Source organism: Gastrolobium bilobum, unplaced genomic scaffold, assembly GCF_033153095.1.
Source record: "Gastrolobium bilobum isolate Gb01-03AN ecotype WA unplaced genomic scaffold, APGP_CSIRO_Gbil_v1 utg24462, whole genome shotgun sequence".
Classification (NCBI taxonomy): Eukaryota; Viridiplantae; Streptophyta; class Magnoliopsida; order Fabales; family Fabaceae; genus Gastrolobium; species Gastrolobium bilobum.
In genome coordinates, this window is record NW_026897771.1 from 239081 (window position 1) to 369977 (window position 130897).

At 32.9% G+C, this 130897-nt stretch overlaps 9 protein-coding genes, 1 long non-coding RNA gene, 1 other non-coding gene and 1 pseudogene across 23 annotated transcripts; 7 read left to right on the forward strand and 5 right to left on the reverse strand.

Moving 5' to 3' along the window:
- Positions 1-8534: 8534 nt before the first annotated feature.
- On the forward strand, positions 8535-12305 carry LOC133310149 (transcription factor CYCLOIDEA-like). Its single transcript, XM_061511043.1, has 2 exons — positions 8535-10175; positions 10280-12305. Exons 1-2 carry the CDS (start codon positions 9113-9115, stop codon positions 10330-10332), a joined length of 1116 nt encoding a protein of 371 aa, XP_061367027.1. The 5' UTR covers positions 8535-9112; the 3' UTR covers positions 10333-12305.
- A 3945-nt stretch (positions 12306-16250) lies between these two features.
- Positions 16251-18070, forward strand: LOC133310147 (uncharacterized). Its single transcript, XR_009751407.1, has 3 exons — positions 16251-16492; positions 16886-16973; positions 17856-18070. It is a non-coding gene; the product is annotated as an uncharacterized LOC133310147 (long non-coding RNA).
- Positions 18071-25615: 7545 nt separating this feature from the next.
- On the forward strand, positions 25616-25688 carry TRNAE-CUC (transfer RNA glutamic acid (anticodon CUC)). Its single transcript has one exon. It is a non-coding gene; the product is annotated as a tRNA-Glu (tRNA).
- Positions 25689-26364: 676 nt separating this feature from the next.
- On the forward strand, positions 26365-35227 carry LOC133310153 (uncharacterized). Of its 5 annotated transcripts, none has more exons than XM_061511049.1 (7): positions 26365-26970; positions 30902-31027; positions 31414-31763; positions 33365-34109; positions 34205-34301; positions 34384-34438; positions 34888-35227. In XM_061511049.1, the coding sequence occupies exons 1-7, from the start codon at positions 26466-26468 to the stop codon at positions 34948-34950; spliced, it is 1941 nt and encodes a 646-aa protein (XP_061367033.1). In that variant the 5' UTR covers positions 26365-26465; the 3' UTR covers positions 34951-35227. The 5 variants fall into 5 exon arrangements, with proteins under 5 accessions (XP_061367033.1, XP_061367032.1, XP_061367034.1 ...); XM_061511048.1 differs by having other exon boundaries at positions 26365-26955; positions 30881-31027; XM_061511050.1 differs by having other exon boundaries at positions 26365-26955; positions 30896-31027.
- A 6132-nt stretch (positions 35228-41359) lies between these two features.
- On the forward strand, positions 41360-48463 carry LOC133310155 (protein CROWDED NUCLEI 1). Its single transcript, XM_061511054.1, has 8 exons — positions 41360-41855; positions 43534-43743; positions 43907-44160; positions 44269-44539; positions 44626-44709; positions 45079-47216; positions 47343-47514; positions 47737-48463. Exons 1-8 carry the CDS (start codon positions 41658-41660, stop codon positions 47968-47970), a joined length of 3561 nt encoding a protein of 1186 aa, XP_061367038.1. The 5' UTR covers positions 41360-41657; the 3' UTR covers positions 47971-48463.
- A 4717-nt stretch (positions 48464-53180) lies between these two features.
- Positions 53181-61776, reverse strand: LOC133310142 (uncharacterized). Its single transcript, XM_061511037.1, has 13 exons — positions 61724-61776; positions 60591-60672; positions 60123-60441; positions 58308-59977; positions 57341-57610; positions 56970-57248; positions 56612-56740; positions 56311-56511; positions 55899-56041; positions 54787-55084; positions 54186-54325; positions 53942-53999; positions 53181-53848 (listed from the first exon to the last, which is right to left on the reverse strand). Exons 1-13 carry the CDS (start codon positions 61774-61776, stop codon positions 53468-53470), a joined length of 4023 nt encoding a protein of 1340 aa, XP_061367021.1. The 3' UTR covers positions 53181-53467.
- Positions 61777-69587: 7811 nt separating this feature from the next.
- Positions 69588-77130, reverse strand: LOC133310148 (proline-rich receptor-like protein kinase PERK8). The gene is made up of 8 exons (XM_061511042.1): positions 75458-77130; positions 74017-74427; positions 73562-73648; positions 73174-73244; positions 72902-72978; positions 72287-72434; positions 70501-70662; positions 69588-69980 (listed from the first exon to the last, which is right to left on the reverse strand). The coding sequence occupies exons 1-8, from the start codon at positions 76485-76487 to the stop codon at positions 69729-69731; spliced, it is 2238 nt and encodes a 745-aa protein (XP_061367026.1). The 5' UTR covers positions 76488-77130; the 3' UTR covers positions 69588-69728.
- A 9405-nt stretch (positions 77131-86535) lies between these two features.
- Positions 86536-91392, reverse strand: LOC133310144 (glucan endo-1,3-beta-D-glucosidase 1-like). Its single transcript, XM_061511038.1, has 2 exons — positions 91349-91392; positions 86536-88615 (listed from the first exon to the last, which is right to left on the reverse strand). Exons 1-2 carry the CDS (start codon positions 91390-91392, stop codon positions 86536-86538), a joined length of 2124 nt encoding a protein of 707 aa, XP_061367022.1.
- Positions 91393-105999: 14607 nt separating this feature from the next.
- On the reverse strand, positions 106000-107547 carry LOC133310145 (protein trichome birefringence-like 19). Its single transcript, XM_061511039.1, has 2 exons — positions 107080-107547; positions 106000-106815 (listed from the first exon to the last, which is right to left on the reverse strand). The coding sequence occupies exons 1-2, from the start codon at positions 107545-107547 to the stop codon at positions 106000-106002; spliced, it is 1284 nt and encodes a 427-aa protein (XP_061367023.1).
- Positions 107548-113672: 6125 nt separating this feature from the next.
- LOC133310163 (protein trichome birefringence-like 19) lies at positions 113673-116438 on the reverse strand (annotated as a pseudogene).
- Positions 116439-119575: 3137 nt separating this feature from the next.
- On the forward strand, positions 119576-121662 carry LOC133310160 (sugar transport protein 13-like). The gene is made up of 5 exons (XM_061511063.1): positions 119576-119708; positions 119835-120160; positions 120312-120436; positions 120568-120859; positions 121033-121662. Exons 1-5 carry the CDS (start codon positions 119576-119578, stop codon positions 121660-121662), a joined length of 1506 nt encoding a protein of 501 aa, XP_061367047.1.
- A 3886-nt stretch (positions 121663-125548) lies between these two features.
- Positions 125549-128777, forward strand: LOC133310157 (uncharacterized). 9 transcript variants are annotated; one of them, XR_009751410.1, is made up of 8 exons: positions 125567-125675; positions 126127-126173; positions 126330-126503; positions 126690-126751; positions 126885-126981; positions 127439-127562; positions 128291-128414; positions 128468-128777. XR_009751410.1 is itself a non-coding variant. In XM_061511056.1 (7 exons), exons 2-5 carry the CDS (start codon positions 126157-126159, stop codon positions 127559-127561), a joined length of 411 nt encoding a protein of 136 aa, XP_061367040.1. In that variant the 5' UTR covers positions 125567-125675; positions 126127-126156; the 3' UTR covers position 127562; positions 128291-128414; positions 128468-128777. The 9 variants fall into 9 exon arrangements, 6 of the variants coding, with proteins under 6 accessions (XP_061367040.1, XP_061367041.1, XP_061367042.1 ...); XR_009751409.1 differs by having other exon boundaries at positions 126330-126751; XM_061511056.1 differs by lacking the exon at positions 126690-126751.
- The last annotated feature ends 2120 nt before the right edge of the window (positions 128778-130897 follow it).

Below are 130897 nucleotides of genomic sequence, written 5' to 3' on the forward strand. Positions count from 1 at the left end.
TTTTAATTTCTACTTTTTTTTCAAAAGCAACCAACTATATACCACCCTCCATGTGGTTTTTTATAACAATTTTTTTCATCAATTTTTGCAAATGAATCATAATGGCTAGCCCAACCATTTTGCCAGTAAAATTAGTTGAACTCTTGTATCAAACATAGTCAAATAGAAATACCAATAGAAATTTCCTGGGTATCTAAGAGGAAAATACAAATTATTATTATTTTGATATTTTTATCAAAGGAAAATACCAAAGGAAAATATCAATAGAAGTTTTTTTCATCAATTTTTGCAAACGAATCATAATGGCTAGGCAAATGATTTTGCCGGTAAAATTTGTTGAACTCTTGTACCAAACATGATCAAATATAAATACCAATAGAAGTTGCCTGGATATCTAAAAGTTCCCTTGTCCTACCAAATGCCCTCTTAATCTTTATATTTTGATAAAGTTTGAATAAAACTTTTATAATATTATTATTAATTAATTCTAAATTTGAATACTGATATATTAATTATTTATAGTCGTATTCAATTAAGAACTGATTCTTGAGAATGAATGATCCAACAAATACAAATTAAAGGTTGATAACAAAAGGTGGTGTTTCATGCGGCTAGCCGGCTACAATCACGCGATTGCAAAGCAATCTTAGGCATGTTGGACAAGGGAATCAGGTATTTCCTTGCATCAGCGTAGTACATAACGGCATATAACAAGGATGCATGAAGATTAATGTCGCTTGCGTCACTTATCTTTGGTATACAGTATACGATAAAGTCTTATTAATAGTATGACATCATATAAAATAATATATTGTATAAAATATATAAAATTTGATTAAATTTTAATATAATTCAGTGTTTGACATGGTATTATATAAGATAATATATTATATAAAATAATCTAATCTAATCTAATGTTTAGTGATGCACTCTGTAATACAAGATAGGATAAAAAAGTGGGGTTGAATATGTGTTCGATTCCCGCTGAATGCATTCTTGGGGAGGGGGCTGAACCTTTAGCCATCACTGTTCTCCCGCACTCCGGATTAGTCCCATAGCCGGCTCAAAGAGTCGAAGCTCGTGGGGATACCGGAGGGAGCCAACTCGTCTCAAAGAGATAATCAGGGTTGGGTAACTCCAAAAAAAAATAAAAAAAAATAGGATAAAAAAATATTTTTGAAAAAAATATCTTTTAAATAAAGAATTTATATAATTCTTCCAAATATATTATATGATATTAATTTTTATAGAAATCTATTAACCAATGTGTCCAAAAAACACATTAAATTTTATAAAAATAAAAATCTCCAATATTTTAAAATTTATATATTGAAAAATTATTTTTTATTTTAATATTAATATTAAAATAATATATTAATTTTTGAGAATTGCATTAATTAATACATCAATTTCTTATCAGGCCTAATCCCACTCCCCTGGGTCTGATTAAGTTATACATTGTTTTGATATATAAAGGAATACTGTTGTACAAGTTTATACTATATGATGGTCACACCAAATAACTAAAAATATCATATCGTATAATACAAGCTTATAGTATCAGACCTTATATATCACACTAAAAATGCCCTTAAGAAAAAAACATTTGCTGAAAAGTCTTCTGATATGTTTGCTCTAAATTTTCAGGTCTAAGAGGCGTTTGAATCATAAAGTGGTTTGGACAATGCACCGATGCACATATATGTTTGGAAACTAACAAAATTGAATCTGTACAATTCCAAAAGCACTTATAAAATTAATAGGTGAACGGCATTTTTAATATCCTTGAAAAATGTACGTAGGTTGATTTTAATTTAGTCTTATGATACAGACTTCCGTATATTATATTGCAAAGGGCATCCTCTGTAAAGTGACCTTGCTAAGTGGCATATAACCCTTTTGGTCAGCATGAAGTTCGGATCTAAGAGGATCTATAACACAAGCCTGTCTACATGCTTTTGCAGCAGAGAAGGGTCCATCAATAGCTCCCAATTGCTCTTATTAGCCATGGAAACATCAACATTAATGTTGAAGAAACAAGTCATGGGCTTGCTCCACACCGCTATGAGGCCCCCCCGAGACTCTGCATATACGGCGGTCAAACCTTTAACCTCTCGAAACAGCTTTTGATTGACGTTAATATTTCGTAATATATATCTAAGCAAATAATAGAACGGAAAGGCAATGATGCTCAACTAGTTGTTGATAAAAGGTTTTTCGAATTAGATTTTTATTACCTTTTATTAGTGGGTGATTCGTAAATATTGAAGAATTCAAGTGTGAGTGAGTGAAATTTTATATTAATTAGGAATGAATTGAATGATTACCATATAAGTTGAATGACTTTTGTCCTTTGAATTCGATTGTGGTGTCTAAACTCACTTAATGTTGTTGTTCATTTAGCCCATGGATGATTCTCTCTCCCTGCCATGAGCTCCATCTGTTGGCTCAATAAGTGATATCAAAGCTAATGATGAATTGCTTACCAAAAAAAAAGAAGCTACTGATGGATTGACCTGATTTGAGTAATTGAAAATTTGGATAAGTGTTGCCAAACCCTGATGGAAGAGCCACTGTCTTGATGAGAAGCCAAAAGCATTGATGCCCCTTTCACACTTGAAGGTGAGATATCGAGGAATCCAAATATGAGTGAGTGAAGTCTCACATTGGTTAAAAATGGAATGAGTGAGTACCATATAAGTGAAATAACTTATGCATGCATATAATACCTCAAGGTTATGAATTTAATTATAATGTCTAAATCCATATAATGTTATTGTTCACTAAGCCGCCATAAATAATGATCTCTCCCCTCCATAAGCTCCTCCAACCAACCTAACAGGAAAGAGGTAATTTTGTTCAATTCAATTGAATCGTATTCAAATTTGGACCTATTAAGCAATGTGTGTAGTTGCAACTGCAAGGACCTTAGGGCCTGTTTGGAGTGTCTGATAAAAAAGATAGGATAAGATAACTTATCATATCTTATTTTTATCTCTTGTTTGGTGGGTCAATAAGATATGATTAACTTATCCTATTGTCTCATTTTATCCTATCCAATGCATTATTTCTTATCCTATTGGGAGAGTTGTGTTCGGATTCGACAAGATTGGATACCAATATTGTATACCCAATATATCCCCACGCTACCTCCCTTCCAAGCCCACTCCTCCCTCTCGACCATCTCCCTCCTCCTCGTCCTTGTCGATCTCCTTCTCTCTCTTCTTCTCATGCGAGTGAGGCTCGACACAGTTTGGTGTGGTTGGAGCATTCAGTTTCAAGTGTCTCGTCATTCATCTATATAGCATATTCATGAACTCGTACTCTTAATTTTTTCACTCTCTATCATCCAAGGATTTTCCATCTTTTTCCTTTTTTAAAATTTCCTTCGAATTCGTGAGCTGAGAATTATTCCTTGCCTTTCCGCGAAAAGATCCCTGAGTTTCCTCACCTTGTTTCTCCACAAGAACCCCAATTCCAGGATTTATTGTTCCTAATCAGAACAAATCTCTCCACAAGAACCCTAAACCCCAATTTCTGAATTGGGTTATCTTAAACAGAACAAATTTCATAATCTTTTCAGATTGCTAATCAGGTATTCATTAAACACAGGACATGATATAAGCTTATCAGCCACATATCATATCCTACCTTTATCCAACTCTCTTATCTTATCCGTTCTTATCTTATCTTGTCCACCAAACTAGCCATTAATCTTTTATACATTATACGTGTATTTTTCTTATAAATAGTAATATTTGGGTAAGATTCAGCTCCTTAATTATCTAGTAATTCATATTTCGAATATAAAATAACATTAGTTCTATTTTGTTTAGAATTTGTGCGACGCTAGTTCAGAATTAGCTTTCGTTAAAGCTTTTTGTATCTCTTATATTGGGTTATTTAAGTATGATGAATCTCATATTAGTTGATAATAGGATAAGTAAAATTCATATAAGTGGAAGATCTCATGAACCCAATGTCTTAAGATTTTAGGTTGTGATATGGTGTCGAACCCAGTTGATATGATGGTGTAGCCTTGACTCATCGGTGGTGGTCTCCCACCATGGGTGTCGAATCAAATGGGTTCGACGTCATATCTCAACCAAAATCTTAAAACTTTGGGTTCATGAGTCTTCCTACTTACATGCACTTTACTTAGTCTATTACCAACAATATATGTAAGACTCATCACACTTGAATACTCTAACAATCTCTCCTTTAAGTATAAAATTCAATATTGGTATTGTTTCCCCTTAACCTGAGTACCTTAGGCCAAGTATTTAGCCCATAACCAATCTTGAAATGAAAAAAACTTTTTTTTTTTGGTTAACTTTTCCCATATATATATATATATATATATATATATATATATATATATATATATATATATATAAGGGATAGATCTTTTGACTCCAGAGTAATATTTAAAAGTCTTACTCCTCATCCCAGCCCGTGATTTCTGTTTATCTAACGGTTATAATTTAATGAGTTACAACAATTAATTAATTATTAATTTCAAATAAATGATAACCGTTGGATGAACGTAAATCAAGGACTGAGATGAGGAGTAAGACTTTTAAATCTTACTCTGGAGTCAAATGATCCCTTTCCGTATATATATATATATATATATATATATATATATATATATATATATATATATATATATATATATATGGAGAGGGTTCTTTTGACTCCAGAATAAGACTTTTGAGTCTTACTCCCCATCTCAGCCGTTGATGGACAAAAATCAACGGTTGTCATTTATAGTATAATTAATAATTAATTAATTAATATAACTTCCTAAACTGTAACCGCTGGATGGACGAAAATCAACGGTTAGGATGAGGAATAAGATTTACAAGTCTTACTCTGGAGTCAAATGATTTGTCTCTTATCTATATATATATATATATATATATATATATATATATATATATATATATATATATATAATTGAATGATGTATCATAAGTTCGTTTATATAATTTAAAAAAATATCTTGCGAGTTAACTATGATGTGAATTTTACCACCTTGCGTGTAAGGGATATCAGACATGAATTTGATTTAGCAATCACGTGTTAGAAAAAAGAGGATAGCTTCTCAATCATCCCGATAATATTGAGTGAGTTAGACTTACTATATTGGGGAGTCATCCGCAATAGCGTAATTCGAATTTGATATCCAAATCAAGTTTACCTAGCTAGTACAATATCTTTGATATGGCTTACCATATGTTTCGTTATAAAAATTAAGGGAAATAGTTGTCTTATATCACATAAGACAACTATCTTATGTTGTACACTCATGAAATTTTGTGCTCATTTTTTCTCTTCATTTTTGATTTTTTTTTAATTGTGGGCCCCACAACTTTGCTTCACCCACATAAGATATCTATCTTATGTAACATAAGATTAATAACTCCCAAAAATTAAATAATCCTAAAACCAAAAATGAAAGAGATATAAGAATATCGAAAATAATTTACTAAAACTTAGTTGTAGTTTCTTAGTTTTGTTCTGTTATAGGACCTTGCCTCCTTCTTTATTACAAAAAAAAAAAAAAAAATTTACTAAAACAACCCAAACAAAATGATAGGTAAAATATCTAAGGTTATGTAAATAGGCGATTTCTCTCCAACACACAATTTTTCCTCCTAATTATTTTTGGGGGGAGCCCATGATACGGGTAGATTTGCCATAAAATGGGATAAGTTATAGACTTTATATAATAAGTGATCTCAAACACTACATCTCAACCAAAATCCTAATACACTTCAAAATAAGTCATTTTACTTATATGATCCTCATTTAGAATATTTCTAACCAATGTGAGACTTTACTATTCGCACTTAGATTATAACATTCTTTCAAGTGGAGTTTTCTTTAAGTATTTATGGAATTACAATAAGGCGTGGCTCCACTCATCAAGACTTTGCCTCCTTATCATGAGTTTGGAAGACTAACAAACCTGAACACTAATCACATCATCTCTAAATATGCGGCTCGCACATGGTCCAATCAACCATTGACTCTGATACCAATGTTGGGTAACAAGGGAGTGCATGGTACGAGGAAATCTACCATCAAATGAGTTAAGCTATAAAGTATAAACTCTCTATCACAAGTGGGCTTAGACACCACATCTAAACTCAAAACTATAAGATATTGGATTTATGAATCCTTGGTCCTCAGTTAGCACATTTCTAACTGATACTCAAACTTGAATTCCCAACAATGATATATTTGTGTTTAGGTGTTTTTGTGATTTTAACAATTTATAACTCAAGTTAGTAACTATCATAATTAGTTTCTCAAAAAAAAAAAAAAAGAAGTAAGTATCATAATCTTGATTGAGTCCTAAATTAATTATCAATTATTTAATATCAACTTTTTGTAAATTGACTTTCCAATGGATATGTTAATGGGATACTTGCCTGTTCTACTTTCTACTCATGATAAGTCTACATAATTTTTAGTGAACGTAACAATACTATTTGAGGTTAATCACCAACAACAACGACTTCGATTTATTACTTTAAGAACGCCTGAGAATATCTTGCACAATAAATGTAAAATGTTGTCGTTATTAAAAACAAGTGGCAAGTTACGGATGTTCCTATACGAGAGTTAGAATTTAATATATCCAGGTAAGAATATATTTGTTTATATTTAACAATAAAAAACTATAAAAACATTAAAAAAATAAAATATTAAAAATAATTAATAAGTTGACTTAAATTAATTGGCCTAGTTAATTTACTCCAAATTTTAAATATGTTTTTTAAATCAACCAATTCAACTTACAAGTTTAAATTATTAGGTAATTAAATACTGTATTAATAATTTTATATTATATTTTTTTAATGCACTAATTCATACAAGAGTTTATAAAACTTCAAAGGTGGATAATACACAAACTAACCTAACTCTGCTAAAAAAATTCATAATATTTAATTATTTATTAATAAAATGAGAGAGTAAGGATCAAATTCATGAGTTTCTAGCCTCCACACAAAGACTCTTGTATCATATAAAAAAACAAATTCAACCAAAAAATTAAAAATATTAGATAAAAGTCACTTTAATAATTTAATATTATATTTCTCAATATGATTAAGTTATAATTATGCAAATTTGTAATTACATTTTGAAGATCATGAACCATTGTGCATGCGGTGTAAAGGTTGTGGCATATATATTATTAACAAATTTAAAATCATACTATATATAGTAACTATACTAGTATACTTGTGAATGGTGATTTCTGAATGGTGAATGGTGATTTCTATTTTCTAGTTTACTACAAAGGGGAGGGTAAAAGAATGAGGTCAAGAGATAGTTATATTCCCCTTTTGGATGGCTTTTTGAGAAAAGTAACCTAAGATCCTCCATGACTTTACTTTATTTAGTTGGTCAGGGAGAGAGAGAGAGAGGAAAATGTTGAGCGCAATGCCAGCATCAAAGCCTTCATATCCGCTCAGACAGATTTATTTCAAACCATTTTCAAACGCACAGTGCTGATTTTCAGATCCAAGTTGGGATTCACAAGTATGTAGTACCAGCTACTATTATTATATTTTCTTTCCCATTGGTCATGGTGGGGCAAACCCAAATAACTAGATTATGAAAGACTAACAGCCATTATATTAAGGGAAATATTATTCTTATGCAACATAAGATAATACTCTTTTCTACATACTCATTGATTTCTGTGTAGTTTAATTTTAATTTTTTTATTTTTTATAAATGAGTGAACCCCACCCATAATTGTCTCTATGGTAGGAGAGAACTTCTTTCCTACAATATAAGATTAATAAAGCCGTTATATTAATACCTTTTGTTATATGGTAAATTTGTAACCACTATAACTACACTTCGTAATTTACAAACTGCTTGATCAGAGAAGAAGAAGTAACCCCCACCTTGCAGCAGAGCAATTGGTGTCAGAGATTGAAAATGACACTAGGTGGTACGGCCCCAGTCAAAAGAACACTAATCTTTGTAATTACCACTTTGTCTTTTTTGCTCATTTCATAACTTTCAATACAATTTAAGCAAGTTTGTAAGTGTTGGAAAATTTTATACATTATAATTAAATAAAAGCTATTTTAATACAAAATTATACATATCAGTAAATTAAAAATTGAGGCGATGCCAACAAATATACTAATCCGATTCCAGAAGCAGGTCTTCGAAATTAAAATTTTAAATTCCTTCTAAAGACGATATACTTGGAAACAACAAGTTTGGTTTAATTGATAACATGCAACAACATCAACAAAAAAAAAAGCTTTGAATTTTACTCTTAAGCTTATGATAAACCCTATTCTTAGAATAGAGTAATTTCACATTTCCTAAATTTTAAAAAGTTACACTATAATTTACACAGCTTCGTACTGTTACTTTAATTTCATGGTCCTTAATTGGGTCAGAAACGTGAATCCGATCTCTCTCGTTAATTTCTTGAGCAGCAGGAGACCCACCCTTCACCTCCTTTTTTCAGCAACAAAAAATTAATTAAGCATGTATATTAACGTAAACATACTTTTAATTCTTGAATATTCCTTCAAATTCTCTGCAAAACTACGGATAACCCTAACCCTATCAATCTACACCAAACATTCACATTCATAACATATATACACACAAGTATATAACGGGCTCAAAAGTTGAATGATTTGACCCTGCACTGCTTACGTTGCTTGCACATAATGTGGCACACAACACAATCCACTAATTATGTGTGTCCTATCCTCTGCTACTTAATACTATTACTATATGTCTGCTCTCTCTCTCTCTCTCTCTCTAGTCCCCACCTCCATGGTATCTGGTTCAGCACACTCAGATAAATATGGAGGTGTATTTGCATTATAATGAAAACTGTGTAAAGCAAAATCCAGTTCCATCATTGGTCTAAATGAAATTCTTCCTCTTAGCAGTTTCTCTGAAACCACTTTCTTTCTTTCTTTTTTTCTGGGATTTGTTATAGTGCTCAGTAAAAGATTTGTATAAATCTTTTACTCAGGCAAAGCTCTTGTTCATTATAGCTCTTCAACCCAGAGAAGCTAGGGTTTTTGTCCATTGGAATCAATTGCAAAGTTTGCAGATGTTCCCTTCCACTTACAACAGCTCTTCAGGCCCTTCTTCTTACTACCCTTGTTTCCCTTCATCTTCTTCATCATACCCTCCTTTTACTTACCTTAACCCTGAAAATGCTTCTGCAAATAACACCACCTTTCTTCATGATCCACTTTCTGTTCCATATTTACCCTCTCATCATGCTCCAATAATCCCAGAAACACTTACCAATTGGGCTGTTGCAGACTGTGCTGCTGCAATGCTCAAACATGATGTTAGTACTGGTTCACATTATGGGAATATTTCCAATTCTCTTAAAAAGAAACCTGCAAAGAAAGATAGGCACAGCAAGATTCACACATCTCAGGGTTTGAGGGACAGAAGGGTGAGATTGTCCATTGAGATCGCACGCAAGTTCTTTGATCTTCAAGACACCTTAGGGTTTGACAAAGCAAGCAACACCCTTGAGTGGCTCTTCACCAAATCCAAGAAAGCAATTAAGGAACTAATTCTTAGCAAGCACAGTAGCACTGGTTTTAACAATAGCTTCTCCTCCTCTTCAGATGGCGAAGTGGTTTCTATGATCAACCAAGACAACAGTGATACTACTCCAGAACTAGTAGATTCCAAAGAGAGGAATAAGATGAAGAGGGCACAGAAAGAACCTGCTTGTGTTCGAGCAAAGATGAAGGAAACAAGGGAAAAAGCAAGGGCAAGAGCAAGGGAAAGGACAAGTAACAAGATGTGCAACATTAACACAAGTGGTTCTGGGAAGGTACAAGACATGAAGAAAAAGTGCCCTGCAACTGAAAATCCTCAAATCCTGAACCAATTGATGAGGTCACCCATTCAAACTGAAGACACTGCCAGAGATGACTTCACCGTTATTGAGCAATCCATTGTGATCAAGAGAAAGTTGAAGCAATCTTTAATGTCTAATTCTCATCACCAAAACATTGTGATCCCTAAGGAACCAAGTTCTAACACAAGTGACTATCACTCCTTCCCCAATTTGTCTCCAAATTGGGATGCTAATGGTTCCAATGGCCGCTCCAACTTTTGTGCAATAGCCAGCATGAATCTATCTACAGGTATGTGTTTTTTTCTTTATGAACAAGAGAAAAAAAAATTCTTACTTGAAATCAATCACTTGCGATTTTAGTGGTATTTACAGATTTTAGTATTGATTTTTTAGGGCTTCAAATCATTGGAAAATCTTGGGAAGAGTGCAACAATCCCCGTCTATAGTAATATGTTAGTTTTTCAGCGTTATCTGATATCTGAATGAACTCTCTTGTGCTTTGACAAGGAATCATGGAGGCATCTTTATGTGTTTTTCCACCAGTAACCTTTTTCTGTCCTATATTCCATTTTGATATTTTTGCTCAAGATCAGCCAATTAAGGGCATGTGACAGTTGGCACAAACTATGCTGCGTGTATTATTTCAGTCCATTATTGAAAGTGTGGCTGACATTATATTAATTCCAATTTATATTTATAAATAAAATGTCCCCTCTAGCAGATTTCAATATTTATATAATTTGATAATATTCTATATTGACTAATATATTCCATGGTCAGAAACTTTTCCAGCATTATTGGTCATAAGAGGAGGAGGTACTGAAGAAAATTCAAGATCTTTGAGCTTTTGTTTGAGGTTGACCTATAGATGTTGGGCAAGCATTTGCGGATTTAGATTATTAATTAATTATCCTGTAAGAAATTTTTTATTTTGAAATTTTGCAAATTAACAAGAAATTCAGATAAAATGAATATCCATATGAAGAGACTTTTATATATATATATATGCATGAAACAAACAAGGAAGAGTGTAAATATGTCCACTTTAAAATTTCACAACAGATACAATAAAAATCACACAAGAATGTGAAAAGCCTAGAGTTATTTTGTACAAGTATTCAAGTCTTTTTTATTTCTTTCACAGGATGCTTTGCTTCATCTCAAACATTGTCTTTTGTTTTAACAGTATCAAGTTAACAACATCTGATCTTTCTTTTTGTTTCCCTATGAAGTAAGTTTAGTTATCTTTATCATTATGAATTTATATATACAAGATCTGATGGTATGGTGGAATATCCTAATTTGCAAAATGCACAGACTGACTGAAGAAATAGTGAAAGTGTAGCTATAATATAATTATTATGGAAGTGGGCATGATTTTTATTCCTTTGTATCAAAATATATTAGCATGTCAAGCCTTAATTCCTACATATACACATATGATAAAGCGTGTGAATCAATGTAAATGCATATAATTCATATGTCTTCATTTTATTGGCATGCTCTTTCACTCAAAAGGAAGAATCTTCATCTTTTACAGAGTCCATATATAATACTTATTTCCCATTGGAATTCTAAGACCTCTTCTATCTATTGTGAGAGAAAATCAGCAACTACATGTATGTATGTATATATATATATATATAGATAGATAGATAGATAGATAGATAATCACAAGGGAAAGAGTAAAGATGATCTTGTACATTAAAGGAACCTTCTCTATTTAAGTTTTCAATTGTTTTCATCTTTGCATATTATATAAGACTCGGGTGTATGATTTATCCCTTTTTATAATTATGTAATTTTTATTTTTCAATTGTAATTTTTTTTTAAATCTTGAAGGTGATATATATACTGAGTACTGATATGTTCTCTTTTTCTCCATCTAAGCAGACTGATATCTTCTTCTCATTCTATCTTTCTTTAAAATTTTCATCTGAGATCAGTTTTTTTTTATTTTCAACACACATTATTCCAAATCCAGTATATATAGTGTATGTATTTATTTATTATGCTACTATATTTTCTATTTAAATTTCAATTGTGTTAGGTTAGTTAATTAACAATATGAACTATATATTAACAATTATCAGGAGCAGTGCCACTAACAATGTGTTTCAAAGGACAATCTATTAAACTTGGTTAAAGGAAATGTTCCGAGAAATTCTACAAGATGCCATGAATGTGGTTATTCAACAACATCCCAATGATGCCGGATACATCAGGTTCTCGAGTACACTTGATGTATCTTCCTTTATTGGATGACTTACATGTAGTTGTAAACTATAGTTGTTGTGCAACTGTTTTAGCTTGCTTATATGGGGAGTTACATCTGCAACTAGTCTAGACCAATTTGAAATTGGTGGATGCTTGTTGTTTCTTCAATCCATTCCAAGCATTGCTCCACAAATATATCCACTATCTGATGATGAGATACAAGAAGGACTTGGCTAGCTATCTTCTTCTGAGCAGGTATATATAATGTAATAATATGGAAATTCCCACATTATAATATATATATGGAATAAGATATTCTACCTACCTTTTTTTAATGTCTACCTTGCTTACTTATTTCCAATATCGTTATATCAGAATCTCAACTAACCTTCACCCTTTCTCTCTCCTCTAAAGATCTTGATTCAATGGTGTTGGTAGACAGAAAAACAAGTAGGTATAATAACGTGTGTGTGTGTATAACACGACTCACAACAAGTCTTATTATGGAACTCACAATCCTAACTAAGTATGCATAATATGAACAACACAATATTGGTCCATATGTTTTTATTTAAGTTTGATATAGGAAAAGTTAAAATTGAGTGAGGGACAACTTGAATTTAGAAGTGGTATCAATAATCAGTATGAATAGAAAATCACTCAAGAGAGATGTTTTTTAGACACTTGCAATGAGAGAAGTTAAATAGACTAGAATATATATTGACGTTGGGATGGTAGGTTTAGTGAAAGAACTTATTAGGCCGTTTAAACTTTTAATATATACTATTTTAGGGATCTTGAACTGAATGAACCTACCTGCCAACACATGACGAAATCAACACACGGATTAAATATATATATATATATATATATAAACACGATTTAATCATGTAGAAGAACACAGAGCGGTACTCATGCATAATGTGTAGCACTTGGTGAAGAAGGTTCCTAAGCCCTTCGAGAAAGCAAAGCAGCAAAGCAACAATTCCAAAGTTCACTTTTGTTGGGTTAAGGCTAAAAGGATTGGCTTATATCCAACATTACAGGACCAATGGAAATGAAATATATATTTGAATCTCTCATTTCCTTCACTTTGTTTCTCGCAGACATTCATTTATTTCTTTTTCATTCAGATCCTGAAACTAAACCTTGAGACCTGACATCAACGAAGTTTAGTGATGGGACTCTACTTTACAACAAACACTCAGAGCTATCCTAAACTCAATCTTTTAAAAGAGGAAATCATCAGTACGTACAAGACGTATACCTAATTCTTTTCCTGAAGTGTTAACCTCATTATTGAGAAAAATCAACGAGATCTGTATGTGATAACTTCTTGAGGATCCATTTTCTTCTGTTTTCATATTTTCTCCCTATAGATTTTCACCATATTATCACTATTTCCTTGTCTTGGAAGCATTGAAGCTTTGGTACCCAGGAGTAAAGATGTTAAAAGTAGAAATTAATCGAGTTATGTTTTGGTTTTCTTCTAAAATTTATTTACGTTTCTGATATGATGTTCTTTTAGCAACATATCAAAGCCTTTAATATTTAAATTTTTATATGGTTGAGAAGGCTTCTAATCCATGTTAACAAGCCTACAACCCCAAAAGTTTAGTCTTTTATATCTCCAACAACAAAAACTAATACAAAAGTAGAAGAGACTAATAATGTAAATATACATACGGAACTAACTATAAAAACAAGATGTCTTATCAACTACAAGAAGGGAGAACAATCACACCATTCATTTTCTTGTGAGAAAAATCATATGCTGAGAATAGATCCTTGTTTGGTTTTGAGCAACACTTTGATCATTCTTTTAATTAAATCAGTTGAGTTAGCGCTCTTCTTAGTTAAATGTGCTATAGCTTATTAGGAAGAAAAAGATAGGTACTTGCCTAGCTTTCAGGAGAGGAAATTTGATAGGGTCAGGGTCAGGGTCAGGGGTGCATGGTTGGTCCTCAACCTTGGCTCGTTCCTTTTGGTCTTCCATTCTTGTTATGATGCCCTTGCTTCCTTCCCAGCTTCCAAATATATAATTCTATTGCCTGTATGCATGTGCATCACTCCAATATAAGAGTAAAGTTAATTAGTTATGAGTTATCTGGAAGGGTTCTGTTCACCACCACGCTAGAAGTATGTAGAATATGAGTTGTAATCTCATGAAAAGTGGAATCATAATCGTCAAAGGGCGAAAAAAATTTGTGGTTGAGAAAGGTTACGTGGAGCAATTTTCTAAATGGTGGTCAAAGATGGTTGGAGAACTTATGGTTCAATAAGTAAACATAATCAAATTGAAAAGTATAAGGATCAATATGGGAGCAAACAAATTCGTGCTGAATATATATATATATATATATATATATATATATATATATATATATATATATATATATCATCTGATGAATAATCAAAAATTACTTCAAGGGACTAGTCAACCAGAAAAGAAAAGAAATTATGAAAAAATGTATTATGGAGAATATGAGAATATACCATATAAACATGGTTATGCAAAAAATAAAAATGGTGACACTCATAATATTTATGTGTCTATGACATAACACAATGCAACATTATATTCATAAAACCATATATATATATGGCTGTATTTTTCTTATGTTGTAGGAGAGAAGTTATTTTATGTTGTGAAATAAATTAAGTGGGGTGCATCAATTTTTAAAAGAAAAAGAAAAAAGGAAAAAAAATTGAGGCACATTTTTTTATATGAGTGTAACATGAGAGATAAAACTTATATAACATTAGAGTATAATTTTCCATATATATACATATAAGGAGGGTTCTTTTGACTTCAGAGTAAGACTTTTAAGTCTTACTCCTCATCTTAGCCGTTGATGGACGGAAATCAACGGTTGTCATTTGTAATGTAATTAATAATTAATTAATTAATATGATTTCCTAAACTATAACTGTTGGATGGATAAAAATCAAGGGCTGAGATAAGGAGTAAGACTTATAAGTCTTACTCTAGAGTCAAATGATCTCTCTCCGTATATATATAGCCAAAATGACTTGTAATGTGACTGCACCTAAGGATTAGTGGAGTTACCTATGTATTACGGGTAATACATGATACATTTCCTCTATTTTTCAGAAATTTAACTATGTACTACAGGTAGTACATAAAGTAACTACACCAATTCTTAGGTGCAGTCATAGTACATCCGACAAACTAATATATATATATATATATATATATATATATATATATATATATATATGTATGTGTGTGTTAGGTTATTCTATCTACTACTTTTATTTTTCCTACCTTTACCTTCACCTCTCAACACAGTTAGATTATAATCTCATCCAACAGTGGAGATTTGCGAGATAAAATAAACTATTTTATCCCTTTGTTTCCCCTTATTGCCTCTCACCATTTCTCTCTCCTCCCACCCTTTCTCTTTATCAACGAAAACAAAGATAGAGAAGCAGATAAGATCGAAATCCCTTGTGAGTTTGAATATTTTTTGTTCACTCTATTTGTTATGACTCTTGTAAAATAGTTTTGTTGAACGTGGTTGATGCCCAAGATGCCAATAGTATGGCCGTGATTCGAATACCAAATCCCTAGCTTTCTCTCTCTTCAATGGCGCTTTAGCAACTAAAATTGTACGAATTTTAGTCGTTTCAGCAATTGTTAGAAATATTCAAGTGTAAGTAATAATGAAACATGATCCAAGTGAGGACCATATAAATGCAAAAGACCTATAAACCTACAACCTTAAGTTTTGAGTTGAGATGTGGTGTCAGTCAACTTATTGTGGTTTATCATTTGGTCTATTGTGGAGGTATAATAGCCCTCACTAGTAGTTGTGGATTTAATGTTGAAGAATAATTAGAAGTAAAAGAAATAAAGTTCTTTGGTGAAAAAGGAGTTAAAATGACAGTTAATAGATAAAAATGCGGGTAAATAAAGTTATCCGAAAAGTGAAAGTAAAGTTAAAAATATGATTAGAAAAATATTCTAGTCCATTGGGTAAAGTTTGGTAATGACTGGAGGTGTGTAGTTAGATAAACATTTATCCAGTTGAATTTAACTTGACCTATATAAGTGAAATTTCTAAAAAACTTACGATTCATTCTTATTTCTCCTCGCGGACGACAGTGGCGGAGAGAAGGAAAATGGAAGTTTGAAATCAAATCTTCCAAGGATCATAACTTGAGCTAGAGACCTCCAAATCACTCCGTTCCAAAGCCAAACTTGTGAGAATTTCGAGAGGAATCCATTGGTACTAGTATTTCTGGGTGGGTTTCACTATAAAGAGAGATCTTCCTCATCTAAGATTTTGGATTTCATGGATAATGGGGATTTTGATGGAGCTTGAAGCCATGGGAGCTTGAAGTAAGCCTTCCATTTCGTTCTAGGTAAGTTTATGTTGAGAAATCCAGGTTTTCTTTGAGTTTTGAGGAAGATTGAATTTAAGTTTTAATTTAGAAAGTTTTGTTTGATTGAGCATGTTAAAGCTTGATTGAGGCTTGGCTTATGTTGAGAAAAGTGTTCAGATGAAGATTTTAACAGTGAAAATGTATTTGGAAAAATTGAGATACTGTATTTTTGAATAGTGACATATATGAATAGTACCGTATACGTGAATAATGACGTATACATGAATAGTACCGTAGAGATGAACAATACCATATGTATGAATAGTTAAGAAATATTTGATAAGTAAAAGATGAAATCAATAAATGGTGTGTCTGGTTAACTTCTTGACTTTGAACCATTTTATTGATATTTGTATGGATTCCCTATTCTAGGTGCGCCTAAGAGTCTTGTTGAGGATCCTATATCAGAGGAGGCTTGGTAACTCGATTGTTGGGTAGGCCATCTATACAGCTTTGAGAGGTAAGCTCTATGTTTATGGGGTTCGCTCCTACTTTGTGTTTCGCCATAGTGTACGGACTGTGGTCAGGTTGCATGATATGTATGAGATATTTGATATAGAAGCATTCATATAGAGTTATATGATGATGTGATATGATATGTTTTGATGTGTTAAATTTGATATGTTTTGATGTGTTTAATTTGATATGTTTTAATGTGTTTACTTTGATATCTTTTAATGTGTTTACTTTGATATGTTTCAATATGATTTCTGTAATGATTTATGGACATTGATTTGTTTATGCACTGATATCCGCTTAGGGACCTCCCTTGGGACTGACTGTGTATATATCTGTTATATGTTGAGTTTCGCTTGGGGTCCTCCCTTGGGATTGATTGTGTACACTCTGTTATGTGATGATCTTTGGCCATTGATCCTATGTGCACTGATGTCTGTTTGGGGTCATCCCTCAGGACTGATAGTGTACATCTCTGATATGTTTTTGGTTCCGCTTGGGGTCTTCCCTTGGGAACATGTAGGTTGGTTTCTGCTTGGGGTCATCCCTTGGGAATGACTACGTACATCTCTGATATGATATGCTTTGTTCTGATGTGATTATTGTGATGATTTTTGTATATGATATTTGTTACGTGCGTTGATTTCCGCTTGGGGTCATCCCCTTGGGAATGACTGCATACGTCTCTGATAAGATTTGTGTATATGCTTTGTTTAGTAATGATATGTTATACGAGATATGTTCAGTATAGTATGATATATGATGTTTTTGTATATTATGTATCTGACTGTCATGCAGGAAGTGAGCCCAGGGTATGGAGAGTTCTCTATAAACCTGGAGCTTACTAGAGATTTGTCTCTAACCCTGTTTGGGGATATGATTTCAGGAACACAGTTAATTAAAGAGCCCTCATGGGACAAGGACACTACCCGTGGCTAGAGGTACTAGTATGAGGATATGGAGTTCTGGGTAACCGGAGTTTACTATTTATTATAAATGTTATTTTTGGAGAACATGTACTGTTGTATAGTGTTCTATTCATTTAGTGATCATGATGTCTGATCCTTTATTTTATATATGGCTTGTATATATTTTGTACATATCTTTCAGTTGGATGCATGTACATTTGAGTATTCAGGCATGTTGATATGATGATGTAGTATTCCGTTTATGTTTATGTGTTGGATTGCATGCTGTTAGACATAGTGGCACGAAGCCAAGTTATGCATGCGCCCATGGATGGGTATATGATCCTATATGGATATCTGGTATGTCTGAAAGCATATACTGTATAAATTGTCTATCAGGGTACCTTGAGAGTGGGATTTGCAAATCCCTAGTTGTCCGATTTACAGAGGTTATTCTGTCCGATTTTCTTCTCCGTCAAATAAGAATTAAATTAGAAGAAGTATGTAATGTGATATGTCATGTGACAAAGGATTAAAGAAAAACAAAAAGTTAGCCCGAATTTTCGTAAGTTAAGTCTCCCGCTGTTTCTGTTTGTATCATATGTATGTTAATTGAACCGGCTCGAGATGAGGATGTTACAGGAGGAATCTTTTGCAAAAGGTCTTGGGTTCCCCCATACCATTCTCAACAGTGGTATCAGAGCAACCGCTGTGGTTGGGCCGAGTATATGTAGATGGTGAAGTACTTGAAGAAGCCTCCGCAGAAGGCTAGTGTGACCATATTATTTGAAGAGAAAATACTTCTACAAAAGTTGCCCTTAAGGGGGAGTATGATGTTGGGTCTTATGCTTGAGAAGAGGATGTTAGAAATATTCAAGTGTAAGTAGTAATGAACTCCCACGTCGGTTAAACATGAATCAAGTGATGACCATATAAGTGCAAAAGACCCCTAAACCTACAGCCTTAAGATTTTGGGTTGAGATGTGGTGTCGACCCACTTATTGTGGTTTGTCATTTGGTCTATTGGTGGAGGAATCTTTTGCAAAGGGTTTTGGGCTCCGCAATACCATTCTCAACAACAATAGTATGACTTAGAAAGGGCCAAATAAATTTTTATTGAAAACAATTCTTGCATTTTGCTAACAACAAAGGTTTATTTCAGAAGTTCTAGTAACAAACATAAAACTTGTTGTGAGAAAGGGTGGTAGGCACTAAAGGTGAAGATTGATTGTGATTCTAACTTAAGGATATTGGAGATAAGTATGTAGAGTAGACATAAAAAAAAGACAGACACAATATTCTATCCGATTAATTAGAAAAATCATTTCAAAGAGTAATACTTCTCTACCAGCTGAATATTAAGAAAACATAAGAAAAAAGAAATTTAAATATATTTGTAATTCCTATTAATAATACTTAAGTTAAAAATAAGTGTTATGCATAGAAATAAAAATATATTAAAAAACAACATTTCAGATAATCATAGCTCACCCAGATGGCAGTGACCTTTTTACATGGCTCGCTTCCAAATTGTCTCCTCATTCTATCATCAAAATGTCGATATCTTCAAACTGAAAAGTTGCAAAAGAGAATATATATATTTTTATATATATGTGTGTGTGTAGTTTAGCAGTGGCCGTAAGACGAAACCATAATAATAACAAGTATATATATTTCAATACCATCAACTACCATAACACAAAGATGCTAGTTCTAAAATATAAATATATAAAACAAAAAACTAATTTCTACTTTAACTATATATAATGTTCCTCTCTTACGTTTTAAATTTCAATAAAATCTTTATTTGAACTTTTTAATTAGTGTTCCTTCCCCCCCCCCCCCCCCCCCCCCCCCCCTCCCTTTTTGCTGAACAGGTTCAAAGCTTTCAGATGATGAAATAAAAAAGAAATGAAAAGACTCATATATTGAGGAGGGGGGGGGGGGGACTGAATAACAATCCTCTCATAATTAACTTTGGTTCCTCTGTCATGTCACGAAATACTGAAATAACATTTTGATTTCATCCATTAACACTGCATACATGAGAAAAAAGAGAGAGTTTGAAGTTGCCAAATTCCCAAAGAAAAGTACCCTGGTAGACCCACATCCATACATAGAATACACGGTGAAAAATAACACGTACAATGCAACAAACAGTGAGGTAGTGTCTAGCTTGAGCGATTAAGACTTCACATGAAACAATGAAAGAAGCTCAAGTTCATAAACACTCAGAGAGACACACACACACACACACACAAATATTGAAAGATAAAGATACTGAAGTTATATATATATATATATAGTTACCTCCAAGAAGAACTTTCTTGAACATGAGCAGCATAATGTTCAGTATGAAAGCTGCAATAGTACGTAAATATATATATAACCTCAAGCGAACAAACTACTCGCAAGAACAGTTGAAAAGCACAGTGATAATAACCTTGAGAGATGAGAATAAGAGTTAGAACGAGAGATCTGACACCAAATGCTACTAGTTTAGTTACTGTACGATAGTTCAATAGGGGAAAGAAAAGGGTTTCGATTCGATCCACACGTATCATCTTTGTAAATGACATAAAATCTGTATTCTTAACCCGCTCTACACTTCAAAATAATCTCATATATAGCCAGTTCAAAAAGTCAAAGTCTGTGAAAATATCGAAAAGAGCTTATTTGTTTCAAAGAATTAATTAGGATATGTTTAAAAAAAAATGAAATAGAAAGAGAGATCTGAGCTAAGCTAGGGAGAGATAAATTAAGAGGGTACAACATATAGCAAATGAGGATGCATACTATATGCTCAAGTGTTCGATTATTAATTACTGCACTTGTTGGAAAAAGTCACTTCCTTAGGTTCTGGCATGCATTCTGCAATATTTAGAAAAGTGACTGTTTGAGAGAGACTGCAAAAAAGATCACCCTTGACGATTTGATTTGGGTTGGATGTAGTTTTTGCAATTTACTACCCAATTCAGAAAGAGATTGAGAGAGAAAGATCATCATGAGTGCATGGCAATTGGCATGCAGATCCACCGTGCAGTACGTCTTATCTCTGGGCCTTTTGCAACAAACAAATAAAAAATATAAATATTTACTGCAAAGCTAATGAGCAGAGCTATAATGAACCCAATATTATATTGTGGAGAAATCAAGTTCTTAATTAAATCAATCTGACAAAAGTGTCCTTGATCAGAAAATTCGAAATTGGTACGGTTTCATTTCATATATATATATATATACAGAGCAGTGTCTCATTGGTATATGTAAGCTAGCTGTTGTTCATGACCCATCCCTGTCTTCAGCTATCTTTTAATTTTGTGTCTCTTCCACATGAAGAATATTGTCATGCATACCTAGCTATACCCACTTTATCATTTTTTACCTAATTCACCAGCTACCTTACCAGCCACATGTTGCTTTTTAGAGTCTACGCACTAATTTGTTTTGCAATTAACACTTTCTAATTTGTTTCATGATCAACTATGCATAACAAGTGCATGCTTGCTTGCCCAATTCCTTTTACTTTGAAAAAAAGTTTATAACTAAAATGCTTGATTTTTTTTTTAAATGACTTTTATATATAACTACCAAGAATGTGGATCAAATGCTAAGTGTTGATCACAAATTTGAATAAATAAAATTTAAAATTTAGTAGGAATAACTTTGTCGTTCTCGTATCAAATAATTGACAAATCATTGAAAAAATTAGAAAAAAGTGAAATGAATGTTATTAAGTGGCGAGTGTATATTCTTGTCTTGAACTTCTGCTATTGATTTCAAATCCTCAAAATATTGTGCAAGCATGACTTGATGAGAGACTAACTAGCAGAGAATAATATAGTGCTTGCATGTATACTTCAATCCTCATATGCAGTATTTGGATTTGGATTTTAATGGTCAAAGATTGATGGAGTTACATGACTCACAAAAATTCTTCTCCTAATCAAAGATAGAGTCTTGTAGAGTTTTACTTAATTACCACTATAATCTAAAAAGGCAACCTACTTGTCAATATGTTCATTTTATTATCAATTTTAACTTTTCTTTTGTTAAATATCGCGACCCCAAATATATTTATTGTAATTCGTATGTAAAGCACACAGCGAAAACCGGAATAATTTTTAAGGTTCGGGGCACCTAAAACTCGAAATTGTCTTTTACAAGAACATTTTTTTCTTTTTCTTTTTATTCTTGTTATTTTTTCCCTTTCCCTTTTTACTTTCTCTATTTTCACAAAAAAACCACCTAATTAATGGGAGTTATGGAACATAAAAAATGCTCTCCAATGAAAACTAAATTATATAATTAATTAAATAAGAAAATATACATGACTTTTATATACGCTAAACTACTATATATATATATATATATATATATATATATATATATATATATAGAAACACAATACTAGAGCAAAGATATAGCTTGGGTTCGGCTAATAAATGCAAATGATCACATATGATATATATAATATTCTTTGACTGCCAATGAAACGATTTTGACCGTCCCCTGCGTACCCTTAAAATGTAGGAATATCAACCCTAGCCATGTAGAGGATATCATAAAAATCCCCTTTAACATTATTAGCAAAGCCAAAGTTTGACCAAAAGGACTCGTCTTTTGACGGTTTTGATTGGACTCCCTTAAGAAGAATTAAAACCGTAAAAAAGCAACCCTTTCGTCTCAATCATGACTGAACCATAAAGAAGACTGTAGTTTGTCAATACATACTGTACACTTTTATATACTGAAATATAATTCGAGGATTTAAACTTTCTATAATAAACTATATAAGGTATTGAACTAGCCAAGGCATTTCTAATATAGCCATGTTGCAACCAATAAAGTCCGGCGTAGTTAGTAAATAATTTGATCTCATACACATATTAACATAAATTTAATTCTTGATTATGTTTATGAATTTTTTTTATTAATAGAGGTAAAATTCACTTCAGTGATCTTTACGCTTTGAAAGAATTAGTTTTCAATTGTCCTACCGAAAAAATACAAAAGATACCTTAAGAAAATTCAAAAATAAAATAAAAAATACAGCCCTATTCCGAAAAATAAGTCCTACCTGTTCCGAAAACTTACAAAAGAAAGCCTAAATTTTTTTTTGTGTGGGAAACTTCTTTTAAGATGTGTACTTGCTGGGGAGGGCTATACTATATGTTACATGTCCTAGCAGTAGTGTTATTCTGCCCAAGATGTTTCGTGTTTTATTCCTTTCCTCTAGTGAGTGTACTACCAAATTATATCCCTTGTAATTGCGTTTCAATCTGATTGTAAAGGGCTGATTACATCCTTTGTTTTTTAATAATATATTGAAAATTTGAAAGTACGAACATGTGACAGTGAAAGAGAAATGGCTGGCAGATTAAAGATCAAACAAACCAGAAATCGTGATTGGGAACTAATTATTGCCCACCAGTGATATTATGTACGTTAAGAAAAAAAAAACTTAATATTGAATTTATATTTAAAATTAGTAAGTAAAATTATATTTATTATTAAATTTTTTCAGTTCAAGATCACGATGCACTTTAAAATAAATTAAGAATGTATATGTTTTTATTTGTTTACTTTAAAGACAAATTAACTTAAAAAATATTGGAGTATTCAAGTATGATAAGTCCACGTTGGTTGATAATGGGCTAAGTGAAATATATATAAGTGGAGGGACCCATGAACCCAATGTCTTAAGATTTTTGGGTTGAGATGTGGTGTCAGACCCACTTGATGTATTTGATCCACTTAGCTCATTGGTGGTGGTCCCTCACCACGGGCTTTCCTTGGACCATCCTGACTCTGATATCAGAGCCGGATTGTGCTCAAGATAGCCTGGTTATTGGCTGGGAGGCGGGTTGAGTACTTAGGCCCTGGGGTACTCGGTTGAGGCTGGTGATTGACTGGGAGGCGGATTGAGTACTTGGGCCCTGGGGTACTCGGTTGAGGCTGGTGATTGACTGGGAGGCGGGTTAAGTACTTAGGTCCTATGGTACTCGGTTGAGGGGAAGCATATTAATGTTGGGTTTCACACTTGAGGGGAAAATTGTTGAGATATTCAAGTGTGATGAGTCCCACATTGATTGGTAATGGCTAAGAGAAGAGTATATAAGTGGAAGGACTCATGAACCCAATGCCTTAAGATTTTGGGTTGAGATGTGGTGTCGGACCCATTTGCTATGACTAGTTTAGCTTAGCCCTTGGTGGTGGTCCCCCCCACGGGCTTCCCTTGGATCCGCCTGACAGTGGTATCAAAGGCGAGTTGGGCTCGAGCTAGCCTGGTAATTGGCTAGGAGGCGAGTTGAATACTTGGGTCCTGTGATACTCGGTTAAGGTGTAGCACCCATGTCCAATGCCTTAAGATTTTGAGTTAAGATATAGTAACCCACTTGGTGTATTTGATCCACTTAGCCCATCGGTGGTGATCCTCCGTCACGGACTTTTCTTGAACCTGCCTGACAAAAAAAATAATCTTGTTTTTTTTTTTTTTTTGGTAAGCAAATCTTATTCTTATATTATAGTATACAAATACAATTATTTTCTTTTCTTTTTATATATGTATATATATATCATTTCTGTATATATAATCTTCTGGGTTGCTTATCATCGGGAAGCCACAAATGCTCATGATATAGGCTGCGCATGACAATCATTCTATCTTTTGGCACTGTTTCTGAAACGAAATGGTTCTTTTCTATTTCTGTGCCTTGAAACAATTCTGAGAATCAGAATTACGTTTGTTAACATATTTTATTTTTGTTCTGAGAATCATAATTACGTTTGATAACACATTTTTTCCTTTTCCTTTTTCTTTCTATCTTCGTCTTCTTCTTTATTTTTTTATTTTTTTCCCGTTTTTGAATTTCCAAAATGTTACTCACATGAACTATTTGTTGTACAGAAACTTCACTATAATTGGTTTACAGAAGTTTTCTGAGTTACAAATAAAATGGTTGTTTAAATTTTTTCTAGAATGGATTTAAAATTTGTGAGCTATAAAAAATAAAAATCCTACGAAGATAGACAGTACTTTTCCAGATCCAAGGTCGAGCTATAAAATAATTCACTATATTAAATTATTTTTATTTCAACGGACTGCACTATAATAAGATGAATAAATTTGTTTCACGTGTAATCCTTTAAGAGCCCTAACCCCAATTTCAAAAATTCAAAAATTTGCAACTTCTGTGTGAAGGGAGGGATTTGTCGTCTGATGATATAGTTGAAAGCAATGATGGTTCGGTGTTGGTGTGTGAGTAGGTACGGAGTCGTGAGAGTGTGAGAGAAAATTGATTCTCTTTTTGTGCCCAGGAACAAAGAATCAGAAATTTTTTAATTCTTTTTTTTTGTTCCCCAGCACACAAAAAGACCGGTTCATCCTGGGAACAAAAAAATAAAATGGCTTTATCAAACACAATTCTCATCCATTTTTGTTACTAAGAACAAAAATTAGAAAAAAAAAACTCATTCCAGGAAGATTGTTATGCACACCCATAGTGACAAATAAGTTTGGGATTTTCATCTGCAAACATTTTATGTACCATGATATAATAACATGTACTTATTAATTAATAAATCAACAAATTTTTTTTCAAAGAAAATAAAGATACAACTAGTGCAATAACCAATTGTTATATTTTATTAATTAATAATGCATTATTACCTAGATTTCAAACAAAGAAGTAAGTGAGATAAACCATATTTATGTTAAAAGAATAAAAGTCATATCTCCGTTGTAGTCTAGTTGGTCAGGATATTCGGCTCTCACCCGAAAGACCCGGGTTCAAGTCCCGGCAACGGAAAACTCTTTTGTGATTTTATCAAATTTTTCCTGCAACTTTAATGTTTATAAGTATGCTTGGTCATTCTTATAAAGAGAAATCCATTTGTCATAAAAAAAAAGGTTGTCATTTTAAGAAAGGATACGATTAATTTATTGAATAATGTATTTTTTTTATTTTTTGAATATCATATAATTTATTTTTTTCTTAACATAATGATGATTAATTTGTCATATAACATGAGATTTATATTTTTCTTAATATAACAATTATTCCTTCAATTTGTATGTAATTTTTTTTAGAATAAATATAAGATTCATCATTAATTAAGTTATAACATGATAAAATACTTCTCATATAATATAATATGAGAAGATGAAAGTCCTAATTTTTTTTATCATAAAATAATTTGAGGGGTAAAAAATGTTTACAATTTTGTAAAAAGAATAAGCAATCCACAATATGAAAAGAAAAAAAGTGTGGGAAAAACAACCGCATTTGCGTCTTTGAAAAATAACGATAACGTTGATCAAACAAAAGTAGCTGAAGTGATTGAGTGAGTGAGAGTGTGAGACTGTACTTGGGAAAACGACAAACAATTTTCATTTTTCATTTTTCATTTTTTGTTCTTTTCATCATTTGGCTGTTACTACGTGCTTTGAACTCACTCTCACTAAATTTTTTTCCCGAGAAAACAATAGAAACCCTTTCTTTCTCTATTTTCCTGTCACCCAAACATGCTTCCATCTTCAATACTCTTTTAACATTAAACCCTAACCTTAACCTCCATCACCAATCATGGATGCTCGCCGAGCTCCACGCGCCGTCACTGACCCTAAGGTCCGCAAAGTCGGGTTCTTCGCCTCACCCGACCGTTCTAAATCGGGTCCACCCGACCCGATATCCTTCGACTCTCCCTCGCCGTTGGTCATGATCCCGCCACCGCGTCACTTATCGGAAAATCTCCACCTCGTTGCTCGCCACGCCGTGGCTTCCCCTTCCGGCGAGGAATCCGTCGCCACCTCCGGGAATTATAACTGCTCGTCGGAGTTCTTCGCTGCTCCGATGTCACCGTCGCCGTCTTCCTACTCGAGCAGGTTCGTCGTCGGTGACGGAGATTTCTCCGTCGACGGAGCTGCTGCGTCGCCCGGTCGCGGTGGCGGAGGAGGAAAGGTGGCATCCTCGTTTCCTCGCGGCGGATTTGACTTGACGGCGGTGAAGGCGAGTAGTGTTCCGGCGAGTGAATTGACCACGGTTTCGGTGGTGAATGCTTCTCTTGCGATTCACGGTGAGGTTTTGCTTCGTTTGGTTCTTTTGTTGATATCTATTTGAAGTGGAGAATTAATATGCTTTGAATTTGAACTTCATTAAGTGTAGTGTGAAAGTAGAGACTAGAAAGAAACTGTAATTTAAGAGGAGGATTGATTGAGGTTTGTGTCAGCACATGGGAAGGTATAAATGTTTATTGTTACATTTATGTGTATCTTGGCTATTTCTGTTAGTGAATTTACCCTTTGAGGTTCAAGATTAAGCTTGATAGGTTCCCATGTGCCATTCTGTTCAACAGAATGCAACTTTTGTCTATTTAAAACTTTTAATGCTTTATCAGTTACAATATAATTGATGCTTTCATGTTTGACTTTGATGATGCATGGCAGAAATATTGGATGCTTCTTTATGAAATTTGTATTTAATAACTTGAAATTGGCATGAATGCTGCGTTCTTGTTCACCATAACCACATTTATTATTGCTAGTTAACTTTTGGACTATTGCAGGAGTTCCTTTGTGGAACACATCATTTGTTTTTAATGACATAATGTGCTTGTCAAACAAGGGCCATGATGGCTTTACATGCTTTTTTCATACTCATTGATTTAATAAAATCCACTGCATTTCTAAAGTGAAGCTGCTGAAGGTCTTGTTTTATTCTAAATATCTTTGCATTACCTTTTAAGAGATGTAGTGCAAATAAATTCTTTTATTCTTTCTATATACTTTTCACGATTTTATTGACTTTACAAATTAGTTTCATTTTGTTGTTAGTATATTTGTAATTACTTTAGGTTTTATTACAGTATCAAGCTCCATTAGTCTAGTTCAAGTTGAGATTGTGCAAGGTCTTTCTGTCGCCTCAGATCCTCTATAATCCCTTTCCATCTGCTGAATTTTCAACTCTTTTCAGCTAGCAACGACCTTAGAAATGAATCTGAAGAAAGTTCAGGGCTTCTTAACTCCCCTTCAAGCCTGGCAACTTCCTTTTGCAACTGTCTTACTAGGGTCTTATCCAAAACAACCATATTCACTCGGGCAGTATTAACGGCTTCCTTTCAACTGGTAGCAAAGGTTAGTGTATTTCTTGTTTACTCCATGTGACTTAACGACGGACTTATGGTGCATATAATCGCTGTTCGAGCATTCCCCCCAAGTGAAGACTGCAATATTCGTGTCAGTTTTGAATCTCTATATGGTATATGACCACATTTTGCACCACTTAGCTTCCTGATGACTGATGCTAGTGTCAATAAACTTCGATTGATGTGGCTGCCTTCCTTCAATCTTGCTCCACATGTATTTGCTTGAGAGATGCGTTCACTTCTAGCAAGATCCACAAAATTCGAACTGGCTAGGTAAGACTTTACATGGCCTGAACACAATGTCTAGATCATCTTCCAAGGCTGAGTATAGAGCTCTAGCTAGTGTAACTTGTGAAATCCAGTGGCTTGCCTACTTGTTCGAGGATCTACACATCCCTTTCACTCAACTGGTTTCTGTATATTGTGACAATCGAGCTGAGGTCTATCTTTCCCATAACCCCAGCTTCCATGAGCATAGTAAGCATATAAAATTGATTGTCATATCACAAGAGAAAAAATCAATTCAGGCATCCTTCGTTTACTGCCAATCTCCACTCATCATCAACTAGCTGATGTTATAACAAAATCCCTCCATCCTGTTCCTTTTCGGAAGTGATTTCCTAGTTGGGTTTGCTTGATGCTTATCTCCCAACTTGAGGGGGGGCTATTACAGTATCAAGCTCCGTTAGTCAAGTTCTGTTAGTGTTAACTTCTGTTAGTTAATATTTACGTGAAGCTAAATTGGTTATAGTCTGTTGTATAGTTGTTAGCACAGCTGTTAGCTTTCCGTTAGCTTTCTCAGTTAGGTTTCTTTATTTTCTGTTTGGCCCAATAGCTTGCTGCCATATCAGCATGATGTATATATAGCTGTGTCATGTATCAGATACTTCAGTTAATGAGAATGAGTTTTGCAGTTCCACGAAATAGCTTTTTTTCCTTCTTCACTTTGAAGTTGGTATGGCTGCTTAAAATTTTAAGAAATTTGGCAAGAGCTTTTTTTAACCCCGCATCAGATAAAATCAGAGATTTTCTGTTTCTACATTGATTATCTTCTATGATTAACACTGTAACACAACCATGTTTTAGCCTCACTGGTTGAAACATTATGTATGTTGGCCTGAATACTTCCCTGAATTATTTTAATTTTTTAGTCATTCATATCATTTCTAGCCCTTGCAATGCTATTGCTTTGCTTGTTACAAATGAAAACGGGGAAAATTAGAATAAGAATTTATTTTTCCTGCACTTCAATGAATTGATTCTAAAATTGGAAAGAGCATTATGTCCTTTGCTACAACATACTGCAAGCTGAATTGCCAATTTCACCGGCCAGAATTCTTATTCTTTCCATTTTCTTTTATGCCAATTCCAATCTATATTGTGTCTCTACTTAAGAATCTGAGTCACAGTCATCCTCAGACGTGTAAGGATGAAGCCTTTAAGCTTTTTATTTTCTAGCTGCTGTCTCTCATCACCTTTACGTTTTCACCTCTCCATCTTAGTAAAATAACGACTCTTCATTAGTCAATCCGTGGTAGCACTGATCTATGTTAGGGCGTAAGTATGATGTAGTTAGGGAAACAGAATATATTGATTTTTTGAAAAATCTTGGATATGAAATAATGTAACATTAGATTAATTAAACATAATGAACAATTGTAACATCTAAATTAAAAAAGTAGAATGTAATATTTTTCCCTAGAAAAGCACACACATGTAGCACTATGGTTACTCTTCTTAATAAAGTCTCCAAGATAAAAAGAAAAAAGCAACAAAAAAAGTTTTAATATAAGTATAGTTTTATATCCATGAATTACATACTTTATACTTACAAAACCGAAAAATAGGCAAATGGGACAGAGAAATAACTCATTTCATAAGATGCATATTCCTTGCTATCTAAATCTAAAATGGTTCGCAAATTAAATTTATTTTATTTAAAAGTAAATAGTTTAAAGATGTGGCTTTTGTAGTGAAATTGGATTTACGTCATGTCCAAATTAAACCCAAAAATATAAGGGTACAAAGAATAAGAGATTCAAGCACTGGATGCATACTATACAGAACCAATTCAACCCAAAAACTTAAGTTGTTGGGTGAGGTTACATCAATAGTTTATATACTTCTCTAGCACGCCTCCTTCACACGAGAGCCCACTGGGCATGAAGAGTGGATAATGCATAGGCCCATGTACTTGTGCTAAGAAATTCCACAAGAGAAAGTGGAGGGCGGTGAGGATCGAAACCGTGACACGGAGGCTTTGATACCATATAAAGAACCAATTATATAAAACATACCAAAGCCATAGTAGTACCCGATGTTACCTATGCCATATGGCTACTTTCCAGAAGTAGCCAAGGGCTCAAATTATGTCCCTGTTATTTTAATAAAACTCACAATTCCCACCTAATTTGGTGCCATCTGAATCACCATCCAACTATTTTTGTTGAATCTTCTTTTTTGACCTTATGCTCAGATATATACTAGAGAAGGAACATTTTTTTTCAATATATTGAAAATTGAATGTGTCTTTTGCTACATCCTATATTAGTTGCCTTTTGATTATTTTTGTTTCCGAGTGTTTATTTCAATAATATGGTCAGTCAGAACATATGAGGAATAATTGTCGACTGACTTGCTTGTTGTAAATGAATGTGGATGTCATCACAAGATGTTCTCATCGATTGTGGTCTTCCTTTATTTTGATGCTCTCATCGATTGTGGTCTTCCTTTATTTTCTTTCTGGTCATGTAGTATCTTTTTGAAGGAATCTTGGACAATCAGAAGTTTTGATTTGGCATGGTTTAGGAATCAAAGCATTTTCTTTACCCTTTTCTCCTTCCCTAATCCCCATTAGAAAGAGAGAAAGCAGACAGAGGAGGAGGATCAGCAGTGGAAGTGAAACACCATACTACAAACTCAAAACAAATGAAAGAGAAGACCTCAAAAGCTGAAAGACGTGCTCTTCAAGAAGCTCAACGAGCTGCAAAGGCTGCTGTAAAAGGTGTGTAGTAGGATTTAGCATGACCTTGTTTGATTAGAATTAGTGCAATGATGGTCTTGATTATTGTATGCATAAAAACTTTTCAACAAAATCTCTCTTGAGCATTTTGATTTTAAATTTCTCTGCAAGCAAAATAAGTGAATTGAAACATATGCTTATTTGTCTGTCTGTCTGTCTTACAGTTATCCCATTGAAAATACTACATTTTTGTTATTTTGGACCTAGTTTCATCTTTGGACCTACTGTGCAAGGACTCAAATTTTTTTTTATAATGATCTTAGGACGCCTAAATTGGGAATTTATGACAGGTTTTCAAGAATCTTCTTTGATATAATTCATTTTGACATTGCTAATTAGTATGTGTTTTTTGTGTAATGTGTTGCTAGCTGAAGGAGATAAGGCATCTGGAACTGTAACTTCAGTGACTGCAAAACCAGCTAAAGCTGCAAAGCCCCCTCAAAAAGTTGATAATGCTTCAGTTTCAGCCTCTGAGAAGAAGGGAGGTGATCGTCCTTCAGAAAAGGATAGAAAGAAAGATGTTCCTCAACCACGGATGCAATATGATGACAAGAGCAGAGTGGAGAAAGCTAAGCGGCGTGCTGTTGTAAAACAAACTGAAGCTAGGAACAGAGTTGAACTGTTCAGACATTTGCCACAGTATGAACATGGAAGTCAGCTTCCAGATCTCGAGGCAAAGTTTTTCCAGCTTGATCCTTTGCATCCTGCAGTTTATAAGGTGGATATGTTATCCCATTATATCATCTTGTTACAATTTGTTAGGATCCATTTGCAAGGTATGAGACTTGGAGTCCCACATTGGTTGTATGGCAACTAATGTGGGGTTTATAAGGCCTTGGGCACTCCCATCTTTTGAGCTAGCTTTTGGGGTGGTGCATCCCAAGGTTCTTATCACAATCCAAAGTTCTTATGTGGTCAGAATTTATCATTTCATAATATGTTATGTTCTTGCTTCATGCTCACAACTCAACAATTAGATAGTACCACAGGGTAAGTGGGGTTCCTTGCCCTTAAAACCTCTTTGTCTTGACTAATGATTTTGTAAACTCAACTAAGGACCTGTATGAAAAATCAATTCTTTGTTGTAACTTGAAAATAAAAAGATTCAGCACTAAATTGATGTAGTGTTGTTTGTTTAATGCAGTTGAGGGAGAAAGTGCTGAAAACATTCAGCATATAAGAAGTCATTTAACATATTCAGCAGCAATACTTTCCGTATTTATATCATTAAACAGAAATGGTTCCTTTTTCTGTAGCCTTGTTTACTATATTAAGTACTAGTAGTTTCATTTAATACATTTTCAGCACTTAAGTCTCTTTACACATATCAGATTTACATCAATAAAAATTTATTGCTCAAATTTTTAGTTTTATCAAACACATGCGAAGTTAATGCGCAATGTGATGGTTGGAATTTTGCATGATGATGCATCACAAGGGATACATCTTGTGCATGTAATTGGTTGATTAGCTATATTGGTAATAATGGGATTTTAGATTTTTAGATATGCTGGTTAGTTGAAATCTCTTCACTATTTGAGTTTAAATTTGATCCACTGCGAGGGATCAAAGTGGTTCAAATTGGCAAATCATTGGAATAATTTAGGAATATAACTTGCAGTTAAAGTTTTTAGCAGTCTTTTAGATAGGTAACATCACATGGTTTGCTGGATTTTAAAACTCTTTGACTGTCGATCAAATTTAAATCCTTAATTATTATACTTTGTAGTTGATAATGTAAATGATAGAGGCACACTCTCTACCTCAACTGGAGATAAGGGGGAAGGGAAAGTGAAGCACACCAAGTATCACTAGATTTAGTGCAATAGAATGTTAAAAGCAAAATGCTTAATTCTTAAAGCAATTATCTGTTCCATGGTTCATCTCAACAAGTGTGAAAATTGTTAATCTTCTGGTTGCAATGTTTGTTTATTAGGATGTCATGTTCAAGATGAAGAAAATGGAATGACATGAGGAGTTACAGAGCTTAAGTTTGTTTCAGTCCTTATATGTATCAAAATTATTTCATGCCTTTTCTAATATATTATTATATCGCACTGTATTGTCTTGCTTACTATATACTGTCTTAAAGTTAAGAAGTTCGTCCTAAATGACATCCTAATTGAAAATAAATTGTATCTATGCACCTATTGTATGCTTGGAGGTGCTATTATCCAAATTGTGATTAAAATTTATTTGTGGTGTTGGCGTGGATACTGGATTGGTTAGTGATAGAGACCTGGTTCAATTTGTTTTGTATATTAGGCCCTTTTGCATATATCTTCCTCTAACCCTAGTGGTCTTTATGTTAATTGTCAGGTAGGTTTGCAGTATCTGTCTGGAGATATATGTGGTGGCAATGCTCGTTGTATCGCCATGCTTCAAGCATTTCAAGAGGCCATCAAAGACTACATAGTTCCTCCTGAGAAGACTCTTGTGAGAGACTTAACAGCAAAAATAAGTAGCTATGTTTCATTCCTTATTGAGTGCCGACCTCTTTCTATCAGCATGGGAAATGCAATTAGATTTCTTAAAAGTCGAATTGCCAAGCTACCTCTGATGCTGTCTGAGTCAGAATCAAGAACTTCTCTTCAGTCAGATATTGAGCGTTTTATAAATGAGAAGATTATACTTGCCAACAAGGTCATAGTCAAGAACGCTGTCACAAAAATAAGAGATGGTGATGTTCTTCTTACTTATGGGTCATCATCGGCAGTTGAAATGATACTGTTACATGCACATGAGTTAGGGAAACAGTTTCGAGTTGTAGTAGTAGACTCTCGACCAAAGCTTAGAGGGAAGCTTATGCTTCGTAGGCTGGTGGAGAAAGGTCTTAGCTGTACGTACACTCATATAAATGCTGTTTCCTACATAATGCCTGAAGTTACTCGAGTTTTTCTGGGTGCTTCATCAGTGTTGTCTAATGGAACAGTTTATTCAGGAGTTGGGACTGCATGTGTTGCAATGGTTGCTCATGCGTTCTGTGTCCCTGTTTTAGTATGTTGTGAGGCTTATAAATTTCATGAAAGGGTACAACTTGATTCAATATGCTCAAATGAACTTGGTATGTGAACAGTGACAGATGATGAGGATTGTATTGGGCTTTTTGCCTTCTGTCTGGAAGAAGGCTGATGTTTCTATGATTGTCTTACATTACAGGTGATCCTGATGTCATTTCAAAGGTTCCGGGCAGAGAGGATGTCAGCCACTTGGATACTTGGGCCAATACTGAAAATCTGCAACTTCTAAATCTGATGTAAGGCATTTATATTTACATAATACAACATCAAAATTGTTATTTTCTTACTCTGACTTTCAGTTCTGTAATTTGATGCCAGCTATGATGCAACACCTTCAGATTATGTTTCAATCATAGTCACAGATTATGGCATGGTAAGTGCTGGAATTTAAAGAAGATTTATCAATTTGCTGCTAGAAGTAGATACCTACAGTGCACCTTGTTCTGTTCACCCTCGTGCATGGATTCTGTCTCACTATTTTTCGGAGAATGACTCTGAAGCAGGTTTAAGATAAGCAGTTTGGAGTGAGAAAAATCCAAAACGATAAAATAAAACAATAAATAAATAAAAACAATTTTTACTTGCTCTCTCCCCCCTAAATATTAAAAAAAGAAATATTGAATAAATGAAAGAGGAACACTAAAATAATGGACGACAAGAATCTAAACTAGGTAAATTCTCATAACAGTATAAGCCCTCTAGTTCCGTGATAAAATAATGCATTTTTTAGTAGTCTTAACTCTTAAGGTGCGTTGTCCTTTTATATTTTTCATTCTTTGTCATGATTGTTTATAGTTAAATTTAACTATTTAACTTTGGCAGGTCCCCCCCACAAGTGTTCCTGTAATTGTAAGGGAATATAGGAGAGAACAGGTGTGGATATAAAAGATGCAAATGTGGATCATCTCAATTTTGTGTGCATGCAAATTCTCTATTTAGCGACCCGGTGAAAATAAAACTTTTGTAGATTGTTGCGATGCTTCTTTCTGTATTATTTTCTCATCTTGGAATAGTGTAATGGGTCTCTTCGTTCTTCTGAAATTTTGGATGTTTGTATGTATTCACCTGTCGCAGGGAAGAGTGCGAATTGTCGCCTCTCCAGACAGATTTTGGCCATGCATTCTCATTTGTAACATATGTTTTTTCTTCCAGTGGTCTTCAAATTTTGGATGGTTAAATTATTCTTTGCCCTGTTATCAAAAAAAAAAAATTTATTCTTTGCCCCATTTTTTGTTGCTTTAATTATGAAAACCATCACCATGAGCTGCTAGTGAAGTTGTCACTAAATAATTGTGTTTCGTGTGAAAGCTCGAAATAGAAAACATTAGATCTATGTTAGACACATTGCCATGGTATAATTAGGATGCTGTTTATTGCTGCTCCATTAGCTTGTGGGCCATGCAAGCTTACATGGAATAATTGCACTATCCTAATGTCTAGATATACAATGTACCCAACAACAAAAAATGTCTAGGTATACTCACGACCACAAGTGTGTCTGTAGTTGTATGCTTGCAACGCTGCAAGTATTTTATCCTATAGGAAAGTTACATTGAAAATGAGATTTTTGTTATCCGAAAGGAGTGCGAAGCTACCTATAAATGCTGCCCGAACACTCTCACTGTCACAATGATCGTGGTCTCGTACGACTAGGAGCTGCTATTTTTTTTCTTTATCTATCTACGGTGATAATTATACAGGGATAAGATATTGTAACAACTAACTAGTGTTATTATCAATGTTACTACAAATCAATTTTATCGTTAAATCGATTATGTTGATTCAACGGTTATATTTATTTCTATCTTTGTATGGTTATGATTTCCCATTAAATATGGAAAATCATAACCATACAAAAGTAAAAATAAATATAAAGTATTAAATATGAGAAATCATAATTATACAAAGAGAGAAATAAATATAACCGTTAGATTAACATAATCGATTTAACAGTGAAATTGATTTTAGTAATATTTGTAGTAACACTAGTTGGTTGTTACAATATCTTTTTCCAAATATGTATTGTTTTGTTAAGACAATTATAAAATTAAGTCTTCACTGAAATATACAGTGATCGAATTTCATAGTAAAGAGTCCAATTTTTTTTTTTAAATATTTTATATATATCAATCGGATGGATACTCATGCAATCTCGTGATTTTGAAACGCTAGCCTGTTTTTCTTTCAAACTTTATAATATTAAAAAAAAAAAGTGCGAACACATAAAGAAAAAGTGTCGTTAATTAACGATAGTTCTAAAAGTGAGTTACCAAGGTCCAAGGATATAATACATGCATATCATTAGGGCATATTTGATGCATAGTATTGGATAAAGCCTAATAGTATAAGATCTGATTAAATTTTAATGTTATTTAGCGTTTAGTATAGTATTCAGTGTTTGGTATGGTATTGTATAAGATAATATCTTCTAATATTTTAAAAATTAATATATTAAAAAAATTATTGTAATATATTAATATTGAAATGGTATATTAGTTCTTGAAAATTATACTTGTAAGCAATATTAATACATCAATCCCTTATCAGGCCTGATTCCTCCCCCTTAGGTCAGATTAAGTTATACATCGTTTTGATGTCTTAAGGGGTCCTGCAGTATAAACTTATACTATACATGGTCACACCAAACAATCAAAAATGTCATATCGCATAATATAAGCTTATACTAATCTTATACGTCACACCAAATAGGCCCTTAACAAAGTATGACCTTTTCTAAGTACTTGAAGAAAAAAATATCAAATATTTTTAAAGTTTTTTTAAATGCATCCTTTAATGGTCTTTTAGTTTCTAAATTTATTCTTTAACTTATTTTTGTTCTACATAATTTAATAATTTATTAAATTAACGCATTATTTTTGCTTAAATATTTTATTGTGATGCTTTCATCGGACTGTTGATGACACTTGCCTTAAAATGTAATTGTATTTAAACAAAGGGTTTGTTTTTTCTTATGTTACTTTAGATAACTTTATCTAATATTCATCAAAACGACGTCGTTTTGGGACGAAAATCATGGTATTTGTGTAATTTTAATTTATTTCAGGGTTATAATATAATAGTCTTTATCGCTCTAATTTTTTAATTTTTCAACCTCAAAATGACGTCGTTTCGATGAACATTAGATAAAGTTATCTAAAGTAACATCGGAAACTTTTTTCCCTTAAACAAATAAAGACTGTGTGTCGTACTTTTTTATTTTATTTTATAACATCGTACTTTTAAAATTGACAGTGAAGATTTTGATGTGAAAGGTTTTTTTTATACCGATCATCGTTATCTTTATTCCCGTAAGCTTCAATTTTTTGTGCTGACTATGGAACTAATTTCAAATTAGGGCCTAATCACAATTAAAGCTCTTTGTCCGTTCTCAAAGATGTATTTAGTGAAAATTGAACTCAGATTTTCTCGTGAGCTACTCAACATGTGTTGCTAATAGAATTACACCTATTGTGAAAGGATATTTTGAAACAAATGTTCCTAAAGTGTCTCTATCATAGTCCAATTAATTTTTGGGAAATCTTCAAAAAGTCCCTGTAAGTTTCCTTAGAATTACTTATCCCATTCTTGAAATTTTCAATCATTTACATCTCTATTTAAAGTTTTTTTATTACTTACTCCACTAACTTAATTTTTCATCCAAAACTAAAGTTAACATAGTTAATTTTTTTAAAAAATTACCAAAACTACCCTTAAAACAAAAAAATTATATTGTGCAAAAGATTCCGGTTCTTGACCCTTAACAAAAGTAACATCGAAAAATTTCAACTTGGAAATAACCATAAATTCAACACACAAAATAAATCCAAAATAAGCATTCACCATAAAAAAACACACGAAAAGAATCTAGTTCACCTTGAATGGTGGGTTATGTTGTGCGAGAGTTGGTGTTTGGAGAGAAAGAAGTCAAAAAGTCGTCAAAAATATAAACACAAAGGACAGAAATCACAGAATCACAAGCTTCAGACAAAGAGAGATAATACCTAGATCTACGAAATCTTACACAACAACGCTTACAATTTTTTCTCCTCCTCCTATTTCGGAGCTGTGTAACAAGCTTTGCGTTCTCTCTCTTTCTCTACAGTGATAAAAGAAAAAGGCTGCGACACATCATATGAAGACAAGGCGAAGCAAGTCGCAGCCACGAGATATCAAGGGTTCTCTATATTTTTTTGTATTATTTTAAGAATAGTAAGGTATTTTTCAAAAATATTAATTCGTTAACTTTATTTTTGAATGAAAAATTAAGTTAAGGGGTAACTGATAAAGAAACTTTAAATAAGAGAGTAAATGATTCAAATTTTTTATAATGAGATAAGTGATTCTAGAAAAAACTTGTATGGAGATTTTTAAAGTTTTCCCTTAATTTCTCATAAAGCTGTTAAATTGGTAAGAGAGGGAGTGAATTGCAATAACTAGAGACAAAACCTTTAAGGGGCGTTTGGTTGAGGAGAAATTTTTTGAATACTAGGAAAATAGAATTGATAGGAAAATGGTAAGAAAGTGAGATAAAGTGAGATAGATAGGAAAATGTTAAAAAAAGTAGTTTGGTGGGGAAAAACTTTACTGCAAAAATTAGGTAACTTTTAGGAAATGTATGTTTGGTTGGAGGTAATATATAGTGCAAAATTTGAGTGAACAGTGAGATTACCCAGCTTTTTAACAAAAACCCACCTCTCAAAACGCTTTCTCAACAGTAAATAAACCTATCATTCCGTTCCAAAATTTAAAAACCCATGCAAATTAGATGGATAGCTTTCTCACTAAATCACCCTAAACCAAACATCTCATTTCAAGAGAATCCTTTTTACATTTGCATAGGTTTCTTTTAAAAAGCGGCGAGCCAATGGAATGTTTAACTATGTTATCATATTTGATTTTATATGATCATGTCATGGATTTGGATCCTCTCTCATGTGAAAAAGTGATTATTTGATCACGTTATTTGATTACGTTATTTGATCACAATCACTCATTGATGATGAGATAAGAGACAGAAAAAATATATAATTTTTAAATGAGTGATTGTAATCAAATAACATGACCACGTAATCACCTTTTTATATGATAGAATCCAAATCCTCATATCATATAATAATTTTAATTATCCCATGACATGTCAATAATTAATAATTAATTTAAATATTTATGAGTTCTGTCATTAAATTTTTGATTGTTTATTTGTCATTTAATAACAAAATTTCATCACATGATATGATTAGTGAATCCATTCATTCTTGCACATGAACCAAAATTAAAGGGATAAGATGGAAGTTACCTTTTTTTTATTTTTTGGAAAACATTCATAACATATGAAGCTCATTTTTCATGTGCGACATAAACTTTTCCTATAATTAGTGATGTCATGAAAAAACTAATGAGACAGTGCAAGTCTTACGTACGTCCAGATTCTATTAACAAATTAATGAATTAGTCGTAGAAAAGAAGTCAGCTGCACATTAAGAAACACCAGCTAGCAAAATGTTGACAATGACATCGTTTCTGTGTAAGTGTGTATTAAATAAAGTTAAAGCGTCTTTGTGCATTTTCTCCTCGGTAAAATAAATACACAAATAGTGAAATTCATGATGTCGGGTATAATCAAAATCAACATAATAGGAATAATAATAATAATAATAATAATAATAATAATAATAATCATATTATATTATGATATTGTCTATTATTAGTAACATTTGACAAAAAGAAAACTACATTATGAGTTAATTCTTTTATAAAGTAAAGATTTTGTTTTTTATCTAAATAACTAATCCTTCATCATCATAAAAAGCCTCGAAATTATGCATTTTTATCGGTAAATAAATTTAGCACCAATCATAGTCTTTTTAGTGTAAGCTTCCCATTTGCATTTTCACCTATCCTATTCCATCTATTCCATACTCAAGCTACAAGGCACCGTTATCAAAAGACAAAAGGTAGTGTTTCCTTCCTCATCGTATATCATATGACCTTGTACCGACATGAAATATATAAGATATGATATTTTGATATGTTAATTTTAAAAAATATTAAATTTTGACATGCCAATATTGCATAGAAACATAAAATATTATAAATATTTATATTAAACTCAATAAAATGGCAATTGTAATTCAACAAATCTAATAATTAAAACAAAAATGCAATACAATGCAATCTTTGAATTCTTTTTGGAGTCTCTTCAACGCGTGTTGGAGTGTCGGAGTATTGGAGAGTGTCAAAAAGTATCAAACACGACTCATTAAAATTTTTGAAGTGTTAGTGCATCATATATCGTATCCTTTTGCTTTTCTTAGCTGACAAGGTTACCTTTGTTAAATTGTAGCTTTTTTTAGTTTTTTTTTCCTGTATCAATCCAAAATAAAAATAAAAATAAAAATAAATAAAAATAAGAATATCATAACTCAAGTACCAAAAAGAAAAAGACTAATATAATCCATGAATCAAAAGACTAATATAACCATGAATCCAAAATCAAATGCTTTCTATATTAGGTCAAAGATGGTATAGTATCATACGGTGGCTTAAGGGAGTACTGATTTATGTTTTAATATTTAGTTTGAGTACATCATTATCCATTAAATAGTAGTTATTACTTATCTTTATTCATTGGTTGTTCTCCTTGAGCATTGGCCAAAGTCCTTATTGATGGCTTCCATTTCCCAAAGTCCCCCTCTTCTTTTATTCCTATGTTTTACAAACCACAAACGACAGAAAACGGTCATAGATTTTTATTCATAAAGTTTGTTAAGACATGAGAGAGAGAGAGAATAAGTAGTAGAGAGTAATAAACATTGGTTGAGTTGAGAACAATGATTAAGTGTGATGCATGCAAGCAAGCCTAAAGGGACAAAAGCAATGCTTATCTTGAAACTCCAATTGGCCATTCCATTCATTGTGCCTCTTTTCCAACTCACAAGTTAATAACAGCTCTTACACACCGTGGCATTCCCAATTCCATATCAAATGCCATAGATTCTCTCAAACCCAATAACCACTCATTTTACTAAAATACCCCCAAGCCCCAGTCCCCTTTCTTTGTTTCCCCAACGGCACCAACCATGGGCAATGTTGTAACACCAGCACACATACACGAGAACCCACGTTCAAAACAAAAAAATCCATCCGAAATCTTCATATTACCCTTGCGTACGATGCATAACCATGATAGTAACACGGGCATTTACGTACTTTCAACTCCCGACCCAAAAATGAAACCATTAAAATAAAAATCAAAGAACGTGAGCGATCCGTGCAAAAAGCACATACACAAAAAAGAAAAGAGAGAGAGAGAAAGAAGTAGAGAGAGAAACTGAGAGAACCGTTTGAGAATTTTGGAGACGTTATCGGACTTCAAATCCGCAATTCGCCGGAATTTGGGAACTGCGGTCGCGTCCGGAGGCTAGGGTTTCTACTTCTTCTTCTTCTTCTTCTTTTTTTCTAGGGATTTCGATTTCGGGTTTTTGTTTTTTGGCGGTCTCGAATTTTCGGGATGGGGGCATTTGGGTGAGGTCGAATTCGGGACTTGAAGTTTCGGGTTTTGTTGTTTTCGAGTGGAGAAACCGGTGGTGGGGATGTTTACTCCGCAGAGGGTTTGGTCGGGTTGGTCCCTCACTCCGACCAAAAGAACCGGGTCGGTTTCGGACCGAGATTTGGGTCCGAATTCGGGCGATGGGACTGGTGCGAAGGGGAAAGGTGTCGCCTTTGTTGAGAATGGGGGGAACTTGGATCGTGAAGTTTTGGTTGAGAGAGTTTCAAGCCTCGAGAAGGAGGTTAGTTGATTCACGTGGTTCTTTGATTTTTCATTTTTGTTATTATTTTATTGGTGACGATTTGGTTGTTGTTGTTTTAATTGTTTCACTCTTTTGAGTGATTCGTTCTCGTTTAACTGTTATACTGTGATGTGGGTTTGTTTTGAAGTTTTGGGTGACACTTCAACTTAAAGCACTCTTTTTTTCCTGGAGTTTGGAGTGCCGATTTTTTGGTTTTGTTTTGAATTTCTTGCTACATAAATGTTTTTATAATTTTAGTTTTTTTGGTAAATTTTGACTTGTTCCTTTGTGAAATTTGGAATATAAATTTTTTTATTTTTTACTTGCTTTGGGTACTGAAAGTTGAAATTTGATTCTGGGGTGGCAGCTTTTTATGTTGTCCCAAGAACGTGTTTTGAAGATAGTTTATAAACCTCTCCCACTTTTTCTTGGGTCTTTCCTCTTGTTTCTTTACTGTATGCCAATTATGAAACTATTGAAGGAAAGACAATTTTGGTAAAAGGTTCACTGTTAGATATATACAATGGTATGCACTGTTTGATATTCGTGAGGACTGGGGAGGAAGGGTTTTGCTTTGTCCTTCTAGTCTTGAGGATCTTTTTATGATTGATTGATATTAGAGGTTAGTGGTAATAATAAACGCAAAACTTTGTTGCTATGCTCTATGCTTTCTGGATCTGGGTGTATGTAAGTTTAAGAGGATGCTAGGATTTTTAAAAATTAAATTTCAAATTTACATTTAATTTGGGGTGAAAATGAAAGTGTTCACTTGGCTTAGCTCTTGAAGTTTCCTTTTACTATGAATTGACTGAGAGATTGAGGGTTTGATTGTATTATTTTTTTGTTCTTGGCTTTCTGAAAGTTTCATTTTTATATCCTCCTTTATCTATCCTACTCATAGAATAACTTTTAAATTTTTCTGTTGAAGAAAGAAGGGGATATTTTTGCAATATTGTAACTAGCTATGTTATTTAGTATCTGCAGACTCTCATCATTGACAAGTAATGTGTTTGTTGGTAAAAATATGGCAGTAAAAGTGAATAGAAAAGATATGCATGTTAGTCAGTTCTATTTCTCTGAAGTCTAAAGTAGAGCAGCAATGTTGTATGCATTGTTTAAGCTGTCCTATCATTAAGCTAGGGACATACTTCTATGTTTGGTATACAACAAAATTTTAGCTTATATGTTGTTTGAATTATTGCACTTTCGTTTGAAACAATAAATTACTTGCATCACATTTTTTATGACTTAGGTCTTATTTCCATTCACCCAAAGTTGTCCATTTTTTTTATATGTTGTTGCACCACATCAAATACTGTTTGGCTTTAGGATGATTATGTTTTTCTGAATGATTTGAAGTTAAGAAGGAAGATATCAAATGTAATAAAATATTTAGCAAGATGAACTTAGGGTTAAGGATAACCATTGGCTACTTGTCATTTTTTTATGATACCATGTGTATATACCTAGATTTTGTTTAGTTAACCTCATCTCTTTTCTAAATAAAGATAGGATATCTATAGAGAGTTCCTTGTCATTCATATCTGTGCTTTTTACCAACAGGTTGACTCTAGATTCATGCATGTGTGTGCCTGTGCCTGTGCAACATTAACGGTTGTATTTTCCTTTTTAAAGTTTATTTTGTGGTTTCTCATGATTATATGCTTCTTTGGGCCAGCTTTATGAGTACCAATTCAATATGGGTCTTCTCTTGATTGAGAAAAAAGAGTGGAGCTCTAAGTATAACGAACTGAGTCAAGATTTAGTAGAAGTGAAGGATGCTCTAGAACGAGAAAAAGCAGCTCATTTAATTGCTCTATCTGAGGCAGAGAAGCGAGAAGAGAATCTGAGGAAGGCCTTGGGTGTTGAGAAAGAGTGTGTGCTTGATGTAAGTTTTTTAATGTGCATGTTAACTTTTTTCTTATATAAAAATGCATGCCTCTTATGTGAAACTTTATTGGCGGATAGTCTGTGTTTGTTGATGCTTTTATTATCATAACACTGAATTATGGTTATTTCTTGCTCATATTTGGAAACTCATGTGTGAACAGCTTGAGAAGGCTCTGCGAGAAATGCGGTCAGAGCATGCAAAAATTAAATTTACAGGAGACTCAAAGTTGGCTGAAGCAAATGCTTTAGTAGCTAGCATTGAAGAGAAATCATTAGAAGTAGAAGCCAAGTTACGTTCTGCTGATGCCAAACTTGCAGAAATCAGTAGAAAGAGTTCTGAGATTGATAGGAAATCACAAGACTTGGAGGCTCAAGAGTCTGCACTTCGAAGGGATCGTTTATCCTTCATTGCAGAGTAATCCCTTTGTTGTTTATTCTCTTTTTATTTGAAAAGTTTTATCATTTTTCTCTTTGTAATCTGTATTAGAATTTCTTGTCGCTAACTTATTTTGATTTATGACAGGGAAGAAGCACATGAGAGTACTTTGTCTAAGCAGAGAGAGGACTTGCGAGAATGGGAGAAGAAACTGCAGGAGGGAGAAGAGAGGCTTGCCAAGGGTCAAAGAATTCTCAATGAAAGAGAGCAGAGGGCTAATGAGAGTGACAGATTATGCAGGCAGAAAGAGAAGGACCTTGAAGAGGCACAGAAGAACATTGATGAAACTAATGTAACGTTGAGAAGTAAAGAAGATGATGTGAACAGTAGGCTTGCAAATATAACTCTAAAAGAGAAGGTAAATATTTTTGTTCATGTGATATTGTTTAGCTGTACTTCTGTTTATTCTGGCATCATGTTTTAATAGGTCCATATCTGATGCAGGAATGCGATTCTATGAAAATGAACTTGGACCTCAAAGAGAAGGAATTATCTGCATGGGAGGAGAAGCTCAATGCTAGAGAAAAAGTATGTTCTTGTACCTGCTCATTTGCTTATTATTTTTTTCTGGGAAATCGTGGAGATGGGTGGCCAATGGCCCTATGTCAACATCAACATCAACAACACCTTTATCCCAAGGCCCTATGTAAATTGCAGAATTTTATTTATTTTATTGCATTACTATTGTGCAACTCTTGGTCATTCAAAAATTAGCTCAGCTGTTGGGTGTCTGCTTTTGAATAATCTGGCAATTGGAACAATGGTATGAAATTGTCAGGCTAATAATAAAATCAATGTGTTGTGAGCATCATGAGTTATTGAATGGTATACTGTCATGCAGCTATCACTCTTTTCCATTTTCTTTCTTTTGCTGAGTACAGCCTGGACTCTTTGCAGGTTGAGATTCAGAAGCTTCTTGATGAACACCAAGCCAATCTTGATGTGAAGAAGCAGGAGTTTGCAGTTGAATTGGATGAGAAAAGAAAATCCTTTGAAGATGGATTGAAGACTAGATTACTGGAAGTGGAAAAGAAAGAAGCTGAAATCAATCACATGGAGGAGAAAGTTACAAAACGGGAGCAGGCCTTGGAAAAGAAGGCAGAGAAGCTTAAGGAGAAAGAGAAAGAGCATGAACTAAAAGTCAAAGCTTTGAAGGAAAGGGAGAAGTCTATTAAGTCTGAGGAGAAAAAAATGGAGAATGAGAAAGGGGAAATAGAAAGCGAGAGAGAGGAATTGCTCAGTCTTAAGGCTGAAGTTGAGAAAATAAAGACTAACAATGAAGAAGAGTTGATGAGGATAAATGAAGAGATTAATCGTCTTAAAGTGACTGAGGAAGAGAGGTCTGAATATCTGCGCTTGCAGTCACAGTTGAAGCATGAAGTTGAGCAGTACAGGCTCCAGAAAGAACTCATTATGAAGGAAGCTGATGACTTGAGGCAGCAAAAAGAGACTTTTGAAAGAGAATGGGATGAGCTGGATCTGAAAAGAGAAGAAGTGGAGAAAGAGCTGAAAAATGTGATTCAACAGAAGGAAGAAATATTAAAATTACAACAATTTGAAGAAGAAAAATTAAAGAATGAGCAGCAGGCCACACAGGATTACCTACAAAGGGAGTTGGAAACTCTTAAGTTGGCTAAAGAGTCATTTGCCACGGAAATGGAGTTGGAGAAGTCAAGCCTAGCTGAAAAAGCTCAAAGTGAGAGAAACCAAATGCTTCTGGATTTTGAGCTGCAGAAAAAAGAACTGGAAGCTGATATGCAGAATCAGTTAGAGCAGAAGGAAAAAGACTTGCTTGAGAGGAGGAAGCTATTTGAGGAACAAAGAGAGAGTAAATTAAACAATATTAATTTCTTGAATGAAGTAGCTAATAGAGAAATGGATGAAATGAAACTTCAAAGAAGTAAATTAGAGAAGGAGAAACAAGAAGTTGATGAGAATAAAAAGCATCTTGAAAGGCAAAGGATGGAAATGCAAGAGGACATAGATGTTCTTGTTGACCTTAATAGGAAGCTGAAAAATCAGCGGGAACAATTTATTGTAGAGAGACGACGCTTTGTTGAGTTTGTTGAGAAATTTAGGAGTTGCCAGAATTGTGGGGAAATGATCTCTGAATTTGTGCTGTCTGATTTACAATCCTCTGCTGACATTGAGAATTTAGAGGTGCCTACTCTTCCAAATTTGGCAAGTGATATTTTGCAGGATGGTTTTGATGTAAATCTGGCTTCTTCAAGGCAAAATACTGGAGCGTCTCCTTCAACTAATCCTAAGTCATCAGTTTCTGGTGGTACCATCTCTTGGCTACGTAAATGCACCTCTAAGATTTTAAAGATCTCCCCAATTAGAAAGATTGAATCTGAAGATGTTGGCAGTTTAAGAGACATGGAAACTTTGCCTGTTGAGAACGCTGACATGGAAGATTCATCAGGAAGGATTCCTGGCACTGAAAATGAAGCAGAGTTGTCATTTGCTATTGTAAATGATTCTTTTGATGCTCGTAGGGTACAATCTGGCAATGATATCACAGAGGTTGAAGCTGACCATGATCCATCTATTGACAACCAGAGCAATATTGACAACAAGGTACCAGAGGATTCCCAGCCTCCTGATGCTAAGGTTGGGCAGCAGAAACCTCGCAAGGGAGCGGGAAGGACGAGAGTGAAGCGTACGCACACTGTGAAAGCTGTTCTCAAAGAGGCTGAGGCTATACTCGGAGAATCAAAAGCAGCTGAAGCTGTACCTGGGGAATCTGTGGATGATCGTGAGACAGAGTTTCCAAATGGAAATGCTGAAGATTCTGCCAATGTGAATTCTGAAAGTCAGAAACCATCCAGTAGAAGAGTACCAGCGAATGGACGGAAGCGAAACCGGGTCCAAACATCTCAATTGACTGTTAGTGGGCATGATGGAGATGCCAGTGAAGGACACTCTGATAGTATAATACCAGAGCAACGCAAAAGAAGGCGACAGAAGGCTGCTGCTGCTCCTCCCGTACAAACTGCTGGCGAAACTAGATATAATTTGAGGCGACCCAAAACGTACGTATCTTTTAGCTGATTTAGACTCATAATTTCCCTTTTATCATTAAAAGTTATAGTTGTGAAATGATTATTGGCTTTTTTTTAATCCACTTACATGTGGATGTGCCCTGAACTCTTTTATAGCGGAGCAACAACTTCATCTGTTAGAGCCAAGTCTGCTGGCGGCAGTAAAGAAAGTGAGGGAGAGGTTGATCGTGTAAAAGATGCTGAAGAAGGAATTGTGTACCCAAAAACTTCTCATTCACGTTCCGTTGGGGTTACTAATGAGAATGGGGGAAGCGTACATCTTGCGGAGGTAAGCTTGGTATATAGCATTTCAATCATGCACCTAGCATTTCAATCATGCACCTACTTTTATTCCTTGTATTCTTTTTATTATTTAATATTTTAAAGTTAGATTTATTTTTGTATTACTAATCATTAAACTTCTGAAATTTGGGGTTGATAATAAGCTCTAGATGTTAAGAAGTTATGGATATCAAAGTGGTGTTAAATTGCTTGCTATTGTTTGTTTCAGTCTCAGCAAGTTGTGAAGACCCAGGATGTTTATGTTGATACCACAAGGACCTTTGCCAACAATATGGCATTGAGTGAGGAGGTGAATGGAACAGCGGAGGAGAATGATACTGAGTACAGGAGTGAATCCCATGGGGAAGGTGCCCGTGGAGTTGATGATGAGGATGATGAAGATTACCAACATCCTGGTGAAGCTTCAATGGGGAAGAAGCTTTGGAACTTTTTTACAACATAAACTCAATGGGGCTTTATGTGTGGACCTCATCAACTTTAGGGAAGAAGCTTTGGAACTTTTTTACAACATAAAACTCAATGGAGCTTTATGTGTGAACCTCATCAACTTTAGTGATGATTTCGCAAGTAGTTATCTTGTATTAACAATTGGAAGTAGATCTTAAGTTATAACCACGGGGTACTTGGGTGGGGAGGGGGTGATTGAGTTTCTTTAGCTTTTTTCAGTTACGTTTTCATGGATATTTGGAACCTTCGGTGTATTTGTTGATAATTTTAGGCATTCGATAGTATGTAGCTTCTAGTTTAGAGATTTGGAATTTTAGCTACATCCCCTCGGAGATTGATTGTATCAAAATGTTTGTATTTCTTCCCCGAAATTGTGATTGTTTGATTTTAACGAGGGTGCGTTCGTAACCCTTTTGTGTGAACTAGGAGTGTCAATTTGTGTATGCGAGTTGCGTTCATGTCAAATGTGTGTCAAGAACTTGGTATTCTTAGTTGAGTACATGAAATAATCATTTGAAGGGAATATAAAAAATCCTTGATAAAATTTTGATTATCCGGGTCCGTCATTCTCATATTATATTGGTAATGTAATATAAAATAATGGTTAAATCCGTTTTATTTTGGTTAACCAAAACAATAAATGCGTATATAAATGAGATGCATTTTGAGGGCATATTTATGGGAATATACTCCTCATTTGTCCAGGGCTAGTCATGAAGAGAACTATGTGGAAGGTTGTGGATGAGCAGGTGTAGGATCATGTGAGGGTTATTATAGACTCTGCCAGGAATACATGGATATCATCGTGACAGGAGAGCTACGTAGTAGAAATTACATGCAAGCTTAGGGGGCATGTGTAACATCTCCGTCTCGAGCTGGTTCAATTAATATACATATGATACAAACAGAAACAACAGAAGACTTAACTTACGAAAATACGAGCTAATTTTTTTTCCTTTTTCATTAATCTTAATTCACATGATATCTCACATTGCATACTTCTCCTAATTTAATTCGTATTTGACGAAGACAAAAATCGGGCAGAGTAACCTCTGTTAATTGGACAACTGAGGATTTGTCAATCCCACTCTCAAAACTTCCTGATAAACAGTTTATACCATATATAATTTCAAAAATACCAGATATCTATAAAGGACTATATACCCATCCATGATTGCGTGCATAACTGGCTCCATGCCACTATGTCTAACAACATACATATTTCAGCACATGCACATATTTGAATACACAAATGTACATGCATCAAATATGAACACATGTACAAAACATAACGGATCATATATTGTATAATGGATCAAACATCATGATCCCAAAATGAATAGAACACTATACAACATTACATATTCTCCAAAAATAACATATATAATAAATAGTAGCGTCCGGCCACCCAGAACTCCATATCCTCATACTAGTACCTTTAGCCACGGGTAGTGTCCTTGTCCCATGAGGGCTCTTCAATTAACTGTGTTCCTGAAATCATATCCCAAAACGGAGTTAGAGACAAATATCTAGTAAGCTCCAGGTTTATGGAAAACTATCCATACCCTGGGTCACTTCCTGCATGACAGTCAGATACATAATATACAAAACATCATATAAGCAAATATCATAGCTGAACAAGCATATACACATGTCTTATCAAAGATGCACGCAGTATTTCCCAAGGGAGGACCCCAAGTGAAAATCAATGCACGTAACAAATATCATAACTAAACTGAGCATATATACACATATCTTATCAGAGATGCACGTAGTATTTTCCAAGGGAGGACCCCAAGTGAAAATCAACGCACATAAATTCATTTACAAATATCAACACAATAATCACACTAGAACAAAATATATCTTATCAGAGACGTACACAATCATTCCCAAGGGATGACCCTAAGCGGAAATCAACGTACGTATCAAATATCATATACACAATCATCACAGTAATCACATCAGAACAAAACATATCGTATCAGAGACGTACGCAGTCATTCTCAAGGGATGACCTCAAGCAGAAATCAACATACGTGTTCTCAAGGGAGGACCCCAAGCGGAACCGGAACATATCAGAGGTGTACACCATCAGTCCCTAGGGATGACCCCAAGCAGACATCAGTGCACATAGGATCAATGGCCAGAGATCATCACATAACAGAGGTGTACACAGTCAATCCCAAGGGAAGACCCCAAGCGAAAATCAGTGCACATGTTCCCAAGGGAGGACCCCAAGCAGAACTCAACATATAACAGATATATACACAGTCAGTTACAAGGGAGGACCCCAAGCGGACATTAGTGCATATAGAATCAATGGCCAGAGATCATTACAGAAATCACATCAAAACATATCAAAGTAAACACATCAAAACATATCAAAACATATCAAATTAAACACATCAAAACATATCACATCACATCATCATATAGTTCTATATGAATGCATCTATATCATATATCTCATACATATCATACAACCTGACCACAGTCCGTACACTTTGGCGGAACACAAAGTAAGAGCGAATCTAATAAACATAAAGCTTACCTCTTGGAGCTTTACAATTTGCTTACTTGAAGAACAAGCTACTTATCTTGCTCCACGAGAATCCAAACGTTCACAATCCCTAGGCACACCTAGAGAAGGAATTCATACAAATATCAATAAAATAGTTCAAAGTCAAGTAGTTATCCAGAAACCATTTATTGATTTTATCTTTTACTTATCAAATATTTCTTAACTATTCATACATACAGTATTGTTCATCTCTACAGTACTATTCATGTATACGTCACTATTCACGTATACGGTACTATTCATATACGTCACTATTCAAAAATACGATATCTCAAAATTTCCAAATACATTTTCACCGTTAAAATCTTCATCTGAACACTTTTCTCAACATGAGCTAAGCCTCGATCAAGCTTTATCATGCTCAATCAAGCCAAACTTAAAAAATGAAAACCTAAATCAATCTTTCTCAAAACTCAAAGAAAACTAGGATTTTTTAACATAGATTTACCTAGAATTACCCAATGAGTGGATTTCCAACCTCAAATGAGATCAAAACGCCTTCTTGGACCTTCAATCAACAAAGGGGCGCCACTTTCCCTTCCATTTTCCTCTCAATACAAGGCTTTTTGATAGATTATGGATTTGGGGTTGTGTTTGTCTCCCAATTCTAAGCAACTTTGCTTTTTACCTCACTTGATTTCATCAAGAAATGGAGAAGTTGGAATTTGAGCTCTCCATCTATGGCTACTGTCGACGCACAAAGACGAAGAAGAGAGAGGCGTGCGCGTGAGAAGACTTTGATGGATGTTGGTGAGTCTTTTACAACTGTGCGCAATCTCCATTCGTTCAATTCAAGATGTCAAACCATGATTTTCTATTGATTTCCAATGACTTGTTAAATTGGGTTCATTTTTTATTAATCCATGTTTATTATTATGTCATGATGCACACATATTTGGATTTCATATATGGGTTTGAAGGTCCAAAACTATGTTTTATGGGCATATTTATATTCATATGGTATTACTTTTAAAGATTTATGTCCATTTACTTTATCATTCCTGAAACCCAAGAAGGAAGCATATTTTTGGAAAAAAAAATTTGACCAAATTTCCTTAAGGTATTTGGCATCAGGTAGATCTTGAAAAGTTATATGAAATAAAAAAAATACCTAATTCAGACAACCAAGCCAAAAAGATATGCCATTCTGAAGTTTATAACATTTTAGTGTAAAAAAGCTTGGATGAAGATTGTCCTTTGATTGTTTTGGACATATGTATAATTATTGTTTTGGACACACATGTATAACATCCCAAGTCCATTTAGACATACATGTATAATACATTAAAATTTGGTTTGAATAAAAAATATTCGTGGATTCAAATTTGAGTTGCCCACTTGCCTGAGTTGCTCGAGTAATTACTCCAATAACTCGCAATCAATGTGGTGAAATAATGGCAGATTGGTATATAATTTGAAAAGAGGCAAAATGATAATTTTATTTAACAAACAAGGGCAGAATAGTCAATTAGCCCAAGATTTAAAATTGTCAGATTGACCAATTAATACATAGAAGTATTCCATAGTACAAATATAGAATTTATTATAATACTGTCCATAGAGGTAAAAAATGAAAGGACATTCATTACTGGTTTTTTTCTCTTTTGTAGGACAAGATCTTATTAACAAAAATTTAGAATATTGTATTATCATTTCAATTGCACTTTGTTCAATATTTATATCATTTTAAAAATTAAACAAAATAAATCAATAATAACTAATTCAAGTGACAATGAAATTGTTCCCCTTAATATCAAAGTTTGAGACTTAAGAATGAAAAAATGGTGTGCTCAAATCGAATTAAACCGAAACCTTATTTTTCTAACAAATCAAATAAGTTTATTTTATCCAGCTTATTGGAAAATGCTTTTTGTTGATGTTGCACCTCAAGTAGTGGCTAGGTATGTTTCAGACAAAATCTGGAGTCACATGGGAATACATCATACAAATATATGAGAGGAACTAACTGTATTGTCAATAGAGGGAGGAAGCCTACTTTATCCATAGAGTTCAAGTCGCAGCCTTAATATTTTTCACACTTTAAGGCAAGACTATCGACCCCATGAGTTGAAGAATAACAAGCGCAAGCATCAGCACTCTGTCATAGTACCCGTGAAAGAAACAAATTGAACAAAATATGTATGCAAACTTTATTTTGTTTCTTCATTCAACAACAACTTGAAGGTGCTTCTGCTTTTTTCGATGGGCACCATAGGAGTATGATTGCACCAAAAAAATGCTTACACACTAATTTTCATGTAGCATACTAGATCTTGCAATGTAATCATGATTCTTGATTCCATACCAGACACATTTAATGTCAGTTACAAACAAACAACTATTATAACATGAATAACTTTCCAATAGTAGTTAATTTAGCAAGGGCCGAAACATGATCACCGATATCCTGATATCCATACATTCATTCCATAATTTGGATTAAGAATAGCAAGAACCAAAAATAAAAAATGATATCCATGTTGATCCACCTCATAATTTGGTTTAAGATTTTTTTGAGAAAAAAAAAAGAATAAAAAAAATCAAATGCTTAGTAAATAACAAAAAATAGCCCCTCAAAAAAAGAGAAACATGAAACTTTGTCAATAGGAACTATCCCTGAATCTAACACGATAAAATTACACAAACTTACTACAGGAAGATAGCCAGACAATCTGGCATGAACATCAAAACCTGAAGTAAGAACATAATAAAGAAAAGATGAGACTACCTATGCAATCAATTGTTGGGAAAAGGGATATATACTGCACATTACAATGCACAAAATAACACCTTTCAAGCTTAACATAACTATCAGGAGAAAAATATATACGAAGCAAAAACATCACAATCATTTGTATTATAGATGTCATTTATAAAGCCAGAGAATCCATTCCAAGTTCATACCACTTCAAATTTCTGCTTCAACTCTTAATTCTGGCCGGCAAAGTTCCCTTGAAGAACATTGATTCAACTTGTGCTCATGAAAAGATGCACCTCTATCCTTATAGCAGGCTGAGCAGATGGTGAATGAACATATCTTACATTGCCAACTCATTTGGAACTCATTGTCTTTACAACAAATACTACATGTTTTTCTGACTGTCAGCACAGTAGTATTCTTAAGATGATGAAGGATCATAATTGAGGAATGCTTAGCATGGCGGAGTGTATCAAACTGAAAATGATTCCTCTGGCAGAAGCTCAAGAATTTATCCCTAGTGTCAAGTAATCCATTATCAAGAATGATATCATTCTCCTTAGTATGGAGAGGGATATCATTCACAAGAACCTGGGAACATGATTAAAATATGTTACTTTGCCAGAAATTACTATTAGGAGAGAGAAAAACTCATGAAAATAGCCTAAAACTTTGGCAGCTCACCTGACAGAGTGTATGCTTCTCCCCACTACTAGAAATGTGTATGTCAGCAGAATGACATCTGAAATAGTAAAGTATATAATAATCAGTACTTTGACTTCTTATCCAAGGGATAAATGCTACTTAATTAATATAGAAGGAAGCAACACATTCTAGAAGAAGAGGGAAAAATACACAAGAGACCAAGAGGTGCATAATGAATTCAACTAGATATAGTCTAAGTATGTGCATATTAAGTCATCATCACCTTTCACACTCCTGGAATATCTTGCACTCCCTGCAGAACCAACACTTTCCGGACACTATCACTTCATTGCAATTGATGCATGCATACTGCAACTGGACGATAATGAAATCTTCCTTGTGAGGTGATATTTTTTTGCCCAACTGTTAGAGAGGCAGTAGTAGAAGAAAGATCAGATTAAAATTCCATAATTTGTTAAATCAATAAATACAGAACACTGCAACAAAGGAAAAGACAAAGAAGACCAAAGGTCTATTGGTAAATGGTAAATAGAATTTCACTACATGACTCACTGAGTCACTAATAAAACTAGCACCATAGAGGAAAAGTAAATAGATTCAAATCATGAGTAAATAAAATTTTGTTATATTGAATTTTGTGGGAAGCTATAAATGTTTATGGTTATATAAACAAAGGCTGGGAGGTTTTTGTCCAAAGCAATTCAATAAAATTCATCATATAAGTAAATATAAATAAACCCATTATTTTTGCAATTTCAAAACATCATAAAGCATCTAATTCCTCTAGGCATTGAATTGATGAATGAAAACCTAACCTAAAATAACAAATGAATGTAGGTGAAAAATAAAATAGACATACAGACCTCTTGCATCACTTGAACGTCTCTGGAGCGTTTTGGAGGATTTGTAAGTTCGGAAGTTCTTTTCTTCACTCCTTTCTTTACCTTTCTTACATCATTTTTTCCTCCGGTCTCTTCAATTTTTTTGACTATATTGATAGCAGCTCCAGACCAGTAGTCTTCATAAAAGTATGGCAAACAAGTAGCTGTTACCTTGGACTTGGAGTCACATTTCCCACTTGTATCAAAGAATTCATCATACATATTAGTCAAACCAATTGCGATATTTTCTTCTGAAGCCTTTCTCAGCATTGAATTATACCTACACACACAGTAAATAAATACCCAATGTTTATACATGTCATGTCGGTGCCAATTTTTTCATGGCAAGCTAAGGATGATAAAAATAAGGCAAAACGTCGTCCGGATATATTTACAAATTTTTTTTGTTTATAATATGTTAAAAATTACATTATATATTTTTGAAAATATACTAGGTTATACTAGTACATAGCATAATTTATAAAAATATATAAACAAATGCTTCCGTTTTATGATTCATCACTTTTAACTGTATCTGATTTCAAATTTGTCATTTGGATGTATTGCAATTAAATCATATATCATTTAACTGATTTTAAATTTTTACTTACCTTCATCGCGTGATTATAAAAATATATCATTTAGAGTTTGTTTGGATGAATTTTTTTTTCCAAAAGCTAATTTTTTTTTTAAAAAATAAAAAACATTTCTCAAATAAAAATTAAGAATATAATTGATACTATTATTAATTTATATTTAAATAAATAATTTATACTTTGCAGTATATAATTTTAATTTATAATATGATAATAATATAAGATAAAAATTGAGAAAAAAATTATGTATATATAAGACCACAAAAAATTTAAGTGATATATTTTTATAAGTACGATAAGTATAAGTGAAATTTAAAATAATATACAATTAAATAATAAATTATTTAAGCAAAACAAGTCTAAGTGGCAAATTTAAAACTGGCAAATTTAAAACTGAGTATTCAATCATCAAACAATGTATGGGATCTGGCTTATGCGTACACAAGCACATGAATACTGTACACGTGCAAACATACATAAGGAGATAGAAAGACAAACCAGTGTCGTAGATGATCATTCTTTGGAGTCTTTTGAGTTATAGGGTGGCAATATAGTATATAATCATCCCCCTTCGTAGGCGGACAAGACCATATGTAGCAAGTTGCAAAACCTCGTTTCTTGCAATAATCAAGGTATCCAATATGATGATAGAATAGGAAAGACAAAAATAACATTAATTAAAGTATTAAGAGTTTATTCTGATATTCATATTACTATTTTTTTTACTACCATTTACTATCGTCCACGGTATGAGAGTACATAATTATAATATTAAAGTTATTTTTTTTTTTAAAAATCTTTTCAGAGAAAAAATACTAATCTAATAATGATTAGAAAAGTAGTGAACTGGCGGTGAAAAAAAATGATAGTATGAATATCTTTCCACCAAAATAATTTATAAACAACTCACCAATATCTCATGGTAAATAAAGGTACGAAGAGCTTCTCTAGTCGCAGCCTGTCTTTGGGGCCTCAAATACTTCACAGAATCAAGATATGAAATATATACACAACGCTGATTTTGATGTCTAAAGTCTGAGCCAAACTCCTGGACATACATGCTAAAAAGGCAAACGTCTACTCCTTCAATCTTTTGAAACAAAAAAATAGCCTGAAATAGAATGTAATGCAGTCATTTCCTTTGCGGAGTTGTTTAGTTCTATAGAAATAATTACATGTAAATTTATTTACAGATTAATCTCAGAACTTACTTTTGTTACATAATTGAACTCAGTAGGGTCGTTCCCCGTAGAAAAGATGTCCAGAAACTGCTTCTCCACTTTCAATTGTTTGTTAGAGGATGACACCACTCTAACACACAAATTTTCTGCTACTAAAACCTGCCAATTTGAAGTGTTATGCATTGAAAATCAGGAAATTTGTTTTTTTTCCAAAAAAACTAAATGTAGTTGTATTAACAGAAACATATTTCTTGGTATTATTTTCCTTTAACATTAAATTACTATTGTTTTCAAACTTACCCTGCTTAAATAAGACTAGAAAAAAAGATGAAATTAAAAGATAAAAAAGTTCAAGTAATTTTCAAGTCTAAAACATAGACATAATTACCTCATCAAGATTTTTCCCTTCAAATTTTTCCATGTCAGCTCTCTCTTGCTCAAGGCGCTTTAAAAGTCTTTGTTCTATATGTTCACTGAGCATGGTCCTTGGCAAGTCCTTAGCACCAAAAATATTAGTCTTTCTCAAAGGTTCACGCATTCCATTCTCAGTTTCATTTAAGCAACACATGGGGCACATATACTCAGAATTTCCTTCCATATCTGTAGTAGTGTTATAGAGTGCACATATTTGATGTTTCCATCTTTTGCATTTATCGCATTGAACCCACTACAGGAAACAACAATCATAGAGAAAGAGTTTAGAATCCTTTATAAACAAACAGTAGAATTATATTATAGTACAGGGAGACCTTAACTTACTGGTTCGTTCATTATTTCATAATTTGTCTTTCTATCAAAGAATGTCTTGGAAATAGATGTCCCTTTGAATGCGATTGTCTTACGTCTAGATTTTTTATAGCAAGTGGTGCAAAAGCAATTGTCTATATCAAATTCTTCTGCAGTTTTACAGTAGTAGTAGTTTGCATTTCTCTTTATGCAGACACCACAAGTTAGGAAATAGATTGGTAGTGGTGCAAATGACAGTTCATCCATTCCACATAATTGACATGTGTTGTCAGAAATTTCTTCCTGGTTCGTGGTTGTAGTTTGGAATATGATATTAAATTTAAAAGCAAGCTAATAAAATACGGAAAAAGTTATATTTACAAACTTTTTGTTTACAAACTCTTACAAATCAAACTATGTATTCTCGAGAATACACACTCCGGAATACATAGTTCGATTTGTAAGAGTTCGTAAACAAAAAGTTTGTAAATATAGCTCTCCTCTGAAATATATAAATACCATTTCTATTTAGAAGGTATGCTTATTAGAACTATCATCTCATTGATATGACTCTCACTTAAGAGAAAGAGAATAAATTACTAAGAAAAATGAAGTTTTAACTTACATGTACATGGATGGCAGACTCCAATGGATCATAACTTGCGAAGATGCAAATTATCATAACATTGCAAATGTATACATCACATCCAAGGACTAAAACTAGAGATGTCGAAACCAAAACCAAGGTAAAAAGAATAGAAACATTGTATATATTTTACGTGTGAGAAAGAAGGTAGTAGAAGATGGCAAAGTTGTTTACAATGGGTGCATATTAGTGTAATAGATTTTCTGCCACCAAAGTTGTTTTTTTTTAATGATCATTATTTTTGTTAAAAATTTAATCATGCTAGTAGAAATAGGAATGGTAAAGAGACAAACATATAAGATTAGTCCTAACAGATTAAGGGGAGTGGCAAACACTTAAAGATAGTGTACTAACCTGACCAAAATGTTGCCCAAAACTCATAATGTGTTCTCTTATTTGATCACACATCAGAAAATCAGTTAAGGAAACCCCACAAACTGTTGAATTAGACGAGTTTGTTTCCTTCTCTGGTTCATCTTCTTGCTCTTCAACTTCATTTGTGACCATTTTCTCAATCTCAATTCTAATCTTCGCGATAGCACCATAATCATTGCGCGGAGTATGAGCACTGGAGTTGTTACTGATGGTGATCACTTGATGGCTTTTGGAGTGTGGCTCCTCCGATACATGAGTACCTTTATGTCCTTCACATAGAAAAATTTCATTCTTGAACTCATTTTTTCCCATCACATCCTTTATATCAGATAGAGAACTAGGATCATTGCAAAGAGTATGCATACTGGAGTTCAATATTTTAACATCTTCCTTTGATTTCTTGTTGGCTATAACATGATGACTTTTGGGGTGTGACTCCTTTGATATTTGACCAGCATCAATGTTTTCAGCCATAACAATTTCACTCTTGAAAGTGTCTCCAAATGTTTCATCAATCACCATGTTCTTTACCTCACTAATGCTAGTGGAATCTTGTGTTGGATGTGGAAATTGTTCCATATGAAGCTGTATAAATTCAGAGAGGGGAGACTGTGGTTGTTTGTTCAATACTGAAATTCCTTCCAGAGTGCAAGGTTGAACCATCTCAGGCGATACATGAGTACCTTTATGTCCTTCACATAGAATTTTTTCATTCTTGGACTCATTTTTTCCCATCACATCCTCTATATCAGATAGAGAACTAGGATCATTGCAAAGAGTATGCGCATTGGAGTTCAATATTTTAACATCTTGCTTTGATTTGTTGTTGGCTGTAACATGATGGCTTTTTGGGTGTGTCTCCTTTGATATTTGACCAGCATCAATGTTTTCAGCCATAACAATTTCACTTTTGAAAGTGTCTCCAAATGTTTCATCAATCACCTTGTTCTTTACCTCACTAATGCTAGTGGAATCTTGTGTTGGCTGTGAAAAAGTATCATAATAAAGCTGCAAAATTTCATCGAGGGGAGAGAGTGGCTGTTTGTTCAATACTGGAGTTTCTTCCAGAATGCAAGGTTGAACCATCTCAGGAGCAGGTAAGTTATAAGTAAAATTATTGATTGAAGAGACACCAAATGCAGGATCCGTTTTAACTCTTTTCTTCGATGGTAGCATGCCTTCAAATTCACCAGAAGAGTCATAAGTATCTCTTTTATTAGACTTGAGATTACTGTTGGCACACAATAATTGTTTCTCCCCATAGTGATTTTTTGTAGGAAGATGAGTTTGCTTCAACAGTCCTAACAGTGGATAACAATTTGCACCTTGATCCACAAAGCATGATCCTGTCTTGACCATAGAAGCATTACTGCAATGATCATATGGCTGCTCTAAATGTTTGAAATCCGATAGAAAATCCCACTTAGTTTGATCTTGCCACAAATTCCCAACACTTGAACTTTGCCAATTAGAGTTCATGTTAGGAGATAGATTAGGGACATCAGAAATTTCCCTTGAGACATTTTGAGGCATCAACAAATTCAAAGATTCACTCTGTTGTGAATTTCCCATTGTAGTGAAGAAAGCCATAGATTCATTTTTCTGGTTAGACCCCAAACAATCTCCATATTGTATCAGATCCATCTCAGCTGTCAGAGTAGTAAATCAAACGGGTAAATGTTATTAAAAATAAAAATATTTTTAGTGAAATTAAAAAAAAAGGTTGCAAAGAAAAACAAAATCCAAAGTGCTTATAATTTTGAAATTGAAATTTAGGAAGATCACAAAAACTACATAGCATAGCATCATTTGCATGTTGTAGCTGAAAAAGGGAATTCGGTGATTGGAAGCTAGTGTTTAGATTGCTTGACCCACCATAAGCACAGTAGTTAGGCAACACGTTCATATCAGTGAATGCACCAAATGACGGAAACTCATTAGGCATAAAAACTGCCTCCTGAAGAAAAGTAGGGTGAGACATGTCTTTGTTTGATAAGCCATATTTATTGTTGTCAATTGAGCAGGGTACTTGTTGACTGCAATTTGTTCCTTGCAATTTATCTAGTTGGGTTAGCAATCTTTGTGTCAATGTCTCCTGGTTCATGTACTCATCCTGCCAAATATTTGAAATTAAAATATCAATAAATGGAACTGGTGCTTAACCAATAGTATTTGTACAAAACTTGAATTTGATCCTCCTTTTGGTTTAATTAACAAATTAGAACTCACATTTTTAGACACATAATTATATCAGAATCAAACCTCTGATGAAGCATCTACAAAAAGCCCTTCTTCTAGAATTGTAGCAAGATCACATGGCTGTTGCATTTGCTCATAATGAATGCTGGAATTCAAAATTCGATCACTAAAGAAAAATTTAGTCAGTCTCAACTAAATGACACGCATAAGTTCTTTTCACAGAAAATAATCTGGGAACCCAAAAAATGGATTTGCAGAATATATTGGGTTTTTCCATGTTTCCCTTATGTTGATTCTTTTTTTATATGAATTTATTTTCTACACATTATAACTTGCATGCACCTCCAAGATAAAAAATAACACTACAAGTGCAAAAGTTAATGCACAAACATATCACTTACGTTGTATCTCTAATCACACCACGACAATAGTTGATACAAGGTCGCTCACGCCAACTTGTCATGAATCTCATTTGGTTTCTTACAAATTATTGGCTTCAATTCTCTCTCAAATGTAGACCTAAGCCTAGCTTACAGAGTCTGCAGATCTTTGGCCCTTGAAAAGAAAAAACAAAATGAAGTGAGTGTGATCATCTCTCAAATGGATTGAAGGGTTATGCAAGTAAGATTATCGTATAGTGTAGAGGAAAAAAATTGGGAACATATTAATTCAGAAATAGTACTTGAAAGTTGAAAAGAATAAAAATGATTACAAGTCTTCAATATAATTTATCATTAGATCTAATGAAGATGAAAATATATTGTCATAGACTTGAAACCACAGTCTACTCATAAGAAACATAACACAGAACTGCAACAGCTTGCACAGATAACAATTTATACATCCTACAAACTATGCACCTTATCATACTAAATTCAAAGATAACAACCGAAAAAATTCAAATAACTTTGAAGAAATCAATGTACGTAAGGGTGGCGATTAAAAGGGAAGAGCAGCTATATGCATTTGTTATAAAATAGTTTTATAGTTTCACCTATTATTCTTCTCAATCCAATAATTGATATATACTTAAGGTGCAATTTTCTTGATACATCACTGTATAGTTCAGTTTTGGGGGCAATGCTTGGTGCATGCTAGATTGGTTCAGATATGACTATGGCAAAGCACCCAATAAAGTTGGTGTAAGAAATCGCACAATACGATTATACGAAAAACACCAAAAATTTTAGGTTTACCGAATGACGACATTATTCTGGATTTCTATCTTAGTTCTTGCTTGCTCCGACATTTTTGTAAGGTTTGAAAGATGAGATCTTATTTTCTTGCAGTTCACGTCACTCCTTACTCACAACTTTCATACCACTCTCTAATCACAATTGTCTACATGGTTTAGGGTTTAGAGCAATTAATTTTGGTAAATGCAAAGAGGACCTAACCAAATTTATTAACCCTAATTCCTTTCTAAAATGGGCCTATGGAGTAAGCTTATACTTTTACCCACGACTAATAAGTACAAATATCCAAACCCATCTTAATTTATAAATAGTTTTTATAATGTGAATTATAACTTAGTCCGTTTTTTATAAAAATAAAAAAAATAAATACAATTGATTCTGGCCCACAATAATTATAAAAAGAAAAATAATTATCTTATGTTGCTCACAATAATTATCTATTATCCAATGGAGACAACATAATGAAGTCGATTACTTTTGAAAAAAAAAGATAATGGACCCCATTATCTTATTTTTATTGCATAAAATAATTATCATCTTGGTAATCAACCTCGATGACGGGGTTGTTTTTTAAGGGTGCGAGAATATAGCAATACGACCCATAAAAGAGAAGCTGCTCAAAATTCGGTTAGTTTTCTTAGTTTCCTTTATTTTTTTATTGCGTTTCTGTTTTATTGCCTTTCCGTTGTTTTTGTTAGATTTTGTTGATAGCAGTCAGTTAGGGTTCTAAATAAGTTGAGCCCGGTAGAGTTTCGGTTAAATAGGTTAGGTTTGTGTAAAAATAGGAAATATATCATCTCATGTGAAAAAATGGTCATGTTATTAGATCACAACTACTCATTGATGATGAGATAAGAGAGATAAAAATATATAATTTTTAAATGAGTGGTTGTGATCAAATAACATGATCATATGACCACTTTTTTCACATGAGTGGATCCATTCCCGTAAAAATATTTAGATATGGTCTGATTTGTTAGTTTTGTATAGACTCAAATTATAAATATGGTCTGGCCTATGTTTAAAAAATAAAACTCTAGGCCTAGACCTATTAACTCATTTAAGCCTATTAGACATTTAATATTTTAAAAAATAATTAAATATTATTATTATTATTATTATTATTATTTTGGTAAATATTTAAATATTATTTTACTATTCAAAATCATTATAATATTATTATTATTTTATTATTCAAAATAATTAAAATAATATCTTTATAATATAAGTCGGCCTGTAAACTTATAGGCTCGACACATAAAAGGAAAAAGGAAACTTATGACCTGTTTTCTAACTAAGCTATCTCGATCTTGTTCTATTTATTTAACTATATGTAATAGGTCACGCTTGACCTAATATAGAATGGACTATAAACTTCTGTTATGCCATCTAACCCATTTATAGCTACGACATAATATATGTAAAGGCGATAAGGGATCTCTCTTGTTACTTTTCTCTCTAATTTCCCCCTCCTTCGCATAATCTCTGTAAACCTGTTGCTACGCAATGTTCAAATTAGAGAAGCTTCTCTTTTCATTGGAATTAATATAATGAAAATCTAAGCCGTCCCAAAACTATGCCATCAACAAACAAAAGGGAACACGATATATGATTCAGCAACAATATCACATAAAAAACAAAAAGAAAAGAGAGACAAAACAATCAAGGACGTAAATGGTAATTATTTTTTATTTGTGCATGGAAAAAGTTTTTAGGAAAAAAACATATATTTGATAATAGACTAAAATACAACTTCCTCCATTGAACTTTCGTCATGTTTTAAATTACCATTTTAAATTTTTAAATATAATTAACCCCTTATATTTTGTGATAAAAACAAATTAACATTCCTGAAAAAAATTTATCTAACGATATTATATAACCTCGACTACTTCTTAATTTTATTCTATTTTCCAAATTTGTATTTCACACTCTTGAATGTGTGAAATGCAAATTTGGGAACCAAAATAATATTAGATATTTGAGGTTAATACTCTTAGTCAAAATTTTGATAGATATAATAATTTGTCAATATGACAAAATATACGGGGATTAATCGAAAGATGGTAATTTAAAACACCAAGAAAGTTGAAGGAAATAAGTTATATTTTAATATTATAACATAACATGACCCAAGAAAGACCAAAAGAAAGAGAGAAGTAAATAAATAAATATATGAAAAAATGTTTGATTAATGAAACCGGGCAAGATTGAATCAGCGAGTGACTTACCGTGGTTTCCAAGGAAAGAGTTTTCTTTGTGAACACAAAATGCGAGCCCTTCAATAGAAAGAAGAAAACAAAATGTATTGTAAAACGAATGAATCAGAGACTCCAAGAACGGAGGACCGGAAGCAATGAAGGAGCAGGTCGGCGACGGGAAGCGCAAACTGAGTGTATTTTTTCAACTTTTGAATAAAGTGTAACTTATCATTTTAGGAGAGATCATGCTTATTACTTTTTTTTCATACTATTTCTTATTATTAAATCTTAACCGTTGATTTCCGTCAATCTAACGGTTATGATCTATTGGATATTATTAATTAATTAATAAGTATGACATAGTAAAATACAACTGTTAGATTGAATGAAATCAACGGTTAAAATTTAATAATAAGAGATAATAAGAAAAAAAGATAGTAACTATGAACTCCTCCTATCGTTATATACCCTTCGGATTCTTTATAATCGTTACTTAGTTTTAAGATAAGATAAGACTAATCAACTTTATCGGTAGCTTATCTTTATCGAAAATATAAAGAAGAGATATTCTTACTATCAAAAAAATTTATTATCAACCCACTAAATCCGTAATCATTATTGGATCGAAGAGAGATAATGTTGAAAAGTTTTTAAAGAGCAAAAAAATACTAATCCAATGATGATTATGGAAATAGTAAATTATTTTGATAGTAAGGATATTCCTCGAAAATATAATGGATAGTTCGTTTGATAACCACCAAATTTCATTTAATATTTTAAGATAAAACTATTCATATAGTTTCAGCTTATTTTATAATTGGATTTGAATTTAATTTAGTCTGGTTAAATTTATTTTCAACCAACTTTTATTCAAATTATTTTTTTAATTTATTGATATTCAAAAAACATAACATTCTTAGATAAATTAATAGTAAAAATTATATTTTATTAAATAATCACTTTTAACTTGGTGAAGAAGAAAGCAGGGGACAATAAAAAAGAAAAGGATAGTATGAAGAAAAAAGTTACATTTGATTAAAATAGTCTTTGGATTTTTTAAAACCAGTTTTTTTTTTTCAAAATTAGTTTATGTACGGACTAGTTTTAAAAAATTTACGTAGTTACATAACATTTTATTTTATTGAAAACGGTATTATTATACTCAAAAGATCAAGCTTTCCGATCATTTCATTTATCACATATATAAAATACTCCAAAGCGAAAATATATATATATATATATATATATATATAGGGTTTATTTTTTTTATAGTCAATGTAGATAACTGATCTACATTGAGCCCAAAACGACGTCATTTTGAGGCGGAATTCAAGGTATTTTTGTAATTATAATTTATTTCAGGTTATAATAGTTTTTTCATTATAATTTTTTAATTTTTCAACCCAAAACGACGTCGTTTTGTAAGCGAATATAGATAACTTATCTACATTCACTGTAGAAACATTAAAACCTAAATATATATATATATATATATGTTATAAATATATATATATATATATATATATATATATATATATATATATATATATGGACCTATCATAACCGTACAAAGATGGATCAATAGTGATAAAGGAAGAGAAAGAAAAAGTAAATCATAACCATTCAAAGGTGAATCAATTAATATAAAGAAATAAATAAACAAAACGAAGTAGTTTTTGGGTAGATGGAGATAAATATACATCAAGCTGCTTGAGAATTTTTTTTTCTCTCACTCTATATATATAATGTTGGATTATAATTAATATTATATTATTTGATGGTATCTATTGTAGGTGCAATTGGATCTAAAGCACTAAGACCATTTTTGTGTTTTAAAATGTATTAATTAGATCATCATTGTTTCGGTTTCACAGAAATTTACCTTACCAAAAAACCCTAATCCTAAACTTTACGCTCTAGATTTTTTGTGCTCTTCTCGTACACTTACTCAATTGGTAAAAGATCACAAACCAACATTTTCATGGTATATAATTCAGTGAATTCACCGTTATCCCTATAGTGGACTCTAATGGAAGTCTTCGTCTCTTGGAAGTTTTTTTTTTTTTTTTTTTTTTTTTTTGTAGTAATTGTCTCTTGGAAGTTTGATCAATCGAAAGCTGTTGAAACTTTCTTTGCGAATTTTGATTTGTTATATACGGTTCTCCCATAGTAAAGGAATGATCAATGTTTTAACAAACTTGTTTGGAAATTTTGTAAAGAGAATATATGATTTTTTTAGAAGCAAATAGATTACATTATCTTCCTACCTACTCGGTCTGTATTGTCAATAGAGCTACACTTATTGGATAATATTTATGACCAGCTAGTTTTGAATTTAATTTAATCTGGTTAAATTTATTTTCAACTAACTTTTATTCAAAAAAATTATTTATTTATTAATATTCAAAAAACTTAACATGCTTAGATAAATTAGTAGTAAAAATTATATTTTATTATATAACCACTCTTAACTTGATGAAGAAGAAAGTCGGGGATGATAAAAATGGAAAGGATAGTATATAAAAAAAAAGTTTAGATTTAATTAAAAGGAAAAATGTTCCTCTAATATATAAGATAAAATTATCTCTAACAATCTCAAAATAACATCATTTTGGAGTTTAGGAAAAAACAATACAGGATATTTTGAAAATTCTATTTTCCTCTTTACACCTTCAGTTTTATTAAAAATATTTTCATTTTATTAATGTTTTTGTCGTTTTGTTTCAGAAATATATTAAAAGACCAAGATGAAATTAAAAATATAACTAACTTTTAAATTTTAACATAAAAAATAACTTAAATTAGAATAATTTTTCTAAAATAATTTATTTGGCATTCACTAATTGAATAAATTACGTTGGCTAATTGTCCTAATTTTATATAAAACGTGCTTTTTTTCCTCGCCACATAATTTTGTTAAAAAGAAAGACTTAGTCGCAAGTCGCAACTTTGTTGATAGCCCCATATAATAGATGGGGTATTTTATAGGGAATTCGGTCCATAGACCTCAAAAAATTGGACATTTGAGTGTCAACACCATATTTTGTCCAATTTTTTTAAAATACTTAATTTATTTTTCATTACAAATATATTGTTTTTCATCGAATTAAATATTTTATGAGGATTAACTTTTATTCATATTTTCAAAAGAATTTAATTTTTTTATTCAATCCATTATTCTTAACTACATTACAAAGCAAATACAATGATATAATTTATTTATTTAATTTTAATTTCATTAAATATTTTAATTACTTTTCAAGGTAACTATTGATTTTTTATTCTTAAAATAAAATATATTCAAGGAAACTTATTTTTTTTCTTTTTTTCCATCTAACTGTCTTAGGATCCATTTGCATCCTAATTCCTAACAACAAAAACCAAATTGATTAATAATCCTATTGCTATTATCTACATAGACACGCAATCTCAATCAAATTGATTTATACGCGCAATCGTCAAGTCACTGGTTACGGGTGTTTGCGATCTGAATTGGATCGGTTTTACAAGTAAAAATCATCCGATTCAATTCTTTCAGTTTGATCATATAATCATCCATTCGGTTTGATTTTTTTTTTCAAATCCGATCCGATCAAATCTAATTTTTTCGGTTTGAATTGGATCAGTTTTTTATTTTTTGAAAATCCTAATTTTTTTTATAATTATTGTGCAATAAGATATTAAGATAGGGTTATATGATCAATAATTTTTTTATAATTATTTGAAAATCCTAATTTTTTTTGGACAATAAGATATGAAACTCTACTTAGATAAAATTTTGTTGATGAGATGTGACTAGATTTTTTCTTGGATTTAGTTGATGGGTTAATGGGTCTTGGATTTAGAAATTTTTGGGCTATAATTGGGGAAATACCCAAGTAGGTAGAGAAAAATTAATATATTGGATCGGTTTTTATCTACCAATTTGAAAACCGATCCAATCCAATTAAAATTTGCGGATTTTTTTTCGATTTTTGATTTTTTGATTTTCGATTTATTCGGTTATCGATTTTTTGGTTCGATCACCGCGGTTTGGATCGGTTGATGAACACCCCTATCACTGGGTGCTTTTGTTTTAGAATATAAATCGGTAAATTACCCGTGTGATACGCAAGAGAAAAAAAATGAAATTATTGTCGGTCGTCATTGGTTAATCATTGTACAGATAAATCAACACCTTCATCTTACTATAAAGCTCTGAATGGTACAATGGTGGAGGTATAAACAAGAAGGAACAAAAAACAAAAATGCAAACATGTTACTTCAAAAATATCTGAAATAAAAAAGAACTGTCTTGCTATTTTGGACTATTTTTAAAGTTGAAAAAGCTACATCACTTACACAAAACTTTATAAGTATCAACCACAAATTAATAAAATTATGCAATTCAGAGACATTGATTATTATACAAATCAAATATAGTTATGTACTCAATAATTCAATCTTCAAATATAACTACTAGAGGTGTAAATGGACTAGGCCGGCTTACAGGGACCTACGACTTGACCTATGAAAAGCCTGGCCTGATCAGCCTTTGAGGTAATTAGAACAGATAAAAGCTTGTAAGTAAGCCTGATTAAAAACAAGACCATGGGCTAAATATAAAAAGCCTGACCTTTTGGCCTATAGTCTGGCCTGTTTACGTTTTTAAATAAAAAAATTAGTTATCATATAATGTTATTTATATTCTAAAAAATAAAAAATGACATGAAATATGTTGTCAATGTTAATTGGTTGATCTAATATAGTCACGTTGGAGAACATATATATATATATAAAAATAAATGTATGCCTATGTCGTACCTATTTTATCTTCAATGATAATTCAAAACTTTTAAACTTGACCAAGTAATTTTTCTGAATAAAATCATAGAAATATTAATCAATCAAAATTTCCTAAATAAAATTTTATCTTCAATACATATTTTAAAATTAAAATTAATTAACTCGAATACATTTTTTAACAACTACGTAGTTTTGAATTCCCTATTACACAAAAGGCATCATAGTAGAGATTCTCTCGTCAAGCTAAAATAAAAGTTGTACAATTTAATTTCTCTTTTAAATATAATTATCCCACTCATTTGATTCTACATTTTGGGTAAACAGATAATTATTAAAGTTTAACAATAATTTGTATAATTAATTAGTGTGACCAGTTTTTAAATGGATATAACAGGATGCAGTAGAATTAAATTTTCATCCTTTCCAATTTTTGGCCATGTGTATAAAAAAGCTTTGTTAATAAAGATTGTACCCATAATTACGTGATCTCTCTGCCTCGAATGAATTAATCTTCAGTTTTCGGCTCGGAAATATCCATGAAACAATTTTCAAAAAAAAAATAAAAAAATTCCATCCCGAACCTAATCCCATTCTCCAAAGACCAATTTTCAAAAAGGTTTTTCATTTTTTTCTAATTTAAATAAAATTAATGACGACTCTATTTCTTAAAAATTTTAAATTTCAGCTAGCATCCTGTGGCGATTTCGATAGTGACAGTGAGACACCAATCTTTACATAAAGATTAACGTGAATTTCAAGTTTGCTCATGGCGTGACGTCCAAGTTACACTATCAAGTACCTACTGGCTACTAGTAGTGTTGAAGATCGGTCACAACTCATGCATGGTATTATATCATGAAGATCGATAAATACAACGAGTTACGTATCAAATAACCTAAATTACAAAGAATATAAAGCACCATAGCAAGCAAAATCATGTCGAGAAAATGGGAAGGGAAAAAAAATAAAAAATAAAATAAGAATAGTAAAAATGAGATTTACAGAGTACACCATAGAACCTAGTCATGTGAAATGTTCCAGGGCCCAGATTTATTTTGGGTGAGGAAAGTTGTTGAGTCATGATCTCTGCTTCTCCAGCTACTGTGAGACTCATTAAAGTAAGTGGAACTATCTTGGCTCCCAAAAGCCATCCTCCTAAACATTCTGATTTGTGCAGATTGCTGTGCTGAATCAAACACTGAACTCTGCCCTGGTTTCATTCCATTATTCAGATCTGAAAATTCATCTAATGAATCTAAGGCTCTCACTACCTGAAAAATTGATGAACAAATCAAAGCATGCAGTTAGTATCTTCAAAATCTAAATCAATTATATGGCACGACATGGGATGCTCTAAAAGGTGAACCTGGTCCTATAAAGTGTTAGATAAATATAAAACCATTAATATAATCTCATCCAACAGCTTAAGTTTTTGAGTTGAATTGGTTCTTTATATAGTATCAAAGCCTCCGTGACCAAACAGTCACGAGTTCGATCCTTACTGCTCCCATTCAGTTAATAAATAATTACATATTGTGAAATTTCTTAGCACAGGTAGGCTGGGCCTGATGCATCATCCACCCTTCAATCTCAATAGGGCTTTCGTGTAAGGGGACGTATTAAATAAATTATAAAACCATTAATGTAGCCTCATCCAACAGTTTAAGCTTTTGGGTTAAATTGATTTTTTACATAAAGCCTCTGCTATGTGTAGGATTCAAAGGAGTGTCTTAATAGTAACAGCCTTACCTTACATTTGCGAGAGACTGATAACATGAAAAATAAAAATACCTGACTCATCCGTGGCCTCTTTATTGAAGAGTGACGCACGCAGGCTGCAGCAGCTTCAATCATCCGAAACATTTCATTTCTATTATAGTTCTTTCCTAGCCTTGGATCCACCAAAATATCAAAGTCCTCATTATCAAGTGCTTCGCTCAACAGAGGCCGAGCCTGGAAATTAGTTTGATATTTATTAAAATGAGCAATTTAATCTGATTGGGACTCCATTCCCTTCCCTTGCCTCTTTTATAGTAAAATCTACAGAAAATGCATGTGATTGAGTACTAATATGCAGACAGAAAAAGGCAAGTACAAGTTCATCTTACACCTGATCACAAATATATCCTTCAGCACTAACAATTTTTTTTGGAGAAAATAATTAACAGAATTGGGGAGAGATCTTTTGACTCTAGAGTAAGACTTACAACTCTTATTCCTTATTTCAACCGTTGATTTCCGTCCATCTAACGGTTATCTATATCAATTATTAATTTCAAATAAATAATAACCATTAGATGAACGGAAATCAACGGTTGAGATAGAGAGTAAGAATTGTAAGTCTTACTCTAGAGTCAAAAGATCCCTCCCCAACAGAATTTTATCACAAATTAGGAAAACTATCCGGTCCCCATTAAACCCCGACTAGCAGGGTGGGGTGAGGGCAATTCTTATATGTAACCTAACGCTTGCATAATTGCAAAGAGGCTATTTCCCATATTCGAATCCGATCATAAAGGAACAGCCTTACCACCGCTAAAGATTCACCCTCATACAAATTAGGAAAATTATCATTCCAAGTTGAAATTTTAATACCCATTATTACTAGAATATACAGGGAAATATTTAGAGATAACGTAACAATAAGGTTTAATAAGTGTTAAATGAATTTAGCACCAGTAATACTAGATAGTCCAAGAGTAGTTCCATCAACAGCATGTTTAGCTGCAAGTCATCAGAGTTGTAGGACTAGAGAAATTATTACCACATGGATATTTTACATAAATAAGGACCATTTTGGCTTAAACTTAACATATTTTTCATAAGAAACGATTGTAACGTGAATTGTGGTACAAGCACAACTGAACAACTAAGCCATAACTGGATCAATTTGGTCTATAAGACTTTCCTTCATCCTGCATTTTCGAATCGCATGTCCATAATTTTGCAAAGGGCAGGGGTTCCCTTGCATTCTTCCATCTAATGATTAACTTCCCTCACTCAGCATGCAGTAGACATGCATTATTGTCATAAACCCATAATACTACAATTTCCTTTTCTTTCAATATCAACATTAACAATACCTTTAACGCAAACTATTTGAGGTGGATAGTTATAAATGAAAAGCAATAGAAGATACAATTTCCATTTCTTTCTCTTCTTTTTCTTCTTTAAATGTCAGCTTCTTCAATTCAGTAAATTCACTTGTACATTCCAGCACCTAGGTCATCTATTAAGATTGACTGTGGTTTTTCAATCTCCAACCCCCCATATCACAGCTCAAAGAAAACAAGCAAAAAATTTAAGATGGAGTTGGTTTGTTTTCTCTTTCCATTTTTAGTTAAAACGTTTTCTTTTATAATTACAAAAAATGCCACCTTGTTTTCATTTTGTTCCTGCTATTATTGCTTTACAATATTTGAACCTATGAAACCATGTCAATTAATTAAGATAGGACACTCTTCACAGTAAACTAAAAAACATTGAAACCTATTTGTCTACATGTATATCCTATTAAATATTAATATTAATAATAACAACAATAAGCAAAGCATGTTAATGCAAATATGTGACTCACCCATTCAACCAGGCTCTCGTCACCAATTGGCTGAGAGGCATCTACAGGCTTTCGACCTGTAATTAGCTCCAAAAGAACAACCCCAAAGGAATATACATCAGATTTTTCAGTCAATTTCCCACTTGTTGCATACTCTGGTGCCATGTACCTGCCAATTCAGACCATTCTTTCTATTAGATATACTCATAACAGGAACAGTAAATGCAATGAGTATTATCAATATCCGAATGACTCAGCTTCGTATGTTGAAAAAGGCCTAACAACAGGGCATAATAGATCACACATCTATAAATTATGTGCTATAATATACAACCTGAGAGGAATAAAATGAACGCGGATTAAAAAGTTTCAATTAGAACTTGAACAAGCCATGAGATGATGATGATAATAATACAACCCTCCCTTGCCCAACTTAAGTATTAAAACTAATAATTATTAGTCATACAGAAAGAGAAAAATGCTTTGTAAGTTATTTATATAGGACATATGTAATATATTTATTCTTATAATGATAGCTGAAATAAATAACAAAATTCAAGGGCTAATAATAGGATTCTATCAATAAACAATAAATTATGTGACACAAGCTACACATTAAACACAGGCATAACCTACCCAAAGGTTCCCATTACACGTGTAGTTATGTGCGTATTTGAATCCAATGCCAATTTTGCAAGCCCAAAGTCTGAAACCTGTTGGCCAAATCACAGCAAATTTTTATTTTTTTTAACAAAAGTCGCATTAGAAAAACCAATACATAAATTAGGAGATGCCAATGCAACACAAACTGTCATTTAAGTGCAAATCAGTTTCATAAATAGACTTGCTTAAAAAAAATTTAAAAATATAATCTGCACCCGAATGTACAGATCATAAAAACCACTTACTTGAGCTTCAAAGTTGTGATCAAGAAGGATGTTTGATGACTTAATGTCTCGATGAATAATACGTGGATGGCCTGATAAATTAATTAAAAAAAAATAAGAAGATAAAGAATATAACATGCTATGAAAACCAAAAAGATCAGGTGTAAAAACATGAGAAATTTAAAATGTGCAATTAACAAGAATGCAAACTGTTTGATGTTTAGCATCTTAAATGTGGTTGTAAAAGTTCTAAAGAATTCTGTATACTTAAAAGAAAATATATATTTTAAAAGAATGTCTCGAAGCATGAAAGAAACATGTAGTACCATCTACCAAGATAATGCCGTCTTTCTGTGGATAGCTATACATTTGAGAATACATAGAATGATAGAAAGAAGAAGAAACTTACAGTCTTCATGTAGGTAAGCTATTCCACGAGCTGCACCAGCAGCAACCTTGACTCTGGTAGGCCAATCCAGAACTGGTCTGTTTTCAACTGTAAAAATTTGAATTTACAGATCAAGTTTTAGATCAAAATTTAGGTGAAGAAATATACCATCCTTAAACCGAAATCATGGATTTATAACTGCATAATTGCTGGAACTTACAGAACAACCCCCTTGGATTGTAAAATCCAAGTGCAACATCAATAGTAATTTATAACAGCATGATGATGAATCTCTTTCCTTAAATTTATAATTATATATATACACACATACATACATAAAGTGTCCATGTCCAACAATTTTTAGAATTTGGTGTGTCCCTGTATTGCTTCAATTCATTGCTTTTGGTGCTGTAAATTTGTGATGAACTAATTGTTCTTGTTTATTCAAATTATTTAATCAGAGATATAGATCTTACCATGGAGATGGTAATGAAGAGTATTGTTGGGAACATAGTCGTAGACAAGCAATCTTTGATGCTCAGATATACAGTAGCCCACCAAGGAAACCAGATGACGATGATGTACACGGCTAATAATCTCAACCTCTGCCCTGAATTCACGTTCCCCTTGCCCACCACCAATTTTGAGCTGTTTCACAGCCACTTCTCTTCCGTCTATGAGAAAACCTTTGTAGACACAACCAAATCCACCTTCTCCCAACAGATTTTGTGCCGAAAACCCATTTGTAGCTTGGATAAGTTCTTCATATGTGAACCATGATCTTGAACTACTTACCCCACCTGGCTCGGATGGTGAATACACAAAATCACTACCTGAGCCACTACCTAAAAAGTTGGCTGGAGACTGTGGCCTCAAGAACAAAGTACCTAGAAGAGAATATCAATGTTTAAAAAAATTATTTTAGCAGCCATTTGCACATTTAATTATTGCTGAATTTATAAGGTTAGTACAAACACATGCCAGTTGTATAGTTCCTGACATTTAACTATAACGCAACTAGCATTCCAAAAAATTTCAGAACAAAACAATGTCTAACAAGAATTATCAAGCTTAATTATCTTTATCAACTAAAATTTATCACAGATAATGTCAAAACCAAAGACACTGCCAAGAGGGAAACATAGATTTTTTGGGGGGTACAAGGACAGCATGGAGGTTTGAACTTTGAACCTATAACAACCTGCAAACTACCCAAAGCTGTCACCACCACTACCACAATTCTAGTGTCTTGCAACAGAGCTTAGGGTTCAACATAGGCATATTAAGGTATAAAGAAAAATCAAGAGAATGGTGACATGGTGATTAGCATTATACCTTAAGCAGGCTATGAACCAAAAATGGAATTGAAAAACAAAACACAGAGTAAAAACCAGTTTAGGTCATATTAGAACATAATTATAGACCATGTAGATCAGAGATGCATCTGCACCTTTTATAGGCAATAATAAATACCATAATCTAAAATTACTCCTTCCAAAGATTAATCATATTTTCCCGAAGATAGCAAGGTATAATGTAATGCTTGAAAATTATTGATTTAGAGATATGTGAAATCAAATAAATGAACCCTGTTTTCAGGAAATGAAATTGGTATTCAATGGCAACAGAGATTGATTCAATAATATTGGACTTCTGGTTTAGTGTAAAGAAGCATCCTTATTTTTTGTTTTTGTTTTTCTACAATGAATATTTAAGAACCAGAATCTGGGAACTTCTCTGATTCACCCAACAAACAGAATCCAGTTTATCCAAGATTATCCAATTCAAGTTTATGCAGTGCAAGGAAGATCTTTTTCTATTTATCTCAGATTAAAATAATCAAGGTTGACAACAAACAACATGCAATATCCGACAAGAGCATATATTCCTAATAGTTGGTGGTGCACAATGCAATACCTGAATTTTGAGATGAGGCAAATGGAGAAGGTACAGCATAACCACCTTTCGGTCCTGTTTCCTTCTTCTTCTTCTTTTTCTGTACAAACCACACGGCCATAACAAGAAGGCTGAGAACAATAAAACCAATTATGATGCCAATCGCTGCAGCTCCTCCAGTTTTTAACCCTCCTGAATGTGAAGGTGTAGTGTTTGTGATTATATTATCAGTGCCACCATTAGTTGGTCTAGCAGTGGGTTTCTCAGTTGGAATAGAGGGTAGGGACACAGTTGGACCCCCGGAAGCTGTTTTATTAGCTGGGGGGCCAGGCAAAGAAACTGGAGGTGAAGAAGCTGAAGGGACTGGAGGAGGAGTTGAAGGCAATGTGGATGGAGGGGGAACATCAGTAGAAGTAGGAGAAGGAGGAGATTCAGAAACAGATGGAGGGGATGCAAGTGAAGGAGGTGAAGGAGCACTTTTCGGAGGCTTTGCATGTGGTGGAGGAGGAGAAGGGGTGGATGGTGGCTGTGGCACATTGGCTGGAGGAGGAGGAGATGGCGAAACCGGTTGAGAGGGAGGTGGAATTGCTGTTGGAGGTGCCTCTGAGGATTGAGGAGGAGGGGAACCAGCTGCTTTAGGTGGTGGGGACAAATTTGGAGGGGAAGGTGGAGTCACAGCAGGAGGAGGGGCAGTGGTAGCTAGTGGTGGGGGTGATGTTGCAACTGGTGGTGTTGGAGATGCAGGTGTTGACGGTGGTGGAGAATCTGGTGGTGAAGGAGGGGACTTAGTTGGCGGCAGTGTAGGTGATGGCGGAGGAGAGAGGGATGGGGAAGGAGGAGGGGTTAGAGGCACTGCCTGTGGAGGAGAAGGAGGAGGAGCTGAAGGGTCAGAAGGAGGAGGAGCAGAGGAATTGGATGTTTGATTGGGTTGAGAAGAATTGGGAGGTGATGGTGGTGGGGAAGATGAAGAAGGAGGTGGTGATAAAACACCAGCAGATGCTGGAGGCACTGCAGAAGGGGAAGCATTTGGAGAAGGGGTTGTTGAAGCCATCACTGTACAAATCTTCCCTCAAGAACAAAATGTACTAGTAAAACACTTCCATCACTACTTTCCAAAATCAGTTAAAAACTCAAATTTCCAATCTTTCACCAGGAAAATAGTCATCACAACATTCCAGATCAAATATGAACCTCAGATTTCAGATCAACTCTTCAACAAGCAATGCTCAAATTTCTTCAGAGAAAACAACACACACCACCAATACCCAATTCCCAAAAAAGTCTTGGCAAACAGCAAAAAGTCAATACCCACAAACTACTTTCAACAAAGCTAATACCTTTGTAGGCTACAGAACCTAACAATACTAAAAGCAAAAGCAAATTCACAATGGGAAAAAGAAACCCAGCTCACAGAAACAAAACCTTTTTTTGCAGCAACAAGAGAAATCAAGGAGCATCCAGCATTTCATGAACCAGATTTGTTACTGGCCTAGTACACTGTAGAAGCTGAAGTCAAGGCCAAAATGCAGCATACCCAGATCTCCAAAACTGGCACAAGCTAGAACCCATAAACTAAAAATGAAATCTTTAACAATATCTGAAAGGAGGGTCTATCTAAGTAGGAAACTATAAGAAGCTTCAAAACTCCAAAGGAAAAAAAAGCTTATTTTGCGGAATATGACAATAGTGGCATACACAGCACACCCCACAAGATGTGCAAATGAGAACGTGGAGACGACTTTCAGATTATACTGCCTCTCTCTCTCTCTCTCTCTCTCTCTCGCTGTGTGTGTCCTTCACACACATGCACTGGCAATGTGAAAAGGTTGTGTCCAAATTGAAAATTGAAACAGACAATCATTTAATCATTTGATTTTATTTTGTTTTTACTGTCTTTTTTAACTGGAATAACAAAAGAGTAGTTATTATATTTGTTTATCACTTAATTTTTTTATTTGAATCTTCTTATGTTTAAAAGTAGTTATATTATTTAATTATAATCATTTATTTAAATATTATATATATATATATATTTTATTTTATCATCAATAAGTAATTATACTTTTAAACGTTACAGGATCCAAATCCTAATTTTTTATTGAGTTATTAATTTCTTGTCATACTGTAAAGTTCCTTTAACCCGTTGAGATTTCTTTTCTCGAAGTGGAATTTCCCAGTTCAACGATCATAATCCCCTATTTTGTAAGATTCTATTCCATTTATCCCTTTGATTCTTTCTCTCTGTCACTCATCAGGAATAGCATTTCTTGTCATCACCAGCAATTGCCTTGTCTTGTGGTGGCTAAAAAAACTTAAAAGTATCCTAAAAAAAGTTGTACATATTATCATAGCTACATGTTATACTTATTATTAAAAAAATGTATAACTCTACTACTAAATTAATTACTATTAATTTCTATCAATATGATGGTTTTAACTTTTTGAATTATACATATTAATTAAGAGATTTATATTTATCATGCAATATGATATAATTACTTTTTTTATTTACACAATATTTTGTGGAGCCCGCATTTTTTGAAACAAAAAAAAAATTAAGGTACGCAAAATGAATCTCTATAATATTACACAATCACTTTTTTTACGATATAATTTTTATAAAACTCATTAATTAATTATTATTTTTTAAAAATTAAAACTGTCAGACTAATAAAAATCAACGATGATTAGTTTAATAATAAAACAGTAAAAAATTTCAATAGTAAATATAACTGCCCCAATTATCATAAACAAATTAATAATAAATAAGATCATTTTTTTTAGTATAAGTTTCTCTTATTATAAGTATAATGTTTTTAAATTTTATAAATAAATAAAAATTTAATTGCAAAAATGATTTTATGATGGTTGGGGTTGGGGAACCTGAAGAACATGGCTACAATGCCTTCATTAAAAATATGAGTAGTAGTGGCATGGAATGTTGAACCGTGTGGTTGTGATAATTATGAGTTATGGTCAACATTATTGAGAATAATAGTTGGAATAGTCAGTGGCTGAGAGGTTGATTCTAACTTCTATTTATTTATTATACTTGTTTCTTGGATCTCATTCTTCTTGTCACAGTCATCATATGCCAAAAGCGATTACATACAATGCAATAAGGGAAAGAGTTCTCACAATGACAAAATGCAGTAGCGTGAAGTTGTTAAATCTTATTGTTTATGAGCATTGTCACTGACCTTTGCATCATTGTTCAAAGTTAAAGTTTATGGTTTGTTGAGCTAAATAATTATTTGAAAAAAAAAAGATATATAAAAATAGATGGCTTGCTTGCTGTCCCAATAAAAAATATGGCTTACTTGCACTCTTTTCGGTAATGTCCAAATTAGTTTCTCATATAAACAGGGATCGTGACTTCTCGGTTAATGAGTGATGAATATGATTACATGCATTCTTTTATGAAATAATCTCCCTTTAAAGATGTTCATTCAAAGAAAGTTGAATTGAATATTAAATATTTTATTATAAAAAATTGGGAAAACTTCATAAATCTCCAAGTGATTTGTTCGATAATAATTTATTCCCCTAATTTTTTCTATCACTTATCTTTCTTGTGATTTTTCACATTTAAGGTCGTTAAATATTGAACAAATTTATTCATTTTGTCCCTTTTAACAATTTAAAAAAACACAAAAAGGTAAATAAATGATTAAAATAAAGAAGCTTAAGAGAATAAGTGATCAAATATTAAATCATAAGAGGATTTTTGAACTTTTCCTTTACAATAATTAAAAAATGAAAAAGAAAAAAAACTTGATGTGAGGAACAATGTGGAACTCTTAATGGGGTTCATGGCAATTGCAAATAAAGATGTTTTATTCAACATCCACCACAACTTTTTGCCAAAGAAAAAAGTTTTAATGCCTTGTTGTAAAAAAAGAAGAAGAGAGAATTGAGATAAATTTCGTTATATTTTTTTAACACTTTTGTGATGTACTTAAATTAGGATTAGACAGTGTAAAGTTAGCAAAATGCTAATAGATTTGTTAATGGGTGCTCTATTTTTAAATATTAATTTTTAATTTTTAATTTATTATAAATAAACATATAAAATTGAAATAAAAAAGCTAAATTATTAATACAATAATAATATTTTCTTGAACAACTATGAACATCTATAATGTTGTATTCAAATACAACAATCAACAAACATAAAATATACATATAAATGACAAACATAAAAGACACATGTGAATGATATTGAACAGAACATTTATTTACGACAGTCTACACCATTAATTTGTAAAATTTCACATTGATCCTCTATCAAAAAAAATTTAATTGATGTAAAGAAAAAGTTCAAAAATCCCATTGTGATTTATATTACTTACCTCCTTGAGTTTTTTTAATTACTTACCTCTTGTGTTTTTTATTGTTCATGGAGATAAAATTGATAGATTAACCCAATATTTAACAATGTTAATTAAGACTTGGATGAAAAAAATCACATGAAAAGTAAGCAATAAAAATGAATATATAAGGATAAATGATTATGGGACAAACCAAAGAGGATTTTTTTTTTAAATTTTCCCTAAAAATTTTAAATCTATTAGCTAAAAAAATATTTATATGTATTTATTTAATAATTTTTTTCGAATAATTATTTCACGACGCATTATCAAAACCATTATTGTGCAGAGACAAAAATTATATCCTTATTAGTGTCACTCTTATTTTTTAAATGAAAATTAAATTTTTACACACAAAAAATTAAATTTATGCATCATTCATCAATAATATGAATGGAGAAAACAGCCCATGATGACGAGTCAAAACTCCACCATATATCTCATCCAAAAGGAGCAGAAAAAAGGGATTTAGATGGAAATAACTTAAAAAAAATGAAGTAAAAAAAAAAACTTTCTTCTTTTGAAAAAATATGTACCCAAATTAATACATTCGTTGCATAATAGAAATTTCGGCAATATATATGGCGAATGTTAGAAAAAAAAATATGAAATATAAGTTTATTATTTTTCATGGCCTAGAAAAAAATATCACGTTGAAACGAGATCATTTTGAGGTTAGAGAAAAATGAATTTTATAATTATAATTTATTTTAAAATTAATTTTTATCATGATATTTTTTTTAACAACCCTAAAATGTTATTATTTTAAGGTGATAAGAGACAAATTTATTTTAGTAAAAATAATAAACCCATAAATATATAAAAAAAATGTTAAAATAATAAGCTAATTTAAAAAAAAAACTAATAACTTATATGGAGAATAATTAAACTATAGAAACATCTTTCAAGATATAAAAATCAGCCAAGTATTTCGAATTGGAGATAATAAAACACAAAAACGGCAATTCATAAAACAATCTAATATAGACATATAGTTATGAAAATGGTGCATAATTATTTACCAAAAAAATGGTGGGTAATTGAAAACCATAGTTCATGCATTGTAATTTATCATTTTAAATATTTTCTATTCTTTATTTATACTATTTCAAGACAACTATATTTTTATTAAAATAATATTAATTAGTTAATTAATAATAAATTGTTAAAATTTTTTTGAATAATATATTAAAAAATTTATTATAATAAATAAAATATTTAATATATCAGCACACTCATTTTGTCAATATTTATAGGGTTTTATAATTCTCATTTAACATGAGAATTCAAATTTTCCTACACACCTTTCGATTTCCGTGCTGACATGAGTCCTACATATAATTTTTTCTAACAAATGAGTCTCACATGCTTTTTATCTCTACAACATAAGAATTGAATTTTTATTTAACATAAAAAAATCAAACCCCATATTTATATAGGTTAAATCGCGTTTGGACTATGAACCGGTAGGTGAAACTATGACTCACGGGTTAGAGCAATAGAAATGAGAGGCAACATGTGAAAAGCAGAGATATGGCTTGATTAGAGTAACGTAGACGATAAAATAAAGTAAAATTAAAAGCTGGATTAAATACCTAAAATAAATTAGGGAAAGTAGCAACATAAATCGAAGATGAAGAAGAAACTCCAGACAAAAATGTTCTCCATAGAAGAAAACGAAGGAGTATAAGAAAAAAAGGAAAAAATGTTTATGCAGTTACTGCAGATAAGTTATCTGCATTTTTTTTAAAACGATGTCGTTTTGGTATTGAAATCTTAAAAAGTTATAAATATAAAGACTATTATAACCTGAAATAAATTAAAATTACAAAAATACTATGATTTCTGCTCTAAAACAACATAGTATTGGACTTACTGCAGATAACTTATCTGCAGTAACCATTGAAAAAACGAATCAAAAGAAAAAATTAAGAAAATTTTATTGAGACGGATCACACAAAATTCATATACATATTTTTTTGAACCACAAAAATGCACTGCAGACCATCACATCTGAAAGCATCTCTATGTCTGTGCGTGTGTAATGGAAGTTACAAAAAGCTACATCTTTTAGTGACAGTACATATGCTTGTGCACAATATATATAGGTTTGTAATTTTTCATGTTGTACCAGAAATTTAAATTTTCTTAGAGTGAAAGGGATAAAGCCCATTTTAAAGAAAAAAAATAATAATTGATATGGACATCAAAATAAAAATGATAAGAGAAAAGACTTCTCATGCGAACATGAGAAATCTTTTTCCCATATATATAATAGGAAGCAATATGACCACAATATATTATGTAAATATAAAGAAGCCAAGTAAAAAGCCCCATAGCATAAGTTTGCAACACAGGTATTAGATAATCATGGTAAGGAAAGCCAACTAAATAACATAAATTAATATTACCCCCACGATTTGGTAAAAATCCAGTGTTTTCAGCAGAAATTGGTAAGACAGTATGCTTTTGTTCATTAATCTTCTCGACATCGGTACTACTTGCCATTAAACCATTCTTCATGGTAGGGGACTCGGCCAATCTGGCATAAGTAGTTGCTTGACTTGCATATTGCATGAATTGGAGGCCATTGAAGTTGAATCCTGGAAATAATTATTGACATGTAAGCACACAGTCCCTAAAGCAGTATATAATAATGTCAAAGTTGTGGGTGTGATCGAGTTATTATCTCCAACATCTTCTGGTTTACTACTGCTAATATTATTGTTGAGATATATAAAAGGGAGAAGTTCACTAATGTCTCTGTGGTTTACTTCAGAATCACTTATATTCTTGTGGTTTTTTTTATCACATATGTCCCTGTGATTTGTAAAAGGGTATGTTTTTTATCACATATACCCCTGTGGTTTCTTATTTTTTACAAAGCACAGGGGCATATGTGATAGAAAAAAATCACAGGGGCATAAATGATTCTGAAGCAAACCACAGGAGCATTAGTGAGTTTTTCCCTATATAAAATTATTAATGTAACCTCACCCAACCAACAGCTTAAGCTTTTGGGTTGAATTGGTTCTTTATATGGTATCAAAGTCTCGGTGTACCGGGTTCGATCCTCACCGCCCCCTCTTTCTTTCTAGTGGAATTTCTTTCTTCGCACAGGTAGGTGAGCATGTGCATTGTCCACTCTTGAAGTCCAATGGACTATCGTGTGAAGGCGCGTGTTGAGATATATAAAACCATTAATGTAACCTCACCTAACAGCTTAAGCTTTTGGATTGAATTGATTATTTACGATTATCAACAACAGAACAGAACACGATAAATCCCAGCAACTTTATCAGTAAAAGTTTAGAATACTAAACTGTGTCCCAAAAAACTTCCAGTAAATAATACCATTTGATAGATGTTTGGCCAAGATTATCCACAAGCATCCGGGTCATGGGACCAGGATTTATGATTGATATACTTTGAATTTCATGACGAATAGCATCTAGCTGACCATTGTGTCCTGTAGTTCCTTAGGAATCTAAAAGACAAAATAGGTGAATAAAAGATCATGTAGTTTTTTTATAATGGACAAAAATCCTTGATACAATATAAATAGCTCCCTAACTTTTATGCTCTCGTTTGATATTATTGTCTCAGAAATTCAAATTGAATCGCATGTAGTTGAGATTTTACGGGCGCGTATGTATAAAGTATAAGCTTATAGTATATGTTATGACATTTTCAGCTCTTTGGTGTGACCATCGTATAATATAAGCTTATACAGCCGAATCTCTTAATACATCAAAATGATGTATAACTTAATCAGGCTTAAGAAGATGAGATTAGGCCTGATAAAGGGTTGATGTATTAATATTGCTTACAAATACTATTTTCAAGAACAAATATATCATTTCAATATTAATATATTAAAATATTTTTTTTAATATATTAATTTTTAAAATATTTAAAGATATTATCTTATACAATACCATACCAAACGTTGGATAATATTAAAATTTAATCAGATCTTATTCAATACTATGCACCAAACATGTCCTAATATGCCAAGTTGTCATCATCTTTTTTCAAATTAAAACCAGAAACTCCATTTCTTCACCTAGGGTTGTATTTAAGCAATTACTTTCTTTCTTGGCTTGATTGTCCCAATTTTTTTTCTGAGAAACAAAATGTAACACATTTGCAATAAATGATGAAGCATTTGGTAGAGAAGAAAATTTTTTTTACCAGACAAACATAATTAATGAAAATATTGTATGAAAATAAGTTTGATAGGAAAAATTAAAAAAATTTGTTTGGTAGAGTGAAATTTTACCTGAAAATTTGATTTAAGTTTTCAAAATCAATGTTTGGTAGAAAGTAAAATATTGATGGGATAATTGGTGTAAATTACGAAAGTCGACATTTTAAATTTTGAAACTGAAAAAAAAAATCAACAACGTTCACTTTCTTGTTTCCATGGTTGAAAATCTCCCTGCCCTGAACACTTTCATGGACCATAATCACTTTCATGGACCATAATTTGAGTAACAAATGTAACCAAAACACTTTCATGGACCATAATTTCACTGGGAACCAAACGAAGATGTGTGTTTTGTTCAATGATGCTTGGATTGGGAACCAAACAAAATATGCTAAACATGTTAACATATTGAAGTCTTTGGCCTGGCACAACCTCCATGACTCCGATAATAGTGGCGATGAGGCGGATAACGACACTGGCTGTGGTGCTGCGGGTGGTGGAGGTGGTGGCTCGAGGAGGAGGAGCTGCAACTTGTCTCTTTTCCCACCACTGACCTTGAGTTGTGACTCGCCATGTTCATTTGCAGACCCGCCATGGGCATTTCCGTCTGACCCATCGTGCTCATTTTTTCACTTGCCTTGTCATCTGCAAATACCACCTCCAAGGTGGTATTTTTAAGTAGTGATTTTTGCATTATTTTACACACAAATCTGAAATTGCATGGAAAAACGGTTGCCTATTATTTTTTTCCCTAAACTTCTACCAAACATGGTGTTTAGGTGGTGTTTAGGTAGTGTTTGGTACGAGGTATCTTAGGAGATAGATAGGTGTTTGAAATTGGGAATCTAATTATACCGGTAGAAGAGATTATAATATTTTCCCACCAATTTCTTTCACCTAGCAATCGATATTGGCGTGTAAAATTGCACAAAATACACTGGCACATAATATCACTTGGCATGTGGTATTTGGAATTGTTCGGCTAAATGAAACAGAAAATAACAATTTGTTAAAAAATATACCCTCATAATCTAAATCATAATTGCAACTAATGCCTCACGACAATAGTACGATAATACAAATCACACAGACTCAAACAAGACAGATGGACAAAGGTCATAGACAGAGACTCACGGACGTTTTTTGTAAAGGGTAATTCAAATTCAAAAATTTTAAAAGGGTTGTTTTGGTAATTGCAACTCATTTTTTCATCAATATTTTATCTTCAACCAAACATAGACTTACAAAATTTTACCCAATTTTCCCAGTAAAATTTTGGCCAACCAAAAAACCTTTTTTTGATTTTTCTACCAAATTTACTTTCCCACCATATCTCTAGTAATTATATTTTCTTAGTATTCAAAAATTTTCTCCTCAACCAAATGCCCCATAAGAGAAGGCAATGAATCCAAAAGTCACGATATTTATTTATGGGGAAAAAAAGTATAATATTGCAAAAAATTTATTAGATTATATTATAGAGGTAGAGATTATGAGACCCACACTTATTTTCAAAAAAAAAAAAAAAGTGCGAGTCTGTGGGTCTCACAATCTCTATTTCTATAATATAACCTAACAATTTTCCTATAACATTATACTTTTATTTTCCTTTAATTATTTTTACGAAATTCCCCAGAGTTTACTAATAAAAGGAATTGTAAGGAAAGCCCGTCAGTTAAAATACAGAAGTACAGAAACAATATTGTAAGAAATTATTATAGCTGCATGTTCAAGAAATTATTATAGCTTATTCTCATTTTATTTTAAATATTGAAATCATTAATTATGCTTTAGGGGTGGCCATTCATGTTTACATGACTCGGTACAAATTTAATATAAATACGAATATATTCAATATGATCTCAGCATATTTTTTTATACCTGTCAAAACATTCAATGCTTAACTAATTTTGCTGGTTAACAAGATCTGAGATTCTGAATAATTCACAAACTGAATTTAATGAGTTTCTAACCCTAAACACAATTTGATTTTTATGTGGGTTGATTCCGCAAGACATATCAAAATGATAATTAATCAAAAAAAAAAATACTGGTCAAATTCATATTTGAATGTTAACACGACACGTTTGGTATGTGGCTTTTGGCAGGATTTTCGGAAAACTGATCTTTTCTAAATTTTAAATTTTCAGATATTATTGTAAACTGAATGTAAAAATCATATTTTTGAAAATCGAGATTTCCTGGACAAAAAAATTTTCTCCTCTACTAATCACAAGCTGAATGTTTATAGATCGAAAACTGAATGTAAAAACATGAATTTTATGTAGGGAAAACATCATCTTTTGTTGTAGGAAAATATATTACAATTCCTGTTCATAGATCGAAATTTGTGCCATTTTTATTTGTTTTTTGTTTTTGAAAAAAATGGATGGAGCCAATGTTATTATGTATCTACGGGAATTATTGCTTATCATCTGTAGCATGGAAAAACTAACGCCCTTTTATGTATTATATTTTGGCAGCACGAGATAACACAAATTCAAATGAGAATGGGAAGATTAGTGTATTAACAAACTGGCAATATTTTCTGGGACAAAATTCCCTTCTCCATCACCTCTGCTGTGAATCCACCATAAGAGATTAGTCAATGAGTTCCCATCATCAAAATCTTTTGAGCTTCTTATCTTGTCCAATGCACCTTGATTATCAAAGATTCCTTCCAGAGCATACACAAACCCCTTCCATCCTTCTTCAACACCATCCCTATTCAAAGCTGGCAGTGTCCACTCCACAAGTTCCTTCACAAAACTAACATTAGAGAGCAAGAATTCAGAAATAGGTGACAAGGGTAAGAGTTGAATGCCGAGCCTACACTCTTTCCACAAAGGTGGAGCAAACCATAGTCCACTGTCTCTCTTGTTAGCCCATAGAACACCCACTAACCTGTTCTCTTTTGTAAAATCTTCCTCGTACATGTTATCTCCCCCTTTCACATGCCACCACATCTTAGCTGCATGAATTTCCAATGCTGCAAGAGTTGATCCAGTGGCAACAAGGTGTGTGTCACCAAATGCCAAGCCCATCAATGCTGCTGAATAATATGCATTTACAGCTTCACTTGTGCTTTCTTGATTTCTTCCATCTGCAAATTCAGTTAGCCCTCCAGCCCAAGAATGCAATTTATAAAGATCAAAACACCTTAGCCGTGTATACTTGGAGTTTGATCCTTTTCCCAGGTTCATAAAATCTAACATTAGTGAATAGGCTTGAGGTTTATATTTTGTTCCCCATGATGTGTCAATCTTTGCAAGCACTGCAATTCCATAAAGGAAATATCCAAGATGATAATGGTGATCATTATAAATTCCAAACCCAAAATCAGCACCTGAATCAGTAGACCCTTGTTTTGTAAGGATACCTCCCCATTTCTCATCATAAAGAAATCCATTCCCATTGAAAGTTCCCTCCAGCCACGGTTCAATTGTTTCCTTCAAGAACTTCCTAACTTTAGGAATCACATCAAGAAAATTAACCTCTTCAGCTATCAATGCTAGCCTCGCTGCCCTTGCAATCAATTTCCCATAAAAGTAAGATGAAGTTGTTGTTATTACAGAAGAATTCAGACCCTCCACATCTTTAGAAAGAGCTGAAACAATTTCATCATATGATTCCTCTTTGACACCGCTGGTAGAATGCCAAGTAACAGAAACAGGATCTGTTTTTAACAACCATGAATCTCCAACAACACCAACAAGGTCCCCATCAATGCTGCTATACTTAAAATCATCCAGAACAGTAACATTACACTCATTCTTAGACAATAGTTGAAGGTGGAGAGGATGTGCTAACATTAACAAATCACCCAACCCTTTCTTATTCCATTTATATTCAACAAAAAATGGTTCTGTGAGTACAGCATCCCCAGACACAGGGTAACAAGAACTGAACCTGTCAAGGATCTCCTCATATTTTGGACTCGAATCAGGCAACAATGCTATCCGAATTATGCCAGAAAATCCATCAGAAGTAATCTCAGAGAGGCTGTGACTGAATTTGATTGGTGAAGAGGCATATATAAGCCATGTTTGACCATTGTTAAGATGAAAAACATGCTTGGTAAGTGAGTCATTTGAAGAAAACGAAAGGATTGCATGGATGGTGGTGATGGAAAGTGGTGTATGACTAGTAACAGATGCTGTCAGAAAGGGACTTCCCCTAACGAGAAAGAACCTCAGATTGGAGGAAGGGATATCCAAGGTGACACTGAGATCATTGTAGGAAGAGATAACATGCTTATCATAAGAATGTGGGTTAGTTTTTTCCGAGGCAGAGATGGTGAGGTCAGCTATGAAGACTTGGTATATGAAAGCAGCAGTGAAAAAGCGAGATGGGTAAGAGACAGAAAGGGATGATTTTGATGATTTGATGAGGTAAGGATGAATGTATTCTGGCTGGTCACCATTTTTGAGAACGTAGTTTTGGAAGAAAGAGTTTGTAGGGAGTGGACTTGAGAGCAAGTCTGGAGAGAAGAAATTGGAGGGTTCAGGGAGGACAGTGGAATGAGTTTGTGGGAAGAGGAATGGTACATGTGGTTGGTGAGCCATTGATATTGGTGAGGGGTGGAAGTGGCAATGGGGGCTTGTGGGTTTTTATAAGCTCTTGTTGTGTTCTTTGAAGTTGTTGATATTGATATCTTAAGTGTTCACCTTACTCTGAGTTTTATCAGAATTGGTTGCTAGTAGTTGTGGTATTGAGATCCTATAATTTTGGGATTATTTGTTTCCTATAATTGTGGAGGAAATATGCACAACAAGAACCTTTGGCACTATTGGTGCATAGAGGAAATAACAGACGCTATTTTTTTTTAATTATTTTTTTTCAAATTTTTATATTTCACTATTTGGTGTGTGGATTGAAGTTTAGTAGCAGATGCAGATGCAGGAGAGGGTGTTTGGCTTGGGAACAGTGATTAAAATATCATTGTTCACTGACTTTTTTTATTTAAATGTCATGCGAACAGTGTTATTTCTCAATATGCCACACGAGCAAGTTCGCTACAGTGCCCCGCGAACTTGGTTTGCTGACGTGGCACGTTTCTGGTGGACAACAAGTTCGCTACTCCCTGGTAGCGAACTTCGTCCAGTCAGCTTTTTCTGCAAAAGTGTGTCACGTGTCACGAAATCATTGGCTACCAAGTTCACTGTTCGCTATCAGCCGTAGCGAACTTGGACACGTGGCAGTCAACTTTTCCTGCAAAAATGTGCCACGTGTAACGAAATCATTGACTACCGAGTTCGCTAGGTACTGTTGCAAACTTGCCCGCGTGACATATTGAGAAATAACATTGTTCGTGTGACATTTAAGTAAAAAAAAAGTGAAAAGTGACATTTTTCTCATTGTTGTGTTTGGCTTGTTGGCTTCATTTAGGCCTTCGCTGAATACTTTGGACAATGTCACAATTGCACGTGAATAATATATGATTGATTGATTGATTAAGGTTAAAGGGAATGTTGTGGCCAACACTAATGTGAATGTGACCATTTCAGGAAAGACATGGAGGTCATTCAAGAGGAATGTAATGTTGGAGGTTACATATCCAACATGTAATGTGCAAGCAAGAAAGGTATGACATGATGAAGTCGTTTGAATTTTAATACTTTATTTGTCCAAATGAGAGAAGGAAAAATAAATCATGAAACTCTTCACAGTGAAGAAGTTTAGCTTTAATTTGGAACTCCACACTGTTTGTGTGGGCACAAATTCTCTCAAAAGAACAAACTTTTGTCTTATGTTTTGCCATTAAATTTGGCGTTTTTAGGATATTTTATTTATTCAATATTTCTACAATAATGTATATAAGTTATCTATATTTACTTTAAAAATGACGTCGTTTTGGGTTGAAATATTAAAAAATTATAATAAAAAAGATTATAATAATTTCAAAATAAATTATAATTAAAAAAATATCTTGATTTTTGTCATAAAATGATGTCGTGTTAGGCTCAATGTAAATAATTTATCTACGTTGGACTGCAGAAAAAATGAACCCTTTATTTATATGAGTAAATGAATTAATTCATGCTTATAAATGAGAATATAAAAAGAGAATTTAGGAATAAGAAAGAGATCAGGAATTGGGGATAGAGAGAGATTTTTTTTTAACTTCCTTTTATATCCTTTTTTTCTATTACCTTGTTACTATTTAATAAGATATTTGTAACAGAATTACAATCACCCATTCGAACAACTCTTGAAAATTAATAAAGAAAAACATAGAATATTCTAGAGTAACTTATAATGTTGCCATGCCATGTTATTTTATTTGATAAGTTAAAAGTCATTTTAAAAAATTGGAAGAGGTTATACTTACAACTTATTTTTTCTTGTAATCTCTTACAACTACTTTTATGGTTGTTAGATCAAAATTAAATCAATGGCTCTCATTTAATGTTATTTTATAACCATTGATTTAATTTCGATCCAATAACCATAAAAATAATTGTAAGTATAATCCTCTTCCAAAAATTTTATGAAAGAGACAAATTTTTTTTTCCCAGTATTATTTAATAATAAATATCAATATTATTTTAAGATATAATAAAAATGACCGGGACATTAATATTTTTTATGGTTTAAAGTTTATAAATATACTTTAAATAATTTTATCTAATGTTCACCAAAATACAAGTATAAGAGTATGTGAGACTCATGTTTTCTTTTTTTCTCTTCTCTTCATATGGATTCACATGGACCCATGTGTATTTTGCTGAATATTAGATAAAATTATCTAAAATAATTTTAGAAACTTTAAACCTATTTTTTATATAGACTCACCTATTTAATTATTGGAAAAAATTAATATTTTATGTAATTTTTTTTAAGAAAGTATTAAAAATGTATTAGTTAGAATAATTTTGAACATATTAAATATGATAAAAAAATGAGTTTTTTAATATTGTAACTTTAGGAGGCTGTTTGGTAGGAGAATTTTGTAAGAAATCTTGAAAAAATTGGATGGGGAAAATAATTTTTTCACATTTGGTAGGAGGAATTTAAAAATAATGCAGGAATTTTTTTTCCCCCATGCTTTATATTTACACACACGATTGCCAACTGAAAACACCATCCAAGGAATGAAGGGATGGTATTTTTTTCCCACCAGTGGGAAAGTAATAACACATTTTCAGGATCAAAATACCCCTAGCTTATTAGATCGATTTGCTGTGAAACAGGTCTGTGTATGCTACTACATCCAAGGGGGAATCCAGAATAGAGCCCCCAACAAAAAATTAACTCTGAAAACAAGAGATTCCTTGAAAAAGATCAAAAATTGTTAAAAGGGCATCCTCAAATTTCGAAATAGCTGCACACAGATATTCATGGGCATGATGAAAAAGGAACTGAGCACTTTCCATTATCTAAAGGGTGACGAATAAGAGCCACACATGCAAAAATAAACAAGTAAATAACCCATCACAGAACATGTCAAAGGTTGTTCTAATCAGTGGAAGAAGCTAACTTGAAGCCAAATGGGTTATCGGAGAAACATCACAGGGTGAAGAAGAAGAAAAAATACGAACAGGGTATGGCTTAATTGCACATCTCAAGAAGAAATATAGAGAGAGAAAGAAAGACTCTCTTTAACTAATGTTTTTAAAAGCAGTTTTTAGTTTTAGAACAAAAAAATAAAAAAACTTCTTGGTAAAGTCTGATTTCGTAAAACGAATTTTAAAAATTATAATTATTTTTTTATTTTTAGAATCAAATTTAGAGAACATGTCTGAGTTGGTTTTGTTTTCTGTTTTGATTTTTAATTTTCAAAACATAGAAAACAACTGTTTCCATAATTATTTTACAAAACAGTTTTAAGAACAAAAAATCCAAAACACAATCAAACATACCCTTTCGTTCCGAATGAAATAGTTCATTCTTTATGCGTATTGTTTTTTTTTTCTAATTGAGTTTCAAAAGTCAAATATTATTATGAAGTTATTTTTGTAAATTCACCTTATATTTCCAACAAATATATGTACAGGAAACTTAGTTAATATTTTCGATAATATTTTGACCTATTAAATAATTTTTTAGCAATATTTCCAAAAACTTTTTTTTCTACCATATTTTCAATAATGACGATTCCTGATAATTTTTTTTTTCATATACTAAAAGTCCGCTAGATGGCTTGTGAATTGGCCCTAGTAATTTTTATTATTATAGATATTTTGACCCAACAAATTTTTCTTATTACGGGCTTTTTGACCCAATATATTTTTTCACCCTAACCACATACGCTAGAGCATAATGGGATAAGGTGATCCATTTTGACAATTCAGTAGGAAATAAACTGAAATTTACCACAAGTCTTATGTTAATATAACTTTTGTAAAGTGATTGGTCCAGTATCTGACAAAGGGACTAACCACAAAGGAAAATGGATTCTTTGCAGTTTGAAAAAAATTGCATAAAATCTTGATCGTAAGAAATACTTCATAAGATAATATAAATATAAATGATAAATGGCAGAAGTATTTGTCATTCTAAATGACATAACACTCTGTCCTTTTAAGAGAGAAACAGACACAGAAATTTTTTTATTTAAATTTTAAATTAAAAAAGCCATCCACTTTCTTTCTCTCATGATTTTTATTTTTTTGTGTCTATCTCTCTCCTAAAATGACATAATTTATGTCATTTAAAATGACAAACACCAAACCCATGATAAATATACTTCAACATCTTAATAGCCTGATGAAAAACTGCAACCCTACCGAGTTTAAAAATATGCAGACAATCCTAATCCTAACATATTCGGGGGTGCTCTTTGCTTTATTAGTATGTCTATAAAGAAAAAATAATAATATTTCACCAAAAAAAGAAAAAAATATATTTAATATATGATTTTAAGATATACATCATCTCGCATGATTGAAATCCGTTGTTTCCTTTACTGTTTCTCAAATTGAATAGTAACATAAGTAAAAAAAACAAAAATCTTGATAATCAATCACAAAGGATATACATCATGTCGCATGATTTAAAAAAAAAACTATTTATAATCAAATCACAAAAAGCATAAAGGTATAAAATGATACTGATGTATAACATTATTGATAAAGAATTAGGATAAAAGGTGATCAGGTAAAGGATATAAATGGGATGAGACAGCTAGATTTTGGTCTCATAATTGCTCATAATATTTAAAGCTTGGCTTGACGTATTAATTTGATAAGTGCGAACTTATAGGTCCGATTTGTCTAATATGACATGTTTTTAAAAAGTAAGAGGCCTGGCATGACAAGGCCTACCGTAATACAAATTGTAATAAATTAAAGGTATTTATTTTTTTACAATTAATGTAGATAAGTTATCTATATTGAGCTCAAAATGACGTCATTTTATGACAGAAATTAAGATATTTTTGTAATTATAATTTATTTCATGATTATAATAGTCTTTTTCATTATAATTTTTCAATCTATAACGACGTCGTTTTGAGAGTGAATATAAATATAACTTATCTACATTCAAGGTAGAAACATTAAAGCCTAAATTAAATATACATGTTTCGACCAATAGAAAAAATAAAATGAAGAAATAACATAACACTCAACTGCGTCGAAGCTTTATAGTAGATTTTAGATATCTTAACTCTAAAACAAAGAAAGGCAAAGAACAAAACAGGGGAGAGAAGAGAACCAACTTCAACAATGATGCAAGTGTGCTGCGATGTGAGGCACGCGCGATGGTGCAATGATGGTGATGTTGTGCGACGAATAAGGGTTAGGAATAAAACTAGGGTTAATTAATAGATAAGAGACTTACAAGTTGCGAAGAATATTGGGTATAATATTAAATAAATGGGTTTAAAAGCAAATCATTCTTCATATGCCATTGAGATATGGAAATTCGAGCTCTTTTTTCCTTCTTATTTTAAAAATCAGATGGGCCCCGCAATATTTGTGTCGGCTGCAATTTGTGCTATTCTGCCGCACAAAAGAAGTATAAATTCCTTAAAAAAATTATCATTTTATTTATAAAGACTAAAAGACTAAGTTTAAGATTTGTAGATTATACTTTTTAAAATAGGCCTAAGGGTTCGTTTGGATGGACTTCCAAAAATAATATTTTTTATGCTTTATTTATTTTAGAAATGTTTTTTTATAAAATTTAAAGTTATTTAGATTTTTGAAAAAAATATTTTACTTTTGACTTCTACTTTTTTTAGAAGCTGAAATTTTTAGCATTAAAAAAAAATAGAATTTTGACTCTTTTATGACTTTTTTTTTTTTTTTTTAAAATAGGCATGCAAACAGAACTTTTTTTAGAAGTGTTTTTTCTCTTTAAAAAAACCAGATTTTGGAGAGAGAAAATTCATCCACCCTAAGACCTATTTATTAAAGGGCTTTAGTTTTCTGCAGCTGTGACAGGAAGAAGGGAGCTTGCCACTCTCATAAAACAAGAAGTGGGTCCCATAAAAAAGGGAGTGGATCTCACAAAAAAAAAAGAGTTCGTTTCAAATTTACATTATGTCTTACCCATAAGACATAGTATCTATGTAGCACCGATACCGACACGGGACACGAGACACGATATGACACGACACTCCGACACGTTAATTCTAAAAAATGTTAGATTTCAACACGTTAGGCCACGTTTTGATATTAAATAATATTTTTAATTTATGTATTGTATGTTATATTTAATATTTAATAATTTAACAATAGAACGAAACTAAACTTATAATATTCATAAATTTTGTAAAGAAACCTAAGATATCCTAAATATTTATATTAAACTCAATAAAATAGTAATCGTAATCCAACAAATCTAATAGTTGGAACTAAAAATCCAATGTAACGCAATCTTTGAACTTTTTTTGAATTTCTATAACATGTGTTGGAGTGTCGGAGAGTGTCGAAAAGTGTCAGACACGACACATCAGAGTTTTTGAAGTGTCGGTGCTTCATAGCATAGTATGTGGCAGAAAAATAACACAACTGCAAAAATATTCTTTGTTTATTAAATATATTTTTTGGTCTTTAATTTTCTACAATTGTGCCAGAAAAAGGGAGCCGGCCACTCTTACAAAACAAGGAGTGAATCCCACAAAAAAACTTCATTTCAAATTTATACTATATCTTACTGATAAGATATAATGTGTGGCAAAAATATTTGTCTGCCACAACTGCAGGAATGTATTTGTGATACTCTTTTAGCCTAGGCATGTTGTTGTGTTTTATGTTTAGGCTAAGTTCGGTCAGGTACGAGATAAGTCACCTTGTAGGTCACTGATAGACTATCTGTCATGTTAACACTTCTATGACGAGATATGGGCTTTTTCACTTCAGTAATCTCATTTTCATAAGATTTTATCGAAATAATTTTTTGGTCAAACGTATTACCTATATAATGCATAACGACGTGGTACTGTGGGAATCACTTTAGGACGTGACACTTTAGCAACCGCGTCCTTTGCATTTGTTCCTGACCACTGGAACGTGATACCCTGGCAATCACGTCCTATTCGCAAGATGCGGTACCCTATCAGCCGCGTGTCAGTGCTTCCGCTTCCGCGTCTTTGGAATAAGACGTGATTGTCAGGGTATCACGTTCGAGTGGTCAGGATCAAATGCAAAGGACGCGGTTGCTAAAGTGCCACGTCTTAAATTGATTTCCACAGTACCGCGTCGTTATGCATTATATAGGTAATACGTTTGATCAAGAAATTATTCCGGTAAAATCTTATGAAAATGAGATTAATAAGGTCAAAAAGCCCGAGATATGTAGTATTTAAAGAAATAAACTAGAAATGAGCACAATTTATATATGAGTTTTATTAATTTCATGTTAAAAGAGATAAATTATTTCATGTCTCATAGAGATAAATTTGTGGGCTTTACCACTTGAAAAATAAAAAGATAAAAGAAGAAAAAGGTGGCACAGTTATCGAATGATGTGTCGGAGAGAAATTTATCACATGTAGCATAAGAGTAGTTTTTTCCTTCATATATCTTGACACATAATAATAATAATAATAATAATAATAATAAGAAGAAGGAAAGAAAGGAAGCAAGCAAGCTAGTTTAAACCACTTCAACATCCGATCGAACCAGCTGTTGAGCAAGCCTTCAATTCAATGGCGCCTTCTGATTTTGTAAAGTAGCGATACGGCCATAACAAGGCAACCACAGCAATAACACCGAGCCTGCGCATTAACAGGAATCCTGCAATGACAAGGAAGAAAACGGTGCTTGTTGGGATCCATACAGGACTCGTTACGATGATCAATAGCGAGAAAATGATGAGAACCACGGTGAATAGGCCTCCAAGGAAGAGCAGAATGAGTCCTAGTATCAGAAAGCGACGAAGGAAAATCCATAAAGGAGTGATGAGGCCAAGTAACTTAGTTGGGTTGGAGACAAGCTCTTGAAGCTCTCCTAGAAGCGATAAAGGAGAAGTCAAGAAGCCAAGTGGGTGGATTAGGTTTAAGGCATTCTCTTGAAGGGTTTTAACAAGTACTGTGGCTGAGTTGGTTGCAACTTTTAGAGGATTCAAGGCGTTTGTGATTGTATTGAGTGGAGATGAGATAAGGGTTGGAGTTGGAGAGAGGGAGGATGTGATGTTGAAAGGATCAAAAGTTGTGGATACAATTTCGGTGAACGGTGTGGTGAGGCCTGTTATGAGCTTCTTGATCACCATGCCGGTCGATTTTTAGTTATTGATAAGGAAACAATAAAGGATGGCGGAATTGGATCTCAATACGGCACCAAATGTGTTTGATGCTATTGTGTTTTTTATATGATAAATGAAAGCATCTTATTAAATAAGAGAAATAATATGATATCATTGTTGATTGTTGATGGATTGGTTTGTTGATAATACAAATATAATGTACAACACAACTATATATATTTTATCATAAATGACTATATATAAATTCCACATAGTAGAGGGTTCCCTTGTAAATGGTGGACGGATCGACATGTTTCAAGTATAGCAACCTGACGTCGTCCTTATTTTTATCTTTGACATCAACCTGTACTAGTTGTATAAATAAAAATGGATGGAGGAGCACCAAATGAGTAAAGCTTAGACATATTCCGATATTCGCACCGAAAATGTTGCAGTCCAATTGCAGTAAATGAGTGGTAGCCATTTATGCATAGTATTTTTTTTAATAAATATCGTGACGGAAGACTATGCGGTTCGGAGCGGGTCCATAATTAGAGTTTTAAATCCCTCCCAAAAATAATACTGAGAGGATCGAATATATGCTTTCACTCCTATATATTCAACTCTCATGCGCTAACTGAGCTTCCATCATTTCAACCATTTATGCATAGTGTGACTGACCCTAGTGGAGGATGAATACATAATATTATTTGAAGTGATTCAAATGGTTCATGTTGTTTGTCATGATCTTCAACCTATGCATCAATGGGCCGGGTTATCCTCCCTAACGAGCTTTTTCAACCTTTGCATTAATTTGGATCTTGTGCAGTAATATAAATTTATGGATTTACTTCGTCCTTAACTTGTAAGATTAAATAAACAATTCAAGCGAAATATCAGTCCAATAAAATTATTTTGTTCGCGTTTTTTTGTAATTTATTTTGGGTGAATTTAACTATTTTTGATTTAGTCTAACTAACCCATGTGTCTATTATTGTTAATTATACACACTCGCGTTAAGCGATTTGAACGCATGCCTTTTAATTTTTAATTTTCTTTTTCTCTTTATTTTTTAACAAGCCTACAAGTAATTACTCTTCTTATAAAACAAGTCGCGGTAGGTAACTACTAACTATCACTACATGGTAGTAGGTATCTATCGGTGCATTTAGATAAGGTAATTAATCACCAAATATTCATTTTATAACATGATGACGATTAGAGACTCGCCTTACTGGAAGTTAGAATGAAAGGGATTAGGATAACATTACAATTACGACAAATTAAATCGGTTGTTCAAAGCATTGGTGACTGCATTTTCTATTTTTTTTTTAACAGTAGGTGGATACAAGAAACTTGCTCCGATAAAACAATATTGTTCAAGTCAAATAAAGAAAACACACACCAAATACTGTAGCTCATTTGGTGCATAGGAGTTGAGCAGGTGGGTGGGGTAAGAGCATGTGTTCGTTCCTTTCCAATATCATCTTTAAGAGGAGTTTAAAACTTTAATCCTGGATTCATCCCAAATCGGTCTAAAAGCAAAACGATAAACCGATTAAAATATTTAAAAAATATATATAAAGAAAACACGACTCTCCCGGCCAACGCCTCAGTTGCTCCCCTTTAATTTATCCCAAATAAAGTATCTATTTGTAAATTGTATAATCATATTTTATCAAAGTGGATGAAAAAGTTATTTGGAAAGAAAAGAGTTAATTAATATGATTGAATGTGACCCCATATATTCCAAAAACTAGACCAGACTAGTTTAACCAGAAAACTCATGATCGAGTTCCGTGTCAGGTTCATTTCAATATAAAACCAGCAAAAAATGGGCTAACACAGGTGGTTTATTAGTTTGGACAGTTTTTTCTTTTTAAATTTTTAACTCATCCGATAATATTTTTTAACCAAGTAAAGGTTCACTGCCATGCTACATGATGACTTGAGTCTGAAGTCCGCATATAAGCAAAACATGATATGATTTACATCTTTTTTTTTTTTTTTTTTTTTTTAACTTTTATATATCGTATACTTTACATTACATGTATAGATGTTGCACTCACCGTGTGGCCGTGAGATATTTTTTTAATATCATGGAAGTACCAAATTTAATACATCCGTTTATTAAATGAGAAAAATTTAAAGGGACATAAAGAAAAATATAAAAAAAATGAGGGTTAAAATAAAAAAAGATTATCCATCTTAATAAACGAGTGTACCGAGTTAGGCACGTTGGATGTACCAAAAGTTTGTCGGTGACCGTGAGCTCAATTTTCACCAACGGTGTCACTGAACCAGTTAAAAAGTGAAAATGGAGGTTTATTTCCCGTAAGGGTAAAATATAGTCATCATCATTTATTTACGTTACTTCATATGATATTTGTTGAATTATTATTATTTAGCATCGTATTATATTACCTTTTTATTATCTTAACTCCGTATCGGGTAGCAAATAGTAACGTTGGTTGTGCTTCACAGCTTCAGGAAATTAAATGGGTCATTCTGCTTCAAGTTGTGCGTCGGGTTGACAACTACCGGATAAATTTTGGTTCAATAAGCCTTACAAGTTTCATATGGAACGTTGGCACCCCTAATTAAACATAATTTTATACATTGTTTTCCCTTTAAAATCAAAATAAAAACCGTGTAAAAGCAGAAATAAATGAAAACATACAAATGAAATTGGAGAAAATTTATTCATGCAATGAAAAAAATTGTAATCTATATGAATAGCCCAAAGGCGCTTCTATATACAAGGAGGGAATAAATGAATACAGGAAATAATATTAATCTCAATAAGAAAAATAATCTCCCAAGTCCCAACACTTATCCTGTTCACAATTCTCATTACAACAAATCAAAATTCTCACAAATCATTCTATTTACAGCTCTATAAGTATACCCAATCAAAGTTCTTCCAAATTACCCTGAATTGTTGTTCATGAGATCACTCATTTTATTAAAGAATTCTAAATAATAAATATATATTACTACTTATTTAGGGCTTGTTTGGTGTGATGTATAAGGCTTGATAGTATAAGCTTATACTATACGTTATGACATTTTCAGTTGTTTGATGTATAATTTAATCAAGCCTAAGGGGATAGGCCTGATAAGAGATTGATGTATTAATATTGCTTACAAGCACAATTCTCTAGAACTAATATATCATTTCAATATTAATATATTAAAATAATTTTTTTAATATATTAATTTTTAAAATATTGGAGGATATTATCTTATACAATACCATATCAAACGCAGGATATTATTAAAATTTAATCAAGTCTTATACTATCAGGTCTTATATCCTAAACTCTAAACCCTAAACCCTAAACCTGATCTATCATCCACCTTTCAAGCCCAATAAACTCTCATATAAGGGAGTGTGTTAAAAAGATATAATATAAAACCATTTATGAGTCTTCACTTTTTTGGTTGAAATAATTTTTTATATTATGAATTTTTTTTATTTTAACAAAAATGATTATAGACGTGTACAACAAGTTAATTAATACCACAATGATTATAATATACATACTATTATATAAATTAAAGAAAAAAAAATCAAATTCCACAATTACATGTAGGCTAAGCTTGATGTATCAAGTATTTTTCAAGCCTAATAAATTTTTGTGTGAGAAAACATTTTAGAAAGATATATTAATATAATATTAAATTATTAATATTTTTTACTTAACAACGTAAGTTTTTTTTAATTGAATAATTTAAGTTTTTTGGTTGAAATAATTATTTATATAATTACTTTTTTTAACAAAAATGAATAGGCATGCGCAACAAGTTAATTAATACCATAGTGATTATAATATACATATTATTATATAAAGTACCAAAAAAGAAATTCCACAAACCCCGAAGCAGGGGATTCAGGCTTCCTTCGTTAGCTCGGCTCGGAACAATGATCAAAGTGTCACTGTTTATCAACTTTTTTACCTAAATGTCACGCGAACGGTCTTATTTCTCAATCTGTCATGGGGGCAAGTTTGCTATCCGGTGTAGCGAACTCGGTTTGCTGACGTGTCATATTTTTAATAAATAACAAGTACCAAATTAAAAAAAAAAGTTTGAAGAGGGTAGCGAAACCAAGTTCGCTACCCAGTGTAAAGAACTTGGTGTCCACTATAAACGTGACACGTCAGCAAACTGTGAGTTCGCTACACTGGGTAGAGAACTCACCTCCGTGGCAGATTGAAAAATAAGACTGTTCGCGTAGCATTTAGGTAAAAAAGTTGATGAACAGTGACATTTTGGTCACTGTTCCCATTAGCTCTGTGTGTTGCGTCGCCTGTAAAAGGTGTAAGCCCATAAGAAGGTAGCAACCACAACAACAACGAATCCACACATGGAGATGAACGCTACAGTGAAGAGCAAGAAAGCTGTGGCTGCTGGTATCCATACGGGGCTTGTTAAGATGATCAATGGCGTGAAAAGGATCAAAATCATGATGACTAGGCCTGCAAGAAGGAGGAGAGGAATGAGGCCTAGTATCTTAAAACGACAAAGGAAAAGCCATAAAGGGGTGATGATCAGGTTAAGGACAAGGTCTTGAACGTTTCCAAGAAATGATAGCGGAAGAGATATAACTGAAGTCAAGAGGCCAAGAAACAGGGTTGGGTTAAGGGGATTCAAGGAGTTTGTGATTGTAGTGAGTGGAGATAAGACATTAGAAGGATTGGATATGATCTTGGATGTATTGTCCAAGAGAGTGTCTGTGTCTGAGGAGATAATCTTGGATGTACTGTCTAAGACAGTGTTTGTGTCTGAGGAGATGATAGTGTTGAGTGTATCTGCGATGTTGGAAGTGTATGAGGATATGGTTTTAGAACTATCCAAGAGAGTGTCAGAGGAGAGGATATTAGAAGGATCATCTTGTAGAGAATTTGATGAGAGAATGTTACTAGTGTCTGATAAAATCGTGGATGCTGTCTCGGTTACTGGATTAGAGGAGATGGAGGACTGGATTGAAGAGGCGATATCTTTTGTGAGGTTCTTGATCATCTTCTATCTTCTTGAGGCACAACAATTATTGCGATGAATGATGAGAGAAGAAAGGGATAGTTAGATCGGGTTGAACTACAAGGAAACTCCGATAGTAGATGTTGGGGTATGCGGGAATGGAGGGCTTATTATATTATATATATTTTGAAGTGGGAACGGAGGTTCTTGATCATCTTCTGGCGGTACAATTATTGATGAATCATGAGAAAAGAACGGTGTAATATTGGTTGTATGTATATGGTAGTATATGGATTCGATCTTCACCACCTCATTTTTTTTAGGAATTTTTTATTATGAGTTGGTTAAACTTGATGCACCATTCACTCTGTAAGCTCAACGAGTTCTTGTAAATGTATGACACAAGAAAAAACCAAAGGTATTAATTTATTTAATTTAAATTATTTTATATCTTATAATATTATAATTGAATGTAGAAAATAATCGGACTTTTTTGTTGTAAGAGGAGGCAACATCGCAATATATTAATTTGTTGATATGATTATATTAAATTGTTTACGCAGAATTTGTAATCTTTTGTTTTTTTGGTTATGCAGAATTTTATACTATTTTAGTTTATTGGTTAAACAGATTTTTTGAATAATTTTGGTTTGTATTAAACTGTTTGGATATATATTGAATGACTTAAATATTTTTATAGTGAATATAAATAAGTTATTTACATTCGCTCCCAAAATGACATCGTTGTCATTTTGGGTTGAAAAATTAAAAAATTATAATGAAAAAGACTATTATATCCCTGAAAAAAATTATAATTACAAAAATACCTTAATTTCCGGTTCAAAACGACGTCGTTTTAGACTCATTGTAGATAAGTTATCTACATTGACCGTAGAAAAAATGAACTCATATTGAATTTATGAATCTTTATGAAATTATTAGTGATGCTGATTATATATTACGTTTAGATAAATTTTTATTGTCTTTTTTTTTTAACAGGCTATGTCAGGTTTTTATTTTTTGTAAATAAGTCATGTCATATGCCGATAATTATACTTACTTATAACAAGTTACAGGTTATGACAGTATGACATATTTAAACACAAACTTAACCTTTCAAGATCAAAGCCCGATTCGACCCCTTAACACCCGTAGATAGTAGGGGTGTTCATCAACCGATTCAAACCGCGGTAACCGAATCGAAAAACTGATAACCGAATAAATCAAAAATCAAAAAATCAAAAACAGAAAAAAAAATTGCAAATTTTAATTAGATTGGATCGGTTTTCTGATGGGTTGATAAAAATTGATGCAATCAAAACCGATCCAATATATTAATTCTCCTATATCTACTTGGGTATTCTCTAGGGGTGTAAATGGGCTGGGGTGGACTGGGCTTTGGCTTAAATAGGTCAGGTCTATGTAAAAAGTATTGGGTATGGCCTGGCCTATTAGCCTGTGTAGGCCCTAAATTACAAGTCTGGCTTGACCTATATTTAAAAAATAAAAGCCTTGGCTTAGGCCTGTTAACCTGTTTAAACCTATTAAACATTTAACAATTAAAAGAATAACTAAAATATTGTTATTTTATTATTCAAAATTATTAAAATAATAATTTTATTTAGTATAATTTAAATAAATAATATGATATAAGCCGACCTGTAGGCTTATAGGCTAGACATGTACAAAAAAACCTATGACCTACTTTCTAAATAGGTATTTTTAAAAGCCTAGGCCTATTCTATTTTACTATTTATAATAGCAAGCCTGGCCTAATATAGGCTAGGCCGTAGGCCCCTGTAGGCCGACCTAACCTATTTACACCCCTAGTCTTCTTCAATTATAGTCCAAAAAATTCTAAACCCAAGACCCATTAATACATAAACTAAACCGAAGAAAAAACTTAGCCACATCCTATCAGCAAAATTTCATCTGTGTAGAGTTTCATATCTCATTGCAAAAAAAAAAAACTATATTATCGTTTATAGATGCTTCTATATTTCAAAAAAAGAAAAACTTTACAAAACTAATATATACAGAAGATATGTTATTTACACAATAATCATGAAATAAATTTTAGACTTTTCCAAAAATTGAAAACTGATCCAATCCAAACCGAAAAAAATTGGATTGGATCGGATAGGATATGAAAAAAAATCCAAACCGAATGAATGATTACATGATCAAACCGAAGAGATTGGATAAGATGATTTTTGCTTCCAAAACTGATCCAATCTAAACCGCGAACACCCATAAGAGTGATAATATACTAAGATAGTATTTTTAGAAAACGAGGAAAAAATTAATTAAAAAATAACAATCGGCAAACAAAAATGATAAAAATAAAATTTCCTGATGTTAATTGTTGTCTTTTTGGTTCATTGCACATGAACATCAACATCGCGGCTCTTTAATTTTTTTTCCAAATTTAAGAAATTGTACTTATTAGACACTCGTCAGTTTTGAAGTATTCAACGTCAATATACAGAAGAATATTAGAAAAATTATTATTTTTACTAAAAGATATGTTTCCGTTTAATGAATATTTAGGTTCGTACCTTTTTTTGTGTGGAAATTGATAGTATCACTTCTTCCACCTAACAGTCTAACACAACCTTTTAAGGATATTTTAGTAAATAAAAAAATTTTATATTACACTCGCGAAACACATGGGGCAGTGGTGGAACCATAGATGTCGATTAGATGCTATTTCTCCAAATTTCCAACATTTGGAAGCATAGCAATTAATAATGAACTTAATTTTGAAATTTGATTGATTTGATGTTTATTGGTGGAGAGGTTGACAAGGTATTCTTGTAATTGGGCAATAGGTGAAACTTTCTCTTATTAGTATTTGGTTATATGGGCTGGCCCAACATATACAGTATCCCCTCCAAACTGAACTGTAATTCCCATGAAGCAATTGGCCCAGTGGTTCTTACCATAAAAAGCCACAATTGGGCCTGAATAACAGACCCATTTGAGAAACAGGACATAACAAGTGAAAATTAGTCCAACAAGATATGTACCCACAAATTGGGCTTTTTTACCCTTATAACCCTTTATTATTAATTAATTACCGATTTGACCTTGATTATAAACTATTTCAAAAATTTAACCCCCTCAAAAAACATAACACCAATCTGCCCCTGTTTGACCGTTGACCACCAAGCCTACCCGGGTACACCCCTCTGTACCCGGGTATTTTTTGAAAATTTTTGTCTACCCGGGTAGGGAGGCGTGTACCCGGGTATTGTTCTTCGCACCTGAGAAATTGCTTGAATTATTTACCCGGGTAGAGAGGGGTGTACCCGGGTAAATCTTCAACCACCCGGTATGATTACTCTTTGGATCTCCCATGCACTCTTCTTCTCCAAGCTTTGAATATAGAGGCACCGACTATCACGTGCTCTGCCTCTGCAACATTTTTGGGTCTGTAAAGCACACAAATATTTTTCAATGATTATTTCAGAAAGAGAATTCTCAGTTAACAGTATAAATCCACAACCACAAACCTTGTCCCATGCATGTCTTCCCTGAACGTGATAATTCGTCATTTACCAGTAAAATGAAAAGCTGCATGCTCACACTAAATTTCTGTACCATGAACCCTGTCTTTATTTTCTTTCCGTCTCACTCTCCCCAATAGACCCGGTACCACATTTATATATAGGAGCGCGATTTTGACGTACATAAAAGTAGACCCCATCATAATCGATACGAACAGGGACCGCTTTGATGAGCAGTAAAGTGTTGATGTATGGAAATTCCAAATCCATTCTCAAAGCTAAAAGCTCTTCAAATTGGTTAGGCATGCTTAACTTGATAATACTGATCTATCTCATTAGCTGTAAAAAAGAGAGAGAAAATACCAAATGGGTGGTCGAAGATTTACCCGGGTACACCCCTCTCTACCCGGGTAAATAATTCAAGCAATTTTTCAGGTACGAAGAACAATACCCGGGTACACGCCTCCCTACCCGGGTAGACAAAAATTTTCAAAAAATACCCGGGTACAGAGGGGTGTACCCGGGTAGGCTTGGTGGTCAACGGTCAAACAGGGGCAGATTGGTGTTATGTTTTCTGAGGGGATTAAATTTTTGAAATAGTTTATAATCAAGGTCAAATCGGTAATTAATTAATAATAAAGGGTTATAAGGATCAAAAAGCCCACAAATTGCTTTACATTTTCATTCATGATTTAACAATCGATTGTGGCCAAATACATTTACTCATTTAGCTTGGCACTTTCACAATCTCCTCTCTTTGTAAATTCAGGAAAGAAATACAATATACCTTGCCCCTTGCAGCCTAAAACAAATAATAAATAACATCTTTCGTGTGTTTAACATGGCAAACTTGATATTCTATACAAATTTCTGTAACGTTGAAATAAAAGATTTTTGATTTTCCATTTTCAACATATAGAGTACAAACTCATTCCATATGTCAATAGGGCCTGGCAAACACCAATGAACACAATCATTATGTGTCACATTTTGGTTCTTTGAATGTCCCCATACATATTTATTGGGATGTCCATCAGGCCTCCGCAGCATAATCTCAGTTGTATTTAGCATTAAAAACTTCAAACCTCTCTTCCTTGCATCCTTTTGTGCTGCTTTAAACTCCTCCACTTGACTCATATATGTCTCAAGAATATACCCTTCAAACTTTATTTCTTCCTTAGTGTAAGGCTTTATCCTTTCACAACTCCCTCCTTTGTTCCATTCAGCATTCTCAAAGTGAGCTGGAGAGAATGTTCTAAAAAATGTCACCCCCTTATACCCTTTGAGATTAAGAATAGTTCTAAATGCTGTTCGGAATGCCTTCCTATATCCATAATAGTGAGTAACATCTGTAATGTTGTTCTGTCCACACTTGTGGCATCCAACAATTTGGCCATTTTCATATAACACTAGTGGCCGAAAGAACCACTGGCCAGCTGAGATAATGACAAAGTCAAAATTTTCAATCTCATTAACCCATGCTTCATCTGCCTTATCTAGATACAGGTTCATGAGGCTGTTGTTAGAATGACCATTGAGGTCAGCATCTCTGGCTCTCACCAAATATGGGGACCAGAGTGTTGCCAAGGTGAAATTGTAATCACCATAGAACCAGCGTCTGAAATATATGGCATCTGTTACATATCTCTCAGAAATATCCTCAGGTTGAGCCACCTAATTAAAAGAGTAAATCAAGTTAGCATTTTTGAAAATTATGACTAATTTTTTTTTTTTTATCTTTATCTGAAAAGTTTTGTAACATAAGCATGCAACTCATTAACAAAATATTATAACATAATGCGTCAAAGAGTTAAAGTAAGATAATTGAGAAGCTTGATTGGTATATAATGGAGGGATAGAAAGTTGATAGAAATTAATTTTACCTTTAAAAACCAAAAGTAAAATATAATAATAAAGTGTGGTTGATTGATTACTTACGTGATTTAGGAGACACAACAATGAATTCATCTGGTTTTTTCCCACTGAGTCTCCAAGAAATGCCATTGACTTTCCTTTGACAAGCTTTAAGAACTGAGTTGCATCAAAGAGTGGAAGCTCACATTCATAAGGTTTCCACCTCCATTTGAGGAACTCTCTGTCAGGTCTTCCAAACTTCATGCAGTTTTGTTGGTCTATTATCAAATGGCAAGTCTCATTATTGTAATAAGGTCCTTTACTATAAGGAACCCATTCTCCGGAGAAGATGTTGCATCGTTTTATTTCAGTGCTGTTCATATTCAAACTGCTAGCATATATCTTAGAAGATGATTGATGAGAGTAAGAGTATTTAATAAGAGAAAATGGGAACATGATGAGAAGCACAGCAAATGGAAGAAGGATAACATTCTTGATAGTGTTTCCTGACGTGTACTTCCCATTGGGAAGTTGTAAGGACTGAAATCTCATGCCTGAGCTGAAGTCAGTATCAAAAGGTTTGCTAACAGTTTATATACCTACACTGTTCTTTGATGTGTGGTTAGGATAAAGCTCTCAATTTTAAGTCAGTGAATAAACTCTGTGATGGCTTGGCATATTAGGCAAGTGGTTATCATGATTTTATAATATGTCTGAGTTCTTGGCAATTATTTGAAGTGTTCTCCCTCTTGAAAGCACCACAATTCAATTTCAACAGTTTTTGTTTTTTTATGATACATGTGAAGCCCTTGTCAAATATTAATTTTTCAGCTTAAGAGTTTAATTTATATGGTACCATATTTATTTTATTTGGAAACTATTTATGTTGGAATATAATTTTATCGGGACTTTTGCCTCAGCTTTAACATACCCTTTCCCTCTCCACATTCTGTCCTAACACATCTTCATGAGTTATGACAAAAGCAAACTAAGTTTTTTAATCATTTTATGTAGTTATATTGAAAATCTTCAAACCAGGGGGGAAGAGGCTGCTGCATCAATTTGTGATTGAAAATGAAAATCGGAAATTATTGTATGCGTTCTTGATATCAAAATAAGGAGGAATCATAGAGTAATATTAGTAACACTAAAAAGGGGTATGAGATAATCCCTAAGGGTAGCTCAGCTAGCAACTGAGCTTCCAAGAGTTTGTTTGGGTCAGAGGTTCACATCTTGATTCATGCCAATTTTTTAAAAAAATTTGGGCTACGAGGAATCTTCCTTTTCCTAGCGAAGCTCAAAGAGTGCTTCTGATACATTCTTGGACGTTGTACTATTTATGAAATAAGCAAGGCTCCATTCACCAAGTATTGTGTAAGAATGAGAGAAGATTCAAATATAATGAATAACTTCCCGGGAAATAGAAGTATAATGTTGTAGGAAAATGTTTAGGTAATGTTATAGAGATAGAGATGGTGGGACCCACACTTGTTTATTTTTTTGGTTTTTGAAAACAAGGGTGGGTCCCACCATCTCTATCTCTATAACATTACCTAAATATTTTCCTACAACATTATACTTCTTTTTCCTTCCCATATGATATGGTTATTAACAAAAAATTTTAGAAAGAGAATCAGAGTAAAAGTTAAGAAGAGAGTGGTAGGCAAGTGGCCACGGGAATAATCTCCAAATCAAGCCAAAATCCAAAAGGCCAACAGGGCATCGTGTCTCATATTGATTGCATAAAAGCAGAACAAATTTTTGAATATGTTTATATTTGTTCCACCAAAATATCCAAAACGCCAACAAATCATTTATGAAGAAATTTTATTTATTTTTATTCCATCAAAACATCCACGGGAACACAGTGTATGGACTAACGTGAATCCTAGTGGGGTCCTCAAAGGGTTCGATGACATAAAAAACATGACAAGGGAGAAGCTTGAATTTTAGCCACCATTCGCCAATATTTCTTTTGGTTGCATGAACCACCAATAATTGACACTATTAATAATAATCAGTGATGATCATAATTAGTCCTGTATTTTCAATCATTAGGCTCTTGAGCACTGTTGACTCAGTTTATACTGATCATTTATCATGAAATTGTTGTGGTTTGGCGATTGAGTCTCAAAAAAACTCCTGATAACTCTCCTTGGCTTTGTTTGGCAGTGAAATCATTGAAGATATATGGTCTGTCTAATTGTGTTATGATTTTTTTTTTTGTTAAATTGTTTTGTAGAATAGTTTTGAAATTTTTTTTGTATTTTTTTGTTTTGAAAGTTAAAAGTCAAAACACAACAAAAACAACTCATGTTCTCTAAATTTGATTCTAAAAATAAAAATAAAAACAATTACGATTTTTAAATTCTTTTTTTTTTTTTTACAAAACGGGCCTTACTAAATGAGTTTTTTTATTTATTTATTTTTTCTGAAACCCAAAAACTATTTTTAGAAATAGTATTCAACCAGTGCAATAATTTTCCAATTTTCATATCTCACGTTATTTTATGTTGCTTTAACACCTTGTCCTTCTCTGGTTCATTCTCATAACATGGCAGCATAGTTCAGTCTTTTATATCCCAAATGTTGCTAAAAGTTTTTCTGAATGCTTTCAAGGAACATGTATCAATGTATGTGCTGCGAAACCCTTGATAAAAATAGTTTGAAGTACCAATTTATATTACATTTTGAAACCAGTATTCATTGCTATCAACAATGAACTAAAGTTTTTTTCCCTGATCGTATGTTGAACCAGGTGTTAAGCATTAATTATATAATGTGTTTAGAATCAAAAATATGCTAAATAATGTTTAATACTGTCAAAGACAGCAAATATTATTAGATGCAAAAGATTTTTCTAGTTTTCGTCTTGGGTAAGATATTGACTTAAAAATGTACCGATTTCAAGTTAAATTATATCAGAGCATTGATGGATTAAGGAAGCCGAAAGAAATCAAGACTTAAGTAAAGCGGAAGCCAAATGAGTGATTTTACGTTGCATCTCGCTGAGTTTCTCGCACAACGAGTTATTCAACGAAAAGACATAAAAACAGCCAATCTTACAAGCTTACTCGCTAGTTTTCTCGATGCAGCGAGCAAACTAGCAAACATTTCAATTTATCTCGCTAGTTTACTCGATGCAGCGAGCAAACCCGGGAGCATGTCAATTTATCTCGCTAAAATGCTCAATGCAACAAGCATATAAGCAAGAAGTCACCTATTTTCAGTATTCAGCTCGCTTTAGCGAGCAACTTGTAAAGAAAAGCCCATGGATCTTTTTGTAAAAATACAATGAATGAGGGCAAGGGTATTGAGTTCTTTGAGGAGGAAGAGAAGGGACGATCAAAACTTTATCGTGGAGATCGACGAATGAGTTCTTTCTATGTTTTTCATCTTCTGTAAAAAGACTTTCCTGACTATGTCAAGCAAGGTTTTCTTGTTGTTAGGGTTAGATGGAACCAATGGACTTTTGATTGTTATGTTATGCAATTATTCTGTATTTCATTCTTAATTCTTTTGTGAACTGATCATTCATAGAAGGTTACTTAAGTTATGCATGACAATAGAGATGTTGATGTATGATTCTGATATGAATAATTGCTAGGTTTTGTTTGATCTAGGGATAGACTAATGAAACCTATAACCTTTTTATTCATCATTCTTAATGCTTGCCCTAGGCAGGATCAAGATCACTAAGGCTTTGTTTGGGAGTTACCGTTTGGAGGGGAAGGGAAGGAAGGGTAAGGTTTTCTCATGCCTTCCGATTGTTTGTTATTTTAAAAAAATAGGGGAAGGGAAATGAGAATTTTTGTAAAATTTTTCAAAACCCTTCTCACCCTTAAAATTAAAGTTCCTCCAATTTGGAGGATTTGAAGGGGGGGGGGGGGGGGAATATTAAAATTTACTCATCTACCCTTAGCATTAAAATGTAAAAACTACATAAGTGTGAATCATTTTTTCAATGTGACACTACTAGAAAAGTTCCAAATACCGATATAATTCAATGATGGAAAATATTTAGTCAAAAATAGTAATGTAAAAACTACATAAGTGTGAATCATTTTTTCAATGTGACACTACTAGAAAAGTTTCAAATACCGATATAATTTAATGATGGAAAATATTTAGTCAAAAATAGTAACAAAATTTTTGACGCAATTATATTCCACCGAAAATAGAGAAGAAAAAATATTTCTATTGAAACTAAAGACTGTACAAGATTTGGTTATAATCACTGACAAAAATTTTCGACGAACAAAATTTTGACAAAATTCTTGACGGAATCAGAATTTCGTAAAAAATTTCGTTGAAATTTTCAACGGAAAATCTTTTTGTCAATTTTTTTTATGAAAAATGTTTTCATTGAAATTTTCAACTAAAAATATTTCTGTCGAAATTTTTGACCGAATATTTTATTAAAATTTTTGACAAAATTCTGGACAGAATCAAAATGAATTCGAAAGTTTTGACCAAAATATTTTCATCAAAAATTTCAATGAAATATAGTTTTGCTCAAAAACTTTAACAAAAATGATTTCTTAAATATTTTTTGTTGAAAGTTTTCGACAAAAAATAGTATTTTTGAAGGAATTTTGTTTATTTTAAAATTTCCAACGAAATATTTTTTATCAAAAATTTCAAAAAAATACATGTCATCAATCCGCGTGAGAATTTTTCATTGGAATTTGTTTTGCATCAAAAAATTTTACGGAATTTTTTTTTCTTTCAAAATTTTCCGTTGCAAGTTTTTTTATGTTGAAAATTCTGATGCAAACTTATTTCGATCAAATATTTTGACAGATAAAAAATTTCATCGCCTTTCACAAAGTGTATTTCGACGGAAAAAATTGGTCCAAAAAGTATTTTTCGATGAAATTTTTGTCATTTGCAATGAAAAATTCTGTCAAAAATATAATTTTTTTTTTTATTTTTTTTTTATAACAAAATATAATTTATTTTAGTAGTGTGAAAAGTACATAAATAATTTGTTTTAGAAACTTTAAATTTTATTTTATTTTATTTTATTTTATTTGTAAAGTAAAATATTTCATTAAACCTCATTTTTCTTCATTACAATATTTTTAACTTCTAAACAAAGGAAAAAAATATCCTTCATTTCCCTTCCTTTCCTTCGCCTCCCTCTCCCTTGAATCTCCTTCCTTCTCTTCCCATCCAAACTCCCAAACAAAGCCTGAGGGATTAGGATTCTTAATAAGTTAAAGAATTGAAATACCAAGGGATTGAGTGTTAATTAATCTGTGATGAATTGCCAATAACATGAGTTTGAATATTGATTGAAGGAAATGGTAGATTCATTAGGAAGAAATTGGAGAAATCGACACTCTAATTACTCTTTTGCATTATTAGTTTCAATCTGTTCTTTATCCTGAGTTCTTGACTTTGTTCTTGTTAGTTAGTTGTTAGTTATAGTTTGCATTTTTTATATTCGAATTATATTCTCAAAAATCCTTGCGGTCGATCCAACTTTGATCATATGGTGAAATTAGTGCTTGATAGATTAATTCTCATGAGAACAATACTCTACTCACATTTTATTACTTGTACGACCAGTATACTTACCATGATGCAACATGGAGCCAGAGGTTATATGAATTGTAATTTATTTTATAAGAACCTTCAATAAAATGTATAAATAAACACATAAAATAAGTTACAAACTTTGGGGAGCATGGCATGCATCCCATGTCCCGGGCCTCCACCTTTGTTTCGGACCTTTCTTTGATTTATAACATATTGCTTCCAAAAATGTTTTTCCAAGGTCCCATCATTCGATAAAACTGGATTCGTAATTTAGTATGATAAAAAGTGTTATAGAGAAACGGAAATTAATAATACACAGAAATTTTATCTCACATATCAACTCCATGTGGACCGCGGATAAATGTATCAGAGAAAAAAAGAAGGAAATATTAACGGATGAGATGATTGTGTATGTTTTTGTGTAAAAACAGAAGTGTCATTTTAGTTCTTATCCTATGTTATTGTTACAACACCATTTATTATAGTTATAAAACAGTAAACTGAATCCATTAGAATTGTTTTGGCCGATGGATTTGTGTAATTTGTATTAGATTATAGGGAAATGATACTCTCATGCAACATCAGATACCTATCTCATGTTATACACTCATAGAATTTTGTACCAATTTTTTCTTTTCTTTTTTCTTTTCATTTTAAATTGTGGACCCCACATATTTGTATCACCCACATGAGATAGTACTCTCATGTAACATAAGATTAATAAACCCCTAGATTATATGTTCAATTCTCACCATTGTATACAAAAAAATAAACAGTAAATTGTAGAAAATAAATTGAAAATGAGTCATATGGAAATTAGGAATACAATATTTTAAATTCTTATACGTGATATTTATTTTTAATTTGGTTCTTATAATAACTGCATGCAATTCTCAGATAACAAATGGTGGGAATGATATTACAAACAACTAAATGTATAACAGTATATATAAGGAATAGGTTGGTTATTTTTTTCATAAATGGATCAAATTAAAATAATTAGTGAAAACATTGATCTAATTTGATCTTAAAAAAGACTTACAAAACATGTGCATATGGTAGGCGTACGTAGCTTGCAATTACAAGAAAGATAACATATAAAATTGATGAATGTATAAAATTTATTTCATTTGTCAATCTTTGTGCAAATGTCGCCTCTCTTCAGCTGAACTTACACCTTCCATCTTCAACATTTCGAACAAGAAATCGTTCCAATTGTCAATAGGGCCAGGCAAGCACCAGTGCACACAATCATTATACAATGTCCGATTCTCATTAGGCCAATGCCCATATCTACTTGGATGACCATCTGGCCTCAACAATGATGCTTGTGTGGTATCAAGTAGCCTGTATCTCAAACCCTTTTTTCTTGCTTCCTTCTCAGCAGTTTTGAACTCCTCCAATTGAATCATGTAAAACTCCAAATTTCGGCCTTCTAAATGTGTCTCATTGCTCTTAAATGGCTTAGTTCTAAGGCAATTCCCTCCCTGATCCCACGCCCCATTCTCAAAATGAGATGGTGCAAATGTCCTAAGAAATGTTACACCCTTAAAGTTCTCTAACCTATTGATGGCTCTAAATGCAGTCCTATGTGCCATTCTGTAGCCATAGTATATGGTTAAGTCAGGGCCATTTCCCATGAGGCAATACTGGCATCCAACAAATTTTTGTTTCTCGTAGAACAGCAATGGCCTCGTAAACCAATGTCCTGCATTGAGAATGACATATTCGAAATCTTCAATTTGTGTTATCCATTTCTCATCAGGCTCATCAAGGTAAAGGTTGAGGAGTCCATATGAGCTTTTATCTGCTTCTTTGGATCTAACTAAATGGGTTGTCCAAAAACTTGCCATGGTGAAGTTGTAGCTTGGGTACTTCCACCTTTTGAAATTGAAATCTCCTGTGTATGATACATCTATAGGCCATTCCGCCTGTGAGGTTAACAAGACCAAGATTTTGTTAAAATAAAATAAAAATAAAGACAAGGAATGGTAAATGTGGTAGTTCATTCATCATACCAAACACAAAAAAAAGCTTCATTTGTTTCAAATGCGAATACTTGCTCATGTACAATAATTATGTAGGCTGTCTATAATTAATGTATACTTGCTATAGTCAAGTTTCAAATCAATATTTTTTTTTATGTGGAGTCCTCTCCCTGAACAATCTATGTACTATATAAGTACCACAAGCTTTTCAGATTATTTTATAAGTGACATCACCTTTATAACCATTCCTTTTAGCCTCCTTGATTATTTTAATTCATGTTTATCTGTTCCCAGTAAAGAGAAACCCTGCATGTTAGAAACCCGGAGGATCAGCTCATAGCGATATTGTTTAGATTTCTTATGCTTCGGCAATAGAAATTTTCATGATAAAAATGATGGGAATGATATTAAAAACAAGGGAAATATAGCTCTGCTGCAGTTGAAAAAAAAAACTTATGCAACAATACATAGAAAAGTTAGGATATGCCAGATGGATCCTGATTTTTTTTAAAAAAGAAAAAGAAAATGAATGAGTCTCACTTTTTTTACATCCGCTGCAAAAAAAACTATCTGCCGTAACTGCAGAAAAAACGAATTCTGAAAACAATTACATGTATAAGGAATAAATTGATTATTTTTTTTCATAAATGGATCAAATTAAAATAAGTGTATTAGTAAAAACATTAATCAAATTTGATCTTAAAAAAGACTTACAAAACATGTGCATATGGTAAGATAACACATAAATTTGATGAATGTATAAAATTTATTTCAATTTGTCAATCTAATTCCTTTTAGATTCCTCGATGATCCAATATGATGTATACAGAAGTTTAGGGCGATAATTTTCACAGTAGGATATTGGGAAAATTCCAACAATAATGGCTTTTCACCAATTTAAAATCCCTTTTCTCCACTTCAAATTTCACCGGTATATATCAAGTAAATTTTGAGCTTTAACCACAAAAATAAATAAATTATATTTCCGTAAAGAAAAAATTATTATTTAATTAAGGAATTTTTGGCTCTGAATTTCAGGTAAAGATACAGGCTTGTTTTGTAATAGAACCTCAACTAAGTAATTTTCTAGGTTAGCCTTGGCTAGGTGTATAAATCTTTTGACTATCCAAGTTTAAATTTTGAACAAGACTAAGAATTTATTTATTTTTAAACATACTAGATTGATATAAGAGTACGATCTTAGTTGATCAAAAAATGATTTGAAGCCACTATTTTTGGTCTAGTAGCGAGAGGTTTGAGTTATTTGTATTAGGTTATGTGTTTAATTTTTACTTGTAGCAAAAAAAAAAACTGATTTGATAATATTCTTATCAAAATAAATAAATAAATCAAATTATCAACCATAAAATTTTGCTATTTGAGAGTAAGGTAGAAGGGACTCACCCTTGATAGGAGGCATATCATGGACTGCATCTGATTTCTGCCAACTGAGTCTCCAACAAATGCCATGGATTTTCCTCTGACAATTTCTAGGAACTGGAAAGGGTTGAATATTGGGAGTTCACATCCATTTGGCTTCCACCTCCATTTCATGAACTCTGAGTCTGGTCTTCCATACTTCATGCAATTTTGGTGTTCATGAATTGCCCAACATGTTTTGTTTGTGTAATATGGAGCCTTTGGATTTGGTACCCATTCCCCAGTGAAAATGTCACACTTCTCCACAGAAGGTGATGGCAAGCTTGCTGACTTATTCAAATCATCAAATGCTGAGGATGGTTGCTTGGATTCTTTGATCTTCAGAGATGATGAAGAGTATCTAAACAAAGGGTAGGACAGGGGGGTCACAGTAAAAACAAGTATTGCAAAGACTGCTAGTAAAGTCACTTTTGGGATAATTTGTTTTGGAGTATTTTTTCCAAATAGAATCTCCATTACTTAGAACATCATTTGGAAAGGATGGGAGAAACAGAAAGAAAAAGAGAAAAGGAGAGAAAGGGGTACGGGAGGCAGCACATGCAATGGCTTACTCTGATGAGCATTGACTTTCTAAATTGGCCGGTTCCTTCCTAGTTACCATTAAATATTATAGGAGAAGGATCTTTACAAACTTTTTTTTATGAATTTTTGCAAATTACTCTTGAAAAAATATAGTGTTCTCTCAGGAGAATATAATGTTCTCTCGGGATGGGAGTACATAGTGTTCTCCCGGGAGTACATAGTATAGTTTGTAAACAAAAAATTTATAAATATAACATTCTCCGATATTATATGCCTAATTAAGGTTTTGATTATTTCCACATGTATCAGATGTATTAGAGTATTTGAGGTTTTCTCTTGTCCTTGTTACATCCCTCTCCCCCATGCTTTGTGCCGAGCTATATAATATTGGTAATTATTGTCTTTTCATTTTTTGTCCCACTAACCTTAATTAGGTGCAATAATATAATTTATCAAACAGACGGTCTTTCTTTTTCATTATACAACAGAGGTGAAGAGGCTGCTTCTTTCTATAACAACGTATATTATGGACATATTCTATTGTCGTACTTATAAGTAAGCAACTAATTAAGCGGCAGGTAAATGATCTTCATTATGACTTGTTCAAGGGTTGACTCATATTGAGCTTTGCTTTTAATTTGCAAATTACATAAACAAAATTTAACTACGTACGTTGAGATCTGTGATCATCCAAAGCCACATTTTCATCTCCAATAAAGATATGATAATTTTTTTGGTTCTCTAGGTTCAAGGGTAAATTAGGTAATTTAACAAGTTATAAGAAATGAGTTGCATCAAAGAATAGAAGCTCACGTTCATAAGGTTTCCACCTCCGATCCATTCGAGGAACTCTTTACCAGATTAAATTTCCCATTATCCTTTTTATAAAATATTTGTATTTCACACTCATTCATTAATTCAGTTTAAATATTATATAATTAAAATTCTTAATTAATAATAATTATCAAAATAATTAATTATAATATATATTGTTAAACAATACTAATAACTAATTATCTCTAATTATTAAAAAATAATAATTACTAAAATTAAAATCATTAATTAATACAATTAATAATTACTGATCACTAATTAATAATTAATAATCAATAATTAAATAAAAATGACTAATGATTAAAATTACTAATTATTATAATAATTATTCGTTAGGTAAATTAATGAATGTTTGAAGTAAGTCCATCATATTTATACATAAGATCCGTGTCACAAAATATTCTAAATTAGTAATTAATTTACATAAAATTTTTATCAATTAATTAATTATAAAAATGCATAAATCTTATATATGATACACTTATGACTTACCGTACACACGAATTGATTTATGTAGCAAATTGTATTGATTCTAATAGTTATAGATTTTTGATTTAATTATTGATAATTAATTATTAATTGTATTAAGTAGTGATTTGTACTTTAATTATTAAATATTCATTTGAGTAATTATTATTTTTAATAATTATAATTTACTAATTATTAATATGGTAATTAGTTATTTGATAATTATATATTAATCAATCATTTTAGTTTTTTAGTATTTAAAGTAAATGAATGAAGGTAGAGACATGATTATTTTTACAGAAATAAGTGAGTATGTGAATGAGGGTTAAAGTAATGGTAAGATTGCTCCTTAATTTGTGGCCGGTTGATATAAGTTTGAGTTTGGGACAATTTCTTTGCAAAATTATAAGGATAAGACAACATATAATTAATCTATACACCATTGCTGGATTGTGCAACAGGTTTTTTTATTTTATTTTTTAAAGTGATTCCGTTGACTATCCCCATATTCTGGTGAATTATTTCCGCCAAAGCCTAAATTAACACATTTGGAGGAAAACACCCAAAATGGTCAACGAGCTTTTTATTCTACACTCGGGAAGCACATTTACTCATTTAGCTTGCCCCTTTTACAATCTTCTCTTTTTGTAAATACAGGAAAGAAATACAATATACTTTGCCCTTTCCAGCCTAAAAATAATAAATAATATTTTTCATGTGTTTAACATGGCAAATCTGATGTTACAAATCTCGTAACGTTGAAATAAAAGATTTCTGACTTAACATGGCAAATCTGACGTTAAAATCCAGTGGATCAGTTTGATACTACACTCATGAACCACATGGAACAGTGGTAAGCATAGATTAATTAATAACCTAACAGCAATAATGTATTAATGATGAATTACAATTTCAATTAAGAAAACTCCAAAACATATTATTATTTTAATTTCATTTCAAATTAATTTATAATTATTTTTATATTTAGATTGATATTTTATTAATTTTTTCTTAGTTACTTATTATAAATATTTAGATATTTTATCATTTAATTTTTATGAAATTTATTATTTAATTTTAAATATTTATCATTTTAGTTACTTATTTTAAATATTTAATTTTTTTAATCATTTAAAAAAAAAAAAACCAAGCGCGCGTATCAAAAGATTAACCACAAACGAGCCCAATCCAACGAAACAAAGATATACTTCAACCCACTTCTCCAAATTATTTTCCGCTTGTTTTAAAATCCAATTCGGTTTTCTTCTAAATTTATCCAATTCGGTTTTCTTATAAATTTTATCATGTTCTACTGGATTATTTTTAAAATGACCTCCAATACGATTAAGTCCTATGGGTGTTACATTTCCACAGGCAGCTAGTATTCTCCGTAATTAGATATAATAACTTATTGAATATTACCTCTTACAATTACATTAGATATAATTAGCTAGATATAACCGTTGGAATTTTTGACCGAATCCAAACGTATCTAAAGATATCGATATCCACTCTGTTATCAACTTCTTTGCCTTACCTCAACTCCTGTGGCATCTCTACAGCCCCTATATATTGCGTCATATTATTACACAAACTTCATCAGAACCTTTTCCATACATATCTTACAATTCTTATTTACACTAGCTAGCTTTATCTCATCGCCTTTAAGTACTCCCTGTTAAAAAAGACAAAGACAAAGACAGGCCATAATTAAGTCAAACAAGACTTGAAGCAACAAAGACAGACAATCATTGTAAATTGGGCAAGACATTTAGCTAGCAATCATGGCGGGCGGAGGATTTACATCAGCTTCCGGGAACACCGAATTCGAAGCAAAGATCACATTTACTGTCATCATTTCTTGCATAATGGCCGCCACCGGTGGTCTTATGTTCGGTTATGATATTGGAATTTCAGGTGCATATATATATATATAAAACTTAATAACATTCCATATTATATTATATTATATTAAAACATAAACAAAATATCATATAATTTAATGTGTGAAAATTAATTGTGAATTGTATTATGTGAATGCAGGCGGTGTTACATCAATGCCTAGCTTTCTGAAGAAGTTTTTCCCAGAAATATACAGAAGGACACAAGAGGAGCACGGGATTGATAGTAACTACTGCAAATATGATAATCAAAACCTTCAATTGTTCACATCCTCTCTCTACCTTGCAGCTTTGGTTGCAACCATATTTGCCTCTGGAGTCACCAGAAAACTAGGCCGCAAGCTAACTATGTTGATTTCTGGGATTTTCTTCATTGTTGGAACTGTCTTAAATGCAGTGGCAAATCGCCTTGCTCTCCTCATTATAGGCAGGATCATACTTGGTTGCGGTGTTGGTTTCGCCACTCTGGTCCTTATCTATTCTCCTTTTCTTCACTCTACTTTTTAATTTTTGTTATTTGTTACATTTTCCCTTTTTGGCGTACTACAATTTCATACATTACATTATCTTTCTCCTTCAACATTGCTCATTCCTGATGCAATTACAATTTTCACGACAGGCCGTGCCAGTTTTTCTTTCTGAGATTGCACCCACAAGAATTCGTGGAGCACTCAACATCATGTTCCAGCTTAACATCACCATCGGAATTCTCATAGCAAACATTGTCAACTGGTTTACCGCAAAGTAAGTTTAATAATTAATCCTTATATAATTAATTGAAAATTGATAGGCACACAAAGACTACATAATTTGATTTTGATTAATTGAAATTTTGGTATTAGACTCTCTCTAATTGTGTAAATTGGGGAATATAGGATTGAAGGTGGATATGGGTGGAGGATATCAGTGGCATTGGCGGGCATTCCAGCTCTGATGCTAACAGTGGGGGCCCTCATAGTGGATGACACTCCCAATAGTCTTATTGAGAGGGGTTTTGAGGATGAAGGAAAGGCTGTGCTCAAGAAGATTCGTGGTGTAGAAAATGTTGACCCTGAATTTGATGATATTGTTAAAGCTAGTAAAGTGGCTAAAGAGGTCAAGAACCCCTTCACCAACCTCTTAAAGCGCCACAACCGTCCTCCTTTGATCATTGCCATCTTGTTGCAGGTCACTACTGGTTATTTTTCATATTTGTCATTAATATTAATCATAAACCGAACAATATTATTTTGACTCATACATAAGCTTAAATTGTCAAGTGATGGGCGGACATATATAAGAATTTGTTAATTATTAGTGTTTTGATTAATTTTGTTATTTTGAATTTTCTATTGGTACAGGTCTTCCAACAAATGACTGGCATCAATGCGATCATGTTCTATGCTCCAGTGTTGTTCAACACATTGGGATTTCAGCATGATGCTTCACTGTACTCAGCCGTGATCACAGGAGCTGTGAATGTTCTCTCCACATTGGTTTCTGTGTTCTTAGTTGACAAAGCAGGGAGAAGGGTGCTCCTGTTGGAAGCTGGTGTTCAAATGTTTGTGTCTCAAATGGTGATTGGAATAATACTTGGGTTAAAGGTACAAGACTACTCAGATAGCTTGAGCAATGGAATTGCCATGCTGGTGGTGGTCATGGTTTGCACATTCGTGGCATCTTTTGCATGGTCTTGGGGCCCACTTGGGTGGCTGATTCCCAGTGAGACATTCCCACTAGAGGCTAGGTCAGCCGGACAAAGTGTGGCCGTGGTCACCAACATGCTCTTCACCTTTATCATTGCACAAGCTTTCTTGTCCATGTTGTGCCACCTCAAGTTCGGGATCTTCTTATTCTTCTCGGCTTGGGTGCTTGCCATGTCATTATTCACTATCTTCCTAATTCCAGAGACAAAGAATATCCCGATTGAAGAGATGACTGAGAAAGTATGGAGACAACACTGGTTCTGGAAGAGATTTATGGAAGATTAAATTCGATCGAGGCCATATACACATACACGTGGAAATACGTTACTTCGAATATTACTTCGTTGATACTTGCAGCCACATAATCGACCCCACATCCTACAAAAGTTCAAGTTAGCATTGGCCTGCACGGGATAAGGCGATACGATATTTACCCAATTTTTTGTATTTTCATCTTTTATCCAAGAAAAATATCTCTACATCAAAATTCTTTTACTATACTTTACACTTTAATTCTATAGGATAAAACAATAAAAAGAATGTATGTTTTTATTGTTTTATTATCTTAAAAATTTGGTATACATAACATGGGGAAAGTTATATTTATAAAAAATTTGTTTACAAATTACACTATGTATTATGGATAGTATATTTCAGCATACAGTGTAATTCAACCAGTATTGTTCAACGCAATCTTCTTGTAATTTAATTTGCAGTAACACTTAAAGATATTTGATTGGCAGAATAGGAAACATAAGAGGCAACAACAACTGGAAAATTGGCGCACAAAAATTTGTCACAAGATTGCATATGAGCCAAATTTTCCCAAAGATGAAATCATTGACACGTATTTATGAACTGTGAGATGAATGTAATCGTAGGAAATTAGGACTAAAATATTTTTGTTTTTTTTTTACTATTAATTAGTGGATAGGACTAATGATTCATTGTTGAGTCATCTTTATCTATTTTTATTCATTCTTTCTTATATAAATGTCTCTGTCAGTGAAAATTATTTGTATCAATTCAAAAAAAAAAATTCTTTTATATTTCAATATGGTATCCAGAGCAAGTTTGTTCCTACCTTAGATTAGCCATCTTCAAGGCTAAAACACCATCCAAAGCAGTGTTATGAAACTCGGCGCGCCCAACTGGGTCCACCCACAACACGGCGAACCGGTCATCGTACCGATTCGAGTCAAGCATCAGACCGATTCAAGTCAAGCATCGTAATTATTATCTTTTATCATGCCTATTATATTAGTCAATTGACTCAAACTTTCAAACAATAAACTAGCAAAAAAAGTTAAGCAGCACAAATAGAAAATATTTATTTTAAAAAAAAAGTACACATGAATCGAAATGTCGCATACTAAGAAAGCACTTTTTATGTAGCGTAACAACTTTTTCTCCCAAAAAAATAAATAAATAACCATTTACAGGCATACAGGTAACTCACAAAGGCAAGGCTTTGAAATGACAAAGATGAAGTTAAAAAATCATAACGAAAAGGGCAACAAATTTAATCAATTGGTTTAACGTCTCAGAGATGTTTAAGATGATGAATCAACGTCGTTAAAAGGACAACTCACAATGAATTTACTTATTTGTTCTTTAATTGTAGAGCAGTTTTGTTATGTATAACCAATTATTTTTATGGTTTTGTAAATATCTAGTTTATAAAAATAAAATGCAGTTTCACGTGAAATCGGTTTTTAAAATGTGAAGCAGTTTGGTTATGGATTGGTTTAATTCTTTTGGACATTTTGAACACCCCTACCTATACCTTCCTCTATCAGTTCAAATGAAACTCTTAGTAACATAAATCTTGAGAGTACGAAGAGCAATTTTATTTTAAAATAATTCAATTGTTCTTCTACCAATCGCTCTCAAAACAACGTGAAACAATTTCTATAAGAATCATTTGGTCCGGAGAGTTCCAAAACAATGAAGATTCTTGCAAGAAATGTAACTCAACTACCTATAACCGGGAGAAACAAACGACTACTTATAAAAATAACACAATTAATCAAAAACCGATTTTGAACTTGATAATCGGTTTATGGTTCATAACCGGTTTTGATTTAAAACCGGTTTTGAATTAAAACTAGTTTAAAACCGGTTATAAACCATAAATCGGTTTTGAAAATTAAAAACCGGTTTAAAAAAAAGAAAACCGGTTCGGTTTGAAAACCAAATTATTTAAAATCGATTCGGTTTGGTTTTTGTTAAAATCGGTTATAAACCGCTCCATGCACACCCCTAGATAGATGTAGACTATAGAGTATCCCCTCATACTGACCTGCAATGTCTAAAACTGACCCAACCCAGCATCAAACCTTGGCTGTGAAAGTGAAAGGCACTCATGCCTTGAAGTTATTGCCCCCGTTGTTCTTACCAGCAAAGGCCACATTTGGGAGAAGATTTTTTAAGGGCCAGGACCATGGTGGTCCCTCTCCAAAAAAAAAAAAAAAGAGAGAGACAGAGGGAGAAAAAATCAAAAAAGAAAAGGAAGAAATGAAAGAAAATTTTCCATTTATAGAAAGGGACCACTGAATAAATGGTGGGCCTGGAGTATATTAAATTTTCCCCACATTTGGGCTTGAATACTGACCAATTTGAAAATCAATTGATTCAATAATCAATTGTAGCCGAATGCATTTACTCATTTAGCTTAACCCCAATATCCTCTTTTTGTACCCCTTGCAACCTAAAAAAATAATAAATAACATCTTTCATATGTTTAACATGACAAACCTTATGTCCTATACCAATCTATGTAATTTTGAAATAAAAGATTTCTGACTTTCCATTTTCAATAAAAACTCATTTCATGTGTCAATAGGGCCTGGCAAGCACCAATGAACACAATTATTATGTATCACAGTTTGATTCATTGATTGTCCCCATACATATTTATTGAGATGTCCATCAGGTCTCCGCAACAAATATAATCTCAGTTGTATAGTAAAACTTCAAACCCCTCTTCCTTGCATCCTTTTCTCTGAACTCCTCCACTTGACTCATATATGTCTCAAGAATATACCCTTCAAACTTTATTTTTTTCTTAGGGAGCGTTTATGAGAGGAGAAATTTTTTTTTTACCGGAAAAACTCAATTACTAGGAATATGATTGAAAGTAAGTTAGATAAAAAAGTTTAAAAAAAGTTGTTTGATTGACCAAAGTATTACCAGACAAATTTATTTAAATTTTTAGAGTCCATGTTTGGTTAAATATAAAATATTGATGGAAAAAAGGGTTGAAATGACAAAAATAACCCTTTTAATTTTTTTAAAAACAATCATTGCATATTAAGTAAGTCTATCTTAACACGACTTCTACCAATGTCAATATTTTTCAAATCTCTGTTCGTCTATGTCTCTCCTTTCTCTAGTCAGCATGCATGTCTCCGGCACAGTGAGACTGTGGTGTGAAGTCTAAGTCAACAGCCACAAACAAGCTTCGACATTAAAGTGGTGTTAATTTCTCACTACAAAAAAATATGATATTTGTGGAGGTTATTTATTGGAGGTCATTAAAACCTCCAAAAAAAATATATTATGGAACTTTTAATAAACGCCACATTATATTTTTATTTTAATCAAATTATGTAATTTGTGGGAGGTTTTGACTGCCATAATATTTTGTAATTTTAAATATTTTTGTAACTTTATAAAAGGGTTTTATTTTTCTTATGTTGCATGAGACAAGTTGTCTCATGCAACACACTAAAAGTGAATGAGACCCACTAAAAAAGAAGAGAGAAAATAAAAAAGTAGATCCCATCCACTTTTTGTGTGTTCTCTTATCTTAGGTAACGTAAGAAAAATAAAACCCTTAAAAAATTTCATTTTATTTGACAGTTACAACTTCGATGGATTGTGCCTTCTCTCCTCATACTACAACTCAGTACTCACTCTTCTGCATCAAAACCAAACACCTATTTTTCTTAGCTCCCTTGCCTCACTCCTTCAGCTTCATCTTCTCTCTCTCTAACCTCAAGAACCCATCGTTCTCCTGTTCTCACGATCGTGGTCCGAACTTTGGATTGGGCTCAGCAAGAAGAAGACAACACAGTCACCGTCGAAGACGAAGAAGAAGAAGAAGAAGGTTTCAATGAAACTGAAGCGGGTCTTTCAGAATGGGAACCCAACGGCAAAGACGCTGAGAGCGGCGAAGAAGGATAAGGTGATTTTGTTGAACCACCTGAAGATGTGAAACTCTTTGTTGGGAATTTGCATTTGACGCTGAGTACCGTTGAAGAAGCTGAGAAGGCTGTGGAGAAGTTCAACTGCTTGTAAGTTGATATGATTAGTTTGGTATTAGGTTTTGCATTTGAATTTTCATATATCGTAAGCTGGAGAGATATATTTCTAATTCTGTTTTGTGTATTGATTGTGGACATCGTGTTTGATGAAATGTGAAAATGACAATTTATTTGATGTTTTTACATATTGGATTCTCGTTATTTTCACTGATGAATTATGTATTATCTTATTGTTCAATTTTTACACATGACAACTTTTGCTTATATTTTCTCCAAAAAAATGATGACAATGTTAATTCTAAATCAAACCAAAAGGAAGAGTGTAATTTATCCAATGAATATAGCTCAGTTGGCATAGGTAACCAGAAAATCTAGGTTTGATTGTCAACACATATCTTTAGAGACTGTGACTAAAATTGAAATTAATTCTATAATCGATTCATCTTTTGGATTTTGAATTTTATATTCAACTTGTTTTTAGTAGGTGATTCTTACCTTGTTGCCCGTACGGATGGTGTGGGAACAAAGGTGATGCTTTCCTTCGAAATCGGTATTCATGACAGTATTGGGATTGATCTGTTAAACTTTTTGGAAACTGATTTAGAGCTTATTCTTTGGAAAATTAATGTGTATCTCTTAACAATCATAATTTATAACCCCCAAATTAAAACACAAATTTTGCAGTTCAAAGGAGTCTTCATTGAAGAATCTGCAAGAACTGGCAAGCCAAATATTCAGCAAAACCAATTCAATTGTAGAAACCCGAAATACAGAGCCTGATAACAAGAAGAAACAACAGAACAAGGAACTTCATTCAAATAGCAATTTAAGCCCACTTGCAAGATTTCTTCTCTCAAGGTTTATGGAAGTTATCATTTGACCTCTGATTCATAATAATTATTTTATTGGTGAATTTTTTTCTTGCTTTAGGGACTGGTGGCTTGCTATTGGAACAAATAGCATCTCTCTATTTAAATCACACACTTCTTTGCATTATCTGTCTTGAAATATGCTTGTGAGTAATGTAATTTTTTGTTTTTATAGATGGTAAGGCCAAACCTCGCGGGATCTAAATCTAGCTTGAACGGAGTTAGAATTTATTTTTTGTGCGTTTTTGTTTCTACGAATCAACAATTATAAATTGAATTTTCATTCTTTGATATAAGCTGTATAACTGGTTTAGTGCTAAGGAATGTTGTTTTTGTTGTTCTAAACTTACCATTAGCATATATTTGGTAGGTTATTGTCACCTGAAGATTTGATACCGATACTTCCTTACATCTACCCTGGAGAGCTAGCTTATGCTAAATATTTCACGTGCTATTTAATGAATGAGGTTAGTTACTTTTCATGAATTGTAAAAGTTTGTGTGTTGCGGGATTGGAATACAAATAGAAGGCAATGATTCAATGAAATGAGAATGGCGAAAAATAGGAATGTAGCCAAGCACATAACATATTTAAATATTCTCTCATCAAGTTTTTGTGATTAAGTAGCCGCGAATTCGATAATAGATTTATATATTGTCATCCTTTCAAGTTCAATAAACTCTTGTTTGAGAAGATGTGTTAGAGAAATATAATATTATTAATACAAGAATTACCCAATAACTTAAACTTTTTTATTGACAATGTAAATAATTATTTACATTGTCAATTTATATTTTCCGATTCTATTCTTCATTTATACCTCAACATGCCCATGAACTGCATAAATATACAGTAGTTTTTAATTACAAAAAGAAAAGAAAAGGTAGTTTTGAATATGTGAGATTGTTGGTTCTATTTGTGCAGGCTAATGATAATGAAGATGGAAAATTGTCACTCCAGGAGATGCTTGATCATGAATTTATTTTTTACAACACAGTTGATGCAGATGGGCATCAGGAAAGCGATGATGAACATGATGAGCTTTGATGTATGAATATATAAATAAATAGTGAACTAGTTCTTCCTGATTATGATTTTTTAAAATATAGAACTCAAACAAATCCTAAACGAAATAATTTTGCCCCTTTCCCAATCGGATGCATAATTAACATTTTAATTTGGTCTTTTTTATTACTAATAATAATGATAATAAAACTAAAATGTTAATTTGGTCTTTAGGCATGAATGGTTTATCTTATAACTTCATTTTATCATAGATAAGCTATTTTTTCAGAGGGCTGGGTCAGGATTAATTTTATTTTTCAATTTAATATCAGTATTATTATATTTCTTTTTCTTTTTAATTTTTTTTATAGTGAAAGTGACAGCAATGTTGTATAATTAGGGAGTTTGCTGAGTTACGTCAAAATTGTACCATAATAAATTGATTCCTATTTAATAATAATTGTATCTTTGCATTTCGAGAGGACGAGCCAACTTATTATCTTTTGTTTTCGCTGATTCAGAAAACTCTTCCTCTGCTTCTGAGTTTTTGTTTTTGTTTGTTTTTTGCGCCTTTTTTTCCCCTTCCCTCCCATTAGGTATCATGTTAATATCCGTGAGTTGGTCTTCTATTGCCTTATAGAAGGAATGTGTTTTAAAGTTTTTTTTTCCCTCTTCCCTAATGCTTGTCTACATTATGGTTTGGTTTCAACTTTGAGCGTGTAGTTAGAGCTTATTCTTGTTTCTTTTCTCACTTAATTTCCTCTTCTTCAGGTTATAAAAGGCATTGTTGATTACAAGGCTATGATTGTATGGATTCAGAGGTGGTCCTGCTGGCATCATGAAGTGCAAATTCGTTAAACTCACCTCTGACTATATTTATCCTTACTGATATCAGGTCCATTTTTTCTTTTTTACATGGTTGTTTTGGATTTATTTGAAATGTGTCAGTTGCAGCGGGCCAACAGAGATACTAGTTGCTTGTGTGTGGAAGATGAACAACAAGGAGAAGAAGAGTGTGAGCAGGGACAAGAGCCTGAGAAGTTTCATGGTGTAAGCTGTGGCATTAACTTGCTCTGGACAATGGATAGCTTCTCCTGTTGCCCTTAAAAAGACATTAGATTCTTTCTTTACGATATACCATTCATTTAGTAGGAGATAAAGTTACAATTTATACACACATAAAAATAAAAACACGTGATTCGTATTTTTTTTTCTCTGTATGTTCTCTTTACAGAGTTTTTATATGACTTGGTACATTTCTATCCTAAAATTTTTTTGATCAGAAATATATACATTTCATTAATGCATTCTGATCCTTATGTCAAGTCACTGTTCGAAAAATGTGAAAAAAGATGAAGAGAAGTAATAACTGGATGCTCTAAAAATAAATTGGCTAACAAATCAAATCAAGTGATGGGGTTCAATTCTAAATTTATGATATACAAATCTATCAAATTTGGATAACTAGTATTTAGTGGAGGGCCAAAATAATAAACAAATTATAGCAGTCTATGCCTTCCAAAAAATGATAAATGGTGTGGGGGTCTTTGAATGACAAAAAGTCAAATATATTGTGGAGGTTAGTAAACCTTCAAAAATAATATAACATTTGTGGGGGTCTTGAACCATCAGAAAATACTCCAACAAATTGTGGCGTTAACGCTGCCACAAAATATGCTGTGGCGTAGGCAAAACTGGGGGTTGGTGTGGATGTCACGAATGTCTTTTGTGGAGGTCTTTGACCTCCACAATATGAAAATATGACCTCCATAAAATACCTGAATTTTTGTAGATCTGACCTCCATAAAATACCGCCATCACCCATTAAATGTAAAAAAAATTCGGTTCATCACTTTCCTTTCCATATGGTGTGGTTATGGTGGTGGTGGCGGCGAGGGTGGCATGGTGGTGGTGGTTGCGGCGGCGGCGGTAAGGCGGTGGTGGCGTGTTGATGATAGTGGTGGTGGTTGTGACGACAGTGGCTGCGGCGATGGCGGTGGTAATGGTGGCAGCGACGGTGGTAGTGGTGGGGGTGGTGGTGGTTGAGGTGACGGCAGTGGCTGCGACAATGGTGGTGGAGATGGTGGTTGGTGGCGACGACAATGGTAGCGGTGGTATCGTCTGGTGGTTGTGATGGCATCATGGAGGTGGTGGTGGTGGCAGTGGCTGCGGCGGTGGCAGTGGTGGTAGGTGACAGTAGTGGTGGTCGTGGTGGTGGCGATGGTGGTGGTGGTTGGTGGCGGCAGCGATGTCGGTGGTGGCTACAACAATGATAGTGGTGGTTGGTGACAGTGGTGGTGATGATAGCGGTGGCGTTGTGGTGGTGGTAGTGGTGGCGATGGTGGTGGTGGCAGTGGCGTGGTGATGGCGATGGTAGGGTGGCGGCAGTGGTTGCGATGATGGTGGTGGTGGTGGTGGCAGTGGCGTGGTGATGGCAATGGCGGCAGTGGTTGCGATGATGGTGGTGGTGGTTGATGGCGGTAGTGGTGATTGTGATGGTGACAGTGACGGTGATAATGGTGGTGGTGGTTGCAGCGGTGGTAGTTGTGGTGGTGGTGGTGATGGTGGCATGGTGGTAGTGATGGGTGAAGGTGGTGGTGATGGTGATGGTAGCGGTGGCATCGTGGTGGTGGGGGTGTTCACGACAGCACTAGTGGTACGACGGCCGCGACGACAATGGTGGCGGTGGTCGTGTTGGGATGATGGTGGTGGTGGTAATGATGGTAGAGATGAAGAGTAATTAAGAGAGATAAGTGTTTCTCATTTTGTGCCCGGGAACAAAAAAACAGAAATTTTTTGATTCTTTTTTATGTTCTCCAGCACAAAAATTAATCCGGTTCATCCCGGGAACAAAAAAATAAACTGGTTTTACCAAACGGGTTTTCTATCTATTTCTGTTCCCGGGAACAGAAATTAAAAAAAAAATTGATTCCGGGAAGGTTGTCATGCGCACCCTAACAAATTGATGAAGAGGGTATTATGGTCAGATTTTTTGTTGTCTTTTATCTATTTAGCCATCTAACTCACAATGCCACATTGGGAGTGGTTTTATTGAACAATGATTTTTGATTCATTTTACACACAAATGTCAAAGTACGGAGAAATGTGTTTCATGCCAAAATCTTGCAATATTTTGAACCAAACGTGGAGAACAAAGAATACTTATCTCTGATGTCTATCTATCTTCTAAAAAAACCTCTACGGAACACTATCTTAGTGTAAGGCTTTGACCTTTCACAACTCCCGCCTTTGTTCCATTTAACATTCTCAAAGTGAGCGGGAGAGAATATTCTCAAAAATGTCACTCCCTTATGCCCTTGGGTAGTGTTTGGTTCGGAAGAAAACTTTTTTTACTAAGAAAATGTAATTGATAAGGAA

Excerpts from the sequence above, each read along its gene's own strand:
- LOC133310149 (XM_061511043.1), top strand. The coding sequence starts at position 9,113 with ATGTTCCCTTCCACTTACAACAGCTCTTCAGGCCCTTCTTCTTACTAC. Across the intron at positions 10,176-10,279 it reads CAGCATGAATCTATCTACAG|GGCTTCAAATCATTGGAAAA; the intron begins GTATGTGTTTTT and ends TTGATTTTTTAG.
- LOC133310153 (XM_061511048.1), top strand. The coding sequence starts at position 26,466 with ATGGATGCTCGCCGAGCTCCACGCGCCGTCACTGACCCTAAGGTCCGC. Across the intron at positions 26,956-30,880 it reads TGCTTCTCTTGCGATTCACG|AAAGAGAGAAAGCAGACAGA; the intron begins GTGAGGTTTTGC and ends AATCCCCATTAG. Across the intron at positions 34,302-34,383 it reads CTGCAACTTCTAAATCTGAT|CTATGATGCAACACCTTCAG; the intron begins GTAAGGCATTTA and ends ATTTGATGCCAG.
- LOC133310155 (XM_061511054.1), top strand. The coding sequence starts at position 41,658 with ATGTTTACTCCGCAGAGGGTTTGGTCGGGTTGGTCCCTCACTCCGACC. Across the intron at positions 44,540-44,625 it reads ATATAACTCTAAAAGAGAAG|GAATGCGATTCTATGAAAAT; the intron begins GTAAATATTTTT and ends TATCTGATGCAG. Across the intron at positions 44,710-45,078 it reads AGCTCAATGCTAGAGAAAAA|GTTGAGATTCAGAAGCTTCT; the intron begins GTATGTTCTTGT and ends GACTCTTTGCAG.
- LOC133310142 (XM_061511037.1), bottom strand. The coding sequence starts at position 61,776 with ATGTCGGAGCAAGCAAGAACTAAGATAGAAATCCAGAATAATGTCGTC. Across the intron at positions 60,673-61,723 it reads CAGAATAATGTCGTCATTCG|CATTCATTATGAGCAAATGC; the intron begins GTAAACCTAAAA and ends TTTGAATTCCAG. Across the intron at positions 56,741-56,969 it reads AAGGGAAAAATCTTGATGAG|GTTTTAGTAGCAGAAAATTT; the intron begins GTAATTATGTCT and ends TCAAATTGGCAG.
- LOC133310148 (XM_061511042.1), bottom strand. The coding sequence starts at position 76,487 with ATGGCTTCAACAACCCCTTCTCCAAATGCTTCCCCTTCTGCAGTGCCT. Across the intron at positions 72,979-73,173 it reads ATCACAACTTTGAAGCTCAA|GTTTCAGACTTTGGGCTTGC; the intron begins GTAAGTGGTTTT and ends TTTGGCCAACAG. Across the intron at positions 70,663-72,286 it reads ACGAGAGCCTGGTTGAATGG|GCTCGGCCTCTGTTGAGCGA; the intron begins GTGAGTCACATA and ends ACTAATTTCCAG.
- LOC133310144 (XM_061511038.1), bottom strand. The coding sequence starts at position 91,392 with ATGGAAAGTGCTCAGTTCCTTTTTCATCATGCCCATGAATATCT. Across the intron at positions 88,616-91,348 it reads CATCATGCCCATGAATATCT|CCCCCATTGCCACTTCCACC; the intron begins GTGTGCAGCTAT and ends AAAACCCACAAG.
- LOC133310145 (XM_061511039.1), bottom strand. The coding sequence starts at position 107,547 with ATGAGATTTCAGTCCTTACAACTTCCCAATGGGAAGTACACGTCAGGA. Across the intron at positions 106,816-107,079 it reads TGTTGTGTCTCCTAAATCAC|GTGGCTCAACCTGAGGATAT; the intron begins GTAAGTAATCAA and ends TCTTTTAATTAG.
- LOC133310160 (XM_061511063.1), top strand. The coding sequence starts at position 119,576 with ATGGCGGGCGGAGGATTTACATCAGCTTCCGGGAACACCGAATTCGAA. Across the intron at positions 119,709-119,834 it reads TTATGATATTGGAATTTCAG|GCGGTGTTACATCAATGCCT; the intron begins GTGCATATATAT and ends ATGTGAATGCAG. Across the intron at positions 120,860-121,032 it reads TCATTGCCATCTTGTTGCAG|GTCTTCCAACAAATGACTGG; the intron begins GTCACTACTGGT and ends CTATTGGTACAG.
- LOC133310157 (XM_061511056.1), top strand. Across the intron at positions 126,504-126,884 it reads GCAAGATTTCTTCTCTCAAG|GTTATTGTCACCTGAAGATT; the intron begins GTTTATGGAAGT and ends TATATTTGGTAG. Across the intron at positions 126,982-127,438 it reads CGTGCTATTTAATGAATGAG|GCTAATGATAATGAAGATGG; the intron begins GTTAGTTACTTT and ends CTATTTGTGCAG.